This window comes from Stomoxys calcitrans, chromosome 3 (genome assembly GCF_963082655.1).
Source record: "Stomoxys calcitrans chromosome 3, idStoCalc2.1, whole genome shotgun sequence".
NCBI classification, from domain to species: Eukaryota; Metazoa; Arthropoda; class Insecta; order Diptera; family Muscidae; genus Stomoxys; species Stomoxys calcitrans.
The window spans coordinates 68,268,007-68,412,185 of NC_081554.1; the positions used below are offsets into that span (position 1 = coordinate 68,268,007).

The 144,179-nt window shown below is 40.6% G+C and overlaps 1 protein-coding gene and 1 long non-coding RNA gene across 9 annotated transcripts; one reads left to right on the forward strand and one right to left on the reverse strand.

Moving 5' to 3' along the window:
• Positions 1-25,306: 25,306 nt before the first annotated feature.
• Positions 25,307-117,161, forward strand: LOC106086135 (uncharacterized). The gene is made up of 3 exons (XR_001221079.2): positions 25,307-25,425; positions 116,978-117,009; positions 117,077-117,161. It is a non-coding gene; the product is annotated as an uncharacterized LOC106086135 (long non-coding RNA).
• On the reverse strand, positions 87,258-93,591 carry LOC106086134 (trimethyllysine dioxygenase, mitochondrial-like). Of its 8 annotated transcripts, none has more exons than XM_013250671.2 (4): positions 93,521-93,591; positions 92,516-92,531; positions 92,023-92,420; positions 87,258-88,249 (listed from the first exon to the last, which is right to left on the reverse strand). In XM_013250671.2, exons 3-4 carry the CDS (start codon positions 92,216-92,218, stop codon positions 87,345-87,347), a joined length of 1,101 nt encoding a protein of 366 aa, XP_013106125.2. In that variant the 5' UTR covers positions 92,219-92,420; positions 92,516-92,531; positions 93,521-93,591; the 3' UTR covers positions 87,258-87,344. The 8 variants fall into 8 exon arrangements, with proteins under 8 accessions (XP_013106125.2, XP_013106131.2, XP_013106124.2 ...); XM_013250677.2 differs by having other exon boundaries at positions 92,023-92,191; positions 92,247-92,531; positions 93,521-93,589; XM_013250670.2 differs by lacking the exon at positions 93,521-93,591 and adding an exon at positions 93,442-93,472.
• Positions 117,162-144,179: the final 27,018 nt, after the last annotated feature.

Here is a 144,179-nt window from a genome sequence, read left to right on the forward strand (position 1 = left end):
CCATGTAAAACTTCTCTCCAAAGAGGTCCCGCACTCTGTTTGTACTCCTCTGTAAAAATGAGGCCCCTTATCACTGAGCTTAAACTTGAATCAAACTGCACTCATTGATATGTGAGAAATTTGTCCCTGTTTCCTAATCGAATGTTCGTGGACAAATTTGCATTTCCAATAGCCTCGATTTCTAACAATCAGGATCTCTCCATAGGATTTCGTCGTCCTACCGACCGATTCGCTGTTTCACAGTGTTACATGCCCATTCGTCGCCCACGCCCTTAACTCGGACTGCATCGACCCGAAAGGCTTCGGGTAAACCAAGTTTATTGCCGACCGTCCTCTGCCCTTCACTGTCAAATCGTCCCCTTACTTCACTATGGCCCGGCACCCAACCACTGCGGATGGTGTCATCCTCAGAGAAGACGATGATTTCCTGCTTACACTCCAAGACTGTTCATGAACTTTCTGTCCTGTTTGTTATTGTCCTGATGACCAGTGAGGAAGTCGAGTGGAACATCATTACAGACAGTAAAACGATGTTCCACTCGATTTCCTCGCGTTAACACCACACCACCTCACGTATTCCGTGATCGCCCGGCTCTCTACCTGCTGGACTGTATTATGGTCAGACAGTTGGTAACAGATATCAGGTTCTGGGTTCTCAATGTAGGCTCCCAGTCGCGCTCTGTCCTCTGGCTTTGATCCACCTGTATGGGTGGCAATACTTAACTTTCATCAATCCAAGACTGTGCCGCTGACAGCATTCGGATACTTCAGTGTCGTCTCAGGTATCCCATCGGAAACCTCTTCTATTCCATCCAGGTTTTCTATCGTCGCCTCGATTATACCGAATTGGTGTGACCTGCTCTTATCTTCTATCCATTTTCCTATTGCCTTAGGCCTAATAGCTCTAGTGGCTGCCTCCCAATTAATCTGTATGTCTATGGGTCGGATATCTAGAATAGTCTTTAGTTCCCTATTGGGCGTTTTTTGAACATGTTGTACTATCCTTACGTTGCATTTTTCTTCATCGCAGTCTACCAAACTACTGAGGCTTATGCAGGTATTGGTCTACTTATGTTTCTGAAATGTTCCCTCGAAATGGTTCCTAAGCCCTGTACTCGGGTTCAGGTCCTATTTCGAGTTTATAGGACCTGAACCCGAGAACACTCCTAAGTATTTGACCTTGTCACATATTAAACTCGTTTTATTGAGGAAAGGTGGCTCAGATTTGTCTTCCTCTTGAACAGGCATATTTCAGTCTTTTCTTGGTTATTATTGATGCCATCGTATGCCATCTCCAAGACACTTTCGGCTCTCACCATAGGCGATTCGGATCCCTACTTTAGAAGCATTACAACATCGTCTGTGTAGCAGACGAGTTAAAATCCCTCCTTAGTAATTGGATATTTCTGGTGGTCAACCTTAAGAGTGTCAATAAAATTCCCCCCTTGTGTCACTTTCTCCCTTATCCTTATGTCATGGGACCCACAATTTATCTACCTGTTTCTTAGTTAGTGGTTTATCCAGTCTCCAAGGTCTCCGTCCATCTGGTACCGTTATGCCCTTGAAGAAGACCGTCAGCTTTTTGAACTGCCGGATGTCCATATTTCTCACCAGGTCGAGCTTTGCGCCGTCCGAGCGAGTGTGGATACTTCCAACAAGATTTTTGAAGGTATCAATACATTGTGCTGACGATAAGCGCAGCTCATAATTTGTATGGAAGGATCCTCTTAACCCCTGGTTAACCCCAGTTCCTCTCCTTGCGACCGATGATCTGGTGGAATCCTACCGTATGCACTGCTGATGTCGATGACTGTATACCTCAGCTCGTCTCTGTTATGCTTCTTTACTATTCTGACCTTTTTTAGCGGCCATCTCCCCTTCCGTTTTGGCCGTTTCTTCCTCAGGGGTCGTGCCGACTTTGTCTGAAAATCCTACATTCCTAATGTTAATTTTAGTTAACGTCTTTTTTGCGGCTTGAGATTTCTTCGGGCCTGTTTACGGCCCTCTCTTTTCCATAAACATTTCCCAAATTCTGCGCCAGCTGAAACGTCAACAAGTGGTTGTTATTGTTTTTGGGGCTGTGGCTAAAGAGAGTTACGAATTATGAACAAAAGAAGGAAATCTTTCAAAGACAAATACCGGAAAGTCAAAGCAGCATAAGAAGTGGGATGTGATGCGTGGAGTGCCAGCCAACCAACATGCCATGCTTTGCCATCGTCATGTGGCACAAACTACCAACAACAATAGACCAGATCAGCCAGGCGACGAGCACAAAAACCATCGCTGGTGAGTAAAGTGCAAAAAATAGTTCAAAATATTCGCTCTTGCCGCCACAAAACTGCCACACACCATCTATGGGCGGTTTTTGGGCTTTTGATGTGAAAAAAACGCCCGGCGATTTCTACAAAAAGACAACTAAACACACATTTGAAGGCACTTCAACATAAGTTTGAGGAAAATTGACGACGACCGCCCGCTCTGTCAATTAGATGATGTGTGCAACCAAACGAGGCAACAAGTGGGTCTATAATTTTTCATATCAGCAACAGGCAGCAGTTTACACAGCACTTTGGGGGTGAGTTTAAAGAAATGTGGTTAAAATAGTTTGCTCCACATGGGCTCATTAAGAGCTGATCTTGGGGCGTCCTGTGCTGAACGCTTGGGTTCGAATACTATTGGGAAAATTTTTTAGCGATGATTATCCCCTCACAGGGAGTCTAGCATGTCCGCCTATGACGCTGAACGCCTGGGTTCGAATCCTGGCGGGACTATCAGCAAAAATTTTCAGCGGTGGTTTCCCCTCCTAATGCTGGCAACATTTGTGAGGTACTCTGCCATTTAAAACTTCTCTTCAAAGAGGTATCGCACTGCGGCACGCTGTTCGGACTCGGCTATAAAAAGGAGGCCCCTTATCATTGAGATTAAACTTGAATCGGATTGCACTTATTGATATATGAGAAGTTTGCCCCTGTTCCTTAGTGGAATGTTCATGGGCAAAATTAGCAATTTTTTTATCACCCTCACTAGGAGCGTACTAAGAAGGCTCACAAGTGTCGGGCACTATGTAGATGGGCCACAGGGTTGAAATGTGTCCTGAGTATGATGTTGGTCACTGTCTCCATAGACCAATTATTACTTACGCCTATTCTAGATATCCGACCCATAAACATACAGAGTAAGTGTGAACCAGCCACTGTCGCTATAAGACTTAAGGAGATGGATGCAAGGATAGGGGATAAGAGTTGGTCGTACCATCGCGGGATGATAGAAGCTTTGCTAGGAAACGTGGATGGAAGGAAATGGCTTTCGGATCGGATACCTGAGACGACAATTGAGAAACAGTCCGAGGCATTGATGCCAGCGCTATGGTCTTAGATTGTCGGAAGTCTGGTATTGCCATATGGAAGTTCTTGCTAAACGGATGGATCAAAGCTAGGAGACAGAGTGGACCTGCGGGTCTGCATTAAGCACCCAGGAATTGAAATCTGTTTCCGACTGTTCGATCATACTATGGTCCTGCAGGCGGAGATCCGGCTATCACAGAATGCGTGAGGTGGAATGGTATTTACGCGAGGAAGTTGGGTGTGGACCTCGTAACGGATAGTAAACTGGCCAAAAGGGGTATAACCGCCAACACGGTAAGGTCACAAACAGTCATGGCATGTAGGAAGAAAATTTACTACTTTTCTGAGGATTTCACGATCCGCATTGTTTTGGGTGGCGAGGCATAGTGAATTAGAAAGGAATGAAAAGGTAGATGATTTGGCCTTGAAGTCCTGAAGCTGCCGTCAGTTAACTTTGTTTCCATTGGGTAATTTTGGTCATGGCTACTTAAGTCAGATAAATCTTGCTAACGACTTTGTACTACTACTTAATTTCCCATGAACATTCCATTAAGGAACAGGGGATATTTCTCTCATATCACTGCGTGCAGTCCGATTTAAGTTTAAGCTCAATGATAAGGGGCTTCCTTTTTATGTCGAGTCTGAACGGTGAGCCGCATTGGTAGAGAAGTTTTAATATGACAGAATACCCCACAAATGCAGCAAGCATTAGTAAAGGGATAACCACCACTAAAATATTTCTGATGTTTACGTCGGGATTTGAATCCAGCCGTTTAGCGTCATAGGCGGAGGTTAGCATCCTCTGCTCAACGGTAGCCTCCAAAGACATTGCTTTTTATACCCACCACCATTGGATGGGGGTATACTAACATTGTCATTCCGTTTGTAATACCTAGAAATATTGATCTATGACTCATAAAGCGTATATATTCCTGATCGTCTCGGCATTCTGAGTCGATATAGCCATGTCCGTCCGTCTGCCGAAACCAAGATAACGGTCCAACGCGTAAAGCTAACCGCTTGAAATTTTGTGCAGATACTTTTTATTGATGTAGTTCGTTGGGATGCAAAGTGGTCATATCGGTTCAGATGTGGATAAACCTTAACCCCATTTGATTTCTTGAGGCCCTTGCAGCCTCAATTTTCATCCGATTTGGCTGAACTATGGAACTTCCCACACCCACGCTGACATGCGTTGCTGGGCATGAAAGGATTCCAGGGAATGAGAGGGCGGACGAGTGCGACAGAAGGGTTTCGTCGTCGTCGGGCGGACCGGTCGTCAGTCTCGCCTACATGCTATTTGTAGGACAGTTGCCGGACTGCAAAGACGTTATGGCCGGTCATCAAACGGAGAAGGACGAGGGAGTTGCTGGCGTTCGATAAGAGGTAGATGAGAACCTTGACAGGGGTCATCGGTTCAGATGTGGATAAACCATAACCCCATTTGATTTCTTGAGGCCCTAGCAGCCTCAATTTTCATCCGATTTGGCTGAACTATGGAACTTCCCACATCCACGCTGACATGGGTACGTGGGCATGAAAGGATTCCAGGGAATGAGAGGGCGGACGAGTACGACAGGAGGGGTTCGTTGTCGTCGGTCGGACCGATCTGGCCTACGTGCTATTTATAGGACAGTTGCCGGACTGCAAAGGCGTTATGGTGAAGGACGAGGGAGTTGCTGTCGTTCGATAAGAGGTCGATGAGTACCTTGACAGGGGTCATAACCAGGGACTGTGCCATAGGCCCATGGCGGCTCGTATGGGAATATTGCAAAATTACTTCTGTGGGAGTTGCCTCGATGAGAATGAAGAGGAGATTATTGAGCACTTGCTGTGTTCATGTCCAGACCTGCAGGGACTGTGTTCTGGGTGTACTTGCGAACGTACCTCTGGTAGGTCTCCTGAGATTTGTGGAAGAAACAGGATGGTTCCGACGGGGAGTGCCATAAGCTTCGGCGTAGGTACATCCGTGCTCGCTCATTTCTCCATTCCTCCTTTTTATACCCTCCACCATAGGATGGGGGTGTACTAATTTCGTCATTCTGTTTGTAACACCTCGAAATATGCGTCTAAGACCCCATAAAATATATATATTCTTGATCGTCGTGACATTTTAAGTCAAACTAGCCATGTCCGTCTGTCCGTCCGTCTGTCTGTCGAAAGGACGCTAACTTTTGAAGGAGTAAAGCTAGCCGTTTGAAATTTTGCACAAATACATCTTATTAATGTAGGTAGGTTGGGATTGTTAATGGGCCAAATCGGTCCTTGTTTTGATATGGCTGCCATACAAACCGATCTTGGGTCTTGATTTCCTGAGCCTCTAGAGGGCGCAATTCTATCCCGAATTGAAATTTAGCACATAGTGTTTTAATATCACTTCCAACAACAATGCGAAGTATGGTCCTAATCGGTCTATAACCTGATATAGCTGCCATATAAACCGATATTGGACCTTTACTTCTTAAGCCTCTAGAGGGCGCAATTCTCGTCCGATTTGACTGAAATTTCGCACATAGTGTTTTGATATCACTTCCAATAACTGTGCTAAGTATGGTTCGAATCGGTCTATAACCTGATAAAGCTGCCATATAAATCGATATTGGAGGGCGCAATTCTCGTTCGATTTGACTGAAGTTTTGCACATAGTGTTTTGATATCACTTCCAACAACTATGCGAAGTATGGTCCTAATCGGTCCATAACCTGATAAAGCTGCCATACAAACCGATCCTGGGTCTTGACTTCTAGAGCCTCTAGAGGGCGCAATTCTCGTCCGATTTGACTGAAATTTCGCACATAGTGTTTTGATATCACTTCCAATAACTGTTCTAAGTATGATTCAAATCGGTCTATAACCTGATATAGCTGCCATATAAACCGATCTCGGGTCTGGACTTCTTAAACATCTAGAGAGCGCAATTCTCATCCGATTTGGCACAAATTTTGTACAACGGCTCCTCCCATGGCCTTCCACATACGTGTGCAATATGATCAGAATCGATCTATAGTTTGATAAAGCTCCCCTATAAACCGATCTCCCGATTTCGCTTTTTGAGCCCCGAATCTGACTATAACTTGATATAGCTGCTCCTCCGTCCTTATTCATTATACTTTGTTTGCTTAAAACTAAATACTGCGCAAAGAACTCAACAGATGTGACCATGGTGGAGGGTATATAAGATTCGGCCCGGCCGTACATAGCACGCTCTTACTTGTTTTCTTTATTTCTTATTCGTGTATAACCTCTAGTCCTATGTCTCACATTTCTTTCTCTTCCTTTCTTTCTAGGGTACCAAAATGGACCAGACTGGCCACCGACTGAACTCACCTTTGGTAAGCAACCTACTCAACCTAACCTAATTTAACCAACATCTTGACTTCTTGAGCCCCTAAAAGCCTCAATTTTCATTCGGTTTGGCTGAAATTTGGAACAGACTTGTGTTATGATTTCCAACATAGATGTCAAGTACGATCGTAGTCAACGCTAAGTATGATCCGAATCAATCTGATTCCCCATATAAACCGATCCTGGTTTTGACTTCCTGGTCAAGAAGCCTACATTTTCACCTGAATTCAATATGTCAATCGATCAATATGGTGATATAGGCCCCTTCAGTATCGACATCCCATTATGACTTCTTAAGATCACTGACGCCTCAATCAATTCCCGATTTGATTGCTACAAAATAATTCAAATACAAACTCAGTTAATAAGGGTAAATTTTTAGCGGAATCCATGGTGGTGAGTACCCAAGATGCGCCCCGGCCAACCACAGCACGTTTTTACTTGTTTTATTTTCATACCCACCACCATAGGATAGGGGGTATATTCATTTAGTGAATCCGTTTGCAACACATCGAAATATCAATTTCCGACCCTACAAAGTATACATATTTTTGGGATCGTCGTAAAATTCTAAAACGGTTTAACGATATCCGTGTGTCTGTCCGTCTATCCGTCTGTCTGTCCGTCTGCTGCAATACAGCCTTCAAAAATTGAGATATTGAGCTAAAATTTGGCACAGATACGTATTGTTCATGCACGCTGGCTAAGTTCTTGAAGGGACCAAATCGAACCATATTTAGATGTAGCTGCAATATAGACCGTTCTGCCGGTAAATGGTCTAATGCCCATAAATGCTTTAATTTTATATCCCCACCAAAGGATGGGGGTAAACTAATTTCGTCATTCAGTTTGTAACACCTCGAAATATGCGCCTGAGACCCCATAAAGTATATATATTCTTGATCGTCATGTCATTTTAAGTCGATCTAGCCATGTCCGTCCGTTCGTCATTCTGTCGAAAGCACGCTAACTTTCGAAGAAGTAAAGCTAGCAGCTTGAAATTTTACACAAATACCTTTTGTTAGTGTAGGTCGGTTGGGATTGTAAATGGGCCAAATCGGTCCATGTTTTGATATAGCTGCCATATAAACCGATCTTGGGTCTTGACTTCTTGAGCCTCTAGAGGGCGCAATCATCGTTCGATTTGACTGAAATTTGCACATGATGTTTTAATATCACTTCCAACAACTACGCTAAGTATGATTCAAATCGGTCCATTTTTGATATAGCTGACATATAAACCGATCTTGGGTCTTGACTTTTTGAGCCTCTAGAGGGCGCAATTATCGTCCGACTTGACGGAAATTTTGCACGTGGTGTTTCGGTATTACTTCCAACAACTACTCTAAGTATGATTCAAATCGGTCCATTTTTTGATATAGCTGGCATATAAACCGATCTTAGGTCTTGACTTTTTAAGCCTCTAGAGGGCGCAATTCTCGTCCGATTTGACAGAAATTTTGCACGTGGTGTTTTCGTATCACTTCCAACAACTACGCTAAGTATGATTCAAATCGGTCCATTTTCGATATAGCTGACATATAAACCGATCTTAGGTCTTGACTTTTTAAGCCTCTAGAGGGCGCAATTCTTGTCCGATTTGACAGAAATTTTGCACATGGTGTTTTGGTATTACTTCCAACAACTGCGCTAAGTATGATTCAAATCGGTACATAACATGATATAGCTGTCATATAAACCGATCTGGTATCTTGACTTCTTGAGCCAATTCTCATCCGATTTGGCAGAAATTTTGTACAACGGCTTCTCTCATGACCTTCAACATACGTGTCTTATATGGTCTGAATCGATCAATAGCTTGATACAGCTCCCATATAAACCTTATTCCCGATTTTACTTCTTGTGCCCCTGCAAGGCGCAATTCTTATCCGAATGAACTGAAATATTACACAATGATTTTTACAATGTTCAGCATTAATTTATGGTCCGAATCGGACTATAACTTGATATAGCTCCAATAGCATAAAAGTTCTTATTCAATATTCTTTGTTTGCCTGAAAAGAGATACTGCGCATAGAACTCGACAAATGCGATGCATAGTGGAGGGTATATATGATTCGGCCTGGCCGAACTTAGCACGCTCTGACTTGTGTTTACTTCTAGGGTCTATAATATACCTCAATGAATTCATTTAATTTATTTAAATTTTGCAACTCACTTATCATACCACCCCCCAAAACGATCAACATCCCAATATTGTTGGACACTTTTGCATTAGATGAAACACTTGCAAGGAATTGCTCTACTCGCTGGTGTACTAATAATAAAACATTTTAAACATGTTAAGAGCCGCCGCCATCAAACGGCCAAATGGCCAGCGAACCAAAAAAAAGTAAAACAATGCAGCTAATGCGCAGCCGCGAACACTGAAGGCTTAGTCTTAGCCACCTTTATCAGCGTTGTCTAGGCCATCAACGACAGCCACCCGCCATTGTCGTCAAAGACAAACAATATGCAGTGCAATATGTTGCTGTTGCTGCTGTGATTCACGCAACAGAGCAGAGCCAGCTAGCACCAAAACATACACAGGCAAACCTCTTGGACTCTGTAAATAGTGATGTTGTGTCAATTTGTTGCTTGTTGTTGCAATGAACGATGTCGTTGTCGTTTATCGGTCAGCAGCAGCAACAGCATCTTGTTGCATGCTATTGTTGTTGTCATCGTTGCAAGTAACTTAAAAAAAAAATAAACTCATAAAAAGTAGTTGCACTGCCGCAATCCAGCACAAATAATGCTTGATTTTTGTTTTACGCTTGCTGTAGGGGAATTTTTTAAACAACATGTTGCCTAGCTTTCCAATAACATGTCATGTTGCATTATTATCACAGTGTACTTCGACAAAGTTACTCATATGAAAGAAAAAAAAAAAAAACATTATTGACAACAACTCTGCGTTGTTGTTGCAGCACATCCCAGGACCCGTGTGTATGGGCGCCGAGTATTGGTGATGTTGCATGCAATATTCGTCATAAGTGTCCTACTGATTATCGGTGCCAAGATGGCCCACTCAGTTTTGCTGAAGATGAATGTTGCACTTGTAATTTGCGTTTCCGTAATGGCAGGCTTTCCGTGTCTAGACAATTTACAATAAAGGATCTATGTAAAATGCAACGATATTGATGGCGTGAGTTTAATGCACTAAGTAGAGCTAAAGTTTATGTGAAAAGTTCACTAATAAAGCTATCCATTAGAAATTTTGTCACACAAGCATTGGAGAGAGAGTGAGAGAGGTTAGGTTAGGTTTAAGTAGCAGTTTGCTATCAGACTCACTTAGACGTTTTTGTCCATTGTGATACCACAGGAACAGTAGAAGGAAAATGCTTTCTAGTTCCTACCGTTGAACCAACCAGATATCTTTAAAAACCACAACAGCTTGCGAATGTTCACATCCGCTAAACCAGAAAAGTTCTCAAAGAAATGAGAACTTAAAGTGGAACTCTTTCTGACTGCCAGTGTGGGACACACACATAGCATCTTTCTCGAAGTCCGCACAGCTTCGGCAAAACTCGTTACTCGCAATCTTCAGTCTGTCAGTATGTTTTCCGATCAGGCAGTGACCTGTGATGATGGACACAATTAGTGAGATGTCCGTTCAAGCCAGCGACAACAAAGTGGTAGACCTCTTCACGTCTAAATTAGGCCACATACTTTTGAAATGCTCACAAGCCCTTCTTTGTAACCATCTATCATTTGTTGCTCTTCGGGCCTGATCCTGAAGGCTTACATTTTGCTAAAGGCATACCCACAGATTCCAGTCCCCCTGGAATGTCTAAAGTAGTTCCTAGTCTCGTAAGCTAGTCCGCTCAACAATTCCCTGGGATATCTCTGAGGCCCGGCAGCCAGATCAGATGAATTTTAATCTGTTCAACCATTTTGTTCAGGAATACATTCTCCGCCAATGTGCACTTCTTGACATCGAAGGATTCTTCTATTTTATCTACAACCTCGTGCAAGGCAGTCTCCACCTACCGTCCCTTGACATAGGCTTGCTGTTTGTATTTAAGGAGTTCTCTGGATGTCCTACTCCCTATTATGGTATCCACAATGCGTTCCATCGTTTGGAGCTGAAAGGCTTATAGGCCTTTAGGCCTATGGTTTCGCATAACTTGCCTTGCCGGGCTAGGTTATAAACACCACAATGGCCTCCTGCCAGATTTTCAGAGTGTATGTAAGTTCTAGGCACGCTGTGAAAATAGTGGTCAGATGAGACGCCAGATAGTCGGCCTTCTTTTGAAGTAGCGCCAGAAATACTTCATCAGTTCCGGGTGACTTCAATGGTTTGAAGCTCCTCAAAGCTTCCTTGACAATAAATTCCGTTATGATAAGATTTCGATTAAAATCATAATTCTAAGATTATGGTGTCTATGTGAGTCCCGTCGTATCCTTTGGAAAATGGATTTCCATCAAGTGCCTCAACATGTCTTCCGTTGTCTCTGCTCTCACTCCCGGTTGGTTTCAACTTATTACGGAAGCTTATTGGATTCGGCGCTGGCTGGATTGGTTACTATTCTAAACCCTCCCCCTTACCCTAATTTTCAGAAACGCCAGATCTTGGAGATGGGTAGTGCGATTTAAGCGAAATTTTGTGTGCTCTCTTATAGTAACCTATAAACAAAAATTTGGTATCCAAATTTCGGATGGGGTATCCAAGGTGGGTGACCCACCCCAAAACCTACCAAATATATATAAACACCAATCACGACAATATGGGACTCAAATGAAAGGTGTTTCGGATTAGAAAATGTATCTGATATCCATTTGTCGGACCAAGTGTTAGGGGGACCACCCCAACCCCCAAAACACCCCTAAATCCGACATATTTACCGACCATGGCAATATGGGACTCACATGAATGGTATTTGCGAGTAGAATACGAATCTAATATCCAAATGCGGGACCACGTTTCTGGGGGTTCACCCCTTTCCCAAAACACCCCCCAAACAGGACTTACAGGACTTATTTACTGGCCATGGGAATGTATACATGGGTATTTAAATACATGGGTATTTAAGTGTAGAATTGGAATCTGACATCCAAATATGGGACCAAGTGTTTGGGGGCCGCCTCTCCCCAAAAGCATCCCCCAAAGGGGAAAAATTTACGACCATAGCCATATGGGGATCAAATGGAAGGTCTTTGGGAGTAAAGCACGAATCAGATATCAATATTCGGGAAAAGTGTCTATGGGGCTACCCCACCCCCATAACACCACCCAAATAGGAAGTATTTGCTGACTATTGCAATATGAGGCTCAAATACGAGGGTTTTTGTAGTAGAACAGGACTCCGATATATATTTTCAAAACCAACTCATTAAGTTGCAGCCCCATCCCCCAAAACACCCCCCAAGCCGGTCATGTTTGCCGACTTTGGAAATATGGGGCTCATAGTAAAGGGATTTGGGAGTAGACCACGTATCTGAAATCAACATTAGGGACCAACTGTCTACGGGACGTCCCACTACCATAACAACCCCCAAATGGGATGTATTTGCTCACCAAGACAATTTGTGTCTTAAAGAGGGTGGAACTAAATATTTATAGTTTTTTGGACCAATACCCCAAACCGGACATATTTGGAGACGAATTTGATACCTAATTTTGAGGCCAATGGCAATAGGGGGTTCAAATAAATGATATATAGAAATTTTCCGGGCTTAGTGTTTGGGGGACCACCCCAATCCCCAAAATACCCCTAAATCGGGCATATTTACCTACCATGTCAATGTGGAGCTTAAATGAAAGGTGTTGGGGGTAGAGTAAGAATTGATACCCACTTTCGGCTCCAATTTTCTAGGGGTCTACCCAAATCCCAAAATACCTCACAGACAGCAATTTTTCACTGGCCATCACAATATGGGGCTTAAATAAAGGTATTTGGGAGTAGAATACGAATTTGATATCCAAATGTAGGACCATGTATTACGGGCGTCACCCCTTCCCCAAAACACCCCCAAAGGGTAAACATTTTCGACCATGCCAATATGTGGCTCAAATGAAAGGTATTTGAGATTAGAAAACGAATTTGATAACCTATTTTGGGGCCATGTGTTTGGGGGACGCCTCAACGTGTAAACTCCCCTAAACCAATGGCAATATGGGGTTTAAATAAATGGTATTTGAAAGAAAAGCACGATGCTGATATTTTTTCAGGGCCAAGTGTCTGGGGGACCACCTCATCCCCGAAAATAACCCTAAATCAGAGATCATGAGAATATCGGGCTGAAATAAAGTATTTTAAGAATGGAGTACACCTTACATCCAAACATAAATTCGTAGACCAATAAGGTCATATGGGATTCAGATAAGGGCACTTATATTGTTCAACTGATAGTCATGCGATATTCTATTTTCGTAGCATGGAATTTTACTAAAAGTTCTTTAATTTTCGAAAATAAATATTCCAAGGAAACTTTTGTACCATATAAAGAAAAAAAGGCGCAGCGGAGCGGGCCCGGGCTAGTCGGTCTATAATATGATATTGCTCCCTTTAAAACAGATCTCTCGATTTGAGATTAGTCTTCTACGACGCCAGAGAAGCTTAAATTTTTGGCCCAACTGGCAGAAATTTGTACGTATAGTACACATTTTCCCTCAAAGTTTGTTTGTGCGAACTTTTAGCTTAATCCATGGTGGTTGGTTCTCAAGATTCGGCACAGCCGAACTTAGCACATTTTCCCCTTTTCTTCTATTCTGCCGGTAGCATGTTGCAACACACAAAGCTTAGCTTAGTTTATTTGCAAACGCTTGTTGTTCTGGTTTCTTTGGTTTAAAGACACACAGTTCTTGTAATGGTTGATTGCTATCACAAAAATCACCAGAATCAAATCAGAATGATAACTTTTAAAAATTATATGATTTTATCGCCAAAGTTAATTAAGTCCTAAGAAAATTATCGCAATTTATGTAGTTTTCAAACGAAAACCAAAATCGTTGCCATTGTTATCGCCTCGAATTTATCTTGCATTTACACCAAAAATTTTGCCCGATTAGACAAAAGCAGAAACAAACTGGGCAGTATAACATGTGTCATTGTTATTCCCTGGCAGAACTTAAACAAAATCTGAAAGCAAATACGAGGGTTTTTGTAGTAGAACAGGACTCCGATATATATTTTCAAAACCAACTCATTAAGTTGCAGCCCCATCCCCCAAAACACCCCCCAAGCCGGTCATGTTTGCCGACTTTGGAAATATGGGGCTCATAGTAAAGGGATTTGGGAGTAGACCACGTATCTGAAATCAACATTAGGGACCAACTGTCTACGGGACGTCCCACTACCATAACAACCCCCAAATGGGATGTATTTGCTCACCAAGACAATTTGTGTCTTAAAGAGGGTGGAACTAAATATTTATAGTTTTTTGGACCAATACCCCAAACCGGACATATTTGGAGACGAATTTGATACCTAATTTTGAGGCCAATGGCAATAGGGGGTTCAAATAAATGATATATAGAAATTTTCCGGGCTTAGTGTTTGGGGGACCACCCCAATCCCCAAAATACCCCTAAATCGGGCATATTTACCTACCATGTCAATGTGGAGCTTAAATGAAAGGTGTTGGGGGTAGAGTAAGAATTGATACCCACTTTCGGCTCCAATTTTCTAGGGGTCTACCCAAATCCCAAAATACCTCACAGACAGCAATTTTTCACTGGCCATCACAATATGGGGCTTAAATAAAGGTATTTGGGAGTAGAATACGAATTTGATATCCAAATGTAGGACCATGTATTACGGGCGTCACCCCTTCCCCAAAACACCCCCAAAGGGTAAACATTTTCGACCATGCCAATATGTGGCTCAAATGAAAGGTATTTGAGATTAGAAAACGAATTTGATAACCTATTTTGGGGCCATGTGTTTGGGGGACGCCTCAACGTGTAAACTCCCCTAAACCAATGGCAATATGGGGTTTAAATAAATGGTATTTGAAAGAAAAGCACGATGCTGATATTTTTTCAGGGCCAAGTGTCTGGGGGACCACCTCATCCCCGAAAATAACCCTAAATCAGAGATCATGAGAATATCGGGCTGAAATAAAGTATTTTAAGAATGGAGTACACCTTACATCCAAACATAAATTCGTAGACCAATAAGGTCATATGGGATTCAGATAAGGGCACTTATATTGTTCAACTGATAGTCATGCGATATTCTATTTTCGTAGCATGGAATTTTACTAAAAGTTCTTTAATTTTCGAAAATAAATATTCCAAGGAAACTTTTGTACCATATAAAGAAAAAAAGGCGCAGCGGAGCGGGCCCGGGCTAGTCGGTCTATAATATGATATTGCTCCCTTTAAAACAGATCTCTCGATTTGAGATTAGTCTTCTACGACGCCAGAGAAGCTTAAATTTTTGGCCCAACTGGCAGAAATTTGTACGTATAGTACACATTTTCCCTCAAAGTTTGTTTGTGCGAACTTTTAGCTTAATCCATGGTGGTTGGTTCTCAAGATTCGGCACAGCCGAACTTAGCACATTTTCCCCTTTTCTTCTATTCTGCCGGTAGCATGTTGCAACACACAAAGCTTAGCTTAGTTTATTTGCAAACGCTTGTTGTTCTGGTTTCTTTGGTTTAAAGACACACAGTTCTTGTAATGGTTGATTGCTATCACAAAAATCACCAGAATCAAATCAGAATGATAACTTTTAAAAATTATATGATTTTATCGCCAAAGTTAATTAAGTCCTAAGAAAATTATCGCAATTTATGTAGTTTTCAAACGAAAACCAAAATCGTTGCCATTGTTATCGCCTCGAATTTATCTTGCATTTACACCAAAAATTTTGCCCGATTAGACAAAAGCAGAAACAAACTGGGCAGTATAACATGTGTCATTGTTATTCCCTGGCAGAACTTAAACAAAATCTGAAAGCAGGCGACCAAACTTTAGACAAAAAATAAGAAATCGGCTGTTATTTTCAAAAACAATGTTGTAATTTATCAAAAGTTGACCGCCATTATTTAGCCTTCTGTCCAAGTTCTACCTCGTATATGTATCAATGCTGCTAGTTTGGTTGTCATATAGGTAGACTTGGGGCAAAGAACGAACGAATGCCTGGCCACCATCAAGCAAGCGTCATGCAACGCAGTTAGGCTGCGACAGCAACATGTTGCCAGTTAACAAATGAAATCTGAACTCTTAGCACGTGCTTAATAATTGCATTGAATTGCATGGCAATTGCAATGGAGGAAGAGAGAGATACAGCAAATACCAGATATTCTCGTCGCATATGCAGGCAAATAAAATTTATGGCTTTTTATTAAACTTTATTGACTTTTTTGTTACTGCGAAAAACCAAATCAAAATTTGTTTATAAGGTCCGCTATATAAATGTTTTTTTTTCATATGTTCATTTGCTGGTGGTCCAGGAACTTTAAATGCCAATGCAAATTCATGAAAATGATAAGAAACTCGCAAGGAAAAAATTAAGTTTCAGAGAAAAAATTAAAAAGATCGACAGCTACGAAATACGAGGAGGGTTTGGAAAAGTAAGTTTTCCAAGAATAAAAGCATGTAAGTACGGTGTAGATATCAAACACCACTTGGAATATAAGTCCAAATAAGCTAAAAACAAAACCATTAAGGAAAGGCTCAAGTCGGGCGTAGCCGAATATGTAAGACCCTACACCTACCCTACAATTATAAATTCGGGCAATAGATATATGTATATGAGAGATATATCTAAATCTGAACTGACTTTTTTCGAACAGATCGTTGTTACTAAGGCATATGGACTTGCAAACCCGGCGACAAATATACATGGGAGCTATATCCAAATCTGAACCGATTTTGATGAAATCTTGCAGATATGTTAAGATCAGTAACAAATCAATCCTTGGAGCAAGCCGTTGGGACTCAGCAAGGAAGTCCCTTATCTTTAAGCTTAAACTTGTATCGGACAGCCATCAAGTAAGGAATATCCCCGCTGTTCGTTAATGGCATGTTCATGGGCAAATTTGCGGGGTCTACATAAATTTCCCTTTTTCCTTAAGGGGCGAAATTGCGACGGAACGCATGATGGAAGTCTCAAAAAAGCAAAACCAAATATTGGCCGTGGAGAAATGGGAGGTTTTCCACAGGAAGGAGATGGAGGAAGGAACTCTCTTTGTGTAGGGCATTGATCAAGTCTCTGTGACAAGTTTTGCTAAGACCAAAGGCATGGCGTACTACGGGGCCATGGCCGACCTTTTCAAGATTGGGGAGACAAAGATAGGCAAATATCCTCATGAGCAATCAGTCGGTGCAGTGGCGAGACACTCAATAACGCATAACTGACAGGGGCCGACGACGAGATTAACACCCATTTGCTCAATATTGGGAAGGCTAGGATAAGCAGAGATACTAATACTAAAACATCAGGCAGTGCAGTGACAGAGAACTCAATGCTAGCTAATGCACACGATGCCGACAATGAGACCATAACCTACTCTCAAGAAGTCCATTTACTCAAAATTTGGAAGACTAGTATAGGCAAAGATCCTAATATTGGACCATTAGGCAGTGCAGGGACGGTAGACTCAGTACAGCCTAACGAACAGTGACCCGATGATGGAACCATTATCGTCTTTCTTAAGATTCGGAAGACTATGATATGCAAAAATCCTAATATTAAAACATCAGGCAGTGCAGAGACGGTAGACTCAGCACAGCCTAACGAACAGTGACCCGATGATGGAATCATTACCGTCTTTCTTAAGATTCGGAAGACTAGGATATGCAAAGATCCTAATATTAAAACATCAGGCAGTGCAATGACGGGAAACTCAATACAGCCTAAAGAACAGGGAGCAGACAATGAGACCATCACGCAGTTTCAAAAAGCCCATCTAATGGTGACCAATGATTGAGGTCATCCAGATAAACCTCCACCAGGGCGAGACAGCTACACACGCTATGAGGGAGAAAATCAGCAAGGGTAAGATTCGTATTGTTTTAATTCAGAAGCCATGGACGACCCGAAACAAAGTTTCTGGACTAAACCATATCAACTACCAATTATTCTATGCTAACACTGTTACTCGACCGAGGACCTGCGTTATATGTCATAAAAATTTAAATTACGTATGTTCCTCTCAGTTGTCAACGTCGGATGCCACAGCGGGGAGGCAGGGAGACGGTGGAGCATACCAGGCATCACTTTATCTGCCTTTCGACTCTCCAACACCGGCACCTACATCGGTGCTGCAACGGTTGGTGGGGATAGCAAAACAGACAGGAAATAAGGTAATTATAGGGTGCGATGCGAACTCTCACCACATTTCGTGGGTTAGTACCAACATTAATAAGCGGGTCCAAGCCTGGCAGAATTCTTGAATACTAACGGCCTAATAACACTTAATATTGGTAACACCGGCACCTTTGTTAATAGGATTAGAGAGGAGGTATGAGATGTGACTATATGTTCCGAAAATCTAATCGATGAGGTTCAGGATTGAAGGGTCTCCATGAAGAATTTCTTCTCAGACCATCGCTAGATTAGGTTAAGATTAGGTGCAGCCAGCGCGGTATCCGTTAAACTTCCGTAATAAGTTGAAAACCAACTGACCAAAATTCGGAAGACTTTTCAGAAGAAGACTTGGGCAAGATTAAGATTGTCCAAGCATAGAAGACATTGACGACAATGTCAACAGGATTACAACCACAATAGTGGAGTCTTTCGAAGAAAGTTGTCCTCTCCTAAAAAGGAAATCAACCGCGGAGATTCGCAACATTGGGGAAGACGTCAGCAGACTTTTTACAGAGCTCGTTGTAAAAAAACAGAAGTATATAATAAGATTACTAGAGCGGTAAAACTTGCCTCCTGGAAGGATTTCTGCGACCAGGTCGATAGAGTTAATGACGCCGCCAAGATGAAAAAGTTTCTCTTAAAAACCCATGTCCAAACTGAAACGTTAGTAGACGACATGGGAGTGAGCGCAGATGCAACGGAGAACATGTTAAGGCTTTAGATGAAAACGCATTTTCCACAGGATACAACGGGACTCACGGAGACACCGGAATCTTGAAGTAATGAGGCTGATCGAAGGTTTATCATAACGGAATTTATGGTCAAGGAAGCCTTAAGCAGCTTCAAACCGGACCTGATGGAATATTTCCGGCGTTACTACAAAAGAAGGCCGACCACTTGGCGCCTCATCTGGCTACTATTTTCACAACGTGTCGAAAGCCTGGCAGTAGGCAATGGTGGTGTTTATACCCAAGCCCGACAAGGCAAGTTATGCGACACCAATGGCCTACAGGCCTATAGGCTATTCTACTCAAAACCATGGAACGCATTGTGGATACCATGATAAAGAGGAGGACATCCAGCGAATTTCTTAAATACAAACAGCATGCCTATGTCAAGGGAATACCTTTGCCCTGCACGAGGTTGTGCATAAAATAGAAGAATCCTTCGATGCCAAGACGTACAATTGGCTGTTTTTATTGGCATCGAGGGAGCTTTTAACTTTTAACCAGGACCGGATAGACTGGGTACTTGAAAACAGGATAAACCATATGCTAAGAAACCAGGACCGGATGGACTGGGTCATTGAAGAGAGGATAAACCATATGCTATGGAACAGAGGGATAAATTGTGGGTACCATGACATAAATATAAGGGAGGAAGTGGCACAGAGCTCGCCACAGGGGGAATTTTATCACCACTCCTTTGGGTGATCACCTTAAATAGTCTATTACGGATGGTGATTAAGGAGGGATTTAACCCAATAACACTTCATAGGGGTAAGGATCCGAACCAGCTATGCAGAAGGGTCTTGCATATGACATATGACTGGGCTAGACCCAGAGCTCTCAATGTTAATCCAGAGAATACTGAAATATGCCTGTTCACGAGGAAGACTAATGGGCCAATTTGACGCACCACGTTTCCTCAATAAAACGATTTCGATATCTGACAAGGTCAAATACAATACATAGGAGTGGTCTTGGACAGGAAACTTAATTGGAAGTGTCACATTCAAGAGCATACTAAGAAGGCTCACAGATGTTGGGCACTATGTAGTCGGGCCGTAGCCTCGAAAAGGGGCCCGAATTCGAGGATAGTCCACTGGCTCTACAGGAGCGTGGTTAGGCTAATACTTACATACGCCTCAGTAGTTTGGTGGACTGCTATGGAGAAAAAGTGCAACGTTAGGACCATACAACAAGTTCATAGAACATGTTGTCTTGGCATAGGCGGAGCGATGAGGACCACACCCACTAGGGCACTGGAGACTATTCTAGATATCCGACCCATTGACATACAGATTAAGTGTGAGGCAGCCACTACGGCTATGAGACTTAAGGAGATGGGAAAATGGATTGAGGATGGGAGCAGCTCAAACCATCGCGGTATAATCCACGCGACGATTGGAAACCTAGAAGGAAGGGAAGAGGTTTCCGATCGGGTACGTAAGATGAACCTTGAAGTCGAGTGCGAGGCACTTTCATCGGCACAGTCTTAGGTTGACGGAACCCTAGTCTTGCCTTGAAGATCATGTTACACGGATGGATAAAAGCTAGAGGAAAGAGTTGGCCTGGGGGTCTACATTGAGAAGCCAGGGACTGAGACTCCCTGACCTGTCAACAATACGGTCCTGCAGGTGGAAATTCGGAAGATCGCGGAATGCATGAGGCGGTGTGGTACTAATGCGAGCACGTCGAGTGTGACAGTAAAATTGCCATAAGGCAATAACAGCAGCAGGGTAAGGTCACGAATCGTCTTGCAGTGTAGGAAGGAGATTAACGCCTTCTCTGAGAATGGCACAATTTGCATTTTTTGGGTGCCCGGCCATAAAGGAGTAAGGGGTCAGTGATGGCCAGAGAACTACCGACGATAAACTTTTTTAATCCGAAGCCTTTTGGGTCGACTCAATTCGATTTAAGGTCGTGGGCGACAAACGACACTGTGGAACAGCGAAACAGTCGGTAGGACGGCGAAAATCCTATGCGGTGATCCGGATCGTGAGAGGACGAAAGGTAGTAAGTAGGCGGTTAAGATAGCCTTTGGTGTCATGACGGGACACCAAAAACTACGAGCTCACTTGGGCAAAATCGGTGCGGCAAATGATAGCATATGTAGGGCATGCGGGGAAGATGATGCGTTTAACAGACACCAGTACTTAGGTTGGGACACGATACCAGACATTAACCAACTTAGGGAAGAGATATGGAAAACAATTAAGGATTTTGTAAGCAGCACGGAATTCCTTACATAGATTTTTTTTTCGAGGTTACTTTTTTTGTATATAGAGCGCACAACAAGCCGATTACTGGCTTAGGTGTATGTCCATAGTGGCATGGGGGGGATTAATATCTGCACCCTCGTTTCAACCTAACTTAGGGGGCACCTAAGTTTTTATCTTTCATTATTTGCTAAATTTTAAGGAACTTGCCTCGGCACCATAGACACCCCTATGACACCAAATATAACTGTGAAAACTGGCGCTTTATGGCACAATTTGTAATTAATTTATAGTCCCAGCAAGTGACCATAATGATTCAGCACCAATTTTCAAATGCCTTCTCTCCGTTCCCTCTCCGTTTCTTTAGCTCTCCATAACAGCTAATGCATTAGGCAAGTACTCGTATTCAAGCTTAGGGAGTGTGTCCAGACAACCAGACAGATGGACATACATAACTATGAGCATGCATTTGAGCATTTGTTGAATATAAAGATATATTCCAAACGGAATTATTGTGATTTTTGTCCAATTCAGCTTTTACGAGTATTGCAGTCCATTTCGTCGTCGTCGCCGTCGTGTATCTGTTGAAGATTAAAGGTGTGTGGTTTAGAATTGTTTTCGAAAGATGTTATCAGCAAAAATAAGGTAAACGCAAAAAAAAACAGAAAATTACGATTTGCAAATGAGCCATGGATACAGTAGAGGGCTAGGAAATTGGAAACGCAGAAGTCCCAATGTATTCCTGGGTGGAATTCTGCAGCTCCTTGGAGGATACATCTGAGGCCTCTAGGCTAAAGAATATTCTGTGCTCGTGACCTATTACGGTGGGATATATTAAGAAGTCAGAGAATGTATGGACAATGTCTAGAGAGGAAACACTAGTTGATAAACATTTCTCGGGAAATTCTCCAACGGAAAACATGGCGCCAAAAGAGGTTGTCAATGATATGCATTCGACAGAGGTTATTAGGGATATTGGGTCTGAGCTGAAAATACTTTGGGCGATAAGAAGTTTCGGAGGCCACCGTAGAGGAGATGTTAGCATCTCCGCCTATGACCCCCTGAACGCCTGGGTTCGAATCCTGGCGAGACCATCAGAAAAAAATTTCCAGCGATGGTTTTCCCCTCCTAACGCTGGTAACACTTGTGAGGTACTATGCCATGTAAAACTTCTCTCCAAAGAGGTGTCGCACTGCGGTACGCCTCTCGGACTCGGCTAAAAAAGGGAGGCCCCTTATCATTGAGCCTAAACTTGAATCGGACTGCACTCATTGGTATGTGAGAAGTTTGCCGCTGTTTCTTAGTGGAATGTTCATGGGCAAAATTTGCATTTTGATAAGAAGTTTTGACCCCTTTAAGTCGCCAGGCGCTGATGATGTATAATCGGTTGAATTCCTTGGCATAGGGAGATATAGTCTACTTGTATCAGCATGTCATATATATCCATGGGAGGAAGGGACAAGAAGGTTATTTTCATTCCGAAAGCAGGAAAACCTTACCAAACGAAGGCGAAAGATTTTCGTTCTATTAGTCTGTCATCCTTTATGCTGAAGACACTTGAGAGGTTGATAGAAACATATATTATTGCAAAGATCCCCGGAGATCATCTGGCAAGTCCATTGAAACTGCCCTTCACGACCTAGTCAACTACATAGAGGGTTCTCTCGCTGCCAAGGAATATACAATGGTAGCATAACTTGACATTGAAGGTGCTTCCAATACTGTAAAACCGACGTCAATCATGAAGGAGTTGGAGTTTCTAGGCATCAACTCTACCGTAAGAAAGTGTATTAATAACTTACTTACTAATAGATGCATTACGGCAGCCTTGGGATCTGTGGATCAAAAAAGATGTGTCAGCAGAGGAACACCTCAAGCAGGAGTACTGTCTCCTCTAGTATGGAATAAAAACATTAACAATAAATTATTGTCTCTGGACGAAAAAGGCGTAAAAGTGGTCGCGTATGCTAATGACGTGGCAATTGCGGTAAGGGGAAAGTTTCCCAGCACTCTAAGAGATATATTTCAGGAAGCTCTACGTGCAACAGCGAAGTGGGCTACCGAAAGTGATCTAGGTTCAAGACAGAAGCTGTTCTTTTCAGCAGGAGATACGAGTTACCTACATTGGCACCTGTCTCTTGGGCGGAGAGAATCTTCCATTAACAGAAGGGGGAAATATATGGGTGTTTTGTTAGACAGGATATTGAACTTCAAATGCAATATTTTGTAAAGGGCAAGAGAGGCACCAGTTGCCTTATACACCTGCAAGAGAGCCATTGGCAAAAGTTGGGTGTTTAGACCGCGCGTCATGCACTGGGTATATACTGCAGTTGTCAGACCTATAGTGCTGTATGGTGTTGTGGTCTGGTGGACGACACTTCAAAAGTTCACTGTTCATTAGTCAACCGGAGCCGCACTGAGGACGACACCATTTGATGCACTGAGTTTAATGCTAAGAGTGCTTTCCCATTGGTTATGTGTCGGCTACGGACACTGTGTTATCCTTGATATAATGCCCGATGTTCCAGGCAGTGTGGATTATACCCCACTTGAGCTGCTTTCTGATAAAAAGTACCTGAAAGAACCGATTGGAACTACGATAACCCTGGTAAAAGAAGTAACATAGACTTCTATACGGATGGTTCCAAACTAGACGACCAGGTGGGCTTTGGGGTGTACTCTAAAGATCTAGAACTGGTCATATCGAAAAGGTTACCCGACCACTGCAGTGTGTCTCAAGCGGAGATCCTTGCAATTAAAGATGGGGTGGAATGGTTTAGATATAATAGCATAACGACGATTGGCATTTATATCTTCTCAGACAGCTTGACTGCCATTAAATCCCAGCAGAACGTATTTCTGTACACAAAAACCGCCCTCTGTTGTCGCAGATCTTTCATCTGGATGGCTGAACAGTTCAAAATTCATCTGTGCGGGCCACAGAAATATCCCGGGGAATTTTAAAGCAGACGAGCTTGCGAGACTAGGAACTACCCTACATATTCCAGGGATACCGGAATCTGTGGGTATACCTCTAGCGACATGTAAGCTAAGTTTTCAGAATCAGAATGATAGATGGTCAGGCTTGCTGATAGACAGGTTGCCAGTAACGACTTTTGCTGAAGCTGTGAGGACATCGAAGAAGACGAGAGTATAGAACACCTTCTGTGTGTGTGTCTCGAACTGGCAGTCAGAAGGAGTTCCAATTTAGGTTCACATTTCTTTCAGAACCTGTCTAATTTAGCATTCTGGTTGGCTCAATGGTAGAAAGGCATCAACTTTTTATATTTTATTTTGTCATTCCGTTTGCAACACATCGAAATATCCATTTCCGACCCCATAAAGTATATATATTCTTGATCAGGGTAAAAATCTAAGACGATCTAGCCATGTCCGTCTGTCTGCTGAAATCACGCTACAATCTTTGAAAATAGAGATATGGAGCTGAAATTTTGCACAGATTTTTTTTTTTGTCCATAAGCAGGTTAAATTCGAAGATGGGCTATATCGGACTATATTTTGATATAGCCCCCATATAGACCGATCCGCCGATTTGGGGTCTTAGGCCCATAAAAGCCACATTTATTATCCGATTTCGCTGAAATTTGGGACAGTAAGTTGTGTTGGACCCTTCCACATCATACTTCAATTTAGCTCAGATCGGTCCAGATTTGGATATAGCTGCCATATAGACCGAACCGCCGATTTAGGGTCTATTGCGTAAAAGCCACATTTACCATCCGATTTAGCTAAAATTTGAGACAGTGAGTTGTGTTGGTCCATTCGACATACTTCTGCAATATGGCACAGATCGGTCCAGATTTGGATATAGCTGCCATATAGACCGATCTCTCGATTTAAGGTTTTGGGCCCATAAAAGGTGCATTTATTTTCCGAAGTTGTCGAAATTTTGGGACAGTGAGTTGTTCTAAGTATTTGGTTCAAATCGGAACATATTTCGATATAGCTGCTATGGGGCGTAAGGTATGCATTTTTCATCGGATTTTGACGAAAGGTGGTTTTCATATATACCCGAGATGGTGGGTACTTAACGCCTTTTTACTTGTTTCTGTTCTTGTGGTATCAGAATGGACAAAAAGCTCTCAGTGAGTCTGATGGCACACTGCCACTAAACCTAAGCTAACCTACCACAGATGAAGTTCATAAAAGTTTAGTGAAGTGAGTTTTTCATCAAAATGTGGCAAATTCACAAGTATCTTTCAGCGGATGAGGAAAATGTTGCACTGTCACTATAAAAGTAGTGCTTTCCCAATATTTTTTGCATATACTAAGCCTCATCGGAAATGAATGATTTCATCTCAGCTTCCTAATGATATTTCCCTGTACTGTAAGACATTTTTAAAGAGGTTTTTTTTCGTTTTCTTCTAACATTCTAGCATCACAGTTCGACTAAGTGCAGTGATCCATACAATTTTTATGTCATGCTGTAAATGTTGTTGTAAACGAGTGAGTCTATCGCGGCAATTAAAAGGAATTTTAAACTGTTAATTAAGCAATAATTTTGTGTCTTGATGTAAGTACCTCAGATTGTGCGCGATCAAAATAATGAACCTGTTTGGCAAATACCCGCTTAATGGGACTTTATTTATGGATTTCGCGGGTGTATTAATGCGGAAAACGCCTTGCAAAAAGGTGTGTGTCGTTGAGTAGACTATGACTATGTCCGAGTGAGTGGGTGGGTGCGTTGTATTAAACAAATCCGGATTTTTTTCTCATACAGGGTTTCTATTCCCCATTAGGCCTTAGAATGAGTGAAAACAAATGAACGAAGACCATATGAGTCTTTGATTGATTAATCGTTGATTAGTAGGCCCCTAATGAGATTTATGGGTGGACTGTACAATAATGAGATAATAGGTGTTGTGAAATAGTCAAAAACTTGGGTGTGAATTTGCGCAGTATTGAGAGCATTGCAAAAAGTGGTTTAGTAATAAATGAATTGATCGTTGACTTTGAAATTAGTCATGGGGAGGGAGTAAAGAAGGGGAAGATATTCATACAGAAATATATAGGGCTAATATGAGGCGCAACAACAATCGAAAATGCCACTGAATTTTCACAATTTTAAATAATCCTTACAACAATGGTAATCACAACTTATAATTCAAAAATGTAGGTGAGCTTTTATCGTTTTATTTTCATTTAGTTCAGTTAAATGCCACGGGAGAAGAATGATGCCTTCAAGTTCCTACCTTTGAACCGAACTAAGTGTTTCTGGATCAGAACAACATCAAATCCTGCAGCCATCAGGGGGTTCTTCAAAGCTATCAAAGAGACTTTATATTCGTGGAGGTTATTTGCAGAAGCTGGGTTATGGTCAGGTTAGAAATTTCCGCCCACGGTGCGGACTGCTGTTGAATTTCGTGTGTATTCAACAGAAATCTATCGCCACCAACCTCATTTATGATGACATTCCATGTTGTTGTAGCCACATTCGCTGTTACAAAACATATGGAGCCATTCTAACCCGCATCTAGCTCCAGGAATCAGGAACTGCAATTGAAGCATCCAGATTCCAGATAAGTGGGTTTCTCCGGTCATGTTTGCTACCCCATCCGGATCTTTATTGGGACAAACTAGTTTTTATACCCTACACCACCACTGTGGTACATGGTATCATAAACTTGTGCATGTATTTGCAATGCTAAGAAGGAGAAGAACTACACTCATTGATAAGACTACCAATCGGCTTAGAATCACTTCGTGATTCGATTTAGCTATCTCCCTCTGTCTGCCCATGCATTTTTTTATACAAGGTACATGTCGCATTTGTTGTCCGACTGCCATAAAATTTTGCACACTTCACTTTTTTGGTTCAAGGACGAACGCTATTGATTTTGAAAAAATCGTTCCCGATTAAGATACAGCTTCAATATAGCTTTCATCCGATGTGCTCTTCTAAAGCCACAATTTTGGTCCGATCTTTACAAAATATAGCATGAGTTATTTTATTTGACGTGCTAAGTTCGGCTGGGCCAAATCTTGTTTACCCTCCACCAAGGATCGCATTTGTCAAGTTCTTTTCCCGGTGTCTTTTTGTAGGCAAACAAAGGGAAGGAAAGGATAAAAGAAAAGACTTGCTATGCCATTGGAGCTATATCAAGTTATGATCCGAATCGGACCATAGTGGAATGAATGTTGGAGACCATAGTAGAAGTCATTGTGCTAAATTTCAACCAAATAGAATGAGAAATGCGCCCTTTAGGGGCTCAAGAAGTAAAATAGGGAGATCGGTTTATAGGGGAGCTGTATCAGGCTATAGGGGAGATGCATCAGACCATATTTGACACGTATGTTGCAGGTCATGGGAGAAACCGGTGTACAAAATTTCACTCAAATCAGATAACAAATGCGTCCTTTTAAGGCTCAAGAGGTGAAGATCCCAGAGCGGTTTATATGGCAGCTATATCAAGTTATGAACCGAGTTTAACCATACTTAGCTCAGCTGTTGAAATTCGTAACGAAACATGTCTTGCAAAATTTCAGAGAAATCGGATAGGATTTGCTCCCTCTAAAGGCTCAAGAAGTCAAGACCCCAGATCGGTTTATATGACAGCTATATCCGGTTATGGACCAATTTCAACCATACTTGGCACACCTCATGCAAAGTTTTACGCAAATCGGATAAAAATATCGCCCTCTAGTGGCTCAAGAAGTCAAGATCCCAGATCGGTTTATATGGCAGCTATATGAGGTTATTGAAGCGAACTTGGTTCAGTTGTTGGAAGTCATGACAAAACACGTCGTGCAAAATTTCAGCCAAATCAGATAGGATTTGCGCCCTCCAAAGGCTCAAGAAGTCAAGATCCCAGATCGGTTTATATGGCAGCTATATCAGGTTATGGACCGATTTCATCCATACTTAGCACAGTTGTTGGAAGTCATAACAAAACTCCTCATGCAAAGTTTCTGTCAAATCGGATAAAAATTGCGCCCTCTAGTGGCTCAAGTGGTCAAGATCCCAGATCGGTTTATATGGCTGCTATATCAAAACATGGACCGATATGTCCCATTTACAACTTCAACTGACCTACACCTATAGGAAGTATTTGTGCAAAATTTAAAGCGGCTAGTTTTATTCCTTCGAAAGTATTTGGGCGTCCTTTCGACAGACTGACGGAAGGAAGGACGGACATGGCTAAGTCGGCTTAAAATGTCCATGAACATTCCAATAAGGAACAGGAGCAAATTTCTCACATATCAGTGAGTGCAGTCCGATTCCAGTTTAAGCACAATTGATTCCATTGATTATACTATCCTGAAGAAAATCCTGCAAACCCGTTCTGTATAAAAAGGTTGTGAATGGATCGGTGAGGTATTGTCGAATCGCCCCCTTAATATCCATATAATCCTTCTGTCGTACTTTGAAGGGGGTTCTGACTCAGTGAGTTGGAAATTCGGATGATTCTTCTGGTGGCAACTTAGAAGATAAGGTTTAGAGAGAAGCCTACTATGATCTTTAAGTTTAAGGATCTTGGTCTTCTCGTGTACATGGTCGATGTTTATTGTCTATAGGCCGCCCGTATTGGTCTGTAAGGGTTTCCACTCCTGCGTTCCATGTTAGCGCTGCAAAAGCAACTATTGGTCGGTCTGTTGGTTTTTAAGGGGTTGAAAACCTGTCCATACTCCATGTGGTACCTTATCGCAGACTGCAGTAGCATGGGCTGAAGAGACTAGCTGTTTAACTTTACGATACTTAAACTTCGTGTTTATAAACTGCATGTATAATTGGCTACCCCACTTGTTTCTGTTCACATTTAGAATCCACCTCCAGTTGGTGAGGTTAGACTTGGTGAAGTTGTTTGACTACCCTAAGTGTTACTGACCGTATCAAATGTATTTGAAAGGTCAAGGGCCACGATAATGGTTCGTTCGTAGTGGCTGATATTTGTTATGATAGCGGTAAGTGGTGTTGCCGTTGTTGTAGACACATTTTCATGTGAAGATGGCGATCCTCGTCAAGCTCCTATATGTGAGCAAGCTCGTTACGGTTCAAAGGACCGATCACCGCGGGAACAATGTTGCCATTGGTTATATAAAGGCGCCAATAACCCAAAATTTGTGCAAGAGCCGGTGCCGCCCGGCCTCTCACTGAGATTCTCCGCTCGATACGACTGATTTTCCGTGAATACCGTTGCAGCTACTCCGTCTGGAGCATTCCAATATCCGCAACCTGTGGTAGCTCGCTGTTAAGCTTCTGGTGACAGCAATGAACACCACACAGATCAGATCTCAAAGTTCCAGCTTTTGTGGTGCTCATAGCTATCCCGTGCCTGGTGCTGTGGCCGTGTTGTGCATCTTTTCAAATCCATGCCGGTGGTCTGCTGGAAGTAGGGACGAATTTAAGCCGGGAGAGAGGTTTGCATGGCGTTCATTCCACCCAACTCTTTCTCTTTACCTCAGCTTTTACTTGGGGATAAATAGATTGAGGGGGTTCCTCAGGTATTTGACTCCTAGATGTTTGGGTGTTTGGCATTGATATTCTGTCGGGAATATCAATGCCTTCGATGGCTTGACCATGATTTATGACTTTGGCCACATCTTGGACTTTGAAGAACTGTGTTTCTTTGATTACTGGCTTCAATCAATAGGAGCTCGACAAATTATCTCCCATTCCTTGTGCATACTTCCTGCGTCTGATATCTGTTTTCCATTGAAGGAAATCACGACTTGGGTTGAGTTTCTTGGATGATTGCCCACAGTTTATTGGCACCTGAGGCTACTCGTTTATCCTCGACACCAGTGGAGATATTGTGCACCTTAAATTTTTATACCCTCCACCATAGGATGGGGGTATACTAATTTCGTCATTCTGTTTGTAACTCCACGAAACATTCGTCTAAGACCCCATAGAGTATATATATTCTTGATCGTCATAACATTTTAAGTCGAACTAGCCATGTCCGTCCGTCTGTCCATCCATCCGTGCGCCTGTCTGTCGAAAGCACGCTAACTTTCGATGGAGTAAAGCTAGCTGCTTAAAGTTTTGCATAAATATTTCCTATTAGTGTAAGTCGCTTGGGATTGTAAATGGCCTATATAGGTCCACGTTTTGATAAAGCTGAGCCGCTACAGTGAGCAATTCCAATCCGATTTGGCTGCATTCATTTATGCTCCGAATCGGACAATAACTTGATATAGCTCCAATAGCACAACTTTTCTTATTCAATATTCTTTGTTTGCCTCAAAAAGAGTTACTGCGCATAGAACTCGACAAATGCGATCCATGGTGGAGGGTATATAAGATTCGGCCCGGCCGAACTTAGCACACTCTTACTTGTTTTTTTTTTTCTTATTTGCTCCCATTGTGCTTTCGAAGGAGTAAAGCTAGATGCTTGAAATTTTGTACAAATACTTCTTACTAGTGCAGGTCGGTTGGGTCCATCGGTCCATGTTTTGAAAAAGCTGTCATATAAACCGATTTCCCGATTGTACTTCTAGATAGCGCAGTTTTTATCCGATTTATGTACGTGCCAAGAATTATCTGAATCGGTCGCAAACCTGATATAGACCCTTGAGGGCACCGTTTTTTGTCTGATTTAGGTGAAATTTTGCACAACGATTTCTCTTATGCCCTTCAAGCTATGTGCGAAATCGCTCCATTACCTGATAAAGCTCACATATAAACCTATTTCTCGAGAAATAGACCATAGTAGCCTATAGGCTACTAGGCATAGCATCCTTTTCCATTGCCCTTTGCCTAGAGAGACCCCACCTGGACTTAGGAACGACCAAAAAGATGCAGCACTAGCACAACACATAGACCACACAACTTTCTGCATCATAAATGAAGGCACTCCCACTAAGATTTTGGGAGATTCCTTGAGTTCGCCTGACATCACGACACTAAGCGCTGGTCTGATAAACTTCACGACATGGCGGACTATTGTCACGCTCGCCTCAGACCCCTGAATCATACAGCTCCAACGACCGAATGACTTCATAGTCTTTGAACGTCGCACATACGTCCACCAGAAAAAGCGGTTTTGTTAGGCTTTAAGAACCACACCGACGCCGGTAAAATGTGAATTAAAATTGCGCCCAATAGGGGCTCAAAAAGTTAATTCGTGAGATATATTTATATGGGAGCTTTATAAGGTTTATGACCGACTCAGACGGCATAGTGGGTCGTTGGTAGCCCCAAAACTAGGCACCGATGCGATGGCCTAATGGATTTAGAACATGGTTTATGGTTGGAACATGGATTTTCTTCCACTGTGCGACGTTCGGTCTTGGCCCCTTATCTTTGGGCTTAAACTGGAATCGAACAGCATTCACTGATATGTGAGAAGTTTGCTCCTTTCCCTCAATGGAACGTTCATGGCCAAATTTGCATTTGAATTTACCAAGTCTAAAGCCTTACTGATATCATTCAATTTCCTCGTTAACTTTAGATTTGAATCTCCCCAGGAGACTTATTCCTCTAATTTTGGCACATACTGTCGTTTTCTATCCCATTTTTAAATCATTTCCAGGAAGGTTAATCAAGAATACGAGGACCATTACCCATTATTACTACTCGATCTCTTTTAAGCATTTATGAACTCATACTGACACATTTTTCAACTCTGGCCGCATTATTTCTTCAAAAACAAATCTTAGATAACACCATCAAATCACACCGTGTTCGTGTTGAGTAATTTCTACAACAGCAATTTTTTAACACCACCCAGCTAAAAAAAATACACATTATTTTTGATCAAAATCAAAAATTATCACATAAATTTTGATTTAAACAAAAAAAAAAACACTGCCATCGGAAAAATGGAAAAACACCTCAATACAACGTGCTTGACATGACAGTATTAATGTTTCTTAGGATTGTGGCAATTGTTGTTGGTTTTGTAGAAGGCTGGCAAGCAGCATTTAAATTTGTTGACTCGGATAATATCTACTAGCCGCACTGCTTCTGATGAGGCCTTGTGTCTGCCAGCAAATCGGGCAGTACAAAACATTGGCAACTGATTTCGCAGCAAATCTTGCAAATGGAAATTTTGTTGATTTTCCTTCTTTCATTTAGGCATTTTTTTTTTGCTCTTTCTTGGTCAATTAAGCCATTTGAAAATGCTGAAGTCTTAGGCAATGCAAGAGGCGGGACTGGGGGAGCTGCTCGTATTAGGTGACTTAAATAATTGCATTGTAATTGCAATTAATACTTACAGGCTGGCAGGCTGACTTGCCTCCCCAAAATAAAAAAAAAACACCATGCCATAGTGTCGTGACACAGCTTCCAAGACAACACACATTTGCTGTGATAATTGCTGCTGCCACATTGACTTAGCCATCGCCGACACACTCAGCCATTACAATCATCATCAGCATCATGCCCATTGCATGTGTGCAACATTTTCTGTTTCGCTGTTGGTGTTGCTGTTGCTGTTACCGTTGCTTGCAGGAAAATTAAGTAATTTAAGAGGATTTGTATGTTGGAAAACAGCCACCGGCTTACAATTTGAGTTAATGCGAAGTTATGATGCTTATGTCATTGGTAAACACTTCCAGGCTCCATCAAACAGTATCATGTCCAAAAGGGTTTTATTTCCTTAGGTATCACACCATGTGCAGTCACCTAATGGTGGTGGGGGTAAGTCAAAAATGGCACCTTTCAGATTAGCTAGCACATGTGCGAGCTTTGATGACAATTATGCAATTGTCACCACATTAACAGAAATATGTTCCAGCAAAATGTTTGAATGTGTGTGTGTGTAATTTAAAGTTTTAAGAGAGGACTGACTTCTTTTAATAATAGCATGGTGGAGCAACAGATTTAGTTCGAACAAAATTTTTAATTTTAATATTCATTGAACTATTTTTGAAATTTCGTCTTTCGAGAAAATTTCATTGAAATTTCACTGACATTTTTTCTTTAGTACAAATTTAATAAAATTTTGTATACCCACCACCGAAGGATTCATTTTGTCATTCCGTTTGCAATACATCGATATATCCATTTCCGACCCTATAAGGTATATATTCTTGATCAGCGTAAAAATCTGAGACGATATAGCCTTGTCCGTCCGCCTGGCTGTCGAAATCAAGCTACAGTCTTTAAAAATAGATATATTGAGCTGAAACTTTGCATAGATTCTTTTTTTGTTCACAAGCAGGATAAATTTGATGATGGGCTATATCGAACTAGATCTTGATATAGCCCTCATATAGACCGATCCGCCGATTTTGGTGATAAGACCTATAAAAGCCACATTTATTATCCAATTTTGCTGAAGTTTAAGAAACTCGACATCATTCTTCAATTTGGCCCAGATCGGTACAGATTTGGATATAGATGCCATATAGATCGATCCGCCGATTTAGATTTAGTCGTAGGCCCATAAAAGGCGCATTTATTGTACGATGTCGCCCTAAGTTGGGACAGTGAGTTAAGTTAAGCTCCTTGATATACTTCGGCAAAATGGCACAGATCGGCTCAGATTTGGATGTAGCTGCCATATAGACCGATCTTTCGATTTAAGGTTTTAGGCCCATAAAAGGCGTATTTATTGCACGATGTTGCCGAAATTTGGGACAGTGAGTAAAGTTAAGCCCCTCGACATATTTCTGCAATTTGGGTCAGATCGGTCCAGATTTGAATATAGCTGTCATATAGACCGATATCTCGATTTAAGGTTTTGGGCCCATAAAAGGCGCATTTATTGTCCGATGTCGCCGAAATTCGCGACAGTGAGTTAAGTTAAGCCCCTCGACATATTTTTGCAATTTTGCCTAAATCGATCAAGATTTGAATATAGCTGCCATATAGACCGATCTCTCGATTTAAAGTTTTGGGCCCATAAAAGGCGCATTTATTGTCCGATGTCGCCGAAATTCGCGACAGTGAGTTAAGTTAAGCTCCTCGATATATTTCTGCAATTTTGCCTAGATCGATCAAGATTTGAATATAGCTGCCATATAAAGATTTTGGGCAAATAAAAGACGCATTTATTGTCCGATTTCACCGAAATTTGGGACAGTGAGTTGCATTAGGCCTTTCGACATTCTTCTTCAATTTGGTTCAGATCGGTTTAGATTTGGATATAGCTGCCATATAGACCGATGTCTCGATTTAAACTTTTGGGGCCATAAAAGGCGAATTTATTGTCCGATTTCACCGAAATCTGAGACAGTGAGTTGTGTTAGGCCCATCGTCAGCCCTCTCCAAATCGGTCCGGATTTGGATATAGCTGCCATATAGTCCGATATCTCGATTAAAAGTCTTGGCCTCATAAAAGACGCATTTACAATCTAATTTCATAGAAATTTGACACAGTGACTTATGTTAGGCTTTTCGACATCCGTGTCGTATATGGTTCAGATCGGCTTATTTTTAGATATCTCTATTAAAAAGACCAACATTTTGTTATACACAATTGAACAATGACTTGTACTTATTAGTAGTTGGCCCTAATTGGAACATATTTCGATATGGCTGCTATGGGGCACAATGCATTATGCATTTTTCACCGGATTTTGACGAAAGGTGGTTTACATGTATAGCCACGATGGTGTGTATCGAAAGTTCGGCCCGACCGAACTTAACGCCTTTTTACTTGTTTTCTTTGGCGAACATCTCATTAAAATTCAGCTTTTCGAAAAAAACTGTCAATAAAATTTTTTTTTTTTTTTGGAAAATTTTGACTTTGGTATACATTTTATGTAAATAGTGCCAATTTTATTGTCCAATTTTCAAATTACATTACATTTTCCCTAATGAAATTGGCCTATTGATTTTTAATTCATTTGAGAAAATTTCTTTAAAATCCTTTCCCTTGAGATTTTTGTCTCATTATTCTTTTACCTATTACGCTTAAAACTCTTAAAAGAGATGGATAGACACAAATTTTAAGATGAAGTCTCCTAAAGGTTGGGAGCTGTAGATCTACACAGATGGATCTGTAGAGGGACTACCCTACTTGGAAATATAGCCATTAACAATATATTATTGTCTCCGGACAAGAGTGGTGTTAACGGGACACATCCCGGAGTGCTTTTTCCGCAAACTTCTGGTCTGTGCCGGGATTGAAAAAAATTCCAGACCCCGGTTCTGTTCGGTTTGCCAGAACCGACTCTATCATAGGTCGGCATCGATGAGATGTATCCGCTACGGGAGTATAGTCACACAGAATATGTTGCAAGGGGCTGTGCCAATATAGACAGCAGTGGGTCACAAGCGTCGATGTCGTCGCCTTAGGCGTCCTCGTCATCGAACTATGTGAGACCCCCGACCTCTTCCGTGCGGCAATATACGCAACAACAGCATCCCAGCCCCAATATAGCCAGGTCAGTGCAATGGTCTGAGAGGGAAGATCGACGAGATAGTAGATTTTATGAGTCGGAAGAACATATTGCTTGAGGCGATCCCGGAGACAAAGTTGATGAACACTAAGGCTTGCACAGTTGTCACGGATACAATGAGACACGTAAGAATCACTTAAGGTATGGATGTGGGGGACTGGCCTTCGTGATACACCATTCAGTGCAGATCCATCTCGCCTGCCCCTGGCGCTAGTGACCCCAACATGGAGTGGTCCGACACTGCAGATATGGGGCTATACAACGTGTACATCATTAACGCAGCTGCCGCTTGCTTTATACCAGCCGGTCGAATACCCCAAGTGCGGCCAATTTCCCGGCGCATTCAGTAGTATTCGCAGACGAGTATGTAGGGATGGATCAGCGAGCCGAATCTGGATATAAGCAGGATAGCCAATGGAAATAAGCGGAATTTGTGGGTGGAACACTTGGAGCAATGTAAGTTAGGTACCTGTTTCGACGCAGTCCGAGTTAAGGGAGTGGGCGACGAAAGTGCATGCAACATTGTGAAACAGCGAAACGGTCGGTAGGACGGCGAAAATCCTATGGGGGGTCCAGATCGTGAGAAGACGAGCCTATTACCGATAGGAAGTAGGAAATAGGTCAGTATAGATATTGGTATCATAACGGGACACATAGGACTGCGAGCTCACTTATGTAAATTCGGTGCGGCAAGTAATAGCTTGTGTAGGTCATGCGGGGAAGATGATGAGACATTGGAGCATTTCCTTTGTCATTGCCCGGCTTTCGGGTCTAACAGATGCCGGCACTTAGGTGGAGACACAATACCAGACATGAACCAACTTAGGAGAGTGGTATTGAAAACAATTAAGGATTTTGTAAGTAGCGCGGAATTCCTAACTTAAAATGTTCTTTTTAGAGGTAACTTTATAGTTTTTAGAGAGCACAACAAGCCGATTACTTGCTTAGGTGTATGTCCATAGTGGCATGGGGCGGATTAATATCTGTACCTCCTTTTCAACCTAATCTAACCTAACCTTAGTACCTGTTTTGGCAAGCTATATAAAGTTACTCTCGAATGACGGTATAAAGTCACTCTCGAATGAGTTTTTTGCAGACGAAATGACAGGACCTCAGTCAGTTTTGGCGATGTAACTGTGACTGATCCGAAAAGGTGCGCTAGGTTGTTTAACCGTAAATTTATTGCGCATTCCGAGAGTGACAGTGCTAGGTTGAGAGCCATTCCGTGGTCTCCGAGCCTTTGAACAGCCATCACAATTTACCGTGGGCGAAGTTACGAATATCATCCGTGGCTCAAAATCATCCAAGACTTTGGGCCCCGATGGAACATCTACATTGATGTTAAAGAATCTGGATTACCTGGAGTTAAGCACCTTACTACTGTCCTCAACCTGTTTTCGAATACTCTTATAGTTCCCGATTTCTTTAAAACGAGCAGAGTAATCCCGCTACTGAAGCTTGGAAAAGACCCGAGCTTGGGGGAGTCGTACAGACCGATCTCCCTTCTCTCACCAGTCGCTAAGACGCTTGAGGGACTACTCCTCCCGAGCCTCGTTGGAGAATTTCCATTCTTCTGGTATCAGCGTATATTTCGAAAACTGCATAACACAATAACTACTTGGCATGCCTTCACCGCACACATTTGCCGTTACTTCAGTCATTCCAGGCCATGTCATAGAACGGTCCTCGTCGCACTGGTCCTATCGAAGGCCTTCGACGCGGTCAGCCATGCCAAACTATTTAAGGACATCACCAACACGTTCCTCTAGCCAGATCTGAAACACTGGGTCGCGTATTATCTGTGTGGTCGCCCCCCCAACCGGCGTAGAGGTCGTATCATATGCGGACGATTGTGTGATCATGGCATCAGGCCCCCCACCCATTGTTTCATCTTCGAATGACTACTTTAAAAGTCCTCAAATCACTTTCGGGCACCACTTGGGGTGCTGACAAAGAAACCTTGTTGACCACGTACAAAGCAATTGGCCCGTTTGTGGTAAGTTATGCAACGCCAGTGTGGCCTCGTCAGATCTGTGACATGCAGAGTCACATCGCAGCTCTGCTCTCATGTGGGCCACCTTCATCAGTAAACAATAATCCTACTCGTGCGAAGATATAACTACATGCTGTCTAAGCAATAACTTTTGGGCTGCTATCGCAGATACCATCCAAACCACCATCTTGTGGATAGGTATCCACCGCCCAGAAGCCTTTAGATTGATCTACATGATCTAGATCGTGAGATTCATCGCTGCAATCTAGATCTAGAATCTAGATCAAACAGCATATCAAGCGGATTTAGACAACATTCATGAAGAGATGGTAGCAGATGCTTAAATAGCTACCGGGTGAATGTAGTCCTTGGAGAACGACAACCTCCCATTGCACCTGAAGAAATTGACCTCCCCCGGCAAACCAGAGTATTTCTGGCTCAATTACGATCCGGTAGATACAGCCGCCTCAACTACAACAGAGCAAGGATTGATGCCTACGTGCAGGATGTATGTCCCGATTGAGACCAGGGATCACACAACACACCTCACCTGTTCAACTGTCCAGCCATACAGACCCGACTTAGAACCAGATCCCTCTGTAAGCACTCCATCTTTGTTGTAGAGTTCCTGAGTCTGGGTTCTCAACAGAATCTATTCTAGATGTCCGACCCATTGACATACAGATAAAGTGCGAGGCTGCCACTGCGGCTATGAGACTTAATGCGATGGGAGAATGGATTGTGGATAGGAGGATCTCATACCATCGCGAGACGACGATAGGAAACCTGAAAGGAATGGAAAGGTTATCCGATCGGGTACCTGTGGCGATACTTGAGGTTGAGTGCGAGGCTCTGCTGCCAGCGGCACAGTCTTGGATTGGTGGAACCCTAGTATTGTCGTCTGGCAGATCACGTTACACGGATGGATCAAAGCTAGGGGACAGAGTGGGCCTGGGGTCTACATTGAGAAACCAGGGACAGAGACTGCCTGACCTGACCTGACCATACCATTGGCATAAGCGCCAAGACAACATGTTCTCTGAACCTGTTGTTATGTTGCACTTCTTCTTCATAGCAATCCACCAAACTACTGAAGCGTAGGTAAGTATTGGCCTAATCAAGCTCCTATGCCAGTGGACTATCCTCGAGTTCAGGCCCCATTTCGTGCCTACGGCCCGTCTTTATAGTGCCCAACATCTGTGAGCCTTCTCGATACGCTCCTGAATGTGATATTTCCAATTCAGTTTTCTGCCCAAGATTACACTAATGTAATTGACTTTGTCAGATATCGAAATCGTTCTATTTAGGAAACGTGGTGCGTCAAATTTGCTCATCTTCGCCTTCCTCGTGAAAAGGCATATTTCAGTCTTCTCTAGGTTTACATTGAGACCCCTAGGTCTAGGCTAGTCATATGCCATATGCAAGACCTTTTCGGCCTTTCTGCATAGCTGGTTCGGATCCTTACCCCTAAGAAGCATTATAACATCATCTGTATAGCAGGCGGGTTCAAATCCCTCCTGAGTCAGCATCCGTAATAGGTTATTTATGGTGGCCACCCGAAGCTGTGGCGATAAAACGGACCGGTTCCACCCGATACTGTTATAAGGATCCACAATACAGTAAGTATCCACAATACGTTCTATGGTTTTAAGTAGAACGGTCGACAGCTTATAGATCTGTAGGCCTTTGATGTCGTATAACTTGACTTGCCGGGCATAGGTATACTCGAAAATACCACCATTGCCACCTCCCAGAGTTTCGGAGTATATTCAGGTCTGCCTCCTTCTGTAGTAACGACGGAAATATTCCATCAGGTGCCGGGGACTTAAATGATTTGAAGCTTCTCATGGTTTGCTTCATCATAAATTCTGTTATGATAAGCCTCGATCAATCTCATTATTACAAGACTCCGGTGTCTCCGTGAGTCTCGTCGTATCCTGTGAAAAATGGTTTTTCATCAAAAGTCTCAACATGTCCTCCGTTTCGCTGTTCTCTCTGCCATGTCGTCTACTAACTTTACAGTTTGGACATGGTTTTTTGAGATAAACTTTTTCATATCAACTTGTTCAGCAGAAAAGCATCCATGAGACACGTTTTGCCTTGAGCTTATTGTATTCCTTGAGCCATGTGTAATACACATCCCAAAAAACTTCCGCTTTTTAGGACGTCCTCTTTTAAAAAGTCTGCGTCTCTCTTTCCCAATATTGCGAATTTTTCTTGGACTGATTTCCTTTCTCGAAGAAGACAACTATCTTCGAAAGAATCCATCAGTACAGTCGTAATCCTGTTAACATTGTCGTCAATGTCTTCTATGCTTGGACAATCTAAATTATCTTGCCCATATCTTCTTCTGACTAGTCTTCCGAATTTTGTCCAGTTGGTTTTCAACATATTACGGAAGCTTATCTGATTTGGCGCTGGCCGTGCTATTCTTAACCTAATGTAGCGATGTTCAGATAAAGAGTGTTCCATGGGGACCCTCCAATTTTGAACCTCATCGATTAGATTTTTCGAACATATCGTCACATCTAAAACGTTCTCTCTAATCCTATTAACAAAGGTAGCGGTGTTACCAATATTAAGTATTATTAGGTCCTTGGTATTCAAGAACTCTTTCAGGGCTTGGCCCTGCTTATTAGTGTTGGTACTTTCCCACGATGTGTGGTGAGAGTTCGCATCTCAACCTATTAATACCTCGTTCCCTGTCTGTTTTGCTTTCCTCACCAGCCGCTCCAGCTCCGACGTGGGTGGCGGTGTCGGAGAGTCGAAAGGCGATAAAGTGATGCTAGGTTTGCTCCACCGTCTCCCCGTCGCACCACTGTTGCATCCAACGTTGACAACTGTGGGAAAAATTTTAAATTTGAAAAATTTTTAATTTAAATTTTTATGACAAAAAACGCAGGTCCTTGGCCGAGTACCGGTGTTAGCATGGAATAATTGGTAGTTGATATTATTGAGTATAACTCCCATATGAATCAATCTTCTTATTATAATGATAGGAAAAAATTTAGAAAATTGACATCAGTTGTTAATTCCAACATCAATATCAAATATGGTCTAAATGAGTAATAATTCACCCATGCAAGTTGTTCGCCGTAATCCTTAGTAAATGGTTTATATGAATCGGCCCAAACGATCTTAACGCACTTTACTGCTTTATTTTTTCATAATGACAAATTAACTTTTTAGGTCGCCATTGTTTTTTGTTAATACTTTTCCATTGAATGCACTTTGAAATTCGTTAGCCAATAAAAAAAAGCCATATACAATTTTCTTATTGTAAGTCATTTTCCACCATATGAGTATCGGATTACCAAAAGTTCAAAATTTATCCCATGGCCACCATCAGGCTCAGGCTCACAAAAAAGACAGTCAAGCATTTAATCATCGTCCATAACGATGGCAGGGGCCATGGTAACATTAGCACCGCCGCCAACTAGTTTGGCAAATAGCACGGCGCGACGCTTCGCCTACAGATTTTTTCTACCATTTGCGGATGGCTTTCAAATAGGCCGCCAAAAAGCCCAAAGGTAATGAATGGCACTTGATCGCAAATATTCAAATAGACAACGACAGGCGCCTGTGCTGTCCTCTCGCTGACGCTGAAAACAATAAAAATAAATAAAGTTTGGCATGAAGACGACGACGACGACGACGAAAAAATAGCAACAAGAATGACTTTAAAAGCGCCTCCAAACAAAAATCCGTTATAAATTAAAAAGAACATTTTATAATTTATGAGCAGTTTGTTCTTGATCTCCAGTTACAGCGCTTATAAACAGCAATGCAGCCAATGACATTTTTTTCCAATAAATGTTTGCGATATGCCAAAATTATGACAATTTTGAAAAACACTTTTTGACCCAAAATAAAACCAAAAAAAAAAAAAAAAAAACAAAACAAAACAATTCACTAGCCAGAAAATGCATTATGTTTAACAAGTTGTTCATCATTGTCGAAGCCATTTTGCTTCTTTGTGGACATTGAAGCTGTCGTTGGAACATATGAATCAAGAAATTTAATGGTCATGTGCATCCGCATGTGTTCGGTGTGTGTCTTAATGTGGGTCGAAACAAAATTTAAAACAAGTAATCGCGTGCTAAGTTCAACCGCGCCGAATCTTGTATACCTTCCACCATAGATTTCATTTGTCGAGTTCTTTTCCCGGTATCCTTTTTTAAGCAAACAAAGGATACAAGAAAAGAAATGCTATGCTATTGGAGATTTATCAAGTTATGGTCCAATTCGGAGCATAATTGAATTGGAGGGTGGGGACCATAGTGGAAGTCGTTTTATAAAATTTCAACCAATTCGAGAAAGCATTACGGCCTTTAGGGGCTCAAGCAGTAAAATAGCGCGATCGGTTTTTAGGGGAGCTGTATCAGGCTATAAACCGATTCCGATCATATTGAAGGCGTACGTTGCAGGTCATAGGAGAAGCCGTTGTACAAAATTTCAGCCAAATCGAAAAATAAATGCGCCCTCTAGAAGCTCAAGAAGTCAAGATCCCATATTGCTTTAAATTCCAGCTATGTCAGGTTATGGACCAATTTGATGGGAGCTGTATCAGGCTACAGATCAATTCAGACCATATTGGACACGTGTGTTGAAGGTCATGGGAGAAGCAGTTGTACAAAATTTCAGCCAAATTGGATAAGAATTGCGCCCTCTAGTGGCTCAAGAAGTCAAGACCACAGATTGGCTTATATGGAAGCTATATCAGGTTATGGACCGATTTGAACCACACTTAGGACAGTTGTTGAAAGTCGTACCAAAAAAATATGTGAGAAATTTCAGCGAAATCGGAAGAGAATTGCGCCCTCTAGTGGCTCAAGAAGTCAAAACCACAGATAGGCTTATATGGGAGCTTTATCAGGTTATGGACCGATTTGAACTACACTCAGCACAATTGTTAAAAGTCGTAACAAAAAAATATGTGAGAAATTTCAGCCAAATCGGAAGAGAATTGCGCCTTCTAGAGGCTCAAAAAGTCAAGAACGCAGATCGGTTTATATGGCTGCTGATATAGCTGCTTGTCATATGGAATATAGAAATAGACCAATTTACCTCATGCTGAATTTCAGCCAATTCGGATAAGAATTGCGCCCTCTACTGGCTCAAGAAGTCAAAATCCAAGATCGGTTCATGTGACAGCTACATCAAAACAAGAACCGATATGGGCCATTTACAATCCCAGCCAACCTACACTAGTAAGAAGTACTTGCGCAAAATTTCAAGCGCCTAGCTTTAGTCCTTCGAAAGTTAGCGTGCTTTCGACAGACGGACGGACGGACATGGCTAGATCGTTTTAAAATGTCATTACGATGAGGTTAAGTTAGGTTGAAAAGAGGTAAATCCGCCCCATGCCACTATGGACATACACCTAAGCCAGTAATCGGCTTGTTGTGCGCTATAAAAACTACAAAGTAACCTCGAAAAAGAAAATTTTTAGTTAGGAATTCCGTGCTACTTACAAAATCCTTAATTGTTTTCAATACCACTCCCCTAAGTTGGTTCATGTCTGGTATGACGCGAAATCCTGGCAATGGCAAAGGAAATGCTTTAACGTCTCATCATCTTCCCCGCATGCCCCACACATTCTATCACTTGCCGCACCGATTTTACATAAGTCAGCTCGTAGTCCTATGTGTCCCGTTATGATACCAACAGCGATACTGACCTCCTTCTTACTTCCTTTCAGTAATAGCCTCGTCCTCTCACGATTTGTATCCCCCCATAGGATTTTCGGCGTCTTACCGATCGTTTCGCTGTCCCACAATGTTGCATGCGCATTCGTCGCCCACTCTCCTCACTCGGACTGCGTCCACGTGAAAAGCTTCGGGTTAACTAAGTTTATTGACGGCAGTCCTCTAGCCTTCACCGCCAAATCATCTGCCCTTTGATTCCCCCTTACTCCGTTATAGCCCGGCACCCAAACGTTGCGGATTTTGCCATCCTCAGGCGTTAATTTCCTTCCACTGCAAGACTGATCGTGACCTTACCGTTCTGGTTGTTATTGCCCTTATGGCAATTTTACTGTCCGTAAAGATGTTCACACTCGACGTCCTCGCGTTAGAATGACACCACTTCACGCATTCGCTGATCGCCCGGATCTCCGCCTGCAGAACCAGGAGTCAAAAACAGATCTTATAGACACTTTTCCTGAATATTGATATCAGATTCGTTCTTTACTTCCAATAACCTTTCATTTGAGCCCCACATTGCTATGGTCGGTAAATTTGTCCGATTTTGGGGTGTTTTGGGAGTTGGAGTGGTCCTCCAAACACTTGGTCCCACATTTGGATATCAGATTAGGATTTTACTAGCAAATACCTTAAATTGGAGTCCCATCTTGCCTGGGTTCTCAATGTAAACCCCCAAGCCCACTCTGTCCTCTAGCTTTGATCTATCCGTTTAACATGATCTTCCAGATGGCAATAATAGGGTTCCGTCAATCCAAGACTGTGCCGATGAAAGTGCCTCGCACTCGACTTAAAGGTTCATCTCAGGTACCCGATCGGAAACCTCTTCACTTCCTTCCAGGTTTCCTATCGTCGGCTCGATTATACAGCGATGGTATGAGCTGCACCCATCCTCAATCCATTCTCCCATCGCCTGAAGTCTCATAGCCGCAGTGGCTGCCTCACACTTAATCTGTATGTCAATGGGTCGGATATCTAGGATAGTCTCCAGTGCCCTAGTGGGCGTGGTCCTCATCGCTCCGCCTATGCCAAGACAACATATCCTCTGAACCTGTTGTATTATCCTAACGCAGCACTTTTTCTCCATAGTAGTCCACCAAACTACTGAGGTGTAAGTAAGTATTGGTCTAATCACGCTCCTGTAGAGTGAGTGGACTATCCTAGGATTCAGGCCCTATTTCGAGCCTACTGCCCGTCTACATAGTGCCCAACATCTGTGAGCCTTCTCATTACGCTCCTGAATGTGACACTTCCAATTCACTTTCCTGTCCAAGATCCCATCTAAGTATTTGACCTTGTCAGATATCGAAACCGTCTTATTGAGGAAACGTGGTTCGTTAAATTGGCCTACCTTCGTCTTCCTCGTGAACAGGCATATTTCAGTCTTTTCTGGGTTAACATTGAGACCTCTGGGTCTAGACCAGTCAAATGCCATATGCAAGACCCTTTCGGCCCTTCTGCAGAGCTCGTTCGGATCCTTACCCCTTAGATGTATTATAACATCATCTGCGTAGCAGACGGGTTCAAATCCCTCCTCAGTCAGCATCAGTAATAGGTCATTTATGGTGGTCAACCATAGGAGTGGTGAAAAAATATTCCCCTGTGGCGTGCCCTGTGCCACTCTCTCCCTTATATTTATGCCATTGGACACACAATTTTTCCACCTGTTCCTTAGCATATGGTTTATCCAGTCTCTAAGGATAATGAAGAATATATATATTTTATGGGGTCTTAGATGAATATTTCGAAATGTTACAAATAGAATGACGAAATAAGTGTACCCCTATCCTATGGTGCAGGGTATAACAATTTTAACCAATTTATCAATACAATTTTTTCTATCCTTAGGATTGGTTATTAGTCATTACGTTTGTAACACTTCGAAATATTCGTCGAAGACCCGATAAAGTGTATATACTTTTGATTGTCTTGACGTTCTGAGTCGATTTAGCCATGTCCGCCCGTCCGTCCGTCTGTCTAAATCACAATAGGTGTCGAACGCGTAAAGCTAGCCGTATGAAATTTTCCACAGATACTTAATATCGATGTAGGCCATTGGGGAATGCAAATGGGCCATATCGATTCAGTTTTAGATATAGCTCCCATATACCGATTTCCCGATTTGACTTCTTGAGCCCCTAGAAACCCCAATTTTTGGCTGAAATTTCGCATGTAAAATAACTGAGTCAAATACGAACAGCGTCTGCATACTAAGGTTCTTGCTTCTACACGAGGAAGTAAGAGCTTTTGGTCGTTCGTGAAAAGAGTAAAGGGTAGTTCTTCATCTATTCCAACTCTTGTTAAGGACGATCAGACGTTCACTGACCCGGTTGATAAGGCTAACCTGTTGGCTGATATATTTGCAGCGAACTCTTCCCTGCCGAATAGCAATCAACCACTCCCCTCAACCGAAAATGTATCTGGCATCATGCCCCAAATATTTTTTCGAACTCGTAGAGTTAAAAGGGTTCTTGAAAATCTAGACGTTAATAAATGCCCGGATGGCATATCAACACTTGTCTTACGCAACTGTTCTGCGACGCTAGCTCGTCCATTACGCAACCTTTTCAACCTTGCCTGCTCCACCAGTTTGATGAGAGTAAGGTTGCGTCTCTGGATATCTCCAAGGCATTTGATAGGGTCTGGCACGGTGCACTTCTATCAAAGCTAGTCGCATTTGGTGTCGGTAATGGCTTCGTTCGATTTATTTCAAGCTTTCTCAGAGATCGCACTATTCGAGTCGTTATAGATGCGTTCTCATCCAATGAGCACAAATTGACCGCAGGTGTACCCCAGGGCTCGGTTCTTTCTCCTTCTCTTTTTCTAATTTTCATCAACTATCTGTTGTTGGGTCAGACATCGAATCCGATCTACTCATGTACGAATGACAGTAAACTCTGTCATAATTTTCCCCTCCTCTAATTTCTAATTTCCTCTCGTCAACGCAATGCACTGCAATCATAGGGGACATCCACTTCGTTTTGGCTGACAGAAAAAAAATCTGTCTATAACCTGATATAGCTCCTATAAACCGATCTCCTGATTTGACTTCTTCAGCCCCTGGAAGTCGCAATTTTTGTCCGATTTGGCTGCCATTTTGCGTGTAGTGTTCTTTAATGATTTTCAACAATTATGCCAAGTGCGGTCCGAATCGGTCTATAACCTGATATAGCTCCTATATAAACCCATTGTCTGATTTGACTTCTTGAGCCCTTACAGGCCACAAATGTTGGTCGATTTAGCGGATATTTTGCGCGTAGTGTTCTTTTATGACTTTCAAAAACTGTGCCAAATACGGTCCAAATCGGCCTTTAACCTGATATAGCTCCCATATGAACCGATCTCCCGATTAAGCTGACATTTTGCTTGCGATGTTTTGTTATACGACTTCCAACAACTGTGCTAAATACCGTCAATGTCAGTCCGTACTCTCGATCATCCTTGTTCAGTTCCTAGAAGCTTTAATTTTTGCTGGTTTGACAGTACAACTTGATTTATTTTGTATAAATTTTTAGCAGAATCTATGGTGGTGGGTTCCCAAGATTCGGCGGAACTTATCACGCTTTTACTTGTTATGTTTGGATAAACCTGTAAAAAAAATATAGCCCTATGTAGGATTTATTTCTACTACTATGCAATAGTCTTGAGTAGCTAATACCTTCTATTTTTTGCAGAAAACCAACGTTTACTAACTGGGACCTATTTTCCATAATAATTTTCCTTCTTTGACTCAACATTTCACATGCGTCCACATCCATTGTATTCTCCTCTTATGCAGATACAAATTGCTTCTGTTCCCGCTGATCATTTGCTGTGATTGTGTTTTGCGATGATCATCACTCACCAGGCGTAACGAAGGTGCACCTTCAATCAAGCCTGACCATATAAGGAACCCCATGCAGTTGCCAGTATGCTGCTGCTGCCCCTGGAATTCTTGAGTCTTCATTCGGGGTTTGCAAAGACCAAAAATGAAAAACAAATGAGATGCCACACTAGCGATTTAAATGATTAGAATCTACATACAAGTACCATGCAATGAAGCCACACATATGAACCTCACTCACTGGGTGACTTACTATGTGACACTTGCACAGTGTTTTTGTAAATGTGAAATGTTTAACAAGTAAAAACGTGCTAACTTCGGCCGAGCTGAATCTTTGATACCCACCACCATGGATTTCGCTAAAAATGTACCCTTATTGACTGAGTTTATATTTGAATTATTGGGTTGCCCAAAAAGTAATTGCGTATTTTTCATATAGTCGGTGTTGACAAATTTTTTCACAGCTTGTGACTCTGTAATAGCATTCTTTCTTCTTCTGTCAGTTATCAGCTGTTACTTTTAGCTTGCTTTAGAAAAAAAGTGTAAAAAAAGTATATTTGATGAAAGTTCATTCTAAGCTTTATTAAAAATGCATTTACTTTCTTTTAAAAAATCCGCAATTACTTTTTGGGCAACCCATATTTTGGTCTCAAGAAGATATATCAGGTTATTGGTTCTCAGGGCACTGATGCCAAGGCTTGGGCTAAATTTCAGCTAAATCAGGGGAAAATTTAGGCATCTAAGGGCTGAAGAAGTCAAATCCAAGGATCGGTTTATATGGAGGCTATATCTGTTTATATACCGATTCGGATAATACTTGACATAAATGTTGAAAGTCATAACTCAAGTCCTTGTTCCAAATTTCATCCAAATCGGATGAAAATTGAGGCTTCTATGGACTCAAGAAGTCAAATCCGGGGATCGGTTTATATGGGGGCTATATCTGTTTATAGAACGATTCCGATTATACTTGGTACGTATATTGGAAGTCATAACTCAAGTCTTTGTTCCAAATTTCAGCCAAATTGAATGAAAATTGAGGCTTCGAAGGGCTCGAGAAGTCAAATCCGGGGATCAGTTTATATGGGGGCTGTATCTGCTTATAGACCGATTCGGATAACACTTGGCATGGATCTTGGAAGTCATAACACAAGTCCTTGTTCCCAATTTCAGCCAAATCGGATGAAAATTGAGGCTTCTATGGGCTCAAGAAGTCAAATCCGGGGATCGGTTTTAATGGGAGCTACATATGTTTATAGACCGATTCCAACTATACTTGGCATGGATTTTGAAAGTCAATACGTAAGTTCTTGTTCCAAATTTCATAAAAGTCATAACAAAACGATCTGTCGAAAACACGCCAGCTTTCGAAGGAGTAAAGAACGGTTTGAAATTTTGCACAAACACTTCTTATTTCTGTAGGTCGGTTGGGATTGTAAATGGGCTATATAGGTCCATATTTTGGTACAGCTGCCATATAAACCGATCTCGGGTCTTGACTCTTGAGCCACTAGATGGCACAATTTTTATCCGATTTGGCTGAAATTTTGCACGAGGTATTTAGTATGACTTCCAACAACTGTGCTGAGTATGGTTGAAATCGGTCCATAACCTGATATAGCTGTCATATGAACCTATCTGGGGTCTTGACTTCTTAAGCGTCTAGAGTGTACAATTCCTATCCGATTTGGCTGGTATTTTGTGCGTGGTGTTTTGTTATGACTTCCAACAATTGTTTTAAGAATAGTTCAAATCGGTCTTTAACCTGATATAGCTGCCATATAAACCGATCTGGGGTTTTGACTTCTTGAGCCTCTAGAGAGCGCAATTCCCATCCGATTTTATTGAAGTTTTGCATGAGGTGTTTTGATATGACTTTCAACAACTTCGCTAAGTATGGTTTAAATCGGTCCATAACCTGATATAGCTGTCATATAAACCGATCTTGCGTCTTGATTTCTTGAGCCTCTAGAGGGCGCAATTCTCATCCGATTTAACTGAAATTTTGCACGTAGTGTTTTGGTAGTACTTTCAACAACTGTGCTAAGTATGATTCAAATCGGTTCATAATCTGGTATAGCTGTCATATAAACCGATCTTGGATCTTGACTTCTTGAGCCTCTAGAGAGCGCAAATCTTATCCGATTTGGCTGAAATTTTGCATGAGGTGTTTTGTTATGACTTCCAATAACTGTGCTAAGTATGGCGTAAATTGGTATAGAACCTGATATAGCTGCCATATAAACCGGTCTGGGATCTTGACTTCTTGAACCTCTAGAGGGCGCAATTCTCATCCGATTTGGCTGAAATTTTGTATAACGGCTTCTCTCATGACCTTCAACATACGTGTCTAATATGGTATGAATCGGTTTATAGCATAATACGGCTCCCCTATAAACAGATCTCCCTATTTTACTTCTTCAGCCCCTAAAGTGCGCAATTCTTACTAGATTTGGCTGAAATTGTACACAATGACTTCTACTATGGCCTCCAATATTCAATTCAATTATGGTTCGAAATGAACCGTAGCTTGATATTGTTCCAATAATATAATAACATAACATAGCAATACTTTTCGTTTATCCTTTGTTTGCCTAAAACGGGATACTGAGGAAAGAGCTCGACAATGCGATCCATGGTGGAGGGTATACAAGATTCAGCCCGACCGAACTTAGCACACTTTTTTATAATGTATAGGGTTCGTCCTTGGACCATAAAGTGACTTTTACAAAATTTCGTGAAAATCGGACAAGAAATGGGTCCCGACAGTCTGGCAGACGGACATAGCTAAATCGCGTCAGGAAGTGATTCTAGGCTGATCGGTTTGCTTGTCAATGGGTCTAGCTCTTCTACTTCTTAGCGTTGCAAAAAATGGAAAAAGTTATAATACCCTGGATCACAGTGGTGTTGTAGGGTTAAAAAACACAGAACGTGTGCTACGAACACAGTGCACGGGTCAATTAAAAATAAAATGCTTTATTTCCTTTGCAGCACTGGCTATACCCCCAACAAAAGCGAGAAATGCATCAACGATGACATTCTTCAAGAAAGACACTTTACATTTAAATGCGGTTTTATTACGGTGCCCCCCATTTTGCATTGCTAAACAAAACAGACAAGCAATCCACCAAAATTTTAAGGAGCAGCTCTGTAACAAAATTAAGAATAACAAAAATCCAAAAGAACAAAAACAACGAAGAAAAAAATGTGATTTGATTACCTGCGGTGGCACGGTGACTAAACACTTGTTTCGCTTCACTAACGCACCATGCGTCGTCGTCATCGTCGTCTTACTACATTCTACGTTCTTTTGCAAGTCAAGCGTCTGTCCGTCGGGTTTGGTCTGCACGGTTGATTTGTAAAAATGCCAGCGTCGCCACCGCGAGTGCCGCCTAAATTAAGGTGAATATGCGAACAAGCTCTCAATTAAATTCCCCCCTTTAAAAACTAGAGCTAAGCTGGCGGAATTGATTTCTTTTGGGGGAGGGGTTGCGGGCTTAGGTTACTCCTTTATTTTCTGCTGTGGTGCGGTATGCCATATAAGTCCAATAATTTAAATAATGTTCCAGATCTGTTCAATGAAAATTTTAAGGTGTGATCTGTTGAAATTGCGTTCAGCACACTTATTATGTTCTTGGTCTTGAGTGGTGGCGGTGGCGGCGACTATGGTGGCTCGGTGGCTATGGTGGTGGTAGTGGGTGATCTATCTCTGCCAACGACCGGTGGATATTTCCACGGAAAGACGGCATCAGTAAGAAGCACTTAGTCGCTCTGTTGCTTTTTAGTTTTTTTTTTTTTGGGATGTGGCACTGCCGGTTTATTACATTTCACAACTGATTGCGTCCATATCAAGAGGGTCAATTTGTGAAAGAACATGTCTTGAAGAATGCGGCTGTTCCTGTCGTTGCCCCTTGGAAAAATGAAATCAACCGTATCCGACCGTGCCTTACACGATGGAATAGAACATAACTACTCATGGAACATGAAACACGCGCCTTCTTTTTATTTCATTACATACATGAGTGAACCTTGCTTTCTTTAGAAAACGATTTATTTATTTTTTCCTTTATTAATTCAATATTTAACCTGATCATAAAAGTTCCACTCGATTTAGAGAATTGCTTGTCTTTAATCAGGTATGTTTCACCTAAATCGAGGGTGGTATAGTAAGCTGGGATATGATTTTATGGACAAGTCGGCGGGCATTGGGAATATTGGCGATTGGGGAGCTGTATCAAGTTATTGATCGATTTAGACCATATTAGACAGGTGTGTTGAAGATCATGAAGAAGCCGTTGTAAAAATTTCAGCCAAATCAGATGAAATAGAGGCTCAAGAAGTCAAGATCCCAGATCGGTTTATATGGTAGCTATATCAGGTTATTTATCGATTTACGCCATACTGCGCACAGTTATTGAAAGTCATAACAAAACACCTCATGCAGAATTTCAGCCAAATCGGATGAGAATTGCGCCCTCTAGAGGCTCAAGAAGTCAAGATCCCAGATCGGTTTATATGGCAGCTATACCAGATTATGACATAGTTGTTGTAAATGATACCAAAACACCATGGGCAAAATTTCATTCTAACCGGACGAGAATTGCACCCTCTAGAGGCTCAAGAAGTCAAAACCCCAGATCGGTTTATATGGCAGCTATATCAAAACATAGACCGATTTGAACCATACGTAGCGCAGTTTTTGGAAGTGATACTTAAATACCATGTGCAAAATTTCATTCAAATCGGACTAGAATTGCGCCCTCTAGAGGCTCAAGAAGTCAAGACCCCAGATCGGTTTATATGGCAGCTATATCAAAACATGGACCGATTCGAACCATACTTAACGCAGTTGTTGGAAGTGATACTTAAACACCACGTGTAAAATTTCATTCAAATCGGACGAGAATTGCGTCCTCTAGAGGCTCAAGAAGTCAAAACCCCAGATCGGTTTATATGGCAGCTATATCAAAACATGGACCGATTTGGACCATTTACAATACCAACCGGCCTACACTAATAAAAAGTATTTGGGCAAAATTTCAAGCGGCTAGCTTTACTCCTTCGAAAGTTAGCGTGCTTTCGACAGACAGACGGACGGACATGGCAAGATCGACTTATAATGACATTACGATCAAAAATATATATACTTTATGGGATCTCAGACGTATATTTCGAGGAGTTACAAACAGAATGACGAAATTAGTATACCCCCATCCTATGGTGGAGGGTACAAAAAGGCGTTAAGTTCGGGCCGGGCCGAACTTTGAATACCCACCAACTCGGGTATATATGTAAATCACCTTCCGTCAAATCCGATTTGGACCAAATGTTAATAATCACAAATCATTGTTCAATTGTGTATAACAAAATATTGGTCTTTTTAGTAGCTATATCTAAAAATAAACCATTCTGAACCTTATACGACACGGATGTCAAAAAGCTTATCATAAGTCACTGTCCCAAATTTCGGCGAAATCGCACTATAAATGCGTCTTTTATGGAACCAAGATCTTAAATCGAGCGATGGGTCCATATGGCAGCTATATCCTAATCTAGACCTATCTGTGCCATATTGCTCTTTTCAAGCTAGCTTAACCTAACCTATAACGAATTTTTCAATCTCTATGTCGATTAACCGTTGCAGAAGTAGTCATACAAAATTTCACACAATTCTATTTTGAGTTAGGTGATATTTTGGAATTTCTCTTCAAACATTCAATATCAATGTCTAGAATGCAAATTTACCCATGAACAGGGAAGGAACAGTAGCAAACTTCTAACATATCACCGAGTGCTGTCCGATTCAAGTTTAAGGTCAATGATAACTGGCTTCCTGTTTATAGATGAGTGCGAATAGCGTGCCGCGGAGCGACACTCTATGGCTTGAAGTTTTTATATGGCAAAGCATCTCACAAACGTCGCCAGCATTAGGTGGATAAACACAGCTGAAAACTTTTTCGGAAGTTCTAGCAAGGACTCGAACCTTTATAGAACTTATAGCAAGGACTCGAACCTTGCTGGAACTTATAGCAAGGACTCGTTCAACGCCGTAGACTTGGACGTAGCGAACCTCTGCACTACGGTGGCCTCCATTAATGTCGAGAATGATCTCAATTAATTGATACAAGAGGAAGTCGCTCGGAAGTGAGTTCAATGATGGGTATATCCAAAGATTCAGCCTAGCTGAACTAAAAAATTTCATCGTATTTCATTTCGTTCGATGTTATGCACTTTTGCATTTAGATCAACAATAATGTTTTAATCTACATACCAAAGTAGCCCATTGAACTACCCTAGTGTATGTTTTGTTTTGCTACAAAAAGTTTTATAATATATTAAGGCTAGTTAAACCGGGCCCGCTCCGCTGCGTCTACTTTTACTTTATATGGAACAAAATTATCCTTTAAATATTTATTTTCGATAATTAAAGTGCTTTTAGTGAAATACCATGGTACGATAATAGTAGTCGTATGTATATCGCTTGGCTAATAGTTAAACAATTCAAATGCCTTTATCTGAATCCCTTTACCGATTTATGAATTCGATCAACGGGTTTGGGGTCATTTGAGTTTGAATGTTAAATGTACTCCATTCTTAAAAGACTTTATTTCAGCCCTATATCCTCATGGGGATTATGGGAGTAAGAAGGTTAAGGGGGTGGTGTGGACCCCCAGAAACGTGGTCCCGTAAGTGGGTATGAATTTCGTGATCTACTCCCAAATACCTTTCATTTGTGTCCCATATTGTCTTGACTCGTAAGTATGTAGATCTGAATTATGGGTGTTTTCGGGGTGAGAAGGTCCCCAGGCACTTGGACCTGAAAAAAATATCCGCATCGTGCTCTTCTCTCAAATACCGTTTATTTTAACCCCATATTGCCATTGGTTAGAGGGAAGTTTATGTGATGAGGCGTACCCCAATCACTTGGCCCCAAAATTGTTTATCATATTTGTTTTGTAATCTCTAATACCTTTCCTGTGGTGGGTAAATTTGTACTCTTGGTGCCCCAAATACATTGCCCCACATTTGGATATCAGATTCGTATTCTCCTCCCAAATACCTTTACTTGAGCCCCATACTACGATGGTCAATTAATAATGCTGTTTGTGGGGTGTTTTTGGGAAGGGGTAGACCCCCAGAAAAATTTGTCCCGAAAATGGATATCAATTTCGTGTTCTACTCCCCAATACTTTTCATTGGAGACGCACATTGACATTGATTGGTCGGTAAATATGTCCGATTTAGGTGTGTTTTGGGGAGTGGGTTTGTCCCCTAAACACTTAGCCCTGAAAATAAATCAGCATCGTGCTCTACTCTCAATATAATTTGTTTGAACCCCATATTGCCAATGGACTCAAAGTTGGATATCAAATTCTCAAATTATTATTGCAAAGGTCAGCAAACATGTCCGCTTTGTGGAGAGCTCTACTCTCTTTAAGACCCAAATTGCCATGATGAGCAAATACTTCCTATTTAGGAGTTGTTATGGGGGTGGGACGTCCCCTAAACAGTTGGTCCAGAATGTTGATATCAGATTCCAAAATACCTTTCATTTACGTCCCATATTTGCATAGTCGGCAAACATGTCCGGTTTGGTGGGTGTTCTGGGGGATGGGGTGGCCATTCAGTGACTTTCTCTGAAAATATTTTTCAGCTTCGTATTCTACTCTAAAGTACCACTTATTGGAGCCCCATATGGCAATGGTCAGCAAATATTTCCTATTTGGGTGGTGTTATGGGGTGGGTTGGGCCAATAGAAACTTTTTCCCGAATATTGATATAAGATTCGTGGGGTACTTCCAAAGACCTTCCATTTGAGCCCCATATTGATATGTTCGTAAATTTGTGCACTTTGGGGGGTGTTTTTGGGTATGGGCGGCCCCCAAAAGACTGGGTCCCTCATGTGGATATCATATTCGTATTCTACACTAAACTTCCTTCTATTTGAGCTCAATAATGCGATGGTCAGTAAATAAGTCCTGGGGGGGACGTTTTTAGGGAGGGGCGACCCCCCCAACACTTAGTCGCACACTTTAATATCAGATTTGTATTCTACTCGTAAATACCTTTCATTTGAGTCCCATATTGCCATGGTCGGTAAATATGTCCGATTTAGGGGTGTTTTGGGGGTTGGAGTGGTCCCCCAAACGCTTAGTCCGACAATTGGATATCAGTTACGTTTTCTTATCCTAAATACCTTTCATTTGAGTCCCATATTGTCGTGATTGGTCTATTTATATATTTAGTAGGTTTGGGGATGGGGCGGTCCCCTAGGTACCCCATCCGAAATTCGGATACCAAATTTTTGTTTATAGGTTACTATAAGAGAGCACACAAAATTTGGCTAAAATCGCACCACCCATTTCGGAGATCTAGCGTTTCTGAGAATTAGGGTAAGGGGGAGGGTCCGCCCCCTTCAAATATCAAAAAACTTTGTAACTTATTTTCACCACGGGATCATTGTGCACCATCTGTAAAAAGGAACACACAAACAAACAAACCTACAAACAAACACAAATTGATTTTTATACCCTCGAACAAAGGATGGGGGTATACTAATTTCGTCATTCTGTTTGTAACTCCTCGAAATATTGGTCTAAGACCCCATAAAGTATATATATTCTTGATCGTCATGACATTTTAAGTCGAAATAGCCATGTCCGTCCGTCTGTCTGTCGACAGCACGCTAACTTTCGAAGGAGTAAAGCTAGCCGCTTGAAATTTTGCACAAATACTTCTGTAGGTCGGTTGATATAGCTGCCATATAAACCGATCTGGGATCTTGACTTCTTGAGCCGCTAGAGGGCATAATTCTTATTCGATTTGACTGAAATTTAGCATGAGGTGTTTTAGGATGACCTCCAAAAACTGTGCTGAGTATGGTTCAAATCAGTCCATAACCTTATATAGCGGTTAATAAACCGATCTTGACGTCTTGACTTCTTGAGCCACTAGAGGGCACAATTCTTATCCGATTTAGCTGAAATTAAGCATGAGGTGTTTTATTATGACTTCCAACAACTGTGCTGAGAATGGTTCAAATCGGTTCATAACCTGATATAGCTGCCATATAAACTGATCTGGGGTCTTGACCTCGTGAGCCACTAGAGGACGCAATTCTTATCCGATTTGAATGAAATTTTGCACGTGTTTTATATATCAAACAGTTGTTGTTTTGATAGCCAACAACTGTGCCAAGTATAGTTCAAATCGGTCCATAACCTGATATAGCTGTCATATTAACCGATCCAGGGTCTTGACTTCTTAAGCCACTAGAGGACGCAATTCCTATCCGATTTGGCTGAAATTTTGCATGAGGTGTTTTGCTATGACTTTCAACAACTTTGCTAAGAATAGTTGAAATCGGTCCATAACCTGATATAGCTGCCATATAAACCGATCTGGGGTCTTGACTTCTTGAGCCACTAGAGGGCGCAATTATTGTCCGATTTGAATGAAACTTTGCACGAAGTATTTTGTTATGATATCCAACAATTGTTCTAAGTATGGTCCAAATCGGTTCATAAACTGATATAGCTGCCCTATAAACCGATCTGGGGTCTTGACTTCTTGAGCCACTAGAGGGCGCAATTATTATCCGATTTGGCTGAAATTTTGCACGAAGTATTTTGTTTTGATATCCAACAACTTTTCCAAGTATGGTCCAAATCGGTTCATAACCTGATATAGCTGCTATAAACCGATCTGGGGTCTTAACTTCTTGAGCCACTAGAGGGTGCAATTATTGTCCGATTTGGCTGAAATTTTGCATGAGGTGTTTTATTATGACTTTCAACAACTGTCCCAGGAATAGTTCAAATCGGCCCATAACCTGATATAGATGCCATATAAACCGATCTGGGGTCTTGACTTCTTAAGCCACTAGTGGACGCAATTATTGTCCGATTTAGCTGAAATTTTATTTAACGGCTTCTCTCATGACCTTTAACATACGTGTCGAAAATGGCATGAATCGGTTTATAGCCTAATGCAGCTCCCCTATAAACCGATCTCCCTATTTTACTTCTTCAGGGCCTAAAGTGCGCAATTCTTACTCGATTTGGCTGAAATTTTACACAATGACTTCTACCATGGTCTCCAATATTCATTTCAGTTATGTTTCAATATGGACCATAACTTGTTCCAATAACATAGCAATTATTTTCTTTTATCCTTTGTTTGCCTAAAAAGAGATACCGTGGCAAGAGCTCGAAAAATGCGATCCATGGTGGAGGGTATATAAGATTTGGCCCGGCCGAACTTAGCACCCTTTTACCTGTTATATATATATGATGATGAAGAAGATTACAATCAAAATTTCACGCTTTTTATAGCATAAAATGTTGCTTGTGTTATTATTTACTTTTGATTAATACGTAGAAAAAAATATTTTTTGGTTTTTTTGTCTCCTTACACAAAATAAAAAAAAAAATTGTGGGAATTTAAAAGAATACGCTTATGTTTTATTCATGAGAAAATTGGTTTAACTGATAATTTTTTTTTTCGTTTGTAGTCTTATAGTCAACCTCCATATCGAAGCTCACCCTCATCGAAGTCGTCGATTATTATGACAACAAGTCAAGTAAATCGCCTTTTGGAGGTGCGCCTTTTTCACCTTACCCGGGCTATACAATTATGAAATTATTTTCTGTTCGTCTGTCTGCAAGAATGCCAGCCTGCCTCTATGTCTGGCTACACATCATCATTTATTGTGTCTCTTTTTTAGGCATTTTCTTTGTCATTCAATATTTTATTTGCCAGTGATATTTGTCAATGTATATTTTTGTTCGCTTTTATTCAAACTGTAAATTGAAAAGATTATTTAAGTCGAATATCGAAGAGGTGTATCAACACAAAGCAAAAAAACGCCCTAAAAATTATGATATTTCCCATTGTATTCAAGCCTTTATTTAAAATGCCATTTTTCAAAGCTGTTTATTGTGTTTTGTTATTCGAAATGAAAAGGACACCTTACTGTTTACATTTCGCATTATTGATATGCACTTCTAAATATTGCCTTATATTCATTTAGGTACTTGCATTAGCATGACTAAACGAAGATATACAATAACAAGTATTTAGGCGTAAAGTTGGGCCTGGCCCAATTTTTAAACCCTCCACCAGGGAACGCGTATGATAAGTTCCTCGGTCGATGACATGAATGTGTACGAATATTTTGATAAATGCAATCCATATGCACAACGTCAGCCTAATCGTATACAAATTTTGCCAACTATGCTGACTAAGGACTTAAATATGGGCGCGGTTTCAGAGTTTTAAACGATTCTGATTAGCGAGATAATGTAAGAATTACAGAGAAGACTTCAAACCAACCTGTATAAAGAGTTTGTCTCTGAGCTATTCCCGCGAAGGTATAAAGTACACACCTGAACTAAGACTTATATCACTGAATGGGATCATTCTGCAATTGGCAACGACAGTAAAACACCTTGGCCTAGTCACCGATACTAAAAACCCCAAAACAGTACCGCACAAATTGCGCCAGTATTAGAAGTGGATAACCAACGTTGAACATTTACGATACGAGCGCAGGCGGACATGCGTACCTCTGCGCTACGGTGGCCTACGTTGCTTATGGATGAACCCTTAGCCAAAAATGTTTTCACCTCCCAAAACGTCTCGTACAAACAAGCAGATAAAGGCATGTAAGAGCGCGCTAAGTTCGGCCGGGCCGAATTTTATATACCCTTCTTCATGGATCCCATTTGTCGAGTTCTTTGCGCGGTATTTGTTTTTAGGCAATCAAAGAATATTGATTATGAAATGTTATGCTATTGGAGCTATATCAGGTTATAGTCCGATTCGGACCATAAATGAGTTGACTGCTGAACATTGAGAAGTCATTGTGTAACATTTCAGTCCATTCGGATAAGAATTGCGCCTAGTAGGGACTCAAAAAGCAAACTCGGGAGATCGGTTTATATGGGAGCTGTATCAAGCTATAGATCGATTCAGACCATATTAGACACAAATGTTGAAGGTCATGAGAGAAGTCGTTGTACAAAATTTCTGCCAAATCGGTTGAGAATTGAGCCCTGTAGAGGCTCAAGAAGTCAAAATCCAAGATCGGTTAATATAGCAGCTATACCAGATTATGAATCGATTTGAATCATACTTAGCACAGTTGTTGGTAGTGATACCAAAACACCACGTGCAAAATTACAGTCAATTCGGACAAGAATTGCGGCCTCTAGTGGCTCAAGAAGTCAAGACCCAAGATTGGTCTATATGGCAGCTATATCAAAACATGGACTGATTTAAACCATACTTACCACATCTGTTGGAAATTAGACCAAAATACCACATGCAAAATGTCAGTCAAATTGGACAAGAATTGCGCCCTCTATAGGCTCCAAAAAGTCAAGACCCAAGATCGGTTTATATGGCAGCTTTACGAGGCTATGTACCGATTTGCGCCATACTTAGCACAGTTATTGGAAGTGATAGCAAAACACCACGTGCAAAATCTCAGTCAAATCGGACAAGCATTGCGCCCTCTATAGGCTCAAGAAGTCAAGACCCAGGATCGGTCTATATGGCAGCTATATCAAAACATGGAACAATTTAAACCATACTTACCACATTTGTTGGAAATAGTACCAAAACACTACGTGCAAAATTTCAGTCAAATCGGACAAGCATTGCGCCCTCTAGAGGCTCAAGAAGTCAAGACCAAAGATCGGTTTATATGGCAGCTATATCAAAACATGGACCGATTTCAACCATACTTACCACAGTTGTTGGAAATAATACCAAAACACCACTTGCAAAAGTGTAGTTAAATCGGACAAGAATTGCTCCCTCTAGAGGCTCAAGAAGTAAAGAACCAAGATCGGTTTATATGGCAGCTATATTAAAACATGGACCTATTTGGCCCATTGACAATCCCAACGACCTACACTAATAAATAGTAGTTGTGCAAAATTTCAAGTGCGTAGCTTAACTCCTTTCGAAAGTTAGCGTGACAGACGGACGGACTGACAGACATGGCTAGATCGACTTAAAATGACATGACGATCAAGAATATATATACTTTATGAGGTCTCATACGCATATTTCGAGGTGTTACAAACAGAATCAGGAAATTAGTATACCCCCATCCTATGGTGGAGGGTATAAAAATGGAGAAAGTTGAGAACCGCAACTTTGAGATAGTCAGCAACTTAATCTATTCGGCACCGCCGTAACCGAAACGAATGACACCAGTTTTGAGATAAAGCGAGAATTAATACAGGCAAACAGATGCTACTTTGGATTAAGTAGGCTGTTTAGAAACAAGGCCACCTCTCGACAGACGAAGATTACACTTAACAAGATCCTAATACTATCCGTATCGTTATATGGTTATGAGGCATGGGTACTTTTGAGAGCAGACGAGGCAGTGCTTGGAGTGTTTGAGAGAAAGATTCTTCCTAATATATGTTTGCGTTAATGGAGAATATAGGCGTCGTATAAACCACGAGCTGTATGACGATGATAGCACAGTTACATGTATCAAAATACATCAGCTGCGTTGGCTAGGTCATGTTGTCAGAATGGACGAAGAAGCTCCAGAAAAGAAGTCGTTTGAAGGGCATACACGGTGGTACACGCAAACCGGGTCGACCAAAAACCCAATGGAAATATCAAGTGGTGGGAGACACCTCGAAACTTGGTGTCAGAGATAATAAAATGAGCGCAGAATGTTGGGAACCGCAACGAAGATTACACTAAACAAGACACTGATACTACCCGTGCTAGCAGACGAGACAGTGCTTGGAGTGTTTTAGAGAAAGAAAGAAACGCATTAAGTTCCTTGCCGAACTTTTGATACCCACCACCATGGATATATTTATTATCCAAATATATCATAACACTATTATTATTAATATCCAAATATTGGCCGATCTTAATCATATTTGGTTCAGCTGCCAAGAAGCTTTATACAAGTAAATGCAAATTGCAAATTTTGCCCATGAACATTCCACTTAGGAAACGAGAGAAACTTCTCACCTATCAATGAGTGCAGTCCGATTCAAGTTTAAGCTCAATGATAAGGGGCCTTCTTTTTATAGCTGAGTCCGAAAGGCGTGCCGCAGTGCGACACCTCTTTAGAGAGAAGTCGTACATGGCATATTACCTCACAAATGTTGACAGCATTAGGAGGGGAAAGCCACCGCTGAAATTTTTTTCGGATGGTCTCGCCAGGATTCAAAGTCATAGGCGGACTTGCTAACCTCTGCGCTACGGTGGCGTCCTATACAAGTAACAGTTCGAAAATTCAAAAAATCTGTTAATAAGTGCGCCGTTTATGTGATTAAGCCCTAAAAAGGATGATCGAGCTAAATGACAGCTGTATCATTTAATGGCAAAATTGTATCATTGCTCCCACTCTACATTTGGTCTGCCCCTGCTCTGCGAGCAGTGCAAATACCGAATATAGAGTTAATTCCACGCTTACACCGTCTTATTCGAATTGCAGTCTGACGGCTGGCCAACGATCGGAACCAGCAGCCATGGGAACCCATGGTGGTGGGTTCCCAAGATTCGTCCTGTTGAACTTAGCACGTTTTTATACCCTCCACCATAGGATGAGGGGTATACTAATTTCGGCATTCTGTTTGTAACTACTCGAAATATTCGTCTGAGATCCCATAAAGTATATATATTCTTGATCTTCGCGACATTTTATGTCGATCTAGCCATGTTCGTCGGTCTGTCCGTCCGTCTGTTGAAAGCACGCTAACTTCCGAAGGAGTAAAAGTAGTTGCTTGAAATTTAGCACAAATACTTCTTATTAGTGTAGGTCGGTTGGTATTGTAAATGGCCCATATCGGTCCATGTTTTGAAGTAGCTGCCATATAAACCGTTCTTGGGTCTTGACTTCTTGAGCCTCTAGAGTGCGCCATTCTTATCCGATTTGAATGAGTTTTTGCACGACGTGTTTTGTTATGATATCCAACGACTGTGCCAAGTATGGTTCAAATCGGTTCATAACCTGATATAGCTGTCATATAAACCGATCTTGGGTCTTGACTTCTTGAGCCTCTAGAGGGCGCAATTCTTATCCGATTTGAATGAAATTTTGTACGACGTGTTTTGTTATAATATCTAACAACTGTGCCAAGTATGGTTCAAATCAGTTAATAACCTGATATAGCTGTCATATAAACAGATCTTGGGACTTGACTTCTTCAGCTTCTAGAGGGCGCAATTCCTATCCGATTTGGCTGAAATTTTGCATGACGTATTTTATTCTTACTTTCAACAACTGTGCCAAGTATGGTTCAAATCAGTTAATAACCTGATATAGCTGTCATATAAACCAATGTGGGATCTTGACTTCTTGAGCCTTCAGAGGTCGCAATTATAATCCGATTTGCCTGAAATTTTGTACGACGGATCCTCTCATGACCTTCAACATACGTATTTATTATGGTCTGAATCCGGTCTATAGCCCGATACAGCTTCCATATAAATCGATCTCTCTATTTTACTTCTTGAGCCCCCAAAGGGCGCAATTCTTATTCGAATTGGCTGACATTTTACACAAGTCTCCAACATATATTTTTATCGGGAGATATCTTGATATCGCTCTAATAGCAGAGCAAAACTTTTTTTATATCCTTTTTTGCCTAAGAAGAACTCGATATATGCGATCCGTGGTGGAGGGTATATAAGATTCGGCCCGGCCGAACTTAGCACGCTTTTACTTGTTACTTCTTATACCCTCCACCATCGGATGGGGGTATACCTATCTAGTCATTCTGTTTGTAACTCCTTGAAATATTCGTTTAAGATCGATCTAGCCATGTCCGTCCGTCCGTCGAAAGCACACTGACTTTTTGGCTGACTGACTGTTAGTTTTTGAAATAAACTTGTCAATAAATCTAAAGGAAGAACATAGATATGCTAAAACCAACTTAAGATGATTAACTGCTAAGAGACATGACAGCGCAATTTGAAAGCTTCAATTTTGGTTGAATGCTGATAATGCAATGATTAACTTGGCTTGTTCCAGATCTAGCAAAGGCAACATTGCGCAATTTCTAGTGATCTGCTCAGCTCCATTCACAGCGATTGTCGGGGGCATTGTGTCTATTTTACGATGTCTTGTTTTTGGCCAAGTTTGGCAATATGACGACAACAATCTTTTAATCGCCCTAAATCCATCAATACTTGCAATATCGGCCATCACGACAAGTTACTAGTTTCGGTTTTTGAAAAATCACTCATTTTTGATTTGTTTTTGCCACAGCGCTTGTAAATATTTGGTTTTTTTGTTGGAGTTTTCATCGATTGTAACTTAAGGTATGTTTGCTTAAAATCTTCATTAACATTTTTCTCCCATTTGCTTGAGTTTTGGGCAAAATTCGAATAACCACACCGTTAAAAGAAATCACTACCGAAGGTTGTTGCAGCCGTAGGATCCATGATTTGAATCACGCTAACGAGTTAAGGGCCTTAAAGCATAATTTGGATTGGAAATATGAAAATTATTATCTGCCAAATTGTCAGTTAATAATTTCTTGCCTGACCTGCTGAGCAGAATAATGTTGTTGGTTAAATATTTTTGTCACAACATGTTTCGTTATTAAATAATGGTCAACTCAAATCGATTTGATGGATTGGATTGGATTGGACTGCAGCATTTTCCGCATGCACTATCTGGCAAGTGAAGGTTTCTAAGGAAACTATGTTGACACACTAAGTGTATGGGAAAGAATTGTAAGGCAACCTTAATGAGGATTTTAGCTAACATTTCTGTCAGAATAATGAGTAATGCTTAAAGATCGAAAAATGTCAACGTTAATGAAAATTTAGATTTTTGTTGATTTGAGTTTTGTTTTGATTATGGAAATTTGGCCATAAATTCGAAATTCTATGTAGATGAAGTGGCAAAAATAATGAATAAACGAACGTAGAATAGCGTTCCAAGCGCCTCGATCTTCTGCGCTAATTTTATAATCTCTTCCACCAAATTTCGAGGTGTCGCCCACCACTTGATCTTTCTATCTGGCTTTTGGTCTTCCCGGTTTGCGTATAGCACCGTGTTTGCCTTCAAAAGACTTCTTTGCTGGAGCTTCTTCATACATTCTGACAACATGACCTAGGACGGTCATGCTGCGTGTTGTATTTTGACGCGTGTAACTATGCTATGCTTAGTGCGCCCCGATAGCCGAATTGGTAGCGTGCTTGGAATACCAGTACACGGGTCGTGGGTTCGATTCCCGCCATAAGCCTTGGTCTGTCGCTACTGTGGTATCACATTGGACTTAAAATTGTCTAAGTGAGTCTTCAAAGGACTGCCACTCTTACCTGACCTAACTATGCTATCGTCGTCATACAACTCGTGGTTCATACGTCGCCTATATTCTTAATTAACCCAAACTGGTCCATATATTTTACGAAAAATCTTTTTCTCAAATACTCCAAGCACTGCCTCATCTGCTTTCACAAGTACCCATGCCTAAAAACCATGTAACACGGGCAGTATCAGTGTCTCGTAAAGTGTAATCTTCGTCTGTCGAGAGGTGGTCATGTTTCTAAACTGCTTACTTAGTCCAAAGTAGCATCTGTTTGCCAGCATTATTCCTCACTCTATCTCAAAACTGGTGTCATTGGTTTCGGTTACGGCGGTGCCGAAGTAGATAAAGTTGCTCACTATCTCAAAGTTGTGGTTCCCAATTTTCTTTGTTTTCTTTATCTGATCGGTTTTACAGGGCGTTTTGGGAGCTGATACCATCATTACGTTTTATCTTCATTTACTGCCAGACTTATTTTCACTGATTCTCTTTCGATTCTTTCAAAGGCTGCAGCTGCAAAATTAATAGGACTCTGGAGGATGAAACTTGCTAATACTCGTTCCTCAGTAAGAATAGGAAAGAATCTTTTTGAACCATTCAATACCAAACGAGGTTCAGACAAGGAGACAGTCCGACGGCATTGATATCAAAGGTAGTATCAATGCCGTCGGACTGTCCCCTTGTCTGAAACCTCGTTTGATATTGAATGGTTCGGAGCGATTCTTTCCTATTCCTACTGGGGAACGTGTATCGGCAAATGTCATCCTGCAGAGTTTTATTAATTTTGCAGAGATACCAAACTCAGACATGGCTTGAAATACCTTTGAAAGCGGTATCGAGGAGGTATGTAGTCAATAAAGAGATGGAAGGTGGTGATTTTTCCTTATCGGTTCTATTCCAGGATTTGGCGCAGTATGGATATCTGATGTAGGCTGGATTACCAGGTCTAAAGTCGCATTGATAGGGACCAATTATCTCATTGACTTTTGGTTTTAATCTTTCACACAGCATGCTCGAGAGAATCTTAAATGCGATGGGGAGGAGACTTATTGATCTGTAGTTAGCACATTCCGTCTTGTATCCTTTTTTGTGTACGAGACTTAATATGCTGAGGTTTCAATCACCGGATATGCGTTCTTCTCGTCAAATTGCGCGAATAAGCTGATGCATACGTCTCATCAGGGTTTCGCCTCCGGTCTTAAATAGTTCAGCGGGCAACCCGTCGGCTCCTGCTGCCTTGTTGTTCTTCAGTCGGTTCACAGCTACTTGGACCTGTAGATTTGACCATTAATTGGAATACAACATCCAACCGGCGGTATATGCACGTTTTATAGCTATTTCTAGTACCCGGAGTCCCCGGAGTGTGTAAGGTAGTTCCTAGTCTCGCAAGCTCGTCTGCTTTAGAGTCCTCTGGGATATCTCTGTGGCCCGGCACCCAGAACAGGTGAATTTTGAACTGTTCCGACATCTCGTTTAGAGATCAACGACAGTCAATGGCGGTTTTTGTGTTGAGAAATACGTTCCCCAGACATTTAATGGCTGCCTGGCTGTCTGAGAAGTCGTAATTGCAAGAATCTCTGCCTGTAGTGGTTGGGTAACCTCTTCAATATGACCAGTTCTAGATCTTTAGAGTACACTTTAAAGCCCACCTGGTCGTCTAGTTTGGAACCATCCGTATAGAAATCTATATAACTTCTGTTACCAGGGATATCGTAGTTCCAATCGGTTCTGTCAGGAATAGTGGTACAGTACTTTTTATCAAAAAGCGGCTCAGGTAGGGTGTAATCCACACTGCCTGGAGCATCGGATATTGTATCAAGTATAACACAGTGTCCGTGGCCGCCACAGGACCAATGAGAAAGCTCCCTTACCCTCACGGCAGTGGTCGCTGCAATTTGGGTAGCCACAATGTACAGATGCATAAGAAGTTGCACTAAATTCAGTTCATCAGATGGTGTCGTCCTCAGTGCGGCTGTGATGTACAAACAAGCCATCGTTTGGATCCGGTTAAACATGAGCAGTAGGTGGGCTTTTGAAGCGCCGTCCACCAGACCACAACACCATATACAATAGCATAATAGGTCTGACAACTGCAGTATATACCCAATGCATGCCACGCGGTCTAAATCCCCAACTTTTGCCAATGGCTCTCTTGCAGGTGTATAGGGCAAGAGTGGCCTGTTTTGCCCTTTCCAAAATGTTAGATTTGAAGTACAGTTTCCTGTCCAGCAAAACACCCAGATATTTTGCGCTTTCTGTAAATGGAACATTCTCTCCACTCAAGGAGACAGGTTCCACTGTAGGCAACTTGTATCTCCTGCTGAAAAGAACTACTTCTGTCTTCCACGGATTTATACCCATACCACTTTCGGTAGCCCACTTTGCTGTTGCACGTAGAGCTTCTTAGGGAAACTTCCCCTAACCGAAATTGCCACGTCATCAGCATACGTGACCACTTTTACGCCTTTTTCCTCCAGAGACAATAATATATTGTTAATGGCTATATTCCAAAGTAGAGGAGACAGTACACCTCCTTGAGGTGTTCCTCTCCTGACCCATCTTTTTAGATCCATAGATCCCTATAGCGCAGGCGAAGGCCAAGGCCATGAAGGCCAATTCCCCACCTTCGTTTCTTAAGCGATCCTTAAGTAGAATTGCATCCGTGACAACTGTGCAGGCTACAGGTGTTTGTCAGCTTTGTCTCCTAGATCACAGCAACCAATATGTTTTCGGACTCATAAAATCTACTATCTCATAGATCTTGTCTCGGAGACTGTTACAATTCAATTGCAAGAATGATACACTTCCCGGCACGGGCCCGGCAATATTGGGGTTGGGGTGCTGCTGTTGCGTATTTTGCCGCACGGGAGAGTTTGGATGGGTCACATAGTCCAACGACGACGCTTGTAAACCACTACTGCCTATGTTCGCACAGCACCTTGCAACAGATTCAGTGCGACTACACTCCCATAGTGATGTTAGGTCAGAGCAAGATCGGAAATGCACCCACTCCATGCTCCGGTTTCACCCACAATTCTGGCAAACCAAACCGAACCAGGGTCCGGAATTCTGTTCAAACCCGGCATTCGGAGAAAGCCCTCCGGGATATGGCTCTTCCATGACGAAAAAAAAGGACTACCGGCTGCTATGGGATTACAAATGTGTTCATATATAGACTTCTTAAATAGTTTGCAGACTCTTATCTTGATTGGCTTGTTTGACCTTTCGTTGGTATGTTGCTTTCACAACCACCTACAAACAAAACTCACAACCTACGACATTTTGACTTATCACATTTTTTTTTCGTGACATTTAAACACAATAAAATACACGCCACACACTCACGAAGGACAAGCATTTTGATCAGATTACAGGTGAAAGGATTTCACAAAAGAAAACTATCTACTCCGTTGGGGGAGAAAAGATTGGTCTGATGCCAGGCGCATGCGCATGCGCCCGCATAAAAAAATGCACCTATCGAATCATCAAAAAGGCAATTTAAAACCAACAACAACGGTAAACAATGGCCAGAGGAAAGAAAACTGCAATGGTCAGGTCAACGATGACTGAACGTACAGCAGCTAAAGAGAGTATGAAATATCCGTAAATGTCACCTTCCCAACACCTTTAACATAAACGGTTTCAACCACAACATACCATTAACTGGTCACAGGATAAACAAAAAGACAGCACACGCATGCACAGATGGATAGGTGGACAATTGTAAGGCAAACGAAAATCTTTAACAAAAATATCAAATATCATCAGGAGATGAAGAATACGTTATCATAGTGGGACACATGTGTAAGGCCACCGCGATACAGTGGTTTAAATATTAACAGAGAGGTTATTTTTCCAAAAAAAATCCCATCTTGGGCAAAGGTGATTTCTAAATCGGCATTTTTTAGTAAATTGGCTGTGGAACCTGCAAATATAGTTTGGCGAATATGATGTAAAAACAAGTAAAAGCGTGTTAAGTTCGGCTGAATCTTGGCAACCCTTCACCTTGGATTCTGCTAACCATACCAAACTTCAGTCAAGCCAGCAAAAACTGAAGCTTCTGGGAACCGAACCAGGATGATCGGGAGACTGGTCTACATGGGAGCTATATCAGACCATAGATTGATTTTGGCACAGATGTTCAAAGTCGTAACAGAACATCGCATGCAAAGTTTCAGCCAAATCGGACAAAAATTGCGACTTGTAAGCGCTCAATAAGTCAAATCGGCAGATCGATTTATATGGGGGCTATGTCAAATTATAGACCGCTTTGGACCGTACTTGGCACAGTTCTTGGAGGTCATAACATAGCACAACATGTAGAATTTCCGCCATCGGATGAGAATTGGGGCTTCCAGGGGCTCAAGAAGTAAAATCGGGAGATCGGTTTGTATGAGAGCTATGTCTAAATCTGAACCGATATTGCCCATTTGCAATCCCAAAATTTCAGCCAAATCGAACGTAAATTGAGACTTCCAGGGGCTCGAGAAGTCAAATCGGGAGATCGGTTTATATGGGAGCTATGTCAGGTTATAGACCGATTTGAGCCGAACATGACACAGTTGTTGGAAGTCATAACAGAACATAACATGCAAAATTTCCGCCATCGGATGAATATTGGGGCTACCAGGGGCTCAAGAAATAAAACCGGGAGATCGGTTTATATGAGAGCTATATCTAAATCTGAACCGATATGGACCATTTGCAATCTTCAACCACCTACATTGATATTAAGTATATATTAAAAATTTCAAGCGGCTACCTTTACTCGTTCGATGTTTATCGTGATATCGACAGACGGGCGGACGGACGGACGGACGGACAGACGGACGGACAGACGGACATGGCTAGAACGCTTCAGAACGTCGGGACGATCATAAATATATTGTATATACTTTATGGGGTCTTAGACGAATATTTCGATGTGTTTCAAACGGAATGACTAGATTAGTATACCCCCATCCTGTCGTGGTGGGTATAAAAAACCAAAAGGGGCATATGAGCTTTTCGTTTTGAGAGCTCGGAGCAATGTTTTGATAAAAAAAATTGCAAAATTTGATCGTCTCAACGTTGTGAGTTGATCAAGCCACGTCCGTCCTTTCGTCTGTCAGTCTGTCAAAAGCACGATTACGATCGAAGGCGTAAGGCTAACCGCTTGAAATTTTGCACCGATTGCAAATGGGCCATATTGGTTCAGATTTAGATATAGCTCCCATATAAAACGATCTCCTGATTTTACTCTTTGAGGCCCTGGAAGCCGCAATTTTTGTCCGATTTGACTAAACTTGTGGAAATCGGTCTATAACCTGATATAGCTCCCATATAAACTGATCTCCCGATTTGACTCCCTGAGCCCTCAGGTTAGGTTAATTTGAAAAAGAGGGTGCAGATATTAATCCGCCCCATGCCACTATGGACATACACCTAAGCCAGTAATAGGCATGTTGTGCGCTCTAAAATCTATAAAGTAACCTCTAAAAAGAAAATTTTAAGTTAGGAACTTTGAGCTCTTGAGCCCGATCTCTTACAAGCCGCAATTTTTGTAGGATTCAGTTGAAATTTTGCAGGTAGTATTCTGTTATAACTTTCAACAACTGTGCCTAGTACGGTTCAAATCGGTCTATAACCTGATATGGCTTCCAAATAAACCGATCTCCGGATTTGTCTTCGTGAGCCTAAGCCGCAATTTGTTGTCGGATTTGGCTTAAATTTTGCATGTGGTGTGCCGTATTGACTTTCAACAACTGTTCGAAGTTAAGTCCATATCGTTGTATAACCCATATAAATCGATCTTCACTTCTTGAGCCTCTATAGGGCGCAATTATCATCTGATATAAACCGTTCGCCCGATTGACTTCTTGTCAAAAGTAAGCAAGTAAAGTCAAAATCGGTCTATGACCTGGTATAGCTCCGATGTAAACCGATCTGCCGATTTGACTTCTTGAGTTTTTACAAGCCCCGATTTGGCTGAAATTTGGCATGCGGTATTCTGTTACAACTTCAAACATTTATGCCATGTACGGTCTAAATCAGTTTATAACCCGATGTAGTTCCCATATATACCCGTTTCTCGATTGTCCTTGTTCGGTTTCTTGAAGCTTTGATTTGGTATGTAGAATAGAATTATGCCTTTCAACTAAGATTAGTTTGTACACATTTTTAGAAGAATTCATGGTGGAGGGTTCCCAAGATTCGACCCGGTCGAACTTAGCACGCTTTTACTTGTTATACCCTCCACCATAGGATGGGGGTATTCTAATATCGTCATTCTGTTTGTAACTCCTTGAAATATTCGTCTCAGACCCCATAAATTATGGGATCTGAGACGACATGACATTTTATGTCCGTCTGTCTGTCGAAAGCACGCTAACTTTCGAAGAAATAAAGCTAGCCTAGGTCAGTTGGGATTGTAAATGGGCCATATCGGTTCATATTTTGATATAGCTGCCATATAAACCGATCTTGGATCCTGACTTCTTGACCCACTACAGGGCGCAATTTTTATCCAGTTTTGCTGAAATTTTGCCTGAAGTGTTTCTTTTATGATTTCCAACAACTGTGCTATGTATGGGTGAAATCGGTGCATAACCTGATATAGCTGTCATATAAACCGATCTGGGGTCTTGACGTGTTGAGCCACTAGAGGGCACAATTTCTATCCGATTTGGCATTGAAATTTTGCATGAGGTGATTTGTTATGGTTTCCAACAACTGTGCCAAGAATGGGTGAAATCGGTTCATAACTTGATATAGCTGTCGTATAAACTGATCTTTCATATAAACTGATCTTGACTTTTTGAGCCTTTAGAAGGCGCAAATCCTACCCTATTTCGCTGACATTTTGCATAACGTGTTTCGTTTTGACTTTCTACAACTGTTCAAAGTATGGTTCAAATCGGTCCATAACCTGATAAAGCTGCCATATAAACCGATCTGGGGTCTTCACTTCTTGAACCTCTATAGGGCGCAATTATTATTTGATTTGGGTGACAACGGCTTCTCCCATGACCTTCAACGTGCGTGTCAAATATGGTCTGAATCGGTCTATAGCCTAATACAGCTCCCCTATAAAACGATATCGCTATTTTACTTTATGAGCCCCTAAAGGGGCTCTGGCGATGGTCTCCAACAGTCATTCCATTATGGTCCGAATCGGACCATAACTTGATAGAGCTCCAATGGCATAGCAATTCTTTTCTTTTATCCTTTCCTTTCCTTTGTTTGCCTAAAAAGAGACACCAGGAAAAGAACTCGACAAATGCGATCCATGGTGGGTATATAAGATTCGGCCCGGAACTTAGGACGCTTTTACTTTTTTTCTATTCTATTCCAGGTTGCGACGTTGACATAATCAAACGTCGGAAAACACAATGAGGTCTAAATTGCAAATTGGCATCTAAATTTGTGTTTAGTCTTAATTTTATTGCATTTTAGGAAGGCTAGAGAAAATCTCAGTCTATCGGGCATCGAGCGCCATTCTAGGAAAGACCTTAAAAATATGTACTTTTACTTTGGAGTTTGAGGTATTGTACTTTGTGCTCGCGAATGTTAAAATATCGATCAACGTCGAAGTCAGTAAGATGGTTGGGATTGGTTATCTGGTCTGGCATACTGATATAAACATTTCATTGCTCTGCTTCAAAAATTCGTATATCTCAGGGAGAGAACTTTGTCATAAAAATTACCGCAATAGAAATCCTGACAGGAATCTTCAACCCTCAAATCAAATGTACTTCAATTGTTTATCCAATTGCGGCAACATTTTTTCACTTCTACTGTTTCAATATTTTGCTTCAAAACATCTCAAAACCACTGTCCCTCAACATGTAGTTAAAAGGTTGAAACACCCCCATTATATTAACAAAGACCGGCAGGAGGTAATGTGGTATTGATTTCACAGGTCTGCTGTATGCGATACAGATGGAAACAATGACCATCACCAATAAACCAATGAACAACAAATAATGGTCAATTAAAACAGCCTTCGAACGAAGAAAAGGGTCAATGACAAATGCCCACTAACTCATATTTTGTGTGATTTCCAAAGAATATTTTGTGTCACGATGGCAAAAGGATGCTGGCGCATGGTAAGATTCCAAAAACAGGCAGCTGGAAAATAAAAGTATATTTGAAGCCATCATAACGAGAATGACTATTTAGCTGGTTGCCACTTAAATGAACAGAACTTTTACTCACAAACCCCAAAGTCAGCAAATACTTTTAAAGGTCACTTAAAACCGGTGCATGTCATGCATCGGTTGTTTGGTCATTTGTCCAATATCACGTCTCAAAACAAATATAGAACAAATTCTCATGGGAGTGTTGCAAAACGGTGCTTTTCACCCGGACGGGCGAATGAGTGATTGCAGCGGTTGAATAAATGAAGGAACAGCTTCTGTTAGATGGCAAACGGTGTCATAATTAAAATGCTCCATTAGCCATGTAATGTATCACTTTTGTCTTCCTAAATGACACCTATGGCAAACAGACGATGATGCATACAACAGAACAGTGTGTAATATGTTATTGCATGCTGTGCCATAAGTGAGCAGCATTAGTTAGAATAAATCTAGTTCTAGTAAATCATTTGAAATAGATTGTCGTGTTTACAAAGTTTTATTCTGTTGATGGGAAGCAAGATTTTTTTATAACCTCCACCATAAGATGGGGGTATACTAATTTCGTCATTCTGTTTGTAACTTCTCGAAATATTTGGCTAAGATCCCATAAAGGTTATATATTCATGATCGTCATGACATTTTAAGTCGATCCAGCCATGTTCGCCCGTCTGTCCGTCCGTCTGTCTGTCGAAAGCACGAATGGTTCAAACAGAATGACTAAACCCCCATGATGTTGTATTTCAAGACCACTGAAGAGCGAGACACTGAAGATAATCTTGAAAAACAACCACCATTCAGTACTTGGGAGTATTTTTATCTCATTCATAGCCGCTACAGTGAGTTATGAGAAATTACTCACTGCACTAGCTGTATATGAAAGCGTCTCGCAGTCATTTTTAAAATATGAACTGATCACACAAATCATTTGTGTTCTCACACAAAAAAAAACCAGGCCTGTGTGTGTGTGAACCACGTTGCCTTCGTCCGAATTTCGTGCTACGAAAGCAGACGACAAGAAAAATAGTACTCTATCTGAAGCAAAATGTACCCGAATACATGCATTGTACAACGTGCACTCACTGAAATCCGAATCAATCTTTCTTTTTGCTGAAGGGCTCATGAGTGAATGCATACTCATTTCGTTACTTGGTGTCTTTTTTATCAGTTTTACTCAGTTCTCAATTGTCGCATACAATGTTGTATTTTAAACGAAGAATTCAGTTCTTGAATTACTCTATGATTGTTAGTGTGTCTTGAAAGCAGAAATGAATGGCCTTTCGCAGGTCTTCGATCGCCATCATCAACATATTGCCCGATTCGAATAAAACTTGGCACTGATGTTATAAGTCATAACATAGTAATAAATTCAGCCAAATGAGGTGAAAATTTAGGCTTCTAAGGGCTGCAGAAGTCAAATCCGGTGATCGGTTTATATGGGGGCGGTATCTGTTTATAGACCGATTCGGATCATACTTTGCATGTATGTTGGAAGTCATAACTCAAGTCTTTGCTCCAAATTTCAGCCAAATCGGATGAAACTTGAGTCTTCTGAGTACTCAAGAAGTCAAATCCAGGGATGGGTTTATATGGGGGCTATATCTGTTTATAGACCGATTCGGATCGTACTTTGCAGCTATGTTGGAAGTCATAACTCAAGTCTTTGCTCCAAATTTCAGCCAAATCGGATGAAACTTGAGGCTAGTTTTAATAATAAATATCGATAGTATTGATCACTCTTATTTTAAACGAAAATGAGAAGTAAAAATTTGGAGATCGATTTATATAGAAGCAATAACAATACACTGATCAAATAAAACCAAGGTTAATAAAGTCAGTTGGAAGTCATGAGAGAAATCATTGCGCAAAATGTTAGCCTAATCGGATACAAATTGCGCCCTCTATAGGCGCAATGTATCTTAAAGAATATACTCAGTGACGGATTGCTTATTTTTGTATAGTTTTGCAAAAAATTTACTTTTGCGATAGTATCCATCGGAAAAATATCAATCGATATCAAATCAAACAAGTAAAAATGCATTAAGTTCGGCCGGGCCGAACTTTAGATACCCACCACCTCGGGTATATATGTAAACCCCCTTTCGTCACAATTCGATGAAAATTGGATAACTTATGCAGCCAAATTCGGCACGGATGTTGAGTGGTCTTATAAATATTATTCACTGTTGAATTTTGCATTTCAAATTTCAACAAAATCGGTTAATAAATAAAGCTTTTACGAGCTTCAGACCCTTAACCGGCATATCGGTCTATATGACAGCTATATCTAAATACAGTCCTATTTTTATCATACTTGGGTCGTATGACGGGTGACCTAAAACTATTCACTGTTTCAAATTTCAGTGAAATTGGATAAAAAATAATACTTTAATTGGCATCAGACCCTGTCTACATGGCAGCTATATCTATATATAGTCCGATCTGAACCATATTTGGGTCAGATGCTGGTAGGCCCAAAACTACCCACTGTGTCAAATTTCAGCAAAATCGGATAATAAATAGGGCTTTTATGGGCCTCAGATCCTTTATCGGCAGATCGGTCTATATGGCAGCTATATCTAAATATAGTTCGATCTAAAGCATATTTGGGTCAGATGTTGGTAGGCCTAAAACTACTCACTGTTTTAAATTTCAGCGAAATCGGATAAAAAATAAAGCTTTTATGGACTTCAGACGCTTTATCGGCAGATCGATCTATATGGCAACTATATCTAAATAAAGTTCGATCTGAACCATATTTAGGTTCGAAGTTGAGAGGCCTTATACTACTCACTGTTTCAAATTTCAGCGAATTCGGTTAAAAAACAAAGCTTTTATGGGCTCCAGACCCTTAGTCGGGATATCGGTCTATAAGGCAGCTATATCTAAATATAGTCCCATCTAAACCATATTTGGGTCACAAGTTGGTAGGCCTAAAACTACGCACTGTTTTAAATTTCAGCAAAATTAGGCAATAAATAAAGTTTTTATGGGCTTCAGACCGTTTATCGGCAGATCGGTCTATATGGCAGCTATATCTAAATATATTCCAATCTGAACCATATTTGGGTCAGATGTCGGGAGGCCTAGAACTATTCACTGTTTGAAATTTCAGCAAAATCGGATGAAAAATTAATTTTGGGCTTCAGACCCTTTATCGGAAAATCTTTATGGCAGCTATATCCAAAAATGGTCCGATTTGGCCCGTTCAAGAACTTAACCAGCATGGATAAAAAAGACGTATCTGTGCCAAATTTCAGCTCAATATCCCAATTTTTGAAACCTGTAGAGTGATTACAACAGACGGACGGACAGACGGATAGACGGACAAGCACACGGGCATCGTTAAATCGTCTTAGAATTTTACGACGATCTGAAATATATATACTTTGTAGGGTCGGAAATTGATATTTCGATGTGTTGCCAACGGAATGACTAAATGAATATACCCCCTATCCTACGGTGGTGGTATTGGTAGTACCATCGATATTTTGCCAGCTCTACTTAGAAGGTCATTTCAGATGAAAGTTATTTATGGGAGCTATACATGCATTTCTTTAACTCGGTAGGGTTGTCCTTGGGCTTAACAAATGAATTGTCGAAATTTTATACAATCTGACAACAAATTGACCACAAAAATACATGAACATACAGATATACGAGCATAGCTTAATCGAATCAGGAAGTGATTCTAAGCCGATCGGTATACTTATCAAGGAATATGTCTTCTCCTTTTTAGCGTTGCAAACAAATGCACAATGTTGAAATACCTTGTGCAACAGTTGTGGTGTAGGGTATTAAAAACAGTATAATTTTCTGTATCACCACTATTAAATTATACCTCACGATTGAATGGGGAAATTCCATCCTCATAAGCAACATTGTATCATTTTCGAATTGATTTATGAACTGTTTGCAGGGCATTGTGTTATTGGGTCGACACAAATTCCCTACGCCATATGAACACTCAAAGGACAATGTGACCAAGCAGTTTCAAACTTTTTAAGCTCAAGAAAGAAGAACAACAACTATGTGAGCATTATCATTCACTATACTCTTGAATATATAATTATAGTATTATCCATCTTCAATGATTTGTAGGTCTGACTTCAATACATCTGATCGCGTTCAAGTCAACGATGCTGTGACAAACAAATTTCTCTCATCTTTGCTTTCTTCCCTAGTGGCATAAATATGTATTAATCATCAATATGTCTCATATGTCCCCAATACTGTAATTTTGGAAAATGACCTCCTTAACAAATTTACTATCTTCATTAATGCAGCAAATGAAATGAAAAGCATTTACAAAATGTTTTGAAGTTGCCTGCGGATCGTTGTGGAAGATTGTACTACAGAACCCAGTTAACTTTATAGCTTGTATCTCGACGACGAAATAGAAAACATAAGAGAAATATATGGAGACAATAAGAACCAGTTCCAAGAATATACTATCTAATATATTATTGGGTTGCCCAAAAAGTAATTGCGGATTTTTCATATAGTCGGCGTTGACAAATTTTTTCACAGCTTGTGACTCTGTAATTGCATTCTTTCTTCTGTCAGTTATCAGCTGTTACTTTTAGCTTGCTTTAGAAAAAAAGTGTAAAAAAAGTATATTTGATTAATGTTGATTCTAAGTTTTATTAAAAATGCATTTACTTTCTTTTAAAAAATCCGCAATTACTTTTTGGGCAACCCAATATATATGTATATAATAATTTTCAATATGGAAGTTGAGAATGGTGCTTTTGGTCAAAACAAGATATGTTTTGGATTATACAAGGCACAATGTTATCAGTGATAGATCCAAAGGACCAGTTCCAAGAATATACTATTTAATATATTATATATGTATAAAATAATGTTTAATATGGAAGAGTTGAGAATGGTGCATTTGGTCAAAACAACATATCTTTTGGATTATACAAGGCACAATGTTATCAGTGATAAATCCAAAGTCTCCTTTTTATGGATAATCCACTACCCAATGATATTTCCTTTCCTTGTAACTCACCTCAAATGATTTGTAGTGTTTGCAGCTCTTCGATATGTTTGCTGGGTAAACCACTTACTATTTATGTTACTTGGCTTGACACCATCAACGCATCATCGTCACCATCAGCAACTTCATCATCTTGGACAGAATATGTACACTTATCATACACATTATACGCGTGCCAGAGTTAGCCATTCATTTAGCGAAGCTCACATGTGGACGGTACAAGCATTTTTTCGATTGCGCATAGCAAGTAGCGTGCGTAGCTAGCACAACATTTTCTACATCTCGCACATCCCAGTTTGCAGCAAATGGCATGCTCATATAATTGTGACCGTAGGGGTATGTATGTATGTACAGAGGACAAAGGATGGACATATGCTAAGCTTATCTTTTAATGTTTGCATGGATTTTACAGGCTGTGCAGTTTGGTGGCTTTGCCACTGGCAGCAGGAGACTACGACTTCCATCACAACTTGTGTTGCATTGCATTTGCTTCGAGTTGCAAACAATTAATCAAATTCAGTACTTGGATGCTTCGTCTTCTTTTCGAATAACTACTGCGCTACTTTTGCAATTCAATGGTGTGACAGTCTCCATAGTAGTGTTGCAGTTGATGTTCTTCTTCCATGATTGTTCGATGTGTCCCAGGCAGTGGTAGGTGTCAGATTGTTGGTCATGCACGTTGGGTAAAAGTAAAAAAGTAGTAAAGCTTTATAGTATTTATCTTTGCTAGGATAAGTATGTTACCCAAAATATACCACATTGTTATATGTATTTGGGAATATAAAATAATAGTCGTTCTTGAATGGCCTAATTGGCTAAAACGATTTGACTTAAATTTGTCCGTGAGTTTCACTTAAGCCAAATAGTTCCACTCAGAAGATCGGTCTATATATGAAGTACAACCATAAGCATGAAATGGGGTTGAATCCGTGGATATTCAATACAAGAGGGTTGCTAAACCGATTTTGGCATACGACCCAATATACTTGTGCTATTGGTATAGAAGGAACTATGAGAACCACGACGTTTAGGACGCTGGTGACGTGTTTGAACAACAAGCCAATAGACATATCGTATGCATAAACCAGTAAGGAAAGGCAAAAGTGGGGCGGTGCCGACTTTATAATACCCTACACCTACCCTATAAATACATTAGGTGAACCAATTTTGATAACCTTGGGCGGATGTACTCAGATAGGTTATTAGGTTATGTAATAACTACGGTTGACAAATGACAACAAATTACCTAAAATCTAACGAACGTATACATGGGAGCTATATCTAAATCTGAACCGATTTCGACCAAACTTTATGGATATTGTGGAAGTCGTCGAGGAAAGCGTTCTACAAAATTTTGGGAATATTAGTCAATAAGTGCGCTTGCAGTGGGTCTAGGAGTAAAAATCGAGCGATATATACATATGGGAGCTATATCCAACTCTGAACCGATTTCTATGAAATTCACCAGTAATGTCGAGATTCATAAGAAACCCCTTGTTGCCAATTTTCGAGAGAATCGGTTAACAAATGACCATTTTATTGCTGTATTATTGCAAATCGGACGAACATATATATGGCAGCTAAATCCAAATCTGAACCCATTTTTTCCAATTTCAATGGGCTTCGTCTCTAGGCCGAAAGACATGCCCATACCAATTTTGAAGACGATCGGATGAAAATTGCGACTTGTAGTTTGTACACAAATTAACATGGGCAGACGGACAGACAGACAGACGGCTTTGAGGCGTAAGGCGATGGGAGAACGGATTGACAATGGGAGCAGCTCCTACAATTGCGGTATAATCGAGGCGACCATAGGAAACCTGGACGGAAGGGAAGAGGTTTCCTTTCGGATACCTGGGATGAACCTTGAGGTCAAGTGCGAGGCATAGCTGCTAGCGGCACACTCTTGGATTGACAAAACCCTATTATTACCATCTGGAAGATCATGTCACACGGATGGATCAATGCTAGAAGACAGAGTGACCCTATGTGTCTGCATTGAAAACCCAGGGACTGAGATCTGTTTTAGACTGCCTGACCGTCTGTTGTAATCACTCTGCAGCCTTCAAAAATTGATATATTGAGCTGAAATTTGGCCCAGATACATCTTTTTGATTCACGCTTGTTATGTTCTTGAACGGGCCAAATCGGATCATATTTTGATAAAAATGTCATATAGAGCTATCTGCCGGATAAGGGTCTAAGGCCCATAAAAGCTGCATTTGTTACCCGACTTCCCTGAAATTTGAAACAATGAATTGATTTAAGCCGCCATATAGACCCATCTGTCTAAGGCCCATAAAAGCAGCATTTATTACCCGATTTTGCTGAAATTGTAAACAGTGAATTGATTTAAGCCTCCCGACATCTGATCGAAATATGGTTCAGATCGGACCATTTATAGTTGCCATATAAACCGATCTGGGATCTTGACTTCTTGAGCCTCTAGAGGGCGCAATTCCCATCCGATTTGGCTGAAATTTTGTACAACGTCTAATATGGCCTGAATCGATCAAACCGTATTAGAGCTTATACAGCTCTCATATTTTGAGCCGCTACGAAGCTCAATTCTTTTCCGAATGACCTGAAATATTACATAATGACTTCTACAATGTTCAGCATTCATTTATGGTCCGAATCGGACTATAACTTGATATAGCTGCAATAGCATAATATTATTTCTTATTCAATATTATTTGGTGGTCTAAAAAGAGATACTGCGCATAGAACTCGACAAATGTGAGCCATGGTGAAGGGTATATAAGATTCGGCCCGGCCGAACTTAGCACGCTCTTACCTGTTTTGTATTTAGAGGGCACAACAAGCCGGTTACAGGCTTAGGTGTATGTCCATATTGGCATGAGGTGGATTAATATCGGCACCCCCTTTTCAACCTAACCTATTTCCAATTATTTTGTTTCCCCAGCTCACTGAGCGCCGTTCGAACTCGGCTATAAGAAGGAGGTCCCTTATTGCATGATGTTATAGAAGTAGAAGAATTAAATCATACAAATATGTAGTGCCAGCTGATATCAATTGCACTTGCCTAACCTTTCTCACTGTCCTTATTTGTCTCACTATCTTGCGTATTGCATCCAATGTGCAATTGATGACCAACAAAACATTGCCGCCACTAACTTGCAGGCGTAATTAGTTGAAAATTGTCTTAAAGTGTTCTCTCACTCCGACAGAAGTGTTTATTATGGGCAGTGCCAGAGCTGCGGCCTATGTCTTCACCAGTGTTTGGCAAAAATTCGCTTGCGATTTATTTGTAAGCGTTGTTGTGATTTGATAAGTTGATATGGTTTTTGGTATTTCTTGGTCAGCCGCATTGGGTTGGGTTCGATCCGTCTACTGCCATCTGATGTGGTATGGGGCAGGCCTAGCCTGTTCCCAGTCTGGTGCATTGGGACATTGAATTGAGCGCGGTGGGTTTGCAAAAGAAAAAGTGTGTTTTTAGTTCACCAAGTTATTAAGTCATTAATTATGCAAAGTGGTACAAAATAATTTTGCTTTATTAAGCGGTGAAAAAATAACGACAGGTGATTTAATAAAAAATGAGTAAATATAAAAAATGTCATTTAGAAATTTTTTCCAGAGATAGCCAGAAATGAATGATGGTTTGTCATTAGCAAATCAGCCAACAAATATTTAATCTACATTCCACAACAGGGTGTATCATTGGGGACCATGCTAATGTTATCACCACTGTGATCAGCCTAATTGAATGGCTTAAACGTAAATGTAGTTTTCAGATTAAAGTCAGTTTTGTTTGAGAGGTGTAAATGCAAAGTGATGCATCGGCTGACACAGATTTTTCATGGAATAAATTTCATGCATACAAAAATTTCAATTTCAATGTGTCACACAAAATGCACTAAAATCTTAGAAATAAATTTCGGGGCTTTATTCTGACTTCCAGAGCAGAAATCGAAATTTTCCTAATCATTAAATTCCCCCCCATTGTACCAACAAAACCCACAATAGAATTTGAAATTTCTCTTAGCACACTGAACAACATTTCTCTCAACTGTCTTCCTCAAACATCTCAAGGTGCATGACCTCCATTATCCTAACAAGTTGCAGCGAAAAAAGGCTTCGCTTTATGCCTTGTGCTAGAAATAAACTAAAATTTTAAATGATTTACAGCCTTCCCAGGTAATCGACAAACTGTTTCCATCATATTTTCGACATTTATTACCCATTTATATTTGGACTATATTTGAAACAGTGTTCGCTGTAGACTATAAAATCAATGTCATTGGAACTAATACGACAATCTTCAGAAAAATAAGTTGATGCCAAGTGTTTGTTTGCGACGAATTGAGATTTTATGCCTTTCGAGGAAATTATGTTGTTAAACAATTTTATTGCACATTAATCTAATAGTGTCTAGTAGCACATTGAAATACACATGTTCGCATATGTGTTCCTTGAGGCAGACGTATGTTGTGTATACATAGATACATATCTAACATATAACAAAATGTCATGTAATGTTGACATAACCTCTCCACATATGTTTAATGGCTTAAAAATTGTATTTCTGAGGCTGTTTCGGTAGGCTTTATAAATTTTGAACTGTAGAGGAATTACAACAGTGTCAGGCAAAAGTGAGGCCACAGATTAATTTACCGTATTAGATTTGAATAACCTGAATTTGGAATGTGTAGGGAAGGTCCTAGTCTTATAAGATCGTCTGCTCTCAAATTGCCTGATTATCTCTGTGGACCGACACACGGACCCTCCCCCATACCCCCATTTTCAAAAACGCGAGACCTTTGAGATGGCTGCACTGAATTAAACGAAGTTTTGCATGCCACCTTATGGTACCCAAAAAAATACGAAATTGGCATAAAATTTTGGAGTCAACTAACCCGGGGGGACGCCCCATCTCAAAACCCACCCGAACGCACATGTTTACCGACTGAGACAATATGCATATGCAAATTTTGCCCATGAACTTTCCACTAAGGAACAGGGGCAAACTTCTCACATATCAATGAGTGCAGTTCGATTCAAGTTTTAAGCTCAATGATAAGAGATCTCCTTTGTACAGTCGAGTCCGAACGGCTTGCCGCAGTGCGACACCTCTTTGGAGAGAAGTTTTACATGGCATAGTACCTCACAAATGTTGCCAGCATTAGGAGGGGAAAACCACCGCTGAAAATTTTTTCTGATGGTCTAGCCAGGATTCGAACCAAGGCGTTCAGCGTCATAGGCGGACATGCTAACCTCTGCGCTACGGTGGCCTTCACCGGTGGGTATCAAATAAAATGTATTTAAGAGCAGAGTGCGAACTTGGCAAAAAAATCACGCTTAGTGTGCGGGGGCGGGGGATCCCCCCACCCCCAAAAACACCACCCAACAGGACACTTATACCGCCTTGGGCAAATTGGGTTTCAAATGAGAGGTATTTAAGAGTAGAGTCGTACTTGGCATTAAAAAGTTACCTTTAATGTCGGGGGGATTCCCCACTCCCAAAAGCACCTCCCAACAGGACAATTTTAGCGATTTGGGCAATATGGGTATCAAATGAAAGGTATTTAAAAGTAGAGTAGAAATCTGACATAAAAATGTATTCCTTGGGGCCTGAGGGGCCTCCCCACCCACCGAAATCCTCAGCAGGGCATATTTACCGATTGGGACAATATGGAAATCAGATGTAAGTTATTTAAAAGTATAGTAAAAAGCTGATATAAAAATTAATTCCTTGGTGTCTCTTAACAGGACATATATACCGGTTGGGACAATATGGGTGCCAAAAGATAGGTGTTTGGAAGTTGAGTACACATCTGTTATAAGAATTCGGTCCAAGGTGTCTACGGGGCCTCTCCAACCCCAGAAACGTCTAAATAACATTAATGTCCAATGCCACAAAATTTGTTTAAAACAAGTAAAATGGCGTTAAGTTCGGCCGGGCCGAACATTGGATACCCACCACATCGGTTCTATATGTAAACCACCTTTCGTCATAATCCGGTGAAAAATGCATAATGTATGACCGCATACCAGCTTTATTGCAATATGTTCCGATTTAGACCAAATTCGACACGGATATTAAGAGGTCTCATAAGTACAAGTCATTGTTCAATTTTGTAGAACAAAATATATGTCCATTTGGTAGTAATATCCAAATAAAGACCGATGTGAACCATATACGACAAGGATGTCGAAAAGACTAACATAAGTCACTGATTCAAATTTCAGCGAAATCGGATTATAAAAATGCTTTTTATGGGGCCAAGACTTTAAATCGAGAGATCGGTCTATGTGGCAGCTATACCGAAATCTAAACCTAAACCTAACACAAATCCCTGTCCCAAATTTCGGCGAAATCGGACAATAAATGCGTCTTTTATGGGTCCAAAACCTTAAATCGAGAGATCGGTCTATAGGGCTGCAATATCCAAATCTGAACGGATCTGGGCCAAATTGAAGAGAGATATCGAAGGGCCTAACACAAATCCCTGTCGCAAATTTCTGCGAAGTCAGACAGTAAATGCGCCTTTTATGGGCCCAAAGCATATATCGAGAGATCGGTCTATATGGCAGCTATATCCAAATCTGGACCGATCTGGGCCAAATTGAAGAGGCATATCGAAGGGTCTAACACAAATCCCTGTCCCAAATTTCGGCGAAATCGGACAATAAATACGTCTTTTATGGGTCCCAAACCTTAAATCGAGAGATCGATCTATATGGCAGCTATATCCAAATCTGAACGGATCTGGGCCAAATTGAAGAGGGATATCGAAGGGCCTCACACAAATCCCTGTCCAAAATTTCGGAGGACAATAAATGCGTCTTTTATGGGTCCAAAACCTTAAATCGAGAGATCGGTCTATATGACAGCTATATCTATATCTGGACCGATCTGGCCCAAATTGAACTGGGATGTCGACTGGCCGAACACAACTGAATGTCCCAAATTTCAGCAAAATGGGATAATAAATGTGGCTTTTATGGACCTAAGACCCTAAATCAGCGGATCGGTCTATATGGGGGCTATATCAAGATATAGTCCGATATAGTTCATCTTCGAACTTAATCAATCAACCTCCCCCCGTCGGTCGAAATCACGATAGTGGTCGTACGCGTAATACTATATCTAGCACAGATACTTAATATTTATGTAGGTCGTTGGGGATTGCAAATGGGCCAAATCGGCTCCCATATAAACCGATCTCCCGATTTGAGTTTTTGTGTGATCCATTATGACTTCCAACAACTGTACGAAATACGGTTCAAATCGGTCTATAATCTGTAATAGCTCCCATATAAATTGTCCGATTTGGCTAAAATTTTGCACATAGTGCTCTCTTACGACTTCCAACAACTGAGCATAGTAGGGTTCAAATCGGTCTATAACCTGATATAGCTCCCGTATAAACCGATCTCCCGATTTGATTTCTTGAACACTTACAAGCCGCAGTTTTTATCCGATTTGGTTAAAATTTTACATATAGTGTTCTCTTATGACTTCTAACTACAGTGTCAAATACGGTTCAAATCGGTCTATAGCTTGATATAGCTCCCATATGAACCGATCTCTCGATTTGACTTCTTGATCCCCTGGAAGCCAGAAATTTGGTCTGATTTGGCTGAAATTTTGCATTTAGTGTTCTGTTTGACTTCCAACATCCGTTTTAGGTGCGGTCCAAGTCGGTCTATAATCTGATATAGCTCCCATATAAACCGACCTCCCGGTTTTACTTCTTGAGCTCTTACTAGCCGCAATTTTTGTCCGATTTGGCTGAAATTTTGCATGCGGTGTACCATCCAAATCAGTCTATAACTTGATATAGCTCCCATATAAACCGGTCTCTCGGTTATCCTTGTTCGGTTCCTAGAAGCTATAGTTATAGAATAAAATTATGCCCTTCAACTAAATTTAGTTTGATAAATTTTTAGCAGAAACCATGCTGGTGGGTTCCAAAGATTCGGCCCGGCCGAACTTACCACGCTCTTACTGGTTAAAAACTGTACCGTAATTTCAACAGACAGACAGACGCACGGACGGACAGACAGGCATGGCTAGATCATCTTAGATTTTTACGACGATCAAGAATACATATCTTGAACCGGTCGGAAATGGATATTATAATGTGTTGCATACGGATTGAAAAAATGAATATATCCACGTCCTTCAGTGGTGGGTATAATATCAACATTTAATTTTTACACCCTCCATCATAGGATTGGGATATACTAATCTTATCATTCCGTTTGTAACACCGTGAAATACTGATATTAGACCCCATAAAGTATATTTTCTTGATCGTCACGACATTCCTAGCCATGTCGTCCTTCCGTCTGCGAAATCACGATAGCGGTCGAACGCGTATAGCTAGCCGCCTAAAATTATGCTCAGATTAATGTAGCTCAATGGGGATTGCAAATGGGCCACATCGGTTCAGAGTTTGATATAGCTCCCATATAAACCGATCTCCCGCTTTGATTTGTTGAGCCCCTGGAAACCGTAAATTTTGTCCAATTTATCTGAAATTATGCATGAAGTGTTTTGCTATGACTTCCAACAACTGTTCCAAGTACGGTTCAAATCGGTCTAAAACCTGATATAGCTCCCATAAAACCGATCTCCCAATTTGACTTCTTGAGCCCCTGGAAGCCACAATTGTCGCCCGGTTTGTCTGGAATTTTACATGCGATATTTTGTTACAACTTTCATTAACTGTGCCAAGTACGGATGAAATCGGTCTATATCCTGATATAGCTCCCATATAAACCGATTTCCTGATTCGACTTCTTGAGCCCTTACAAGCCGCAATTTTTGTCCGATAAAGCTGAAATTTTACACATAGTGATCTGTTATGACTGGAGGCCACCGGACATGCCACCGTAGTTTGGCATGTCCGCTTATGTCGCTGAATGCCTGGGTTCGAATCCCGGCAAGACCATCATAAAAAAAAATTTCAGCGGTGGTTTTCCCCTCCTAATGATGGCAACATTTGTGAGGTACTATGCCATGTGAAACTTCTCTCCAAAGAAGTGTCGCACTGCGGCACGTCGTTCGGACTCGGAGGAGGCCCCTTATCATTGAGCATAAACTCGAATCGGGCAGCACTCATTGATATGTGAGAAGTTTGCCCCTGTTCCTTTGTGGAATGTTCATGGGAAAAATTTGTTTTGTTAATGTCGAAACTTATAAAGAACCCCTAGTGCAAAACTTCGAGAGAATGCAGAAAAAATCTGAACCGATTTTTTCCTTGTTCAGAGACGAAGTGGAGATTCTTTTCTCGACTACGACTCCGGTCACAAATTGTCCGACTCCGACTTCCCAGCCGTGCTTGCCGCATCTTTTGAATATCATAGAAAACGGAAATTGGAAATTTCCGCCAAATCGGATAAGTATGGCGCTCTCTAGAGGCTCAAGAATATAATTGGGAGATAGGTTAATATGGGAGCTGTCAAAACATCGAGCGATTGGACCATTTACAATCCCAACCAACCTAAGGGTAAGGAGGGTACAATGCTTAAATTTCCTCCAGAAAAAAGTGAAGTTTCTCTTAACCTCCATCAATGACGGCTATGTCTTTGTTATATCCATGGATCAGGTCATTTCTTTTCAGTAACTTTTCGAAAATTGAATATTCCCTCCTAACATAACTCTCATGGTCATTAAACTTCACTCCCTTTGGAGAAAATAACTAAACAACTGCGAAATTGTCTCTCCTCTTGTGTCTGTTTATGAAAGCCTGAACATTTATTAAGAAATGGTGTAAACAATGTTTAAATTCAGGAATAGGTAAATTTATTACATGTCACCCACCAAATTTATAGCAGCTGAAAACTCTACTTTTCCACCAACAACTCCAAAAAAGCTTTAAAAAAGCTCCAAGCAAGGCAATGGAATTTTCATGTTGCCATTAATGGCATTGACGATTTCCCCTTAGATATTAGTAAATGCTTGCCTAGGATGTCGAGTTCGTCTTGAAAAATCTAACTGGGACGCAACACCTTGCTAAAAATGCTTGAAGGCAGTGAGCCAATGGATTTCGGTGTTTTTAAGCAATTTCATATCCAACACCATGGGATGAAGTGGATTTTAAATGACACATTTCCCTACTTACAAAAACAATATCTCTTTAATTTCCTATTTATTCATATATAAAGCATTTAAAAATTTGTACACAAAAATTTCACTAATTTCATATTCCGCATAGAACCTCATTCAATGATGCCTGCCAAGCGGGCTTTGCTCAGGAAATCAGTTCTTTGAACAAAACATCCGGTCATGGCACGTTGGCCCGTGTATGCGCATCGTCCATGCAATAAACGCCAATTATCGAAGATTACCACAGTGCCAGGATTCATTTTCAATTGCCACCAATGTTGAGGCTCATGCACAATGGACAAAAATTCACGCATGCTCTCATAGAAACCACGCATTTCCGTTTGCGGTATGGTATCGAATACCGAGCGATCGTACAAATTCAAACGGAATTGAACAATTTCATTTGTCACTGGATCGACACGTATCGTGGGCGATGAAAATCTATGGCATTCCTCCTTATCGAAAAATTCAGCGGGCACATGAACCGTTGAGAGTATATCGAAGGCCTTGGGATTTCTGCGGCGTAATTCCTTAGCGACTTGTAAACCATCAATAAAGAAATTCTCACCACCTTCACCGGTATGTAACACACAGTGCAAGGCCTGTAGACCTGCACCATCACAAAAATAGGTGTGATCTGTGTGAGGACCAATGTAATCATGCGAATAGGTAATATCATCGTGCAGATAATCTTGGGCAAATGTAAACATCTCTCCATACAGCGTCTTCATTAGGGGGAATACGCGTCTTACTGCCATCTCGGTCATAGTAGTTGTAGCCGGAACATCTGTAATAAATACCAAGCCGTAGCGATATAGGGAGCCCATCAAATCTTTAACCATTGCGTCAGAGGTGGACAAATCTCCAAGTTTAAAATATAGCTGGCTTTTATTCTTCTCAATTGTGGGTACATCCCATAGGGTTCGGGTGGTGTCTTTTTCCAATTTTTCTAGAAATCTGTCATGTTGCGAAGAAACAATGAAATCGATTTGATATTCGGAAACGTGACCATCATGCCCTGGAAAAGAAAATGAAGTATTAGTGATGTTATAATTGATAATAAAGTATTCGGCGAAAAATTTACACAAACATATATGCCTTTGAAGTCAGTTCAAGTGCACATAGGTACTATTGATACTAAAGGGTGATTTTTTAGCTATTATCTTTTGGCAATTCTGATTAAAACTGCTCAAGCACATTTCGTGTTTTGTTGCACTGTCTAACATCTTCAGTTTGGCCTATAATTTAACCATGAATCGTCTTACAAACGAACAACGCTTGCAAATTATTGAAACTTATTATCAAAATGCGTGCTTCGTTAAGAAAGTTCATCGCGCGCTTCTTCTGTTCAGCAACGAAGCTAGTTTTTCGCTTATGGGTAGGTAAGTAAGCAGTATTGCTGGTTTTAGAGTGAAGCCATAAGCATTGCAAGAGTTACCAATGCATCTAGGAAATATCACGGTTTGGTGGGGTTCATGGGCTGGTGGCATCATTGGACCGTACTTCTTCAAAGATGATGCAAATCGTAACGTAACTGAGAGCGCTATCGTAAGATGATAGCCAACTTATTTTTGCCCCAAATGCAAGAGCTTGACTTGCATGACATGTGGTTTCAACATGACGGTTCCACATGTCGCACAGCACGTGTAACAATGGACTCATTGAGAGGCGAGTTCGTTGAACATTTCACTTCACGTTCGGGACCAGCCAATTGGCCGCTTAGATCGAGCCATTTTTTGTGGGGCTTCAATAGTGGCATTGAAAAACATCATTGAAGCATTTATTCATGAGATAAGGCCGAAATGTTGGAAAGAAATAGGACTAACCGTATGGACGATTTGAGGCGCAGTCACGATCAACATTTGCATGAAATAATCTTAAAAAATTAAATTATATGGACTGAAAAACTTTCCTATAGCTCCAAATTCGGCGCAGACATTGAGTGGTCGAATAAAAACAGAGATCGGTCTATATGGCAAATTGCAAATTTTGCCCATGAACATTCCACTAAGCAACAGGGGTAAACTTCTCAAATATCAATGAGTGCAGTCTGATTCAAGTTTAAGCTCAATGATAAGGGGCCTCCTTTTTATAGCCGAGTCCGAACGGCGTGCAGCATTGCGGCACCTCTTTGGAGAGAAGTTGTACATGGCATAGTACCTCACAAATGTTGCCAGCATTTGGAGGGGAAAACCACCGCAGAAAATGTTTACTGATGGTCTCTCCACGCTGAACGCCTGGGTTGACCAGGCGTTCAGCGTCATAGGCGGACACGCTAACCTCTGCGCTACGGTGGCCTCCTATATGTCAGCCATATCCAAATCTTGACCGATCTGCTCGGAATTAAAGAGGAATATCGATGGGCCTAACATAACTCTCTGTCCCAAATTTCGGTGACATCGGACAATAAATACGCCTTTTATGGGCCCAAGACCTTAAATCAAGAGATCGGTCTATATGGCAGCTATATTCAAATCTGGACTGATCTGAGCCAAACTGAAGAAGAATGTCGAAGGGCCTAACACAACTCTGTACAACTGTCCCAAATTTTGGCAAAATCGGACAACAAATGCGCCTTTTATGGGCCCAAGACCTTAAATCGTCAGATCGGTCTATATGGGAGCTATATCCAAATCTGGACCGATTTAGAAAAAGTTGCAAAACAATGTCGAAGGGCCCAACACAACTCACAGTCCCGAATTTCGGCGACATCGGACAATAAATGAGCCTTTTATAGGCCCAAAACCTTAACTCGAGAGATCGGTCTATGTGGCAGCTATATCCAAATCTGAACCGATCTATGCCATATTGCAGAAGTATGTCGATGGGCTTAACTTTACTCACTGTCCCGAATTTTGGCAAAATCAGATAATAGATGCTCCTTTTATGGACGCAAGACCTTAAATCGGGAGATCGGTCTATATGGGGCCTGTGTTAAGATATAGTCCGAAATACCCATTTTCGAACTTAACCTGCCTATGGACAAAAAGCAATCTGCGCAAAGTTTCAGCTCAATATCTGCATAGATGGGGGAATACTAATCTAGTCATTCCGTTTCTAACACCTCGAAATATTCTTCTAAAGCCCCATAAAGTATATATATTCTTGATCGCTCCGACATTCTGAGTCGATCTAGCCATGTCCGTGCGTCCGTCCGTCCATCTGTCGAAATCACGACAGCGGTCGAACGCGTAAAGCTAGCTGCTTGAAATTCCTCACAGATACTTAATATTGATGTAGGTCGTTGGGGATTGCAAATGGGTCATATCGGTTCAGATTTAGTTATAAAGGGTGATTTTTTTGAGGTTAGGATTTTCATGCATTAGTATTTGACAGATCACGTGGGATTTCAGACATGGTGTCAAAGAGAAAGATGCTCAGTATGCTTTGACATTTCATCATGAATAGACTTACTAACGAGCAACGCTTGCAAATCATTGAATTTTATTACCAAAATCAGTGTTCGGTTCGAAAACGTTGGAAGTCATAACAAAACACTACGTGCCAAATTTCAGCCAAATCGGACAACAATTGCGGCTTTCAGGGGCTTAAGAACTCAAATCGGGAGATCGGTTTATTTGGTTGCTAAAGGGTGATTTTTTTGAGGTTAGGATTTTCATGCATTAGTATTTGACAGATCACGTGGGATTTCAGACATGGTGTCAAAGAGAAAGATGCTCAGTATGCTTTGACATTTCATCATGAATAGACTTACTAACGAGCAACGCTTGCAAATCATTGAATTTTATTACCAAAATCAGTGTTCGGTTCGAAATGTGTTCATTCACCGTAACGTTGCGTCCAACAGCATCTTTGAAAAAATACGGTCCAATGATTCCACCAGCGTACAAACCACACCAAACAGTGCATTTTTCGGGATGCATGGGCAGTTCTTGAACGGCTTCTGGTTGCTCTTCACTCCAAATGCGGCAATTTTGCTTATTTACGGAGCCATTCAACCAGAAATGAGCCTCATCGCTGAACAAAATTTGTCGATTCACTGAAAATGATTTCACTGAAAATGATTCACTGAAAATGATTTGCAAGCGTTGCTCCTTAGTAAGTCTATTCATGATGAAATGTCAAAGCATACTGAGCATCTTTCTCTTTGACACCATGTCTGAAATCCCACGTGATCTGTCAAATACTAATGCATGAAAATCCTAACCTCAAAAAAATCACCCTTTATTTGTACAAATTTTTAGCAGTATCCATTGTGGTGGGTTCCCAAGATTCGACACGGCCGAACTTAGCACGCGTTTACATGTTTCTTCTTGTCTTATGCCTAAGTTCCGTTTTTCTGTCCTTATATGCTGTATTGTATCGTTCTTCTTCTCTTCTACTCTCTTCCAGGGTGAGCAAAATGGGTCTAAGGTCTCCGAATGAAGCAGCTAGTAAACGAGGTTACTAGTCGCGTGCCCTCCAATCTAAACTAACACAGTCAATAACTAATACGGAAGTTGACAATTTCAGTCAAATCAAATAGCCACACCTGCTTTTAGGGGCTCAAGATCTCAAATCCGGGGCTCGGTTTATATGGGAGCTTTATAAAAAGCAGGTCTCTTGTCACTGAGTTTGCACTTGAATCGGAAAGTTATCACTGATATGTACTAACTTTGCATGAATAGTATTTCGTGTGAAAACTATAAATTCCTTTGTTCCCAAGTTGAACCATCGATAATGTAGAAATGGTAACAAAGTTTTGTTTTTAATATTCCGAATTTTTTGGACAGTAACAGCCAAAAATGCATATCTAACTGTGAAATCTTCAATAAGCCTTCGTCTACTTACATGTTATCTCCAGAAAACTATCATCTTTTGTGTATTTTAAATCCTTTGCCTTCAAGTCCTTGGGCATATCCACCAAATTGAAAAGTCTTTGTTTCGTTCTGGCATTGTAGCACTTGGAACAGCGACAATGATCTCTTAGCCATCGGGAGTCCACTTTAATCGTATCACCCTTGGGACCGGTTTTAATATCTAACATTATGTTGAGCTCACAATGATTCACTTACGACTTAGGGCAGAATCCAAACATTTGGGTTATTTATACAAAGACGAGGCGACAAGCTGTTGTGATAACGTACTCGCTTTTAGCAAAGACACTTTGTTTTGATAATTTGTTGGTGGTAGACACATTTTGTTCATAATTGGTGCTGGAACCAGAGTTTTTCTTATCAGTCGGAAACCTTTTTAGCAAATATTTATATTTGTTTAGCTATTTTGTATATGAACACAAGTAAAAAGGCATTAAGTTCGGCCTGGCTGAACTTTGGATACCCACCAACTCGGCCTAAGACCTTAAATCGACAGATCGGTCTATATGGGGGCTATATCAAGGTATGGTCCGATATAGCCCATCTTTGAACTTAATCTGTCTATGGATAAAGAAAGAACCTGTGCAACGTTTCAATATATCTCATTTTTAAAGAGTGTAGCGTGATTGCAACAGGTAGACAGACAGACAGACGATCAAGACTATTGCAAACGGATGAAGGTATGAAATTAGAGAATTAATAAAAAAAACAAGTTTTCTGGGAAAGTTCTTGAAGAATTATTCAATGAATGTTTCGGTGTAAAAGCTTGAGCTTATTTACTTTTAATCCTTATAAGAATGTAAAAAAATGAAAATTTTGCCCATGAACATTCCACTAAGGAACAGGGGCAAACTTCTCACATATAAATGAGTGCTGTCCAATTGAAGTTTAAACTCAATGAAACAGGGGCAAACTTCTCACATATCAATGAGTGCTGTCCGATTCAAGTTTAAACTCAATGATAAGGAGCCTCCTTTTTATAGCCGAGTCCGAACGGCGTGCCGCAGTGCGACAACTCTTTGGAGAAAAGTTTTACTTGGCATAGTACCGCTGAAAATGTTTTTCTGATGGTCTCGCCGGGATTGACATTAAATATATCCCGGTGAGACCATTAGAAAAAATTTTCAGCGGTGATTTTCACCTCTTAATGCTGGCAACATTTGTGAGGTACTATGCCAAGTAAAACTTTTCTCCAAAGAGGTGTCGCACTGCGGCACGCCGTTTGGACTCGGCTATAAAAAGGAGGCTCCATATCATTGAGTTTAAACTTGAATCGGACAGCACTCATTGATATGTGAGAAGTTTGCCCCTGTTCCTTAGTGGAATGTTCATGGGCAAAATTTGCATAATTTAATAATGTCATATTTAATGTCAATTTTGAAATAATTTGCACCCTTCATTGATTATTTTTAACATAAATAAAAAAACAAATTCTCAAAATTCAATAATTAACTCAAACTATCTCCAATTACAATTAATTCACTTCAATGCCTAAACTAAATTTCCCTAATGCCTATTCAATTCTATTGTCTGAATGTAGAAACTACAACTGCAACCGCTTCAGGTGAAATTTTTTAATCTTTAAGATTTAATCTTTTAACTAAAGGGTGATTTTATAGCAATTATCTTTTTGGCAACACTGGTTTAAACAGCGCACTCACATTTCGTGTTTTGTTTCACTGTCAAACATCTTTAGTTTGACCAATAATTTAACCATGAATCGTCTTACAAACGAACAACGCTTGCAAATTATTGAATTTTACTATCAAAACGCCTGCTCTGTTAAGAAATTTCATCGCGCGCTTCTTCCATTTCAACGACGAAGCTCATTGTTAGCTAAATGGGTAACTAAATAGGCAGAATTGTCGATTTCGGAGTGAATATCAGCCAGAAACATTGCAAAAGCTACCAATGCATCCAGAAAAAGTCACAGTTTGCGAAGGTTTATGGGCTGGTGGCATCATTGGACCGTACTTCTTCAAAGATGATGCGAATCGTAACGTAACTGTGAATGGTGAGCGCTACCGTGAGATGATATCCAACTTTTTTTTGCCCAAAATGCAAGAGCTTGACTTGCATGACATGTTCACACACAACACACCTAGCAATGGATTTATTGACAGACGAGTTCGTTGAACATTTTATTTCACTTTCGGGATCGGTCGATCGCGTAGATCGTGCGATTCATCGCGTTTAAACAATTTTTTGTGAGGCTATGCTCATGTCTACACAGACAAGCCGGCTTCAATTGACGCATTGGAAGACAATATTGAAGCATTTATTCGTGAGATACCGGCCGAATTGTTGATGAGAGTATTGCATAATTGGTCTAAGGGGATCGACCTTTTGAAGCGTAGTCGCGGTCACGCTACAGTCTTTAAAACAAAAGGTACTGAGCTCAAAATTTGCACAGATTCTTTTTTAATTGCCCATAGGCAGGTTAAGTTCGACGATTAGCTATATCGGACTATATCTTGATATAGCCCCCATATAGACCAATCCGCCGATTTAAGGTCTAAGGCTCATAAAAGCCACATTTTTTATCAGATTTTGCTGAAACTTGGTACAGTGAGTTGTGTTAGGCCACTCGACATCGTTTTTTAATTTGGACCCGATCGGTCCAGATTTGGATAAAGCTGCCATGTAGACCGATATCTCGATAGAAGGTCCTGGGCCCGATTTTGCCAAAATTTGGGACATTGAGTTATGTTAGGTCCTTCGACATTCCTCTTCAATTTGACCTAGATCGGTAAAGATTTTGTTACAGACCGATCACTCAATTTAAGGTTTTGGGCCCATTAAAGACGCACTTATTATCCGATGTCGCTGAAATTTAGGATAGTGCGTTGTGCTGGGCCGGTCGACATCTTTCAGCAAATTGGCTCAGATCGGTCTAGATTTTGATATAGCTGCCATATAGGCCGGTCTCTCGATTCAAGGTCTTGGGGCCATAAAAGGCGCATTTGTTGTCCGATTTTGCCTAAATTTGGGACAGTGAGTTGTGCTAGGCTCTTCGACATCTTTCTGCAATTTAGCCCAGATCGGTCAAGATTTGTATATAGCTGCCATATAGACCGATCACTCGATTTAAGGTTTTGGGCACATAAAAGGTGGATTTATTATTCGATATTGCCGAAATTTAGGACAGTGAGGTGTGTTAGGCCATTCGACATTTTGCTTCAATTTGGCCCAGATTTGGCTATACCCGCCATATAGACCGACCTCTCGATTTAAGGTCTTGGGCCCCATAAAAGGTGCATTTATTGTCCGCTAAAATTTGGGACAGGGAGTTGTGTTAAGGCCTTCGAATTCCTTTTTTAATTTAACGGTCCACATTTGAATATAGCTGCTATAAAGACCGACCTCTCGCTTTAAGGTCTTGGGCCCATAAAAGACTCATTTATTGTCTGATTTCGCCGAAATTTGACACAGTGACTTATGTTAGGCTTTTCGACATCCGTGTCGAGGTTGGTCCAGACTTGCATATAGCTGCCATATAGACCTTGGGCTCTTCGATATCTTTGTGCAATTTCGTTGAGGTCGGTCCAAATTTGCCATATAGACCGATTTCACGATTTAAGGCTTTGGGCCCATAAAAGGCGCATTTATTGTCCGATGTTGCCGAAATTTGGGACAGTGAGTTGTGTTAGGGCCTTCGACATCCTTCTTTAATTTAACGGTTCACATTCGAATATAGTTGCCATATAGACCAACCTCTCTATTTAACGTCTTGAGCCCATAAAAGGCGCATTTATCGTCCGATTTCGCCAAAATTTGACAGTGTGACTTACGATAGGCTTTTCGACATCCGTGTCCTATATGGTACAGATCGATCTATATTTGGATATGGCTACCAAAAATACCAATATTTTGTTCTACAAAATTGAATAATGACTTGTACTTATAAGACCACTCAATGTGCGTGCCGAACTTGTTCCAAATCGGGCCATATTTCGGTATAGCTGCTATGGGGGATTAAATTATTAATTTTTCACCGGATTGTGACGAAAGGAAACCAAATGTATATATATAACCGAAGTGGTGTGTGTCCAAAGTTCGACCCGGCCGAATTTAACGCCTTTTGTTTTTTAATTATTTAGCTCTTAAAAAATCACCCTTAGAATAATTCAAAACAATTGTTCTTGCTAAAACAATTGTATTTTCAAATTGTGTTTCTCTGATTTGATTACATTGTAATATTATTGATTTGCGATAATGTATATTGAATACGAATATATTGTAGACTGTAATAAAATTCTAGGGTTATATGGACACTGCGGTAATTTCGTTTGAACTCGCTAGTAACGTTAACTAATTAATAAAAACTTTGTATTGGTAAACATTTTAAACAAACAGCTTGCAGTTACAAATCACAAATCAAATCGAACTGCACTACATCCAAACTGTAGCATCTGAGGCTTGGAAAACCCAATAGTTATGTTTGGTATGTTTGGTACGGTTTATGGTCTGAGGGGTTCATTGGACCTTAGTTTTTCGAAAATGAGCTTAGATAAACAATTACGGTGAGTTGTTAGCGCTTTCGAGAGATGATTAATAATTTTGTATGGTCGGAGTCGGATGGTATTTATCTAAACAACGTTTACTTTCATTAAGACTGCGCACAATGGGATAGAATCGAAAAAAGTAGTAAAATATATGCCATTTGAGAATGAATAGAGATACGTTTGTTTGAAATTCAAACAGTTAGCTCTATCTTCTTCTATATATGAAAGAGTCGTGTGATTGACTGACTGCCCAGCCCAAACGGCTAAAGCTAGAATTATGAAATTTTGCATGTATGTTGGTCTCAGGTCGGAGGCACGCGATAAGGCTGGGTTCGCACATGAAGTTTCTTAAAAAATTAAAATCGTTCAAAATTGGTACTTTTTGTCCAGAGCGAATGGATAGGGCTAGGAGAATGTTCTTGGGCTCAAATCAAAGAGCGTCTCAAAAAAAAAAAAACAGATTTGGTAAAAAATTTTGGAAAACCGTAGCGGAATTGGGAACAATAGTACGTTTAGTACCACAATTCGTACTATTTGGAACTTTCTTTGCAAATTCAACTAAAGCTCTAAATTTTGAAACTTGGGTGACTAAAAGTCACCGAAGTTTCTAGAAATAGAAAATTTTGTTATAAAAAAGTACCAAAAATGTAAAAAAATGAGTGAACTTTGTACAGGACGTAGGATGAGCAGAATTTTGAAATATAACTTAAAAGACATCTGGTGCAAAAGGATGAGGGTGAAAAGAAGCAAATAAAAATGGTGGTTACCCACCACCATGAATAAAAAAAAACATCCTCTTTTATAACAACTCCAGTACCATGCAAATTTGCCCATGAACACTCCATTAAGGAACTGGGGCAAACTTCTCCCAAACCAATGAGTGCTGTCCGATTCAATTTTAAGCTCAATGATAAGGGACCTTCTTTTTATAGCCGAGTCCGATTCCGCATAGCGAGTCCGAGTCCGCAGAGCGACACCTCTTTGGGGAGAAGTTTTCACATGGCAAAGTACCTCACAAATGTCGCCAGCATTAGGAGGGGATAACCACCACTGAAAATTTTCAGATGGTCCTGCCAGGATTCAAACCTTGGCGTTCAACGTCATAGGCGGGTACGCTAACCTCTGCGCTACGGTGCTTTAAAAGTCCACTTACTGCTCAATAGTCAACCGGATCCAAAGGATGGCTTCTTGTTCAATATCCGATGTTCAAGGCAGTGTGGATTACACCCTGCCCGAGTCGCTACTATTCCTAATAGAACCAATTGGAACTGCGATATCCCTGGTATAGAAGTTACATAGACTTCTATACGGATGGTTCCAAATTAAACGACCAGGTGGGCTTTGGGGTGTATTCTAAAGATCTAGAACTGTTCATATCGAAAAGGTGACCCCACCACTGCAGTATGTATCAAGCGGAGATTCTTGCAATTAAGGAAGTGGTGGAATGGCTAAGATATAATGGCATTACGACAATTGGCATAAATATCTTCTTAGACAGCCAGGCAGCCATTAAATAATCCCTGAAAAACGTATTTCTGAACACTAAATCTCGACCTCGACTGTCGTAGATCTTTCAACGACTTGGCTGAACGGTTCAAAATGCACCTGCTCTGGGTGCCGGACCACAAAGATGTCCCAGGGAATTGTAAAGCGGACGAACTTGCTGAAATACTGGAATCTGTGGGTAAGCCAGGACCAGTCCCGAGGGACATCGAATGATATATGGTCACAAAGAGGGGGCTGTGAACATTCCAAAACTATGTGGCCTAATCTCGACTTGAAGAGGTCTACCGCTTTGCTATCATTCACAGAACTCTCAATCATTGTGTCAGTCATTACAGGTCACTCTCTATTGGAAAACATGCTGACTGACTGAAGATTGCCAGCAACGACTTTTGCAGAAACTGTAAGGACATCGAAGAAGAAGAGACTATAGAACACCTTCTGTGTGTGTCCCGCACTAGCAGTCAGAAGGTTGAGAATCTGTCTGATTTAGCGGATGTGAACATTCGCAAGTTATTTGGCTTTATAAAGTGATCTCGATGGTTCAACGGTAGGAACTAGAAGGCTTCTTCCTTCTTCTGTTCCTGTGGTATCACAATGGATGAAAACGTCTAAGTGAGTCTGATGGCAGACTGCCACTTAAATCTAACCTAACCTAACCTAGGTACTCAAACGTACAAAATGGTACTTTCTTTACCGAGTGAGCTAAAGCTCTCAAAATTTGTATACAGGTACACCTTGACTATAAATGTATAATTGTTCTTGGTACTATTTGGTACTTTCTTTACAAAAGGGTCAGATTTCTGAAAATTTATACGCAATTATTACATAACTTCATAATCTTATAAACTCACCTAGGTTTTCGGAAGTCCTACACCAAAAAGGGAGGTAGCGAAGCCAACCACTATTATAGGAGCACGTAGCTTTACTCCTTCAAATGTTATAGTGCCTTCGCCAGACGGACGGACGGGCATGTGTAAATCGACATAAAATGTCACGACGATCAAGAATATATACGCTTTATGGGGTCTCAGACGAATATTTCGAGTAGTAACAAACAGAATGACGAAATTAGTATACTCCCATCCTATGGTGGAGGGTATAAAAAAGAAATTTTGCAGATAAATTTTTTTTTTTAAAGCCAAAAATAAATACATATAAATGAATATAATGTCGTACAGAAATTATATATCAGTATGGATTTTTAAGCACTATCGAGCAAGGAAAGATTTTTTAAATTCGGACCACAAATGGAAATTTGGCAGCCCGACAAATTTTTCGAAATGCCTAGGGGACCAAACAACTAGAGACGCCTTGACTACCAATAGACTGGAAGTTTTGTACATGATCTCGATAAACTCAGTTATAACCGTTTCACAATTCAAAGACTTATCTCTATCCGTTCTCGAATGACATATAATACACACCACCATAGGTTGGAGGTATACTTATCTAGTCATTCCGTTTGTAACACCTCGAAATATTCGTCTAAGACCCCATCAAGTTTTTTATATTTCTCATCGACTCGATATTCTTTCGTCCGTCTGTCGAAATCATGATACTTAATATTGATATGGGTCGTTGGGGATTGCAAATGGGGCCATATCGGTTCAGATTTAGATATAGCCCCCATATAAACCAATACTCCGATTTGACTTCTTGAGCCCCTGGGAGCAGCATTTTTTGTCCGATTTGGCTGAAATGTAGGTCTCCGTTATGATTTCCAATAACTGTGTCAAGTACGGTTGAAATCGGTCTATAACATGATATAGCTCCCACATAAACCGATCTCCTGTTATGAGATCGGTCAGTATGGCAGCTATATCCAAATATGGTCCGATCTGGACGATATTCATTGTTGCAAAAACCTCATTGTTGCAAAAACCACACCGCAATTACGTTTTCAGTCAATGTATTGTGTTGATGCCTCATCTTACGTTCACTCATAACATTATCATGGACAATGACATTGTTAAAGGCGGTGGTACACTAATCATGGATATTAATGTATGAGTATATATACGATCGCCACTCATATCAGTGTGCTGAGTATCGTATCGCAACAATTGCGGTGGCGTTAGATACCAACATCGCATTTTTATGAGTATACCGCAAATCAGAAAAATACCACAGCTTGCAGTGCTCAGGTCCAATTATTATCGTACAGCATCATTCTTTTCCATACTTTATACGTTCCACACCCCATGGTTAATCATTAACCGAAATTCCCACTCTAGAGCACTTGTGATTTCCGATTAAAAATGTTAAGCGTGCAGCAAATTAGTTTGCAATTTTGACGTATAGAGCAAACAATTATTCTTATCTATGCTCCCATTTTTTCCAACACAAAACAAATAAATTTGTAAAATTATGTGTCATGTTTGACACGAGTGGTTAGTGATAATCCCTCCTATTGCCACTTGCACCAATCAAAACGATTTGTTAATTTGTGAAGTAGGCGAAGATGCTGCGAAAGTGAGCGTCTTTCCTCCATGACCAAAGTTTCATACATCGGTATTTTTGTTAGATTCCCATAAAAGCCTTGATTATATGTTGGTTGACATACTATTGTCAGTCTTATCGCAATGATTATTTATATATATTTTCTTTTTTAACATTTTTTTTAAGCATTACTTGATAGTCATCCTAAAAATATGAAATTTATCAGCATTCTTTGCTTTTGTTCTTTTCTAGTTTTTATAGCCAGCACCATGGGGAGGCATATTAATATGGTCATTCCGTTTGCTGCTCCTCGAAATATTAATTTCCGACCCAGCAAAGTAGATGTAGTCCATGTGTCTTGACGATATTCAACAGAAAGGTGTAGTAGTCTATCACAACAAACTCACAGTTTCAAATTTCATTAAAATCGTATAAAATATGCCCATTTATGGTCTCAATACTCTTTATCGGGAGATCGGCCGATATGGTAGCAATATCCAAATATGCCAAAAGTGATTCGATCTGGATGATATTCAACAGAAAAGTGTAGTAGTCTATCAAAACTCAATGTTTCAAATTGCATGAAAATCGGCTGAAAAGTACACCTTTTATAGGCTCAACACTCTATATCGGAAGATCGGTCTCTATGGCAGCTATATGGACGATATTCAACATAAAGGTGTAGAGGTTTATCAAAAATCATTGTTTAAAATTTGATCAAAATCGGATGAAGGATGCTCCTTTTATGGGCTTAATACATTGTGTCGCCAGATCCGTCTCTATGGCAGTAATATCCAAATATTGTCCGATCTGGACCTCATTAGACAGGAATGGGTTGGGGTCTACCAGAACTTATTGTGCCAAATTTTTATCGAAATCGGGTAATAAATGGATCATTTATGTCCTTAATACCCAATATCGGAAGATCGGATGGTCGGTCTATAGGGCAGCTATATCCAAATATTGTCCTATCTGCACCACACTATACAGAAATGAGTAGAGGTCTACCAAAACTAACAGTGCCAAATTTATTGCCTCAAGATTTTAAGACTTGAGATCGGTATATATAGCGGCTATATAGAACTATATTCCGATTTTATGAGATCAGAAAGTATGGCTTATATACAAAGAATACGAAATCAGCAAAACTTGTTTGGAATATTATTTTTATATTCAAGATATCTGCACAATTATAAATAAACGGGTAAATACCCGAGTATTTACCCAATTTACTGGGTAAATACCTTTTGGGTATTTACCCATCGCCCATCTCTAAGTATGCAAACTCCTCACCCACATAGCGGGTTTTGAAGAATGTGGATTTTTCTTCTCCTTCGTGTTTTTAGTGTAGCCGATATTATTCATCACCTTCTCCTTTTGAAAGGAGAAGGACAACATGAGAAGGGTTTTTAGGGAGGTAACAAATACCTCGCTGGTAAGAAAAGCGAATGGAATGAAAGCAAATTATATATTTTTGTTGGTTCCTGGGAACTATTAATGCAAAACGCAAATTTTTACCATGAACATTCCACTAAGAAACAGAGGCAAACTTCTCACATATCAATGAGTGCAGTACGATTCAAGTTTAAGCTTAATGATAAGGGGCCTCCTTTTTATAGCCGAGTCCGAACGGCGTGGCGCAGTGCGACACCTCTTTGGAGAGAAGTTTTACATGGCATAGTACCTCACAAATATTGCCAGCATTAGGAGGGGAAAACCAACGTTGAACATTTTTTCCGGTCTCGCCAGGATTCGAACCTAAGCGTTCAGCGTCATAGGCGGACATGCTAACCTCTGCGCTACGGTGGCCTCCGGGATCTATTAATAAAAATATCAACATAAAATACCATAGGTTAGGTTAGGTATAAATGGCAGTCTGCCATCAGACTCACTTGGACGTTTTCGTCCATTGTGATACCACAGGAATAGAGGAAGGAAGATGCCTTCTATTTCCTACCGTTGAACCATCCAGATCGCTTTAAAACAGCCCAATAACTTTCGAATGTCCACATCCGCTAAATCAGACACGTTCTCAAAGAAATGAGAACCTAAAGTGGAACTCTTTCTGACTGCCAATGCGGGACACACACACAGAAGGTTTTCTATAGTCTCTTCTTCTTCGATGTCCTCACAGCTTCTGCAAAAGTCGTTGCTGACAACCTTCAGTCGGTCAGCATGTTTTGCGGTTAGACAGTGACCTGTCACAACGAACATAATGACTGAGACTTCTGTTCTAGCCAGTGACAGCAAAGCGGTAGACCTCTTCAAGTCTACATAAGGCCACATAGTTCTAAATTGCTCACAGCTCCCTCTTTGTGACCATCTTTCATTCTTTGTCCTTAGGGCCTGGTCCGATAAACTTAACTTACATGTCGCTAGAGGCATATCCACAGATTCCAGTTTCCCTGTATTGTGTAAGGTAGTTCGTAGTCTCGCAACCTCATCCGCTTTACATATCCCTGGGATATCTCTGTGGCCCGGCACCCAGAACAGGTAAATTTTGAACTGTTCAGCCATCTCGTTCAGAGATCTGCGACAGTCGAGGGCGGTTTTTGTGTTTATAAATACGTTCTCTAGGGATTTAATGGCTGCCTGGCTGTCTGAGAAGATATTTATGCCAATCCGTAATGACATTATAGCCATTCCACCACTTCCTTAATTGCAAGGATCTCCGCTTGATACACACTGCAGTGGTCGAGTGACCTTTTCGATATGACCAGTTCTAGATCTTTAGAGTACACCCCAAAGCCCACCTGGTCGATTAGTTTGGTACCATCCGTATAGAAGTCTATGTAACTCCTGTTACCAGGGATATCGTAGTACCAATCGGTTCAATCAGGGATAGTGGTACAGTACTTTTTTATCGAAAAGACTATAAATCAATTAAAACTTACCTGTTACAGAAACTTCCATAGGACTCCGTTATGCCGGTCAAAGTATTTGTTTCTCCTAGAGAAATTGCATTTGTGACACATTTTGTTATACCCACCACCATAGGATGATGGTAGTCATTCCGTTTGTAGCACCTCGAAATATTCGTCTAAGGCCACATAAAGTATATATATTTTGGATCGTCTCGACATTCTGATTTGATCTAGCCACATCCGTCCGTCTGTCTGACGAAATCACGAAAGCGGTCGAACGCGTAGAGCTAGCTTCTTGGAATTTTGCACAGATACTTAATATTGATGTGTTGGGGCGTTGGGCCAGTAACCCGCCCCCAGAAAACTAAGAGAACTACTATGATAAACAAAGGAATAGGAAAAACGGATCCCCTCCCAACGTTGACGACCCACGTAAACGAAAAGAAGACCATGATTTGCGGATCTGCACCTGGAATGTCCGTACTCTCTCTAGAGAAGGTGCAGTATAAGCCCTGGCAGAAGAGAATTACGAGGCAGTTATTACCGCCTTACAGGAGTGCGATGGACTGGCAATGGCGTCATTACAACACCAAACGGTAACGAACTATACTATAGCTGCCGTAACACGAGGCACGAATTTGGCTGTGGATTTGTGGTTAGTCGGAGACTGAAGCACCTTGTCTCCAGATTTGCTCCAGCGGATGAGAGGCTAGCCACAACCCGCATAAAAGCCAAATTCTTCAACATCAGCCTTTTATTTGAGCCCATGCCCCGACGGAAGACAATGACGAGAAGACGAAGGATACTTTCTACGAGCGCCTAGAGAGAGAATATGAACGGTGCCCCGCCCATGATATTAAAATCGTTTTGGGACAAGGACGAGCAGATCAAGGATATTTTCTACGAGCGCCTAGAGAGAAAATATGACCGCTGCCCCGCCCATGATATTAAAATCGTTCTGGGAGATTTTAATGCGAAAATAGGGAAGGTAGATATCTTTGGTCCAACAGTCGGAAAGTTTAGAGATAACGTCCAGTAATGGCTGATAGATTTCGAGCGGCAAAATCCATAGATATTCACAAAGCCACATGGCTGTCACCCGATCAAAATACGAGGAACCAAATTGATCACGTTGAGATAGATGGAAGGCATTTATCCAGCGCGTTAGATGTACGATCGATTCGTGGAGCGAATATAGATTCGGATCATTACCTTGTTGCAGCAAAGGTTCGCACCCGTTTGAACATGGCGAGGAAAGTACGATCTGACACTGCACGGAATCTTAACATAGAAAAGCTGCAAACACAACAGATGGCAGTGGCATACACCACTCGACTGACCCAACTGCTTGATGAAAGCACTCCTTGTTCCGATGATATAATGGCGCAGTGGCAAACCATTGCCCACTCCATGGAAAATGACGCGAAATCCGTACTTGGGTACCGAAAGCCTCCTCCAAGAAACCCATGGTACAACCAAGAGTGTCGATATGCTACTGAAGCAAAGAATGCGACATTTAGAGCAACCCTGCAATCAATAGCAACGCGCCAGATGAAGAAGAGGTATCGGGAGAAAAGGAGAGAGGAGAAACGTCTATTCTGCAGAAAGAAAATGGAAATGGGAAGACGTGAGTGTGAGCGAATTGAGATGTACAGGAGTCAGAATGAAGACCGGAAATTCTACCAAAGAATTAAACATCAAACCGATGGCTTTGGTGCAGGCACATCCTCCTGCAAAAACAAAGAAGGAAATCTGGTAACTGACTGAGCGAATTGAGAGTCAGAATGAATTCCGGAAATTCTACCAAAGAATTAAACTTCAAACCGATGGCTTTGGTGCAGGCACATCCTCCTGCTGAGACGAGGAAGGAAATCTGGTAACTGACACACATAACATGCTGAGGATATGGAAAGAACATTTTACCCAACTGCTAGTGTCCGACGTTGGCGGCGAAGAGGATACCGCAGAATCAATCAATGATAATGGTATAGAATGTTTACCTCCAATGAGGTCCAAGTAGCAGTGCAACGACTGAAGAACAACAAGGCAGCAGGAGCCGACGGGTTACCCGTTGCACTATTTATAACCGGAGAACGCGTACCCGGTGATTGGTACCTCAGCATACTATGTCCCGTACACAAGAAAGGAGACAAGACGGAATGTGCCAACTACAGAGGAATAAGTCCCCTCCCCATCGCATACAATATACTATCGAGCATATTGTGTGAAAGATTAAAACCTAAATTCAATGAGATAATTGTGCCCGAGAAGGACAAATCAACACGTACCATCTCTTTCTTGACTACAAAGCCGCTTTCGATACTCTTTGCTATTTCTGCGTCTACCGGCAATAATTTGATATTCAATCACTTGTTCTTCGCTTCAGGTTTACTTTCGAACTGATTAAAGTATCCAAAAATATTATTCTAAGGCCTTTTACTGAACTCAAAGACATATTGTTTTCATGATCTTTTTGACCTTTCTTGCCTCTAGAGGTCGCTATCTTTATCCCAATTGGCTGAAATTTTGTACGATGACTTCCGTTAAGATTTCCATCACTCATGGCAATTATGGGTTAAATTGGTCCATTACCTGATATAGCTTCAATACAAGCCGACCACCGAATTTACTCTTTGAAACGTGACGTGGGGTATTTGATTTTCTTCTGAATACTTATCTTAATGGCGAGGTGGTGGGAAAAATGATTCAAAGAAAAATATCACAAACGTAGATGTGTGATAAATTTTACACCAGCACATGTATTACTCCGCATATGTTGCACTTACAGCGACCAAAACACATCGGTCTAACCATGACAATAAAATGAGAAGATACACAGAGAACTGGATCGAAAAATTGAGCAAGAAGGGAGTTGTTAAACAAAACTGGGTCCAGGGTGTAAAATTGTCCACCACCTAATCAGTTAAAAGTTAAGGGTTTATTTTATTATGACTGTAATGACTTTATTGCATGATGAACTTAAAATATTTTTTGAAATATTAATTTTTTTAAAAAGTTTTAAATTGAAAATCTTTGGAAATTAAAATATCTTCCATTAAATCCATATTCTAAATCTATATACTTTCCATCCCAAATGATATTCTTGAGTTTTATATATTTCTACTTCGTAGGCTACGAGATTACGACAATTGTTTCTATTTGAACAACACAATTTGAAAATAGCTGACAGTCAAAACAGTAATGGTGTTAAATGTCAAACATTTGCTAAATGATAACAAAAAAAAATTGACAAACATTATGACATATGGCAGAGGTGGTGGTGGCGATGGTGCTAGCGCAAGCAAACATATCTGTATCTAGACTAGGGGTTGTGACGTTTCATAACAAACATCGAAATGCAAATAGAGACCGCGGAACTACATGAAAGTAAACAACTTCATAACTCGTGCCGCCAGTCATATTCATAGTTAATGCAGAAATGTTTGCACAATGGGTAATTTACTTTCTATGAATGGATAGAAAGCCTACAACCTGTCATATCTGAATGCTATAGATGGTGTATCATAAAGCATATGTACTCGTAGTTAAGCAGCAAAATCAAACAATGTTGAACTTTTAATAATCTACATCAAAGTAAACATAAGCATTTAGGAGTTTCATACATATACATATTTCAGTTGTCATGCTCAAAAAATGTAAAAACAAGTAAAAAGGCGTTAAGTTCGGCCGGGCCGAACTTTTGATACCTACCATATATATGAAAATCACCTTTCGTCATAATTCGGTGAAAAATGCATAATTTATGCACACATAACAGCTTTATCGAAAGTATTCACATATAAACCGATCTGAACCATAAACGACACGGGGCCTTTTATGGGGCAAAGACTTTAAATCGAGAGATCGACCTACATGGCAGCTATATCCTTATCTGAACCGATTTAGGTCAAATTGAAGAGGGCTGTCGAAGGGCCTAAAAAGCGGATAATAAATGTGGCTTTTATGGGCCTAAAACCCTTAATCGGCCGATCGATCTATATGAGGGCTATATCAAGATATAGTCCGACTAAGCTCATCTTCGAACTTAACCTGCTTATGGACAACAAAAGAATCTGTGCAAAGTTTCAGCTCAATATTTTAAACACTGCGGCGTGATTTCAACATTCAGACGGACAGACATGGCTAGATCAACTCAGAACGTCGAGGCTATCAAGAATATATATACTTTATGGTGTCTTAGACGAATATTTCGAGGTGTTACAAACGGAATGACTAGATTAGTTTACCCCTATCCTATGGTGGTGATAATAAACAAGTTATGAAGGAAATAATTATGTTACTTTTTTTGCAAAAAAAATAAAAATTTTGATTTTTGCGGACATTTTTGATTCTGAAGCGAATAACTTTTAATATGAAGGAACAATTTGCACATTTTTTTTAAATAATCGTAGAATTTTGCAACCCTCTTAGCGATGTCAAAAAAAATTGTATCGCTTTACAAACAGTCTCACAATTTCAGAAATACCGGAGATCATTTTCTTTCTATTCTTTGGCAAGCAATACAAAATTGAACATATTCGAGTTCGCCAAATATCAAGCCCCATGGATCAACTAGGACCCCCAAATTTTGCATATTAATTGGAAGACGCCTCAAAAGTTTTGTGTTCATACCTCTATCCGTTATTTCCAAGATTTTTCTATTTGGCACCACTGTGCGGCAGTCCTTTGGCCTTCACTGTCAAACCGTCTGCCCTTTCATTCCTTTTTACTCCGCTATGGCCTCAGAGAAGGGGTTGATCCCCTTCTTACACTCATACCAGACATGAACCAACTTGGGGGAATGGTATTGAAAACAATTAAGGATTTTGTAAGTAGCACGGAATTTCTAACTTAAAATTTTCTTTTTAGAGGTTACTTTACAGTTTTTAGAGCGCAGAACAAGCCGATTACTGGCTTAGGTGTATGTCCATAGTGGAATGGGGCGGATTAAAATCTGCACCCTTTTTTCAACCTTACCTAACCTACCGTCCTGGTTGTTATTGCCCTGATGACCAGATTACTGTCCACCACCTCACGAATTCCATAATCACCTGTAACCCCGCCTGCAGGGCTGTATTATGAAGGCAACACAGATCAGTTCCTGGGTTTTCAATGAGGATCCCCAGCCCAAATCTGTCCTCTAACTTTGAACTATCTGTGTAGCATTAGCTTCCAAGATGGCAATACCAAAGTTCCGTCAATTCAAGACTGTGCCGCTGGCACCAGTAGCTCGTGCTCGACTTCACATGTCGTCTTAGGTATCCGATTGGAAGCCAAATCACTCCCCTAAGTTGGTTCATGTCTGGTATCGTGTCTCCACCTAAGTGCCGGTGGCTGTTAGCATGACATAGGAAATGCTCCAACGTCTCATTATCTTCTCTACATGCCCATCACTTGCTGCACCGGTTCAGCATAAGTGAGCTCGCAGTCCAATGGGTTCCGTTATGGCATCAAAAGCTATACTGACCTCCTTCTTAATTCCTTTCAGTAATAGCCTCGTCCCCTCACGATCCGACTACCGACTGTTTCGCTGTTTGTCGCCCACGCCCCTAAATCGGACTGCATCCACTAGATTTATATAAAACAAAAACTATGTATTTTAGTAAAGTATAAACTTTCTTTCAACAGAATCACGTTGTTCAGAAGGATCGATTAGGCTATTTCGATTAGGTTTATTATCCTGGTCCAATTACTCTACTATAAAGTTAGTGGACTCTCCTCGGATTCAGGCGCCCTTTCGAGCCTACGATCCATCTGCACAGGGCACAACATCTATGAGCCTTCTCGGTACGCTCCTGAATGTGACACTTCCAATTCAGTTTGCTGTTCAATATCACTGCTTGTCAGATGTCGCAATCGTTCTATTGAGGAAACGTGGTGGTGGTAAATTGGCCCACCATCGTCTTCCTCGTGAACAGACGAATTTCAGCCTTTTTTGGGTTAACATTGAGCTAACTGTGACCAGCCCTGTCGTATGCCATCTGCAAGACCATTTCGGTCATTTTGTATGTTGATTCGGATCCTTAACTCTTAGTAGCATTATATCATCGTCTGTGTAGCTGATGGGTTCAAATCCCTCCTCAGTCAGCATCCGTAATAGGTTACTTATAGAGGTCACCTATAGGAGTGGCGATAAAATGCCGCCCCGTGGCCGGCCCAGTGTCACTTTTTATACCATCCACCATAGGATAGTGGTATACTAATTTCGTCATTCTGTTTGTAACTCCTCCAAATATTCGTCTAAGACCCCATAAAGTATATATATTCTTGATCGTCATGATATTTTAAGTCGATCTATCCATGTCCGTCCGTCTGTCTGTCGAAAGCACGCTAACTTTCGACGGAATAAAGCCGCTTGAAATTTTGCACAAATAATTCTTATTAGTGTAGGTCGGTTTGGATTGTAAATGGGCCATATCGGTCCATGTTTTGGTATAGCTGCCATATAAACCGATCTTAGGTCTTGACTTCTTGAGCCACTGGAGGGGACAATACTTATCCGAATCTTATTTTCTTATAAGATTTGGAACGTACATGACACATATGTTGAAAGTCATAACAGAACACTACATTCAAAATTTCAGCTAAATTGTGTCTTGTAAGTGTTCAAGAATTCAAATCGGGAGATCGGTTTATATGGGAGCCATATCAGGGTAAAGACTGATTTGGACCGTACTTGGCACAGTTGTTGGTAGTCATAACCAAAACTACATGCAATATTTTAACTAAATCGGACAAAACTTGTTTCTTGTAAGGGCTCAAGTAGTCAAATCGGGAGATCAGGTTATAGACCGATTTAAACCGTACCTGGCACAGTTGTTAGAAGTCACAATGAAACACTACATGCAAAATTTTAGCCAAATCGGACAAAAATTGCGGCTTGTAAGGGCTCAAGAAATCAAATCGGGAGATCGGTTTATGTGGGAGCTTTATCAGGTTCTTGACCGATTTGGACTGTACTTGGCACAGTTGTTGAAAGTCACAACGGAAAACTACGTGCAAATTTCAGCCAAATCGGATTTTCAGGGCCTCAAGAAATCAAATCGGTAGATCGGTTTATATGGCAGCTATATCCAAAGATGAACCGATATGGCCCATTTGCAATCTTCAACGCAATCTGTGCAAAAATTTTAAACGGTTAGCTCTACGTGTTCGACCGCTATCGTGATTTCGACAGACGGACGGACATGGCTAGATGGGCTCAGAACGTCGAGACGATTAAGAATATATATACTATATGGGGTCATAGACGAATATTTCGCACTGTTACAAACGGAATGATTAGATTAGTATACGCCCATCCTAAGATGATGTTGGGTATAAAAACCATCTTCGTCGGTCGTTGCCTGTTTTGAGCAGTCTGTCGTTTTATAAGCAGTCTGTCGTTACTCGCACATCTCTGTGTCTGCTTTGTAGTTCATACGTCTAGTTGTTGTATTGACGATATGTAACGTTTCCAGCGTCAGTCTCTTGTCTAATTTATCTCGTTATCCATGACTCTCACTCTTTTTCTCGATGTCTGGCTAAATTTTTTATTTTGAAAATGGCATTTAACTGAGTAGCTATAAAATCGTAACGCATAAAGATATTATCATAATTTTTTCCCATATTGCCCAACATTTGTGAACCTTCTCGGTACGTTCCTGAATATAACACTTCCTATTAATCATATTTCCTATCCAAGATCATTTCTCAGTATTTGACTTTTTCAGATATCGAAATCATTATATTGAGGAACTTTTCTGGGTTAAAATTGAGATCCCTATGTCCAGCCCAGTCGTATGCCATCTACAAGACCCTTTCGGCAATTTTAGCATAGCTTGTTCGGATTTACCGGTTAAAAGTATTATAACATCGTCTGCATAGCAGAAGGGTTCAATTACCTCCACAGTCAGCATCTGTGGCAGATTATTTATGGTGGTCACCCATAGCAGTGACGATAAAATGTGCCCCGGGACCGTGCCCTGTGCCACGTTCTCTCTTACATTTATGTCATGGGCCCCACAATTCATCCACCTGCTCCTTAGCATATGGTTTATCCAGTCTCTAAACCATATGCTAAGGCACCGAAGGATTTTTTTATTTTATGCACAACCTCGTGCAAGGCATTCTCTAGAGACATTCCCTTGACATGTGAATACTTTTTGTATTTGAGCAGATCGCTGGATGTCCTAATCATTACCATGATAATGATTGGGACACAAAGAATGTAGAGCTTATAGGTCTGTAGGAATTTGGTGTCGCATAACTTGCCTTGCCGGGTTTGGGTTTAAATACCAACGTTGCTTCCTGTCAGGCTTTCATAGTATATGCAAGTTCCAAGAACGCTGTAAAAATCGTTGCCAGATGGTTCGCCAAATAGTTGACCTATTTCTCTAGTAACGCCGAAAATATTCCATCAGGTCCGTATGACTCAAATGGATAGAAGCTCCTCAGGGTTTCCTTAACAATAAATTCCGTAATCATAAGCCTTCGATTACAAGATTCCTGTGTCTCCATGAGTTTGTTTTTTCATTAAAATCCTCAACATGTCCTCCGTTGTCTCTGCACTCACTTCCATGTCCCTAGTATTCAAGAATTCTACCAGGGCGCCCGTTTATTAATGTTGGCACTACCGCAAGAAAGATGATTAGAGTTGTCATCGCACCCTATTAGTACCTCACTTCCTGTCGGTTGTGCCTTCCCCACCAACCGTTGCAGCTCCGACATGAGTGGCAGTGTTGGAAAGTCAAAAATAAGATAATGTGAAGTATGTATGCTTCACCATCTTCCTTTTCATCACTGTTTGTATATTTCTAGGGAAAATATATATAATTAAAAAATTTTTATTACAAATAACGCCAGTCCTCGGCCGAGTACCAGTATAAGCTTTAAATAATTGATAGTTGATATGGTTTTGTCCAGAAACTTTTTTCCGGGTCGTACATGGCTCCTTAATTCGGGCAATATGAGTTTTGTTCTTATTGATTTTTTCCATCAGAGCGTGTGTAGCTACCTCTTTTCATTAAAGCTTTATCTGCATGTTCTCAATCAATGATCCTTCAGTAAATAGGCTTTTTGGACGTGGGTGACCGTCTTCTCCCTCTTCTTTAGTCTGCATTGAATGTCACTGTAGTCTAAATAACAGGAAAAAGACGATGAGACCACCATAAAAACATAAAAGATCGACTTTTGTTTTCTCCGAAATCGAGAGATTTTACAAGAGCCAAATAAAGGATCTCTTGTGTTTTTTTTCACTTTAAGCCTTAATTTTAATGTTTTATTTAAAAGCATAACGACCCATGGTGCTCCAAACTTCTAGCAGAGACCACCGACAGCCACTCGTCTGCTACAATATATTGCTACCATTTTCACTGTACTACTTGTATGAAATCCACTTTGCTAGGGTTATTCAATTATGTCATCTACGCCAAGGACGGACAGACGGACGGACGCATTAAAGAAGCGTGCGTGAGTAGCCAAAATAAGCTAAACGTACAATGTATGAATACGTTGTGCGAGTAATTAGAAAAGTGTGTCTCATCCCAAACTGCATTAGTGGCAGGATGCATATGGCTTCAAAGGGGGTTGTTGCATTAGGCGGTGGATATTAATGAAAGGGTTGCCGCCCCCAACAATAAAACTTTTGTAAGAGCATGTACTTTGTCACAAGAACAAAAGTAAATATTAGTTGAGTTAATTAATGAGAAATGAATGGAATTAATAGCATAAAACCCAATATAAACAAAGGCCCATAAATCAAAAAAAAAAAAAAAAAAGACTGAAAGGGCAAGTGGTATTAAATATGCTGTCAACATTTTTATATAAGGGTAATATTGAATATCGACATTACTGTTTTTGTATATTTGTATTTGCTATTTTTTCTAGGCAACATAATATGATGTTAAAGTGGTGGTATTTTAAAATAATGTTTATAGCTTGCACCATAGAATGGGGGTATACTATATTCGTTAATCGGTTTTAAAAGACATTGGAATATTGATGTGAGACCCAACAAAGTGTAAGCACATATTCTAAATCGTCTTGACATACCAAGTCGCTTTAGACCTGTCCGTCCGTCTGTCTGTTGGAAGCACTCCAACTTTCGCAGGAGTTATGATGGGATTTGTATAGTTCGAATTTGTTCATTTACAATCTCAACCGATCACACTAATGAGACATACTTGTATAACATTTCAAGCGCCTATCATAACTCCTGCGAAAGTTGGCGTACTTTCAACAGACAGACGGACGGACATGACTGAAACGACTTAGAATTAGAATAGAATTTCCCGATTTAACTTTTTGAGCACTCACCTATATAGCTCCTAAGCACACAAAAACAAATTTGCTGCCTTAACCATTTTTTTGCCAACCGCAACTTTAGTTGTGACAACCAAAGTTGGTGTCGAGGCTATTGTCCAGTTTATGTTATGCTTCCAAAAGTAAAAATTGATGTACGCGTGCTTCGTCGTTCGGGTGCTTACTTGGATATTCGTTTTTTTTAACTGCTCTCCCTCGGGTTTTTCTCTCGACATATTATGCTTTAAATTCAATTCTATTTGTTTTGTAGGTAGGGGAAATTGGAACTCATGATGTCATGTTTGGTAGTCTTTCACCCATCCTCCAGCCCACCGACATCTCTTTCTTAACGATGAAACAGGGCAATAACCATTACTGCACAGCAAGTTGCTCAATGATATATAAATTAACAAGTAAAAGCGTGCTAAATTCGGCAGGACCGAATGTTTATACCCTCCACCATGGATGGCATTTGTCGAGTTCTTTCCCGCAATCTCTTTTTAGAAGAGATACCGGGAAATGTTGAATGTTGGAGACCACAGAAAAAATCTTTGTGCAAAATTTCAGCCAAATCGAATAAGGGAAATGTTGAATGTTGGAGACCACAGAAAAAATCTTTGTGCAAAATTTCAGCCAAAAAAGGCAAATCGGTTTATAGGGGAGCTGTATCAGGCTATAAACCGATTCAGAGCATATTTAACACGTATGCTAGAGGTCATGGGAGAAGACGTTGTACAAAATTTCAGCCACATCGGATGATTATTGCGCCCTCTAGAGGCTCCAGAAGGCAAGATCCCAGATCGGTTTATATGACAGCTATATCAGGTTATGTAAAGAGTTGAACCATAATAGGCACAGTTATTGGAAATCATAACGTTACATCTCATGCAAAATTTTAGCCAAATCGGATGAGAATTGCGCCCTCTAGTGGCAAAAGAAGATTCAAGATTCAATTTCGGTTCATATGGCAGCTATATCAGTTTACAGACCGATTTCAACCATACTTAGCACAGTCGTGAAAAGTCAAAGCGGAACACGTCGTGCAAAATTTCAGCCAAATCGGATAAGAATTGCGTCCTCTAGAAGCTCAAATAGTCAAGACCCCAGATCGGTTTACATAACAGCTATTTCAGGTTATGCATCAATTAAAATCATGTTTAACGCACTTGTTGGAAATCATAACAAAACACCTTATGCAAAATTTCCGACAAATCGGAAGAAAATTGCGCCCTCTATAGGCTCATACAGTCAAGACCCCGGATCGGTTTATATGACAGCTATACCAAGTTATGCACCGATTTCAACGATACTTAGCACGGTCGTTGAAAGTCGTAACTGAACACTTCATGCAAAATTTCAGCCAAATCGGATAGGAATTGCGCCCTCTAGAGGCTCAATAAGTCGAGACCCAGATCGGTTTATATGACAGCTATATCAGGTTATACACCGATTTGAACCATAATAGGCACAGTTATTGGAAATCATAACGTTACACCTTTTGCAAAATTTTAGCTAAATCGGATAGGAATTTCGCCATCTAGAGGCTCAATAAGTCGAGACCCAGATCGGTTTTTGTGACAGTTATATCAGGTTATGCAACGAGTTGAACCATACTTAGCAGAATCGTTGTAAGTTATAACAAAACACGTCGTGCAAACTTTCAGACAAATCGGATAAGAATTGCGTCCTCTAGAGGCTCAAAAAGTCAAGACCCCAGATCGGTTTATATGACAGCTATATCAGGTTATGGACCGAGTTGAACCATACTTAGCACAGTCGTGGAAAGTCATAACTGAACACGTTGTGCAAAATTTCAGCCAAATCGGACCTCTAGACGCTCAAGAAGTCAAGACCCAGATCGGTTTATATGATAGCTATATCAGGTTGTGAACCGATTTAAACCATAATTGGCACAGTTGTTGGAAAAATTGAAGCCAAATTGGATAGAAGTTGCGTACTCTAGTGGCTCATAAAGTCATGATTCAAGATAGGTTCATACGGCAGCTATATCAGGTTATACACCGATTTCAACCACAATTAGCACAGGCGTTGAAAGTCATAAAAAAACACATCGTGCAAAATTTCAGGCAAATCACATAAGAATTGCGCCCTCTAGTGGCAAAAGAAATCAAGTCCCCAGATCGGTTTATATGGCAGCTATATCAGGTTATGTACCAATTAAAACCATGTTTGGCACATATGTTGGAATTCATAACAAAACACCTAATGCAAAATTTCAGCCAAATCGGATAAAAATAGCGCCCTCTAGAGACTCAAGAAGTCAAGATCCAAGATCAGCTTATAGGGCAGCTATATCAAAACATGGACCGATATGGCCCATTTATTATCCCAAACGACCTACTCTAATAAGAAGTATTTGTACAAAATTGCGAGCAGCAAGCTTTACTCCTTCTAAAGTTGGCGTGATTTCGGCAGACAGACGGACGGACATGGCTAGATCGACTTAAAATGATATGACGCTCAAGAATATATATACACTATGGGGTCTCGGATGAATATTTCGAGGAGTTACAAACAAAATGACGAAACTAGTATACCCCCATCCTATGGTGGAGGGTATAAAAAAGTCACAATTTGGAGCGGTTTATGGGTTGGTCACATCAACGGACCGTACTTCTTCAAAGATGGAGCGAATCGTAAAGTTACTGTGACTGGTTAGCGCTACCTTGAGATGATATCCAACATTTTTTTTTTGTCCAAAATTAAAGAGCTTCACTTACATGACATGTGGTTTCAACATGACGGTGACACATGCCAGACAGCACGACTAACAATGGACTTAATGTGAGAAGTGTTCGGTGAACATTTTATTTCACGTTCGGGACCGGTCAATTGTCTATACAGATAAGCCCGCTTTAATTGCCGCATTGGAAGACAACATTGAAGCATTTATTCGAGAGATACCGGCCGAAATGTTGGAAAGAGTATGCCAAAATTGGACTAAGCGGATGGACGTTTTGAGGCGCAGTCACGGTTAATATTTGCATGAAATAACCATCAAACATAAAATTATATGGGCCGCACTATCGATGCAAATAAAGATTTCATGAATTTTTCTGAATTTTATGTTGAAATATAAAGAGTAAAAAATCACCCTTTATATTTCCATAGATATACACATCCAATCGCCCGGTTTAAACAACAAAAAGGGGAGGGTCCGAATATCAATTCAGCCGATTTTAATACCTATGAACTTGTTCGTTCCATAACATTTTAGCCGATAATAATTCTTCAGCTTATAAATTCCATTGAGTTTTTGCCGTCTCTAAGCCATATTAATTTCCCACGCTAACTTTTCCCTGTTTTTTTGCAGCAGGAATTCTCACCCACTAATCATCCGCACATGTGAGTCTTTATTTCCTCGTATTGTCGGTGGGTTTTGTGTGTCAATATCAGCAAGCTTTCATTTTAGGAGGCATACGTCCCCCAGCCTGCCCTCTACTTTGGTAGGAGGATATACGACAACAAAGTAGTCATGGACATAGCTGATCGCTGACATACGTTATCAATTGTTGCGGCTCATTGAAATAAATAAACAAATGTTGCATGCTTCATGTGGCCCAGCAGAAATCATACACAAAGGATGCCGACGCCGCCTCAGTTTGGAGTTCTCATCGAAAGTCCATTCAGGCTAAAACGCAAATGCCAAACAGCAACAAGAAAAATCCCTATACAAACAACAAAAACAAAAACGAATGGAAAAGAGGCAGACTTTAACCGAAATTATGTCGACTTACTTTCACAGTTGGGAAAATACTTCCGCCGCCACTAATAGAGTTTCTCCGATAGGTATAATCAATGGGGTTCACCCCAACCCCAATCCCACTGCCACTATGAACACGACGCGTCTAGTTGTCACGGCCAAATGCAAGGGAACTTCTGCGCACAAGTGAAATGTGGCGCTGAAGGAAAGCGAAAATATTCCTCGCTAACCCGCACTTATTATTGGCTTATTAATCTTTCGCATGGGCCTAACAGCCATTACATGGGGAAAGGGAATATCGTAGAACACTCGCTAGCTTACCGCTGGTGGAAAGACAAGCCATAAACAGATGTCACATGTGTTGCACACAGCTTGCGATAGTAAATCATGACTGAAACGCTTATGATAGCCTCCATATAAGAACTCATTCATCTCGGCATGTTATCTGCCGAAGCTGCTGCATTTAGGCTGCTATTCCCTACTTGCTGGTCGATGGGTACTTTTGAGCACCTATCATATTTTTTATGGATTTTTAAAAATAAATGTCTCATTGAATTTATTTTAATGCGTTTTTTCCCCGACACCGTATCATGTTGTTCGTAACATGTATTTATAAATTTCATAAATTTAAAAATATATTTTTCAACGATGATAATTTATTTCTTAATAATTTGTCTTGTCACCGAGCGTTTATTTGGTGCAGCCGAAAATGTGTGGGAATATGAGTTTATTAGACATTAGATGGGTATAGTAAATCAAACAGCTAACAAACATGATTCCAATTGGAAAGGTTAAAGAATTAGTTTTCCCAAATTAACTCTTCGTAGCCAGGGTGGTACAAAGATTCTAGTTCGATTTTTAAACTGCAGTGATTTCACTTGACCCCTTTCTAAACTCACCTCACTTGTATAAGAAAGACTTTGGTTGGTTTGAAAATTTAAAATGAGGTGAAAACCCTCAATGGTTGGAAAATTAAAAATGAGGTGAAAACCCTCAATTGAAATCATTTTTCTAGCACTCGATTGTAAAGGCAGCAAGTAAAAGGCGTTAAGTTTGGCAGGGCCGAATTTTGGTATATTTGTAAACCATTTTTCGTCATAATCCGGTGAAAAATGCATAATTTATGCCTCCATAGCAGCAATATCGAAATATGGTCCGATTTGGACCAAATTCGGCACGGACATTGAGTGGTCTATAAATACAAGACATTGTTCAGTTTTGTGGAGCAAAATATTGGTCTTTTTGGTAGCTATATCCAACTATAAACCGATCTGATCCATATACGACACGGATATCGAAAAGCCGAAAATAGGTCACAGTGTCAAAATTCAACGAAATTGGATTAGAAATGCGCCTTAAATGGGGCCTAGACTCTAAATCAGGAGATCGGTCTACATGGTAGCTATATCCGAATCTGAACCGACCTGGTCCAAATTAAAGAGGAATATCGAAGGGCCTTGTACAACTCACTGTCCCAAATTTCGGCAAAATCGGACGATAAATGCATCTTTTATGGCTATAACACAACTCACTGATCCGAAATTATTATTGCGAAATCGGACAAAAAATGCGCTTTTTATGGGTACAAAACCTTAAATCGTGCGATCGGTCTATATGACACCTATATCTAAATCTGGACCGACCTGTACCAAATTGCAGAAAGATGTCGCAGAGCCTAAAACAAGACATTGTGCCAAATTTTGGCAATCGCGCAATAAATGGGCCTTTGATGGGCCGAAAATCTAGAAATCGGTCTACATGGCAGCTATATCCTAATCTGGACCGATCTGAGCCAAATTGAAGAGGAATGTCAAAGGGTCATATACAACTCACTGTCCTATATTTGGTGAATTCTGACAACAAATGAGCCTTTTATGGACCCAAGACCTTACATCGAGAGATCGGTCTATATGGCAGCTATATTCAAATCTGGACCGATCTGGACTAAATTGAAAAAAAAGGTGAAGAGTCTAACATATCTCAATGTCCCAAATTTCGGCGACATCGGACAACAAATGCGCCTTTTATGGGCTCAAAACCTTAAATCGAGAATGTGGTCTATATGGCAGCTATATCCAAATCAGAACCGATCTGAACCAAATTGAAAAAGGATATCGAAGAGCCTAACGCAACTCACTGTCCCAAATTTTGGCAAAATCGGACAATAAATGCGCCTTTTATGGGCCCAAGACTTTGAATCGAGAGATCGGCCTATATAGAAGCTATATCCAAATCTGGGCCAAATTGAAAAACAATGGCAAAGGGTCTAACATATCTCACAGTCCTAAATTCCAGCGATATCAGATAATAAATGCCTCTTTTATGGGCCTAAGACCTTACATCGAGAGATCGGTCTATATGGCAGCTATATTCAAATCTGGACGGATCTGGGCTAAATTGAAACAAGTAAAAGCGTGCTAAGTTCGGCTGGGCCGAATCTTGTATACCCTCCACCATGGATCGCGTTTGTCGAGTTCTTTTCCCGGCATCTCTTCTTTTGCAAAAAAAGGATATAAGAAAAGATTTGCTCTGCTATTAGAGCGATATCTAGATATGGTCCGGTTTGAACCACAATTAAATTATATGTTGGAGACCTGTGTAAAATGTCAACCAATTCGAATAAGAATTGCGCCCTTTGGGGGCTAAAGCAGTAAAATAGAGAGATCGATTTGTATGGGAGCTGTATCGGGCTATAGACCGATTCAGACCATAATAAATACGTATGTTGATGGTGATGAGAGAATCCGTCGCACAAAATTTCAAGCAAATCGGGTAATAATTGCGACCTCTAGAGGCTCAAGAAGTCAAAATCCCAGATCGGTTTATATGGCAGCTATATTAGGTTATGAATCGATTTGAACAATATTTGACATGGTTGAAAGTAACAATAAAAAACGTCTTGCAAAATTTCAGCCAAATCGGATAGGAATTGCGCCCTCTAGAAGCTCAAGAAGTCAAGTCCACAGATCTGTTTATATGACAGCTATATCAGGTTATGAATTGATTTAAACCATACTTGGCACAGTTGTTGGATATCATAACAAAATACTAAGTGCAAAATTTCATTCCAACCGGATAAGAATTGCGCACTCTAGAGGCTCAAGAAGTCCAGACCCAAGATCGGTTTATATGGCAGCTATCTCAGGTTATGGACCGACTTAAAACATACTTGGCACCGTTGTTGGATATCATAACAAAACACGTCGTGCAAATTTTCATTCCAATCGGATAAGAATTGCGCACTCTAGAGGCTCAAGAAGCCAAGACCCAATATCGGTTTATATGGCAGCTATGTTAGGTTATAAACCGATTTGAACCATACTTGGCACACTTGTTGGAAGTCATAACAAAACCCGTCGTGCGAAATTTCATTCCTATCGGATAAGAATTGCGCACTCTAGATGCTCAAAAAGTCAAGACCCAAGATCGGTTTATATGGCAGCTATATCAAAACATGGACCAATATGACCCATTTACAATACCAACCGACCTACACTAATAAGAAATATTTGTGCAAAATTTCAATCGGCTAGTTTTACTCCTTCGGAAGTTAGCGTGCTTTCGACAGACAGACGGACGGACATGGCTAGATTGACATAAAATGTCACGACGATCAAGAATATATATACTTTTTGGGGTCTCAGACGAATACGAATACAGTTACAAACAGAATGACGAAATTAGTACACCCACCATTTTATGGTGGAGGGAATAAAAAAAAAGTGAGGAGTCTAACATATCTCAATGTCCCAAATTTCGGCGACATCGGACAACAAATGCGCCTTTTATGGGCCCAAGACCTTGAATCGAGAGATCGGTCTATATGGCAGCTTATCCAAATTTGGACCAATCTGGGCCAAATTGACAAAAAATTTCAAAGGGTCTAACATATCTCATTGTCACAAATTTCATCGAAATCGGTTAATAAATGCTTCTTTTATGGGGCCAAGATCTTAAATCGAGAGATCGGTCTATATGGCAGCTATATCCAAATCGGGACCGATCTGAGCCACATTGAATAAGGATTTCGACGGCACTAACACAACACACTGTCCTAAATTTCGGCGACATCGGACAGTATATGCGCCTTTTAGGGCCCATGATCTTAAATCGAAAGATCGGTCTATATGGCAGATATATCCAAATCTGGGCCGACTTGGACCATATTACAGAAATATGTCGAAGAGCCTAAGAAAAGTCACTGTCCCAAATTTTGGCGACATCGGATGATAAATGGGACTTTTATGGGCCCAAAACCTTGAATCGAGAGATCGGTCTGTATGGCAGCTATATTCAAATCTGGACCGATATAGGCCAAATTCAAGAAGGATGTCGACTGCTCTATCGCAACACATTGTCCCAAATTTCGGCGACAGCGGACAATAAATGGGACTTTTATGGGCCCAAAACCTTAGATCGAAAGGTCGGTCTTTATGGCAGCTATATGCAAATCTGGAACCATCGGGACCAAATTGAAGAAGAATGTCGAATGGCCTAACACAACTAACTGTCTTAATTTTCAACAAATTCGGATAATAAATGTGGCCTTTATAGGCTTAAGACCCTATATCGGAGGATCGGTCTATATAGCAGCTATATGCAAATCTGGACCCATCGGGACCAAATTGAAGAAGAATGTCGAATTGCCTTACACAACTAACTGTCTTAATTTTCAACAAAATCGGATAATAAATGTGGCTTTTATGGGCTTAAGACCCTATATCAGAGGATCGGTCTATATAGCAGCTATAATCAAATTTGGACCGATCTGGGCCAAATTCAAAAAGGATGTCGACTGCTCTATCGCAACACACTGTCCCAAATTTCGACGACATCGGACAATAAATGGGACTTTTATGGGCCCAAAACCTTAGATAGAAAGGTCGGTCTTTATGGCAGCTATATGCAAATCTGGACCCATCGGGACCAAATTGAAGAAGAATGTCGAATTGCCTAACACAACTAACTGTCTTAATTTTCAACAAAATCGGAAAATAAATGTGGCCTTTATGGGCTTAAGACCCTATATCAGAGGATCGGTCTATATAGCAGCTATAATCAAATTTGGACCGATCTGAGTCAAATTAACGAAGGATGTCGAATGGCCTAACATAACTAACTGTCTTAATTTTCAACAAAATCGGATAATAAATGTGGCTTTTATGGGCCTAAGACCCTAAATCGGAGGATCGGTCTATATAGCAGCTATAATCAAATCTGCACCGATCTGGGCCAAATTGACGAAGGATGTCGAAGGGCCTAACACAACTCACTGTCCAAAATTTCAGCGAAAATAAATGTGGCTTTTATGGGCCTAAGACCATAAATCGGCGGATCGGTCTATATGGGGGCTATATCAAGATAGGGTACGATATAGTCCATCTTCGAACTTAACCTGCCTATGGACAAAAAATTTTTTTAGTTTTTTACGACGATCAAGTTTATATATACTTAATAGGTTCGGAAATGGATATTTCGATGTGTTGCAAACTGAACGACGACATGAATATACCCCATCCTTTGGTGGTGGGTATAAAAAAAGAAAATCGATTGTAAGTAGGAAGGAGTCAAGATACATTTCGGTTTCAATGGGAGTTTTATCAGAGTATGCATGTTTTCTGACCACACTTGGCATTGGTGTTGACTTTTGTATTAAAGACTAATAAAAGCGCTTGCAGGGGCTCTCGATATGAAAATTGGGGTTCATTTTTAGTTCTTGAACATCTAAAAAAACAAATTTCCCTATGGAAGTCTAGTCCATGTGATCCGATAAAACGGTTACTTCTTCAATTTGAAAGGTTTTGTATTTTCAAGGTTTAAGTTTTTCTAGTAGTCATTTTTTCAGCTGTTAACTGCCCTAAGCACTTGTCTAATCACCCACCCTCACTCTCATGAACATAACAATAAAGCAATGATGCCATCTATACATCTCCATTGTCATTAATGTCTTATGCGATATCTCCAAGACATTTTGTATTTCTTATAAGACAGCCACAAACATCTAATTGGTATTGATTTTCCTTCTAGCCAACCAAATTGGAAACATCAAAATCAAAGAAAACCATCCTCTTCTAGACAAATTACACAATACACTGCTTGTAACGCCCATACCTGAAGCACACAACAAAGTTGAAAAAAAAAAACTACCCAAAACGAATGGTCATACTTAAATTAGCAACAAAGTTGGAAACTGAATTGAAATCTTCCACAACGAATAGATCAAGTTAAAAAACATTCGAACATAAGAAGCAAAAAATACCGAAACAGCAGCATTTTATTAATTTATGAGTAGCTTAAACAATTGTTAAATTGTATAAAATTATGGAAAACCACAACTAAATAAATCCTCCAACTTCCAAGGAAATTAATGATAAACTACCAAAAAACAGTATTTGGATAAAATGTTGTAACGCCTGTAGTTGAAGAAGCCATTAAACAAGTAAGGAAGGGCAAAAGTCGGGCGAGGCCAACTAAATAATGCCCTACACCTTAGGTGGAAATTGGGCTATACCACTATATGGATACCATATGGTTAGGTTAGGTTACATCCGGAAAAATCAGACTATTGATATCGGCAAACACTGTCTACTGCTATAAGATTAGGTCACTTGCCGCACCGATTTCGCGTAAGTGAGCTTGTAGTCCTATGTATCCCGTTATGACACCCAGAGCTATACTGACCTCCTTTTTACTTCCTTTCAATAATAACCTTGTCCTTCTGTAGTAACGCCGAAAATATTCCATCAAGTGAGGATGACTTAAATGGTTAGAAGCTACTCAAGGCTTCCTTTGCCATAAATTCTGTAATGATAAGCTTTCGATCAATCTCATTATTCCAAAATTCCAATATCGGCATGAGTCCCGTAATATGCTGTGGAAAATGCGTTTTCATCACAAGCCCCAATATGTCCTCCATTGTCTGTGCTCTCACTTCCATGACGTCCACTAACGTTTCGGTTTTTGAGAGAAACTTTTTCATCTTGGAACAGAACTCATTGATATGTGAAAAGTTTGCCCGTATTCCTTAATGACATGTTCATGAGCGGCTTTTTAACAACGTCAGCGGTCCTCTTTCCCGATGTTGCAAACTCTTCAAGAAATTCGGGGATCTTTGAAAGATCCCTCTACTACAGTCATCATCCTGTTGACATTGTCATCAATGTCTTCTATGCTTGGACAATTCAAAGTATCTTGCCCAAGTCTTCCTCTGAGTAGTCTTCCGAATACCAGTTGGTTTTAACCTAATTACGGAAGCTTTTCGAATGCGGTGCTGGTCGTGCTATTCTCAACCTAACGTAGCGATGGTTCGAGAAGGTCTGCTCGATGGAAACCCTCCAATCTTAGACACCACCGATTTCAATTTCTGAACACATCTAAAACACTTTCCCTTATCCTATGTTACCGATATTAAGTGTTGTTAGGTTGTTAGTATTCAACATTTTTGCCAGGACTTGGACCCGCATATCAATGTTGGTAATTCCGCACGAAATATGGTGAGAGTTCACATCGCACCCTATTAATACTCCAATTTCTGTCTTTTTGCATTCCTCAACAGTGCCGGTGGTGCCGAAAAGTCGGTGCCGGAAAGTCGAATAACAGACAACGTGACCCCAAGTATGCTGTACTGTATCACCACTGTGGGGAAAACATATAATCTGAATTTTTCCCATGGGGGTAAATTACGAATGAAATCAATATAGATTTAGATTACAGGTTGTTACAGCCAAACAGCCGAGGATAGCTAACTGGCTCTACAGGATCGTAATTGTATTGCCATCTGGAAGATCATGTTACACGGATGGATCTAAACTAGAGGACAGAGTGGCCAGGAACTTGGATCTATTAGAAACTGCCTGACCATAATACGGTCCTGCGGGCGGAGATCCGGGCGATCATGAAATGCGTGAGGTGATGTGGTGCTAAGGCGAGGACGTCCAGTGTGAACATCTTTACGGACAGTAAAATTGCCATAAGGGTAATAACAATTAGCACGGTAAGGTCACGAACAGTCTTGCGTGCAAGAAGGATATTAACGCCTTCTCTGAGGATGGCAAAATCCGCATTCTTTGGGTCCCGGGTCTGAACGGAGTAAGGGGGAATAAAAGGGCAAGACTGCCGTCAATAAAGTTGGTTAACCCGAAGTCTTTCGGTTCGATGCAGTCCGAGTTAAGGGCGTGGGCGTTGAATGTGCATGCAACCATGTGGAACAGCGAAATGGTCGGTAGGACAGCGAAATTTCTAAGGGGGATCCAGATCGTGAGAAGACGAGGCTATTACTGAAAGGAAGTAAGAAGGAGGTCAGTAAAACTATTATTGTAGTATCAACGGAGTAAGGGCGATGAAAGGGCAGGACTGCCGTCAATAAACTTGGTTAACCCGAAGTCTTTCGGTTCGATGCAGTCCAAATTAAGGGCGTGGGCGATGAATGCGCATGCAACCCTGTAGAACAGCGAAGCGGTCGGTAGGACAGCGAAATTTCTAAGGGGGATCCAGATCGTGAGAAGACGAGGCTATTACTGAAAGGAAGTAAGAAGGAGGTCAGTAAAACTATTAGTATCATGACGAGACACATAGGACAACGAGCTCACTTATGTAAAATCGGTGCGGCAAGTAATGGCATGTGTAGAGCATGCGGTGGAGATGATGAAACGCTGGAGCATTTCCTTTGTCATTGCCCGGCTTTCACGTATAATAGATACCGGCACTTAGGTGTGGGCACAATACCAGACATGAACCAACTAAGGGACGTGGCATGGAAAACAATTAAGGATTTTGTAAGTAGCACGGAATTCCTAACTTAGATTTTTTTTCTCGAGGTTACTTTTTAAAGGGCACAACAAGCCGATTACTGGATAGGTGTATGTCTTTGGTGGCATGGGGCAGATTAATAACTGCACCCTCTTTTCAACCTAACCTAAACGAAATTTAGTTTGTTTGTAATACCTCTAAAACAGAAATTTGGTATCGTTAGTTAGGGTGGGATATCTGGGGGCCATGGCACCTCCAAGCACTCTAGATGGATATATAAATCATTAATGACAACATGGGATATATTAAGCGATCAAGGCAACATAAGGCTCAAATGGTAGGTATTTGGGAGTAGAGCACCGATATGGTATCCACATTGGGGCGAAGTATCTGAAAGGCCGTACCAGCACCCCCAAACAGATTAAGACCTGTTTTCCGTCAGTGCCTGTATAGGGCTCAGAAATAATAAGAGAGTGAAAGAAGGCGTAGCGAGCCCTGTCCAGCTAGTTTGTCATATATGAAGAATTTTTAAATATATGAACCAAAAAAGCTTTATAGCTTTATTTTTAGGTGTCTAGTGACTGTATTTTTTAATTCTTTGTGTCTCCCTCGATTGGAAATAAATAAAAATTTCAGTGATACTCAAACTTGTATATTGGTTATACTAACAAATGAACATAAGGGTATTACAAAATAATGGTGGTAATAATGCAATTGCCAGCAATCAAAATGAGACAATGCCACCGCCAACACCCCCACCTAGTAAGCGAACAGTAAGCAGCAGGCGGCCGTCAAAGAAACACCATTACAGCAAAACTCAAAATTTAATATTCGATTTGTGTCTTAAGCCATAGTTGACTATGGCAGAGATTGTGTCTTTGGTCTGATTTAAGCCCACCGGCTATGACAGCTTCTCAGCTTTAAATGGCTGTCTTTAGCTGCCACAGAGTAGGGGAGCTCTTTGCCAAACGGCAAAACTTCGGCGGTTCCATAGCAAACAACAACAGCCAACGAGAAATACGTCAAAAGTCCTATAATTGCTGTGACCACAATGCCAAATTGAAAAACCCCGCTCATGAGCGAACAATCACAAAATAATATAATAATCATATTAGCCGCAGTCGCATGGGGCGGTATTGGGGTTTGTTTTTGGGGGATGTTTGAGGGAAGTAATAGGCGGACTTCAAAACGTTTATTTTTGACACACTAACAAAACAAAAAAACCTTTTTGTAGAAAGAAACACACCAACAAAATTTCGAAAACGTTCTAAACAATGGAAATAAGAATACTTAAATTTTGTCCTGAGGGTGTAGTACAGAGCTGGAAACCGATAGATTAAATGGGAAAGACAAACATGAGGTAGAACCATTAAACACCGCTCAGTGCAAATGAAATCAAAAACAATAATCGTGAAAATAGAACTTTTTGTGCATTATGTTGCCTGGCAATCGGTACAGTGTTTTCGATAAAAAAAATTATCAATATATTGATATATCAATACGGGCCTTCTTCAAACTTAAACTGCCTATGGATAAACAAAGTTTTTTTTACTAAGTTTCCCTTTAAAAGTTCTATGTATGAAGACTGTAACATACATATGGATATAACTAAATTATTTGCAGGATTGTGGAATAGTATTTCCATGTGTTCCCAAAGTAATGAACGCATGGAAATACTATTCCACATTCTCAAAGATAGATTACGTTAAATTGAAATTGAATTGGAATACTCTTCATTGCAAATATTCTATAGTACTCTGAGATACTATGTATCAGAAACTTTTCCAAAGAGAGTACCCCTTACAAACGTTGATCCTCCGTGGAATACTCCTGCGTTGTCGAAATTAAACAACGGAAAGAATAAATTCTATAGAAAATTCCAAAGAAGTGGTTCACATTTTGATTATACGAATTATTCAGTAGCAAGTTCGAAATACACGATAATGAATAAACAACTGTATGGCCAATTCATAACAAAGATGAAGAATTAAATGATGTTGAATCCTAAATCCCTTATGGTTTTATTAACAATAAAAGTCAATGTCATCGTTTTCTAAAGAGTTTGTAATTTGGACAAGTTGCAGCGGATGATGGGCCACCATAGCGCAGAGGTTAGCATGATCGCCTATGATGCTGAAGACCTGGGTTCGAATCCTGACGAGATCATCACTACTACTATTCCACAATTTCAAAGACAGATAACGTTAAATTGAAATTGAATTCACTTCTGAGTTCAATGGACTGGAATTCTCTTCATTCAATGAATTCTTTAGATGAAATGCTACAAATGTTCTATAGTACTCTGAGATACTATGTATCAGAAACAAAGAGAGTACACTTAACGAATGTTGATCCTCCGTGGAATACTCCTGCGTTGTCGAAATTGAACAACAGAAAGAATAAATTCTATAGAAAATTCCAAAGAAGTGGTTCACATTTTGATTATACGAATTATTCAGTAGCAAGTTCGAAACACCCAATTATGAATGAACAACTGTATGGCAAGTACATAACAAAGATGAAGAATGAGATGATGTTGAATCCTAAATCTTTTTATGGTTTTATTAACAATAAACGTCGATGTAATGGTTTTCAAAAGAGTTTGCAATTTGGACAAGCTGCAGCGGATGATGGGCCACCATAGCGCAGAGGTTAGCATGACCGCCTATGATGCTGAAAACCTGGGTTCGAATCCTGACGAGATCATCACTACAACTATTCCACATTCTCAAAGACAGATTACGTTAAATTGAAATTGAATTCACTTCTGAGTTCAATGGACTGGAATACTCTTCATTCAATGAATTCTTTAGATGAAATGCTACAAATGTTCTATAGTACTCTGAGATACTATGTATCAGAAACAAAGAGAGTACCCTTAACGAATGTTGATCCTCCGTGGAATACTCCTGCGTTGTCGAAATTGAACAACAGAAAGAATAAATTCTATAGAAAATTCCAAAGTGGTGATTCATATTTTTATTATACGAATTATTCAATAGCAAGTTCGAAATACACGATCATGAATAAACATCTGTATGGCAAGTACATAACAAAGATGAAGAATGAGATGATGTTGAATCCTTAATCCTTTTTGGGGTTTTAATATATCTTTGCACCCAAATATGGTTCAAATCGTATTATATTTACATATAGCTGCCATATATACCGATCTCCCGATAAAGGGTCTGAAGGCCATAAAAGCTTAATTTTTCAACCGATTTCGCTGAAATTTGCAAGAGTGAGTAGTTTTAGGCCTCCTAACATAGAACCCATATATGGTTCAGATTAGATTATATTGAGATATAGCTGCCATATAGACCGATCTGCCGATAAAGGGTCTGAAGCCCATAAACGCTTTATTTATTGCCCAATTTCGATGAAATTTGAAATAGTAGGTTTTTTTTAAGCCTCCCGACATCTGACCTAAGTATGGCTCAGATCGAACTATATTTAGATATAGCTGCCATATAGACCGATCTCCCGATAAAGCGTCTGAAGCCCATAAAAGCTTTATTTTTTATCCGATTTCGCAGAAATTTAAAACCGAGAGTGGTTTTAGACCTCCTAACATAGGACCCAAATATGGTTCAGATCGGACTGTATTTAGATATAGCTGTCATATAGACCGATCTGCCGATAAAGCCTATAAAAGCATTATTTTTCAGCCAATTTCGCTGAAATTTGAAACAGTGAGTAATTTTAGGCCACCCGCCATCCGATCCACATATGGTAAAAATAAGACTGTATTTAGATATGCCGGTCAATGTTCTGAAGCTCATAACAGCTTTATTTATACAAAATTTTTTTGAAATTTGAAAAACAAAATTTAACAGTGACTTATAAAATAATAAGACCACTCAATATCCATACCGAATTTGGGTGCATAAGTTATCCAATTTTCATCGGATTGTGACGAAAGGGAGTTTACATATATACTCGAGGTGGTTGGTATCCAAAGTTCAGCCCGGCCGAACTTAATGCCTTTTTACTTATTTAGAATCACTTATTCCACCATATCACACGAGGATACTTTTCGATATCCCTAATCGATTTCTGAATTCTCAACTATACACCTAGATGCCCATAGTTTTGCTGTTTCTATTTTGTTGGAAAACTTAAGATGCCTTAAAACTATGACAGCTCCTGGGCCAGATGGAATTCCAGCATGTATACTGAAACATTATGCGGAAAATCTTGCTCTTCATCTTTGCATACTCTTCAACAAATCTTTATATTCTGGGTAGTTTCCTGAAAAGTGAAAAGAGTCATACATCGTTCCTTAATTAAGTCGGGTGAGAGAACTGACGTTTCCTATTATAGAGGTATCGCGAAGCTTAATGCTATACCAAAATTATTTGAGAAAGTTGTAACAGATCCAGTGTCATTCCAAATATCGTCTATCAACATTAACGAATATTAAAGAGCTCACTACGGTTGTGAACCATGGATTTAGAAAGAAATATCAGACTGTATTTATACTGATGTCAGTAAGGCATTCGATAAGATAAATCATAGATTGTTATATACCAAGTTGCATTACATGGGATTCGGTCCTTCGTTATTAAATTGGATAAAGTCGTACCTTATTAGCAGATCACAAATGGTGAAATTTGGTAATGCAGTGTCTAATAAAAATAATGTGATTTCTGGGGTTCCACAAGGGAGCCATCTTGGTCCTCTACTTTTTACTTGGTTCATTAATGACTTGCCGAATGTAGTACGCCACTCTAAAGTGGAGGCCACCGTAGAGCAGAGGTTAGCATGTCCGCCTACGACGCTGAGCGCCTGGGTTCGAATCCTGGCGGGAACATTAGAAAATTTTTCAGCGTTGGTTTTCCCCTCCTAATGCTGGCGACATTTCTGAGGTATTTTGCCATGTAAAAACTTCTTCTCAAAAAGGTGTCGCTCTGCGGCTCGCCCTTTAGACTCGGCTATAAAAACGGGGTCCCTTATCATTGAGCTTAAAATTGAATCGGACATCACTCATTGATTTGTGAGAAGTTTGCCCCAGTTCCTTAATGGAATGTTCATGGGCAAATTTGCATTTACTCTAAAGTACTTATGTATGCGGACGATGTTAAAATATTTCTGTCGTGTAATCTCGAGACGTATCAAAGTTTTCTGCAATCTGATCTTAACAATTTTTTTGACTGGTGCAAAACTAATCTACTGGAACTAAACATTATAAAATGTAAGCATATTACCTTTTTATACCCTCCACCATGGATGGGGGTATACAAATTTCGTCATTCTGTTTGCAAAACCTCGAAATATGCGTCTGAGACCCCATAAAGAATATATATGCTTGATCGTCAAGTCATTTAAAGTCGATCTAGCCATGTCCGTCCGTCTGTCTGTCAAAAGCACGCTAACTTTCGAAGGATTAAAGCTAGCCGCTTGAAATTTTGCACAAATACTTTTTATTAGTCAGTTGGGATTGTTAATGGGCCAAATCGGTCCATGTTTTGATATAGCTGCCATACAAACCGATCTTGGGTCTTGACTTCTTGAGCCTCTAGACAAATAAATAAAAAAATATAAGCATGAAAATTTCAAATCCCCTAAACACTGTTCTTACCATTTGAAATTTTCCCAAAAGAACCTACAAGGCTGATGGCTAATATTTTCAAATAATCATTTACTGCAATAGCAAAAACTAAAACTAGATTTCTTAAATCTTGATTATGAATTCTACTTTGCAGTTATTGCTCAGCACAAACAAATGTTTAAATTTTAAACATAAATAAATAAATTAGTTATTATTGCAGATTTTTAAAAGTAATTTCCAAGATAAACACCATTTGGCAATTGGCAATCGAAAAAGGAAAATAAAAAAGAACTTAAAATTCAAGTCAAAGTAGCCAAAAATCTCAAGTTTGACTTTGTCAAAAACTGTTTTTTTGGTTGCCAAAAAAAAAAAAAAGAAATCAAAACTGATATCAGTCGTCTTAAAGGCGCCAGCTAGAAAACGAAAACAGTGCCAAATGCTCAATAACAAATGGTCCTATTACTGCAATTTGATTTCATCTCAAAGGAGAATAATGAGTCATGTGCATGCTATTCTTTTCCCAGGTTGCTGCAGGTTTTTTGAGCTTTGGTAAAGGACTAGATTTCAGAGACATACAAATTAAGTTAACCTTAAGCTAAGTCTTGCCATCGTTGGTGTTTGACATTATTTCAACTCTAATCCAATTCTGTCCTGCAGGATTTGGGACATATGTTTATTATGACCTGAATGACCCATTGATAAGAATAGGGATATGGAAGCGGTGGGTATACACATGTGTCGATAAGGTTATATCTGCCCATCAATTCCTAAACTACAGTAATAGCTCGATTAACGTCGTTATTGGATCCAAAAAATCGCAACATAAATCGAAATTCTAATTACTCATACGTCAAAATACCAGTTTTATGGGTTGAGTTGAACTATATGTTTATAATTTCAAAGGCAAAAGTGCCCTCTTTTTGGGACTCGCACCCGGGGCCTTACTGCCACAATTCTCCTACGGCGCAGACGATTTTTTTTAAGTATAAAATTAGGTAAGTCCCCTTGGTGATTATTTTAAGGGGATTATTCTCAAAATTTGTTGATTATTACCAAAATTAGAGCCTTGTCTTGAATTTTTGAGGCATTTGTCAAAATTATATTATACACATCATTTCCTTTAGTAGAGGACAATATTGCTACTTACAAAATCCTTAAATGTTTGCCACACCACTCCCTCTAAATTGGTTCATGTCTGGTATCTTCTCCCCACCTAAGTACCGGTGTCTGTTAACCGCTTAAACCGGGCAATGACAAAGGAAATGTTCCATTGTTTTCCCCACATGCTATCACTTGCCACACCGATTTTACATAAGTGAGCTCGAAGTCCTATGTGCCCCGTTATGAAAAAAGCTATTCTGACCTGATTTTCGCAGTCCTGCCGACTGTTTCGCTGTTCCAGAGTGTTTGTCGTCCACGCCTTTAAATCGGACTGCGTCGACTTGAAAGGTTTCGGGCTAACCAAGTCTATTGACGGCAGTCCTCTGGCCTTCACTTCCAAATCGTCTGCTCTTTCATTCTTTTCTACTCCGCTATGACTCGGCAACCAAACGATGTGGATTTTGCCACCCTCAGAGAAGGCGTTAATCTCCTCTGCAAGACTGTTTGTGATCTTACCGTCCTGGTTGTTATTGCCCTTATGGCCATTTTTCTGTCGGTAAAGATGTTCACACTCGACGTCCTCACGTTAGTACCACACCACCTCACGCATTCCGTGATCGCCCGGATCTCTGTCTGCAAGACCGTATTATGGTCAGGCAGTCTAGAACCGATCTCAGTCCCTGGGTTCTCGATGAAAACCCCCAGGCCCACTCTGTCCTCTAGCTTTGATCCATCCGTGTAACATGATCTTCCATATGGCAATACTAGGGTTCCGTCATCCAAGGCTGTGCCGCTGGCAGCAGTGCCTCGCACTCGACTTCAAGGTTCATCTCTGGTATGCGATCGGAAACCTCTTCCTTTCCTTCCAGGTTTCCAATCGTCGCCACGATTATACAACGATGGTATAAGCTGCTCTCATCCTCAATCCATTCTCCTATCGCTTTAAATCTCATAGGCGCAGTGGCTGCCTCACATTTAATTTGTTTGTCAATGGGCCAGATATCTAGAATAGTCTGCAATAGGCGTGGTCCTCATCCCCCCACCTATGCCAACACAACATGTTCTCTGAACTTGTTGTATGGTCCTAACGTTGCACTTTTCCTCCAAAGCATTCCACCAAACTACTGAGGCGTAAGTAAGTATTGGTCTAATCACGCTTCTGTAGAGCGAGTGGACTATCCTCGGGTTCGGGCCCCATTTCAAGCCTAATTATTTTTTATGGTGTTCACCCAAAGGAGTGGCGATAAAATGCTCCCCTGTGGCGTACCCTGTGACACTTTCTCTCTTGTATTTATGTCATGGGACAATAAATGCGCCTATTATGAGAAATCGGTCTATATGACAGGTAAAGGGTGATTTTTTTGAGGTTAGGATTTTCATGCATTAGTATTTGACAGATCACGTGGGATTTCAGACATGGTGTCAAAGAGAAAGATGCTCAGTATGCTTTGACATTTCATCATGAATAGACTTACTAACGAGCAACGCTTGCAAATCATTGAATTTTATTACCAAAATCAGTGTTCGGTTCGAAATGTGTTCATTCACCGTAACGTTGCGTCCAACAGCATCTTTGAAAAAATACGGTCCAATGATTCCACCAGCGTACAAACCACACCAAACAGTGCATTTTTCGGGATGCATGGGCAGTTCTTGAACGGCTTCTGGTTGCTCTTCACTCCAAATGCGGCAATTTTGCTTATTTACGTAGCCATTCAACCAGAAATGAGCCTCATCGGTGAACAAAATTTGTCAAAATTTCGAACCGAACACTGATTTTGGTAATAAAATTCAATGATTTGCAAGCGTTGCTCGTTAGTAAGTCTATTCATGATGAAATGTCAAAGCATACTGAGCATCTTTCTCTTTGACACCATGTCTGAAATCCCACGTGATCTGTCAAATACTAATGCATGAAAATCCTAACCTCAAAAAAATCACCCTTTATAACCAAATCGGACCGATCTGGGCTGTATTGAACAGGGATGTCAAGAGAACCAACACATCTCACTGTGCAGTGCACGGAGTGGCGGATGTGTTGGAGAAGTGCAAGGCAGACATAACTGCCATACAGGAAGTGTTATGGCTCGGGAAGGGCTCGACTACAACACCGAGAATTGACGCCCTGTATTATAGCTGCCATGAGACGACATATGAATTTGGCTGTGACAGCAATGTGGTTAGTCGGAGACTGATACACCTTGTCTCCAGGTTTACTCCGGTGGATGAGAGGCTAGCCACAATCCGCATAAAAGCCAAACACTTCAACCTCATTCTTATTTGTGCCCATGCCCCGACGGAAGACAAGGACGAACAGAGCAAGTATATTTTTTACGAGCGCCTAGAAAGAGAATACGATCGCTGTCCCGCCCATGAAATTTTATTACGAAAATAAGGAAGGAAAATATCTTTGACCTACTTGTCGGAAAATTAATCCTACACGAAGAAACTTACGACAATGCATTGAGGCTAATAGACTTTGCCGCGGCAAAGTACATGGTAGTTAGCAGCACCAGATTCCTACGTGGAAGGAAGCATATTTTTCGATTAGACAGTGACCTGTCAATGACTGAGACGTCTGTTCTAGCTAATGACAGCAAAGTGGCAGATCTCTTCAAATCTAGATTAGGCCACATAGCTTTGGAATGCTCACAGCCCCCTCTATGTGACCATCTATCATTTGTTGTCCTTCGGGCCTGATCCCGAAAACTTAGCTTACATGTCGCTACAGGCATACCCCCAGATTCCAGAATCCCTTGAATGTTTAGGGTAGTTCCTAGTCTCGCAAGCTCATTCGCTTTACAATTCCCTGGAATATCTCTCTGGCCTGGGACTCAGAACAGGTGAATTTTGAACTGTTCAGCCATCTCTTTGAGAGATCTGCGACAGTCGAGGGCGGCTTTTGTGTTCAGGAATACGGTCTCCAGAGATTTAATGGCTGCCTGGCTATCTGAGAAAATATTTATGCCAATCGTCGTAATGACATTATATCTTAGCCATTCCACCACTTCCTTAATTGCATGGATCTCTGCTTGATACACACCGCAGTGGTCGGGTAACCTTTTCGATATGACCAGTTCTAGATCTTTAGAGTACACCCCAAAGCCCACCTGGTCGTTTAGTTTGAAACCATCCGTATAGAAGTCTACGAAACTTCTGTTACCAGGGATATCGTAGTTCCAATCGATTTTATCAGGAATAGTGGTACAGTAATTTTTATCAAAAAGCGGCTCAGGTAGGGTGTAATCCACAATGCCTGGAATATCGGATATTGTATCAAGGATAACAGAGTATCCGTAGCCGCCACATGACCAATGTGAAAGCTCCCTTAAACTCACGGCAGTGCTTGCTTCAATTTGGGTAGCCACAATGTCCAAGGCATAAGATGTTGATGGCATTAAATTCAGTGCATCAGATGGTGTCGTCCTCAGTGCGGCTGTGATGCACAAACAAGCCATCCTTTGGATCCCGTTAAGTATTGAGTGGAGATGGACTTTTGAAGCGCCGTCCACCAGACCACAACACCATATAGCATTATAGGTCTGACAACTGCAGTAAAAACCCAATGCATGACTCTTGCAGGTGTATAAGGCAAGAGTGCCATAAGATGTTGATGGCATTAAATGCAGTGCATCAGATGGCGTCGTCCTCAGTGCGGCTGTGATGCACAAACAAGCCATCCTTTGGATCCCGTTAAGTATTAAGCAGTAGGTGGACTTTTGAAGCGCCGTCCACCAAACCTCAACACCATATAGCAATATAGGATGTGACAACTGCAGTATGCATGACTCTTGCAGGTTTATGGGGTAAGAGTGCCATAAGATGATGATGGCATTAAATTCAGTGAATCAGACGGTGTCGTCCTCAGTGCGGCTGCGATGCACAAACAAGCCATCCTTTGGATCTGCTAAGTATTGAGCAGTAGGTGGACTTATGAAGCGCCGTCCACCAGAGCACAACACCATATAGCATTATAGGTCTGACAACTGCAGTATGCATGACTCTTGCAGGTTTATGGGGTAAGAGTGCCATAAGATGTTGATGGCATTAAATTCAGTGAATCAGACGGTGTCGTCCTCAGTGCGGCTGCGATGCACAAACAAGCCATCCTTTGGATCTGCTAAGTATTGAGCAGTAGGTGGACTTTTGAAGCGCCGTCCACCAGAGCACAACACCATATAGCATTATAGGTCTGACAACTGCAGTATATACCCAATGCATGACTCTTGCAGGTGTATAAGGCAAGTGTGGCCTTGCTTGCTCTTTCCAAAATTTTAAATGGAACATTCTCTCCACTCATGGAGACAGGTTCCACTGTAGGTAACTTGTATCTCTTGCTGAAAAGAACTTCTTCTGTCTTGCACGGATTTATATCTAGACCATTTTCGGTAGCCCACTTTGCTGTTGCACGTAGAGCTTTCTGAAGTATATCTCTAAGAGTGCTGGGAAACTTTCCCCTAACCGCAATTGCCACGTCTTCAGCATACGCTACCACTTGTATGATTTTTCCTTCCAGAGACAATAATATATTGTTAATGGATATATTCCAAAGTAGAGGAGAATTACGAACTTAGTGTGGCCCATATACAATATTCAAGGTTGTATCCATATTTTCGATTAAGGAAGACCAAGATAAAGCTGGATTTTGCCAATTCAAACCAATCGGAAACGTTGCTAGGTTTCAATCTACCCCAAGTCAGGTCATAAACTTATATTACGTTTAACGTCTTAAGAATGTAAACGAGTCAATATGAAGATACCATGTATTGTACATAACTATCTCCTAAATGCTCACCTATATATGTTCAATATTTTCTTTTAATTAAAGTAATCCAAATAGCTTTAATAAGCAATAACTGAAATGGCCAAGCATTGTAACTGGACAGTTATCCAAAAGTTAGATTGAATCATCCACATCCACAGAGAAACGCTCTTACGCCACTACATATAATGGCAAATAATTCCAATGCCGAAAAATCAATTTTTCAACATTCCACAACAGCATTAACAACTTCCAAAGCTTCCTTGAACCCATCTTCGGGTTACACAGTCAAGGAATGGCCTAACCAAACTGATGTCATTTCAAGGAGCCGATAACAAATGTCCTACAAACCCATAACATAACTTAAACATTCACTTTTAATGTCACATGTTGGCGACACCAACCACCAATAATCGTCCACTCCAAACACAATACCATGTCACGGTCCTTACAAACTAAAGCCAAAGCAGGAAAAATGATCATGTGTCCGAGCAGACGAACATACGAACGCATGAACAGGATGCTGACCAACAGCCAGGAAAGTTGTAGAGGGGGAGGAACAACGAAATTAAAACAAATTAACTGATGATCAGTGTCAATTGGTATGCTTAAAAAACGTAAATTCAAATCACACCGCCGCGATAAAACCCGAAACAACAACATTTACACTACAACAAACCAGAAATCGAAGATTGGCAACAGCTACAACGCAACAATCCAGCCACCATTAAACATGAAATTCAAACCACGCTAAGCCGGCCAGACGGAAAAGGAAACAATCTCCTCCATATGGCTATGAGTTGGCCTGTGTCTCCAACTTAAACTCCAAGTATTGGGTGTGAATGGGGCCTGCAGCAGGTTGTACTGTGCCAGTGCAAAGTGGTGTTGTTGCCTTGTCGTTGTGTGTGAATTTATTGGTATGGCGGCGACGATTCGCCAAATTCCCCATCAATTTCGTATCGATGGATTTTAACGATATTTGCAATTAATAACTGTCAATTTTATTCCTTTTTCGTTCGGGCATCTCTGTTAGTCAACTATGTTTTGAAGGAAGTTTAAATATGTTAAGATATATCGGCATAGATGTGTTGCACTTGCAACGAGGCCAGTTAGATGGCCGTGGTAACATCTAAGTTTTCTTTATGGAACAGAAACAAGATTCGCGCGATTCTCTAACTTATAACGAAAATCGAGAAGTCAAATTTGTCGAAAAAAAAATCGTTTGCACTAGCGATTGAGGTATTCTCCACCTAGGGGGTGTATTCATTTTGCCATTCCGTTTGCAACACATCGAAATATCCATTTCCCACCCTATAAAATATATATTCTTGATCAGCGTAAAAATCGAAGACGATATAGCAATGCCCGTCCGTCTGTCCGTCTGTCTGTTGAAATCACGGTACGGTTTTTAAAAATAGAGATATTGGGTTGAAATTTGGCACAGATTCTTTTTTTGTGCATAAGCAGGTTAAGTTCGAAGATGGGCTATATCGGACTATATCTTGATATAGCCCCCATATAGACCGATGCGCCGATTTAGGGTCTTAGGCCCATTTATTATGCGATTTTGCTGAAATTCGGGACAGTGAGTTGTATAAGGCCCTTCAATATCCTTCTTCAATTTGAACCAGATCGGTCCAGATTTGGATATAGCTGCCCTATATACCGATCCGCCGATTTAGCAGCTTTATTGACCGATCCGCCGAGTTAGGGTCTTAGGCCCATTATAGCCACATTTATTTCGGTGAAATTTGGAACAGTAAGTTATATTAGGCCCTTGGACATCCCCCTTTAATTTGTCCTAAATCGGTCCAGATTTGGATATAGCTGCCATATAGACTGATCCGCCAATATAGAATCTTAGGTTCATAAAAGCCACATTTGTTAGCCGATTTGCTGAAATTTAGGGCAGTGAGTTGTGTTAGGTCCTTCCATACCCTTTTCCAATTTGGCCCAGATCGGTCCAGATTTGGATACAGATATAGACCGATTTCTCGATTTGAGATTTTGGGACCATAAAAGGTGCATTTATTGTCCGATGTCGCCGAAATTTGGGACAGTGAGTTAAGTAAGCCTCGCGACATATGTCTGCAATATTGCACAGATCGGTCCAGATTTGGATATAGCTGCCATATTGACCGATCTCTCGATTTAAGGTTTTGGGTCCATAGAAGTCACATTTATTGTCCGATGCCGCCAAATTTCGGCGTGAGTTGTGTTAAGTCCCTCGACATACTTCTGCAATATTGCACAGATCGGTCCAGATTTGGATATAGCTGTCATATTGACCGATATCTTGATTTAAGGTTTTGGGTTCATAAAAGGCGCATTTATTGTCCCATTTTGCCAAAATTTGGGACAGTGAGTTGTATAAGACTCTTTGACATCCTTCTTCAATTTGGCCCAGATCGGTCCAGATTTGAATATAGCTGCCATATAGACCGATCTCTCGATTTAAAGTTTTGGGCCCACAAAAGGCGCATTAATTGTCCGATGTCGCCGAAATTTGGGACAGTAAGTTGTGTTGGGCCCTTCTTTAATTTGGCTCAGATCGGTCCAGATTTGGAAATAGCTGCCATGTAGACCAATCTCTCGATTTAAGGTTTTGGGGCCATAAAAGGCGCATTTATTGTCCGATGTCGCCGAAATTTGGGACAGTAAGTTGTGTTGGGCCCTTCTTAAATTTGGGTCAGATCGGTCCAGTTTTGGAAATAGCTGCCTACATGGCCAATCTCTCGATTTAAGGTTTTGAAAATTTATTGAAAATTGTCTGTAGAACAAATTTTAGGAAAATGTTTTCGCTTGAAAAAATGGTATTCAATTTACACAAATCTTTCTTTCAGAAAAAAATAATTCGAGGATGATTTTAACAATGTGCGGAGCGACACACTGATGGTGGACCCGGTCCTTAGAGACTGGATAAACCATTTGCTAAGGAACAGGTGGATAAATTGTGTGTCCCATGACATAAATATAAGGGAAAAAGTGGCACAGGGCACGCCACAGGGGGTCATTTTATCGCCACTCTTATGGGTGACCACCATAAATGACCTATTACGGTTGCTGACTGAGGAGGGATTTCAACCCGTCTGCTACGCTGACGATGTTATAATACCTCTAAGGGGTAAGGAACCGAACGAGCTATGCAGGAGGGTCGAAAGGGTCTTGCATATGGCATATGGCAGGGCTAGACCCAGAGGTCTCAATGTTAACCCAGAGAAGACTGAAATATGCCTGTTCACGAGGAAGACAAAGGTGGGCCAATTTAACGCATCACGTTTCCTCAATAAGACGATTTCGATATCTGACAAGGGCAAATACTTAGGTGTGATCTTGGACAGGAAACTGAATTGGAAGTGTCACATTCAGGAGCGTACTGAGAAGGATCACAGATGTTGGGCATTATGGGGCCTGAATCCGAGGATAGTCCACTGGCTCTGCAGGAATGTGATTAGACCAATACATACTTACGCCTCAGTTGTTTAGTGCACTTTTTCTCCATAGCTTTTCCATGCTATGGAGAAAAAGTGCAACATAAGGACCATACAATAGGTTCAGCGAAGACGACCACGCCCACAAGGGCACTGGAGACTACTCTAGATATCCGGACCATAACAATAGGTTCATAAGGACCATACAATAGGTTCAGAGAACATGTTGTCTTGGCATAGGCGGAGCGATGAGGACCACGCCCACAAGGGCACTGGAGACTATTCTAGATATCCGACCCACTGACATACAGATTAAGTGGGAGGCAGCCACTGTGGCCATAAGACTTAAGGCGATGGGAGAATGGATTGAGGATGGGAGCAACTCATACGCATATCAGAGATGAACCTGCCATTCGCACAGTCTTGGATTGACGGAACCCTAGTATTGCCATCTGGAAGATCATGTTACACGGATGGAGCTAGAGGACAGAGTGGGCCTGCGTGTTAACATTGAGATCCCAGGGACTGAGATCTGTTTTAGACTGTCTGACCAAAATAAGGTCCTTCAGGCGTAGAACCAGGCGATAACGGAAAGCGTGAAGTGGTGTGGTGCTAACGCGAGGATGTCGAGTGTGAACATCTTTACCGACACACAGTGGGCCAAATGGCAAAAAAATTGGAAATAAGTCTACAACTTTTTATCTGTTGATTTTAGCCATACAAAATGTTCTAGACATTTGTAGAGGACATAGGCTTTCAGAAAAGTGCTGTTGTTGGTCCATATCTTTAATACAGGGTGAGCTACAGGGTGTCAAAGTTGACCACTTTTGACTTCTCCAAGCTTCTGGGGGCCATAACTTTTGATCTACTCAACCGATTTACATGATTTAGGACTCTAGAGAAAGAGCTTGACAAGATCTAAAAAACTTATGCATAAAGTACCATGCCATCGTGTACTGTTAAGGAGTTATGAATTGTTTAATTTTAAAATATGAAAATTTGGCCTTGGTTTTTTTCAGTGTTTTTTAAATAACTCCGTCAATTTTAAAGCTATAAACTTCATACTTCACACAAATTATGCCAGCATATGTGTGCATAAAATACAAAAGGAATCACGTGAATATCTTTGGCGGTTTAAAAATGGCATCGTTTTCAATATGAAAAATATTTTTTTTGTCAAAAAATTGCAAAATTTTTCAAAAAAGATACTCCCATTTCCTTTAAGTTTTCGCAAACTTTGGCCATCAAAGCATTATCATTTCTTTCAATTTTCACAAAGTCGAGGTATTAAGAAAAGTTTTAAGTGCTAATTTGGCTAATTTCGATATCAAACAACACCGTTATCTTAAGACCAAAATGGCCAATTTTTTTACTAAACTTCAAAAGTTTCTCACTGGAAAAAAAGTTCCACGGGGATTTTTTCGCTTTTTTTGAACTTAAATGAAAGCTTAAAATGTTCCCAACATTTTAAGGTATGTCTCGCCATATCCTAGCCATAAATGAGATCGTAGCGATCAAAATACTGAAAAAAGTCAATTTTCAAGTAGTGCTATATTCATTGCTAAAAAACAAGTATTACGTCACATTTTATTGCAAAGATGTTAAATAAACTTTTATTTGGTAACACTTCTTCTACAAAACACAAAAAGAATCATGGAAATATCTCTATTCTATTCCATTTTATGGAACCGGCAATAAAAAAGTCAATTTTTCAAAAAAGTCGAATTTCCCAAATTTTGTTTTTGTTGTCCTAATTGCACATGACACACTATAGCCATATTTACGCAACATACCTTATCGTAAAGGAAATTTTCATACCTTTCCAACGATGTATAAAACATTTCTCAACTCGGATTCTATCTACTCTAAAATTCATTTACACTTCATTAAACTCTATATAAAAATGTCTATTTGTGAAATGGAACCTTATATGGGGCCTACACTAAAACATTGATAGATTTGCCCAGGGTTTACAATACAAATGTGTTAGAATAAAAAAAGGTCTCCTGCCAAAGTTTAAAAAAATTGGAATAAAAATATGTGTTTTAGAGCGAAAACACTTCGCATCGGCGTGCGTTTATATGTATATTAGCTACTCCCAAAATAAAAAAGCATTTTAGTTTTGTATTATTTGATTTTATTCTCTACCAAATAATCTAAGGTATCAAAATTTAAAAGCTCTTTAATTTGAATGGCATCGGGATCGTCCTTATCTATATCGTCACATATTTTTGGTAGCCATTTAGTTCTGATGCTGTATAGTACCGGATCAGACGATAACAATAAATATTGAAGTAAATCATAATTTTGGTTAAATTTGGTGCTCTTTCGGGTATTGAAAAGCCGGAACTGTTTAACATCTCTATTACGGGATTCCTGAGCTTCTTCTGTAAGTTCTCCTAACGGAAGTATGTTGTATTCCACAATTTCCTTGCCATGATGTAAGACTTTATGTACTGTCGGTGTTAAAGCTTTCCACGAATATAAATCAGATAAAATGTTTTTTGTGTCATTACTATAAGCTTCAAATTTGGTTGAATTTATCATCTTTTTGCTATTGATTACAGCCAAAATCACTTTGAATCGTCTTAGCAAGTGTTCATCAAGACCGGTTATTTTAGATGTCGATACGGGGTCCTCAAAAAACCGCCTTGCCGAGTTGCCATCATTTGTGCTTCCGTATCCGTAAAGAGGTTTATCTATTATAAGTCCCTTTTGTTTAAACTCCAACTGGATTCGATTCTTCTCTTCCTGCCTCATTTTGTGAAGATCTTGGTTGTTTCTAGCAGAGACATCGCGGTTTCCAGGGCTAGTCCGATATTTAAGGTCATACGATAAATGCAAACAATACTCCATGAATCGAATTCTACAGTGCAGGGGCGAAATACCGAAATTGAGCGCATTTTCGTTTACTAAATTTTCATCAGACTTGTCCTCGAATTGCCCATTCTTCTTGCCACAAATATTGCATCTCCAATTGGACATAACGCCAGTTAATGCGTTTGCCACCTTTCCATCGATCATAGTGAGTTGTAGTTGAAACGAAACTTTTATATTTCTTCCCAATTGGTTTATAACAATCATGGGTAATGCAGCAATTTCTTCCTTTATTTCGTTCACCAAAGATCGTGTTGTGTTCCGGTCTTCCTTTGTATACTCAAACCGAATTGGGCGACATAAATATTTTGACCCAGGTGTTCTATTTATCCATATATCTTG

Bases quoted from the DNA above. Each gene is read 5' to 3' on its own strand.
- LOC106086134 (XM_013250671.2), bottom strand. From the start codon at position 92,218: ATGTTAGATATTAAAACCGGTCCCAAGGGTGATACGATTAAAGTGGAC. The intron at 88,250-92,022 runs GTAAGTAGACGA...TTTCTTTTCCAG, and splicing joins TAGTTTTCTGGAGATAACAT to GGCATGATGGTCACGTTTCC.